This window comes from Chiloscyllium punctatum, chromosome 33 (genome assembly GCF_047496795.1).
Source record: "Chiloscyllium punctatum isolate Juve2018m chromosome 33, sChiPun1.3, whole genome shotgun sequence".
Classification (NCBI taxonomy): Eukaryota; Metazoa; Chordata; class Chondrichthyes; order Orectolobiformes; family Hemiscylliidae; genus Chiloscyllium; species Chiloscyllium punctatum.
The window spans coordinates 30,922,307-31,066,485 of record NC_092771.1 but is presented as its reverse complement, the minus strand read 5'-3'; the positions used below and the strand labels follow the sequence as shown (position 1 = coordinate 31,066,485).

General features: G+C 44.5%; 1 protein-coding gene across 6 annotated transcripts; it reads left to right on the top strand.

The window, feature by feature from the left end:
• The first annotated feature begins 49,813 nt into the window (after positions 1-49,813).
• Positions 49,814-143,959, top strand: ca12 (carbonic anhydrase XII). Of its 6 annotated transcripts, none has more exons than XM_072553306.1 (13): positions 49,821-49,909; positions 50,436-51,054; positions 53,200-53,220; positions 68,191-68,370; positions 70,808-70,950; positions 85,165-85,260; positions 85,350-85,413; positions 92,299-92,456; positions 104,771-104,897; positions 113,294-113,326; positions 118,913-118,994; positions 122,954-123,040; positions 127,020-136,460. In XM_072553306.1, the coding sequence occupies exons 2-13, from the start codon at positions 50,964-50,966 to the stop codon at positions 127,096-127,098; spliced, it is 1,161 nt and encodes a 386-aa protein (XP_072409407.1). In that variant the 5' UTR covers positions 49,821-49,909; positions 50,436-50,963; the 3' UTR covers positions 127,099-136,460. The 6 variants fall into 6 exon arrangements, with proteins under 6 accessions (XP_072409409.1, XP_072409407.1, XP_072409410.1 ...); XM_072553307.1 differs by having other exon boundaries at positions 49,838-49,909; positions 50,859-51,054; XM_072553308.1 differs by lacking the exon at positions 53,200-53,220 and having other exon boundaries at positions 49,814-49,909.
• The last annotated feature ends 220 nt before the right edge of the window (positions 143,960-144,179 follow it).

Below are 144,179 nucleotides of genomic sequence, written 5' to 3'. Positions count from 1 at the left end.
ACCCCACTGCCCTGTGACCAACCACTTCAACTCCCTCAAGGACATGCAAGCCCTGGGCTTCCTCTGCCACCAAATCAAAGCCACCTGCCAACTGGAGGGGAATGCCTCCATCTTCCACCTCAGGTCCCTACAACTATATGGCATCAACATTGACTTCACCAGTTTCCAAATTTCCTCACCCCACTCCACCTCATCCCAGATCCAACCCTCCAACTTGGCATTGCCTTCCTGACCTGACCTACTTGTCCAACTTCTGTCCCCCAACTGCTCCACACTCCCCTTCAACCTATCAAGTTCACCTCATACCTGCACAGAAATATCGTGATTCCACCTACCTTCTACCCAGACCCAACCCATCCCCCCATTTATCTCTCAGCCCCCTTCCCCCTCCACATTCCTGACGAAGGGTTTATGCTAGAAACATTCTCCTACTCCTCGGATACTGCCTGACCGGCTGTGCTTTTACCAGTGCCACATTTTTCGTCTCTGACTCACCTGCGTCTACTGTCCTCACTTTCTCCTGATAGAATATAGAACAGGGATACAGGAACTGTAAAAATCATGAGTTAGGCCACACCTAGTTGCCTTTCTGGTCACCTCATTCTGGAAAGGGGTAGTTGCACCAGAGCATGGATCAAGGAGATTTGTGAGAATGTTGTCAGACTTGAAAAAGTAGTCATGAGGAAAGATTCGTTTATTTGGGATTGTTCACCTTGGAGAAGAGGAACCTGAGGAAAGATTTGATTGAGGTGTACAAATTTGTGAAAAGCCTGGATAGACTGAATAGGATGGACCTATTTTCATTAGCGGTGAGGGCAGTGATGAGGGGATTTGGATTTAAAGTGATTTGTAGAAATATTAGAAGGGAGCCGAGGGAAATGTTTTCACCCAGAGGGATGGTAAGGATTTGGAACTTACTGCTTGAAAGGGTATTGGAAACAGAAACCCTCGACTCATTCAAAAGCTGTCTGGATTTGCACTTGAGGCTCTGTAACCTGGGGCAAATGTTTTTTTTTAAATGGGCCAAGTGGCCTTTTTCTATACTGTATACTCTCACTGATTCCTGGATTGCAAACAAATACTATCCAGTAGAGGTCAGTAGACAGCAATCCAGACTATGGTGATGAACCAATAATTGCAGTTCAACTGGTACTGAACTCAGCTCATACCCACAGGATGAGGCTGAGATCACTCTGGATTGTTGACTGACTCTGTGCACTGGGCTATCTTCCTGTGCAATCTCCTGGAGCCTGCATTCATGCACAATCTCCCCAGGAATACCTCTTTTTATATAAAGAGATGGTGATATAATTTCTTATTGATCAGCGCATCAGGATGAACTCCCTCCAACTTCACAGCCTCTCTAATGCACTCCTGAGTGAAGGACAGGTACTTACTTTAGTGCGTCATCTGAAAAACAACACCTCCAGCTTCTTGGGTACAGACCCTCCAACAGTGCAGCATTTCCTCAGTAATGACTCTAGGGCAACATGAGTACTGACCCTCTGAAGGTGCATATCTCCCTCAGTACTGACCATGTGACAGTGTGGCATTGCCTCTGTACTGACGCTCTGACAGCATAATTCTCCCTCGGTACTGACCCTCTGACAGTGTGGCATCCCTCAGTACTGACCCTCCGGCAGTGCTGTACTCCCTCAGTACTGACCTTCAGTGCAGCACTCCCTAGTACTGACCCTCAGACAGTGCAGCACTCCCTAGTACTGACCCTCTAACAGTGTGGCACTCCCTCAGTACTGACCCTCCGGCAGTGCATTACTCCCTCAGTACTGACCTTCAGTGCAGCACTCCCTCAGTACTGACCCTCTGACAGTGTGGCACTCCTTCAGTACTGACCTTCGGTGCAGCACTCCCTTAGCATTGACCCTCGGACAGTGTAGTACTTCCTCAGTACTGACCCTCCGACAGTGCGACACTCCCTCAGTATTGACCCTTGGACATTCCTGAAGAAGGGCTGATGCCCGAAACTTCGATCCTCCTGTTCCTTGGATGCTGCCTGACCTGCTGCGCTTTTCCAGCAACACATTTTCAGCTCTGATCTTCAGCATCTGCAGTCCTCACTTTCTCCTCGGACAGTACAGCACTCCTTCAGTACTGACCCTCCGACAGTGCAGCACTCCCTCAGAACTCACCCTCTGACAGTGTGGCACTCCCTCAGTACTGACCCTCAGTGCAGCACTCCCGCAGTATTGACCCTTGGATAGTGCAGCACTCCCTCAGCATTGGCCCTCTGATAGTGCAGCAATCCCTCAGTGTTGACCCTCAGATAGTGCAGTACTCCCTTAGTACCAACCCTCAGACAGTGCAGCAGTCCCTCAGTACTGACCCTTAAACTGTGCGGCAATCCCTCAGTACTGACCCTCAGTCAGTGCGGCACGCCCTCAGTATTGACCCTCGGGCAATGTGGCACTCCCATAGTACTGACTCTCTGAAAGTGTGGCACTCCCTCAGTACTGACCCTCCGACAGTGAATTATTCCCTCAGCACTTATTCTCTGGCAGGGAGGGGCCCATAAACCAAAAGCGTTTTGCTGAGTATCAAAGTTTTAGTTCCCTTATCAGTGCCCAGAAGAAGGGTCCTGAGCAGTCTCTATCCCTGATGGTGATGTGTACACCTGAATAAGATGTGGTGCAGATGACTTCACCTGTGTCAGAGACAAGGAGAAAGTAAATTAGACCATCCAGCCCTCCAGCTTGCTTTAGCATTCAATACGCTCATGGCTCATCTTCCACCTCAAGCTCATTAAGCTAAAGTCAAAAATGATTATATTCAACAATTTGTCATTCACATCCATGTCAAGTCGAGAATTCCAAAGATCCACAACCTACCAAATTAAGAAATTTCTCATCTCAGCCCTAAATGATGTCCGGCCATAGCTAACAAGGGAAATAAGGGATGGTATTGAATCCGAAGAAGCGTCTTGGAAATTGATCAAAAAATATCAGCAGACCTGAGGTTGGGAGTCAGTTTAAATTTCAGCAAAAGGAAGACAAAGGGATCATTTCAGTGGGGGGAAGAGAAGAAATTTGTGAGGAACGTACATGTTGATTGCGAAAGCTTCTATATTTTGTGAAGAGAAAAAGATATGTTAAGACAAATATAGGACTCTTCCAGTCATAAACAGGATAAGTTACAGTGGGGAGCAAAGAGATGTTAAACTAATTAGATCCATAATTGTTGCTGTATCTTCACAGAAGAGGACACAAATAACATCCCAAAAATGTTGGGGTACACATAGTCTAGTGACTTGATTTTATTTGATTGATGATTGTCATGTGTACCAAGATATAGAGAAAAATATTGCTTTACATGCTATCCATATAAATCGTACCTTGCAAAAGTACATCAAATGCAGAAAGTTCAATGTGTTACAGCTACAGAGAAGGTGCACTGAAAGATCAACTCTAATGTATGCTTTATTCCTGATGAAGGGCTTTTGCCTGAAACATCGGTTTTACTGCTCCTTGGATGCTGCCTGAACTGCTGTGCTCTTCCAGCACCACTAATCCAAAATCTGGTTTCCAGCATCTGCAGTCATTGTTTTTACCCTGTTTTTATCTAATGTATGAAAGTCTGGGAACAGTGGAGAAGATGCTATTCTTTAACCTGTACCTTCTGCCTGGAGGAAGTGAGTGGAAGAGAGTATAACTGGGATCAGAGTCGTCTTCGATTACATTGGCTGCTTTCCCAAGGCAGCAGCCTGATAAATCCCAGGCAGAAGTGGGTACTTCAGATGCTGGAGATCAGACTCAAGAGTCTGGAAAAGCACACCAGGTCAGGCAGCATCTGAGGAGCAGGAAAAATAGAGTTTTCAGGCAAAATCATTCCTGAGAAGGACCTTTGCCCGAAATGTCAATTTTTCCTGCTCCTCGGATGCTGCTTTTCCAGCACCACTCTGGTAAATCTCAAGGCCCAATAATGTACATCTCAGCGTACTTAAGGAAGTGCCCTAGAAATATTGAACAAAGCAGTGATCATCTTTAAAAATTCTGTAGACTCTGGAAGAGTTCTATGGATTGGAGAGTAGTTAATGCAACTCCACTGTTTAGAAAAGGAGGTAGAGAGGAAACAGGGAATTTATGCTGGATAGTCTCACATCAGTACTAGGGAAAATGCTAGAGTATATTAGAAATGGGTTGATAAGGCAGAGCCATTGATGTGGTTTACTTGAACTTTTAGAAGATTTTTGATAAGGACCCAGAAGGATAAGGTAGAAGACAGAGGGTGGTGGTGGAGGGTTGTTTTTCAGACTGGAGGCCTGTGACCAATGGAGTGCCACAAGGATCAGTGCTGGGTCCTCTACTTTTCATCGTTTATATAAATGATTTGGATGTCAGCATAAAAGGTATAGTTAGTAAGCTTGCAGATGACACCAAAATTGGAGGTGTAGTGGACAACAAAGAAGATTACCTCAGATTACAACAGGATCTGGATCCAATGGGCCAATGGGCTGAGAAGTGGCAGATGCAGTTTAATTCAGATAAATGCCAAGTGTCCCATTTTGGGAAAGCAAATCTTAACAGGACTTATACACTTAATGGTAAGGTCCTAGGGAGTGTTGCTGAACAAAGAGACCTTGGAGTGCAGGTTCATAGTTCCTTGAAAGTGGAGTCGCAGGTAGATAGGATAGTGAAGAAGGCGTTTGGTATGCTCTCCTTTATTGGTCAGAGTATTGAGTTGGGAGGTCATGTTACGGCTGAACAGGACATTGGTTAGGCCACTGTTGGAATTATTGCATGCAATTCTGGTCTCCTTATTATCAGAAAGATGTTGTGAAACTTGAAAGGGTTCAGAAAAGATTTACAAGGATGTTGCCAGGGTTGGAGGATTTGAGCTATAGGGAGAGATGCTAAACAGGCTGGGGCTGTTTTCCCTGGAGCGTCGGAGGCTGAGGGGTAACCTTATGGAGGTTTACAAAATCATGAGGGGCATGGATAGGATAAATAGACAAAGTCTTTTCCCTGGGGTTGGGAAGTCCAGAACTTGAGGGCATAGGTACAGGGTAAGAGGGGAACGATATAAAAGAGACCTCAGGGGCAGCTTTTTTATGCAGAGGGTAGTACGTGTATGGAATGAGCTGCCAGAGGATGTGGTGGAGGCTGTTACAATTGCAACATTTAAAAGGCATTTGGATGGGTATATGAATAGGAAGGGTTTGGAGGGATATGGGTCGGGTGCTGGCAGGTGGGACTAGATTGGGTTGGGATATCTGGTCGGCATGGACGAGTTGGACCGAAGGGTCTGCTTTCATGCTGTACATCTCTATGACTGTATAAGAGGCCTGGTTAATTAAGGCTCATGGGATTGTGGATAATGTTATGACATGGAGAAAGAACTGGCTGGGAGATAGTAAACAAAGAGTCGAACTAAATGGGTCTTTTTCCAAGTGACAAACAGTAACTAGTGAGGTAACTAGTGCTTACACCCTAGCTATTCATGATATATGCTGTATTAATGATTTAGAAGGGAGTACTATACATAATTGCTCCCAAGTCTGCAAACAATACAAAACTGGATGGAAGGATGAACTGTGCAGATGATGCACAGATGCTTCAGTGTGAATTGGGCAAGTTGTGATTAGTCGTGATAGATGTGAGGTTTTTTTGTTTTGATAACAAACACAGAAATTGCCAATTATAATCTGAATGACAATGGATTGGGAAAGGGAGAGGTGCATTGAGCCATGAATGTCTTTGGACAGTTGTTGCTGAAAGCAAGCATGCAGGTGCAGCAAATGGTGAAGAAAGAAAATGGTAAATGGTTGGCCTTCATAATGAGAGGATTCAAGCAGGGGTATCTTGCTGTAATTCTACAGAGCCTTGGTGAGACTACACCTGGAGTACTGTGTGCAGGTTTGATCTCCTTATGTGAGGAAGGATGGTTTGGCTGTGGAGGGAGTGCAACAAAGATGTACCAGACTGATTCCTTGTCGGGTAGGACTGATGTATGAACACAGGCTGTGGATTGATAGAACATTCACTGGAGTTTAGAAGAATAAGGGAGATCTCATAGAAATAATAAGAGAACTAGACAAAGCATTTTCCTGATGATTGGAAGATCCAGAACCTGGGGTCATGGGCTAAGGAAATGGGATAGTTCATTTAGGACTGAGATAATGAGACATTTCTGCACCCAGAGTGGTGACTCTGTAGTGTTATTACACTGCCACAGAAAGCTGCTGAGGTCAAAACATTGAATGATTTCAAGATGGAGTTAGGGATAGTACTTAGGGTCAAACAGATCAAATATTATGAGAAGAAAATAGGGACTGAGTTGGATAAGCCATGGTCATATTGAATGGTGAAGCATGCTCCAAAGGATTGGCTGGCTCACTCCAGCTGTTGCTGTCTGTGATTCTACGATCAACCCGTTACTCTGAAAATGCGTCCATTGTTCGACATTCCCAAGTCTGAGGAAAACAACCTCTCAGTGCCCTCCCTACTGGAACCTTTTTTAAAAATTCAGCCTATTTTCCCTAGTGAACCAGTTCAGAGACTTTATTACACACCTCTGCAGCAGCTGGGACTTGAACCCAGGTCTCTTGTTTTAGGGGTAGGGACAGTACCACTGCACCACAACAGTCCTAAGCAGCTGATTCAGAAGCAAGAGACCTTGTCACTGAGCTGCATGATGAAGGCCTAACACCACTTGAAAATGTTATATATTTAACTTAGGCCACCTGTCATCTGTCTGAACTCCAGGATATCTAGGCCCAGTTTCCTTAGTCCTTCCTCACAAGACAAACTCCTCAATCAGGAAGTAGTTGAGTGAACCTTAATGGCACTTTCTCTCAAGCAATTATATCCCACCTTAAATAAGACAAGGTTACAATATTCCTCCAGGATTGTGAGTAAGATAATGATGCAATATTTAAGTCCTTATCTCTGGACTTCCATCCCTCAGTTTCCCTGAAATAAAAGGAAAATACTGTGGATGCTGGCCATCTGAAACAGAAATAGAAAGGGCTGGAGAATCTCAGCAGGTCTGTCAACATCTATGGAAAGAGAACTAAACTTAGTGTTCCAGTCCAATATAAATTTTTCAGAGTTGTTCTTATGAAGTTAAAATGTTAACAGTGCTTCTTTCTCCATAGATAATGAATGCTTCTTCGAAACAGCTCTGAAGAAGACTAGTTTCTTACCCAAAACCATTAACTCTGACTCATAGAACAGTACATCACAGTACAGGCCCTTCGGCCCACGTTATTGTGCCGAGCATTTATCTTAATCTAAGATCAACCTAACCTAACCCTCAATTTACTGCCATCCATGTGTTTGTCCAGCAGTCACTTAAATGTTCCTAATGTCTCTGACTCTACTACCACTGCTGGCAATGCATTCCACGCACCCATCACTCTCTGCGTAAAGAAACTATCTCTGACATCTTGTACCTGAGTCGTATCTGAGGACTGGAGAGAGACAAACGTAATTCTTCTCTTCAAGAAAGGAAATAGGGAAATCCCCGGCAATTACAGGCCAATAAGTCTCACGTTTGTCGTCTGCAAGGTGTTAGAAAGGATTCTGAGGGATAGGATATATGACCATCTGGAAGAGCATGGCTTGATTAAATGCAGTCAACACAGCTTTGTGAGGGGCAGGTCATGCCTCACAAACCTTATCGAGTTCTTTGAGAATGTGAATAGAAAAGTTGTTGAGGGTTGAGCTGTGGATGTGGTGTATCTGGACTTCAGCAAGGCATTTAATAAGGTTCCCCATGGTAGGCTCATTCAGGAGGTCAGGCGGAATGGGATTCAGGGGAACATAGCTGTCTGGATACAGAATTGGCTGGCCAACAGAAGACAGCGAGTGGTAGGAGAAGGAAAATATTCTGCCTGGAAGTCTGTGGTGAGTGGTGTTCCACAGGGCTCTGTCCTTGGGTCTCTACTGTTTGTAATTTTATTAATGACTTGGATGAGGGGATTGAAGGATGGGTCAGCAAGTTTGCAGATGACACAAAGGTTGGAGGGTCGTTGACAGTATAGAGGGCTGTTGTTGGCTGCAGAGGGACATTGACAGGATGCAGAGATGGGCTGAGAGGTGGCAGATGGAGTTCAACCTGAATAAATGTGAGGTGATGCATTTTGGAAGGTCGAATTTGAAAGCTGAGTACAGGATTAAGGATAGGATTCTTGGCAGTGTGGAGGAACTGAGGGATCTTGGGGTGCAGGTACATAGATCCCTTAAAATGGCCACCCAAGTGGACAGAGTTGTTAAGAAAGCATATGGTGTTTTGGCTTTCATTAACAAGGGGATTGAGTTTAAGAGTCGTGAGATCTTGTTGCAGCTCTATAAAACTTTGGTTAGACCGTACTTGGAATACTGTGTCTAGTTCTGGTCGCCCTATTATAGGAAAGATGTGGATGCTTTGGAGAGGGTTCAGAGAAGGTTTACCAGGATGCTGCCTGGACTGGAGGGCTTATCTTATAAGGACAGGGTGACTGAGCCCGGACTTTTTTCATTGGAGAAAAGGAGGAGGAGAGGGGACCTAATTGAGGTATACAAGATAATGAGAGGCATAGATAGAGTTGATAGCCACTATTTCCCAGGGCAGAAATGGCTAACACGAGGGGTCATCATTATAAGCTGGTTGGAGGAAAGTATAGAGGGGATGTCAGAGACGGATTCTTTACACAAAGAGTTGTGAGAGCATGGATTGCATTGCCAGCAGCAGTTGTGGAGGCAGGGTCATTGGGGACATTTAAGAGACTCCTGGACATGCATATGGTCACAGAAATTTGAGGGTGCATACATGAGGATCAATGGTGGGCAAACATTGTGGGCTGAAGGGCCTGTTCTGTGCTGTACTATTCTATGTTCTGTGTTCGATGTTCTATGTTATATCTCCCTTCAATCATCTTAAATTTATACCCCCTTGTGACAGTGGTTTCTGCCCTGGGGAAAAGTTTCTGTCTATCTACTCGTGGGTGGCACGGTGGCACAGTGGTTAGCACTGCTGCCTCACAGCGCCAGAGACCCGGGTTCATTTCCCGCCTCAGGCGACTGACTGTGTGGAGTTTGCATGTTCTCCCCGTGTCTGTGTGGGTTTCCTCCCACAGTCCAAAGATGTGCAGGTCAGGTGAATTGGCCATACTAAATTGCCTGTAGTGTTAGGTAAGGGGTAAATGTAGGGGTATGGGTGGGTTGCGCTTTGGCGGGGCGGTGTGGACTTGTTGGGCCGAAGGGCCTGTTTCCACACTGTAAGTAATCTAATCTACTCTATCTATGCATGCCTCTCATTACCTTGTACGCCTCTATCAAGTCACCTCTCATCCTTTTCTCCAGTGTGAAAAGCCCTAGCTCCCTCAACCTTTCTTCATCAGACATGCCCTCCAGTCCAGGCAGCATCCTGGGAAATCTCTTCTACACCTCTCTGAAGCACCCACATCCTTCCAATAATGAGGCAACCGGAACTAAATACAACATTCCAAGCATGGTCTAACCAGGGCTCGACAGAGCTGCAGCATAACCTCAAGGCTCTTAAATCAATCCCTCTGTTAATGAAAGTCAAAATACCACATGCCTTCCCAAGAGGCCAAGAACTATTGAAATTAAAAATTAACAACTTTATTTCTACCAGTGTAACAGAGAATAATTAACTAACAACTATTGACAACTCCTTCCTCTAACCTATCTTTCACTTTCCTTTCTATAATACTAGTCTGATAAAACCACTGATTAAGATTTACTGAATAATTAAAATTTCAAAACCAGCCAGCTGTCGAATCCTCTTTATAAATCTTCCTCTGTAGGTCGGTGTTGATGTTTTTTTCTGTGCAAACTCATTTTCGAGACGGTACCTCTCAGAGAGTTCTCACTAGCGACCTACATCTATCGGTCTTTTGGCAGTTCTCCCTGAACTGTTCAATTTTTCCCGGTTTTATACATCTAAAGCATTGGATTGTGCCATTAGCTTTTAATATTGTCAATATACTCAATTCAAACTTGATTGGAGTTTGATTTTTAGGGGGTATAATTTAAACAGATTGGCCCAATTCAAATTTGTTTTTGTCTCTAGGCAATCAGCTACACCAGCTGTTGGACCAAAAGGTTACATTGTATCTTATTCAGAACACTTGGTGCTATCAGGTAGTTCTACAAACTTTTAACTCTCATAAATGTACAGTAAACCCACATCTTCATAACACTATGTATGTGGATCCCAAGATCCTGCTGTTCCTCCACACTGCCAAGAATCCTGTCTTTAACCCTGTGTTCAGCATTCAAATATGACCTTCCAAAATGAATTACTTTGCATTTCTCCAGGTTAAATTCCATCTGCCACTTTGCAGCCCAGCTCTGCATCCTGTCAATGTCTTATTGTAGCCTGCAACAGCCCTTGACACTAACTACAACACCACCGACTTTTGTGTAATTGGCAAACTTACTAACCCACCCTTCCACTTCTTCATCCAAGTCTTGTAAAACTACAAAATGCAGAGGCCCAAGAAGCTCTGCAGGACACCACTGGTCACCGACCTCCAGGCAGAACACTTTCCATCCACTACCACTTGCTGTCCTCTTTCGGCCAGCCAATTCTGTATCCAGGTTGCCAAATTGCCCTGTATCCCATACCTCCTAACTTTCTGAATTAGCCTACTGTGAGGAACCTTATCAAATTCCTTACTGAAATCCATATACACCACATCCACTGCTCGACCTTCCTCAACTTGTCTTGTCACAACTTCAAAGAACTCAATAAGGCTTGTGAGGCATGACCTGCCCCTCACAAAGCCGTGCTATCTTTAATCAAATTATGTTTTTCCAAATAGTCATAATCCCTTTCTCTCAGGATCTTTTCTATCACCATGCTTACCACAGACGTATGATTGACTGATCTGTTAATCCCAGGAATTTTGCTATTCCCTTTTCAAACAGAGGAACAACAAATTTTGAGAAGATTTGTAGCTCAGGTTGAGGTTCTGGATGTAGGTTTGCTCACTGAGTTGGAAGGTTAATTTTCAGATGTTTGTCACCATATTAGGTAACATCTTCAGTGAGCCTCCGGACAAAGCACTGCTGATGACTCCTGCTTTCTATTTATATAAAGTGCTTTGTCTGGAGGCTCACTGAAGATGTTACCTAGTATGGTGACAAACATCTGAAAATAAACTTTCTCAGCTCAGCGAATAAATCTACATCCAGAGGAACAACATTCGCCTTCCTCCAATTAGCCAGTACTACTTCTGTGGAGAGTGAGGAAGGAAAGATCATCGCCAGTGGCGCAACAATCTCATTCCTTGCTTTCCATAGTAACCTTGGATATATCTGGTCCAGCCCTGGGGACTGATCTATCTTAATGCTTCCCAGAATTTCAAGCATATCTACTTCTTCAATATCAATCTGTTTAAGCTTATTCACCTGGTCCACAGTGTTCTCACTATCAACAAGGTCCCTCTCTCTAGTGAATACTGAAGGAAAAAACTCATTTAGGGCCTACTCTAGCTCTTCAGACTCCAGGCATAAGTTCCTTTCACTATCCCTGATCGGCCCTACCTTTCTTTGATCATTCTCTCATTGCTCATGTAAGTGTAGAATGCCTTTGGGCTTTCCCTAATCCTTCCTGCCAAGGCTTTCTCATACTCCCTCCTAGCTCTCCTCAGTCCATTTTTGAGTTCTTTCCTAGCTCTCTATAATCCTCTAAAGCTGTGCCAGATCCTCGCTTCCTCAACCTTAGGCAAGCTACCTTCTTCCTCTTGATGAGAAGCTCCTCTTCTCTTGTCATCTAAGGCTTGTTAACCTTACCATTCCTTGCCTGTTCGGAGGGACTAAGTTATCCAACACTTACAGCAAGCATTCCTTAAACAGCCTTCAGATTTCAGTTGTGCATTTCCCATGGAACAATTGTTCCCAATTTATACTCTACAGCTCCTGTCTAATAGCAGAATAATCCTCCTCCAAGTAAATACCTTCCCATACTATATGTTGCTATCCCTCTCCATGGCTATGGTAAAGGTGAGACAGTTGTGGTCACTGTCAGCGAAATGCTCTCCAACCGAGAGATCTGACACCTGGCCTGGCTCATTGCCTAGCACCAAATCCAATATGGCCTCCCCCCTAGTTGGCCTATCTCCATATTGAAAAAGGAGAAAGTGAGGACTGCAGATGCTGGAGATCAGAGCTGAAAATGTGTTGCTGGAAAAGCGCAGCAGGTCAGGCAGCATCCAAGGAGCAGGAGAATCGACGTTTCAGGCATGAGCTCTTCTGGGGTGGTGCCAGTGTGACTGCGGTGTGACCCTCCACCTTTTCCTCCGCTATATCGATGACTGTATCGGCGCCGCCTCGTGCTCCCATGAGGAAGTTGAACTTTACTAATATCCACTTTACTAATACCTTCCACCCTGACCTCAAATTTACCTGGACCATCTCAGATTCCTCCCTCCCCTTCCTAGACCTCTCCATCTATCTATCTTTGGCAACCGAATCAACACGGACATTTACTATGAACCGACCGACTCCCACAGCTACCTAGACTACACCTCCTCCCACCCTGCCCCTGTAAAAATGCCATCCCATATTCCCAATTCCTTCGTCTCCGCCGCATCTGCTCCCCGGAGGACCAGTTCCGATACCGAACAACCCAGATGGCCTCTTTCTTCAAAGACCGTAATTTCCCCCAGAAGTGGTCAACAATGCTCTCCACCGCATGTCCTCCACTTCCTGCTCCTCCATCCTTGAGCCCTGCCCCTCCAATCGCCACCAGGACAGAACCCCACTGGTCCTTACCTACCACCCTACCAACCTCCATATACATCGCATCATCCATCTCCATTTCCGCCACCTCCAAACGGACCCCACCACCAGGGATATATTTCCTTCCCTCCCCATCAGTGTTCCGAAAAGACCACTCCCTCCGTGACTCCCTCATCAGGTCCACACCCCCCACCAACCCAACCTCCACTCCCGGCACTTTCCCCTGCAACCGCAAGAAATGCAAAACTTGCGCCCACACCTCCCCCCTTACTTCCCTCCAAGGCCCCAAGGGATACTTCCATATTCGCCACAAATTCACCTGCACCTCCACACACATCATTTACTGCATCCGCTGCACCCAATGTGGCCTCCTCTATATTGGGGAGACAGGCCGCCTACTTGCGGAATGTTTCAGAGAATACCTCTGGGACACCCGGACCAACCAACCCAACCACCCCGTAGCCCAACACTTCAACTCCCCCTCCCACTCCACCAAGGACATGCAGGTCCTTGGACTCCTCCATCGCCAGACCATGGCAACATGACAGTTGGAGGAAGAGCGCCTCGTCTTCCGCCTGGGAACCCTCCAACCACAAGGGATGAACTCAGATTTCTCCAGTTTCCTCATTTCCCCTCCCCCCACCTTGTCTCAGTCCCGACCCTCGAACTCAGCACCGCCTTCCTAACCTGCCAGCTTCTTCCTGACATCTCCGCCCCCACCCCCACTCTGGCCTATCACCCTCACCTTAACCTCCTTCCACCTATCGTATTTCCAACGCCCCTCCCCCAAGTCCCTCCTCCCTACCTTTTATCTTAGTCTGCTTGGCACACTTTCCCCATTCCTGAAGAAGGGCTCATGCCCGAAACATCGATTCTCCTGCTCCTTGGATGCTGCCTGACCTGCTGCGCTTTTCCAGCAACACATTTTCAGCTATCTCCATATTGAGTCAGGAAGCCTTTGTGGAGACCCCTGACAAAATCAGCTCCACCCAGACCATCTGCATTAAGGAGAGTCCAAACAATATTGGGCAAGTTGAAGTCACTCACAACAACAACTCTGTTACATCTGTACCTTTCCAAGTTCTGCTGTCCAAACTGTTCTTCCATCTCTCTGCTGCTATTGGGAGGGTCTATAGAAAACACCAAATGAAGTGAGTGCTCCTTTCCTATCACTGACTTCCACCCATACTAAATCAGTAGACAAACTCTCCTCAACAACCTCCTTTTCTGCAGCTGTGATGCACTCTCTAATTAACAATCCTACTCCCCCTTCCTGTTCTTTTTAAAAGATCTGAAACATACAGCAACCATTCCTGCCCCTGTGAAATTCATGTCTCCGTTACAACCACAACATCATAGTCCCAAGTACTGATCCATGCTCTAAGTTCATCACTCTTATTCCTGACACTCCTTGCATTGAAACAGACACACTTTAACACATCCCTTTGTCCTTTCAACTCGCTCCAAAAATCCCTGAACTTCCCTGACTATGACTCCCTGTCCTCCTTTAAGACAAACACATCTCTTTCACCAAAGTTCAAGCAGCATTCCTTTAACTTAATGTCCATTCTTCAATTCTAGTGTCAAACCCTGGGATACACAGGTCATTCTGTTATAACACATGTTTTGTCAATGTGAATTCGCAGTAATGGGATTGATGAATTGAGGCTTCTGTTTCTAAAGCATGAACATTTAAAGTGTGCGTTGGCTGTAACATGATTACAGTACCAACAGTTTAAGCACTGTTTCTAAAGCGCAGTTTTTCTATAACGCGCGGTCACACAAGAGCGCAACCTTGGCATTATAGAAGTTATTGTAAATGTGAATCATTATTGAGGATGGAACAATTGACTCCAGATCATAGCTGTAGCACAGAAGCTCCACATCAATATGGCTGACACAATATGAGCTACACAAGTTGGGTTTTGTGCTGTGTTTTTATTTCTAAATATACTTTATTCATTAAAAAAGTTTTTTACATCTATATAAAACACCCCTAGTCACAAATGCAGTTCAGTTCTGTACAGTAGCATATCAAGGAGACAAACAAACATTGGAGTTTCACTCGAACCAAACAAGCCTTACTTGTCTTACTTGAACCAGACTATATTTACATGCATTTGAAGCACCAGGAAGTCTAATAACTGAATGGACTCCCACTTAAATTCAGCAGGAAGAGCATTGGTTGGAAACTGCCCCAAGCTTCAGTGTATCTCTCAGCACAACTGAGAAATAAGAAATGGATGATCACCTTATTGGGATTGTATTTCAGACCACTTCATATTCAGAGGGAAATTGAGAAACAAATTTGTAAGGGGATCTCAGTTATCTATAAGAATAATAGTAAGAATAATAAGGGTGGTAGGGGATTTTAACTTTCCAGACATATACTGGTACTGCCATAGTGTTAAGGGTTTAGATGGAGAGGAATTTGTTAAGTGTGACAAGAAAATTTTCTGATTCAATATATGGATGTACCAACTGTAGAAGATGCAAAACTTGACCTACTCTTGGGAAATAAGGCAGGGCAGGTGACTGAGGTGTCAGTGCAGTTTGGGGCCAGCCACCATAATTCTATTAGTTTTAAAATAATGATGGAAAAGGATAGACCAGATCTAAAAGTTGAAGTTCTAAATTGGAGAAAGGCTAATTTTGACAGTATTAGATGAGAATTTTCAAAAGCTAATTGGGGGCAGACACTCGCACGTAAAGGGATGGCTGGAAAATGGTAAGCCTTCAGAAATGAGATAACTAGAGTCCAGAGAGAGTATAATTCTGTTAGGTTGAAAAGAAAAGCTGGTAGGTGTAGGGAATGTTGGATGACTAAATATTGGATTGAGGTTTTGGTTCATAAAAAGAAGGAAGCACATGTCAGTTCTCGACAAGGTAGATCAAGTGAATCCTTAGAAGACTATAAAGGCAGTAGGAGTATACTGAAGAGGGCAATGAGGAGGGCAAAAAAGGGGACATGAGATAGCTTTGGCAAATAGAGTTAAGCAGAATCCAAAGGGTTTTTACAAATACATTATGGACAAAAGGGTAACTAGGGAGAGAATAGGGCCCCTCAAAGATCAACAAGACGGCCTTTGTGTGGAGCCGCAGAAAATGGGAGAATACTAAACGAGCATTTTGCATCAGTATTTACTGTGGAAAAGGACATGGAAGATATAGAATGTGAGGAAATAGATGGTGACATCTTGAAAAATGCCCATATTACAGAGGAGGCAGTGCTGGATGTCTTGAAACACATAAAGGTGGATAAATCCCTAGGACCTGATCAAATGTACCTGAGAGCTCTGTGGGAAACTAGAGAAGTGATTGCTGGGTCCCTTGCTGAGATAGTTGTATCATCAATAGTCACAGGTGAGGTGCTGGAAGGCTGGAGGTTGGCAAATATGGTGCCACTGTTTAAGAAGGGTGGTAAGGACAAACCAGGGAGCTATAGACTAGTGAGCATGATGTCAGTGGTGGGCAAGTTGTTGGAGGGAATCCTGAGGGACAGGAATGTATTTGGAAAGGCAAGGACTGATTAAGGATAGTCAACAGGGCTTTGTGTGTGAGAAATCATGTCTCACAAACTTGATTGAGTTTGTTGAAGCAGTAACAAAGAGGCTTGATGAGGGCAGAACAGTAGATGTGATCGATATGGACTTCAGTAAGGCGTTTCACAAGGTTCCCCATGGGAGACTGGTTAGCAAAGGCTCAGTGGTTAGCACTGCTGTCTTACAGCACCAGGGTCCCAGGTTTGATTCCAACCTTGGGTGACCATCTGTGTGGAGTTTGCACATACTGCCCATGTCTGCGTGGGTTTCCTCTGGATGCTCCGGTTTCCTCCCACTGTCCAACGATGTGCAGGTCAGGTCAATTGGCCATGCTAAATTTCCTATACTGTTAGGTGAATTAGTCAGAGGAAAACGGGTCTAGGCAGGTTACTCTTCAGAGGGTTGGTGTGGACTGGTTGGGCGGGAGGGACTGTTTCCACAATGTAGGGAATCTAATCTAATCAAAGTTAGATCTCATGGAATAGAGGGAGAACTGGCTCAAAGGTAGAAGACAGAGGGTAGTGGTGGTGGTGATGGACAGTTGTTTTTCAGACTGGAAGCCTGCGACCAATGGTGTGCCACAAGGATCGATGCTGGGTCCACCACTTTTCATCATTTATATAAATGATTTGGATGTGAGCATATAGTTAGTAAGTTTGCAGATGACACCAAAATTGGAGGTGTAGTGGACAGTGAAGAAGGTCACTTCAGACTACAACGGGATCTTGATCAGATGGGTCAATGGGCTGAGAAGTGGCAGATGGAGTTTAATTTAGATAAATGCAAGGTGCTACATTTTGGGAAAGCAAATCTTTGCAGGACTTATATACTTAATGGTAAGGTCCTAGGGAGTGTTGTTGAACAAAGAGGCCTTGGAGTGCAGGTTCATAGCTCCTTGAAAGTAGAGTTGTAGGTAGGTAGGATAGTGAAGAAGGTGTTTGGTATGCTTTCCTTTATAGAGTATTGAGTACAGGAGTTGGGAGGTCATGTTACAGTTGTACAGGACATTGGTTAGGCCACTTTTGGAATATTGCGTGCAATTCTGATCTCCTTCCTATCAGAAGGATGTTGTGAAAATTGAAAGGGTTCAGAAAAGATTTAAAAGGATGTTGCCAGGATTGGAAGTGTTGTGGGGAAAAACACCAGTCTCAGAGTCAGAGTTGGGGTTCAATGACAGAGTTTATTGCACAAGGAAATACCGGAGCTCCGAGGAGAGAAAGACACCAACAGCACAGTGGTCAGCTACGTGTCTTCTCTTGACCCGGAGCACATGTCAAGAAACGTTTATACATCTTGTGATACATCTTGTGTCTTTGTAACATGGTTTGTTTATGGCAATTATTGCAGAATTGTTGATAGTTTCGATATAGTCATTGTCAATTCCAGCCCAACCTTTGTTAATTTCCATGTGGTCATTGTCAGTTTCAGTGTAGACATTGTCAGTTTCAGTGTCTGCACAGAAATCCATTGCTTAGTAATGGGCACTAATCGCTCTTCCTGAGAAAGATGATTACTGCAGCTCTGGGTATTAGCATTTTGTATTGAATCTGTATCAAGTTGTTAGCATTTCTGTAAGAGGCGTTAGCTAGACCCAGACACTTTGGCGGACAGTGTTCGTTACTCATGTGTATTCTTCCCCACCCGCCTTAAACTAATCAACTGGGTTGCGAGTGCACTGTTGTGGCATTCTGGTGGTCCAGGCACTGTCTGTATCTGCTCTGCTGTGTCTGTCTATATTATGATTGAGCAACCATCTTGTGTGTCAAGTTGGCCAACTGATGGCTGAGCAGCCATCTTGTGTGTCCGTGTGCCTAGTATCACCCTGCTCCGTGCCATCTTCCTCTTCACTCCTCCCTTTATGGTCAAGGAGGCGACTTCGGAGATCTCCTGCAGACCACCCAATTGACATGTAGAGGTAGGTCATCTCTAGGAGATCCCCCTCCCGAGGGGTATCATGGAGTGCCAATTTTGTTGGGTTTCTTCTGTGGTGACACTCGCTGCTGGTACAGTTCTTGTCAGTAGCACCTTATAGCAGAACTTTAAACACCCAAGGCCCACACAGAATACTAGCATGAGTGCAATGAGGAAAACCATCCCGTGTGCCAAATAGGGTCCCCAAGCAACCAATTTAGCCAGCTGTCTGTAGTTGTGGTTCCCTGGTGAAAACTGTCTAGCTGGTCTTGGATATTCTTGATGGTTTCTGTAATATTATAAGACGCATCAATAACATGGGCAATACAATTGTTACCAATAATTGTACCAACTTCCCTTTGCTGTGCTAATTGATAATCCACCATGTAGCGTGTCTGCTGTATGTAGAGCCTGAGTTCAGCCAGCTCTGAGTTAATTGCTTCCAGAGCTTTTGAAGTACTATTGCCTCGGATAGTCAGGCCACATACAAGGTAATTTTGGTTTTTAGTACTGAAGACTCCTGCTGCGACCCTCCCAAATCCCAGAAATCCATATTCCAATGATGATCCCAAAGTGGTGGGGGACCTGCCTGTCTGCACAGAACCCCTAACTGATGGAGCTGGTCACTATCCTTCTCCAAATATACCCCCTGCTGGGGCATGGTACAGAAACGGGCTCAATTGTCCCTACTGCGAACAGGTTTGGGAGATCTGGGTTTTCTGTCATGTAAGTCCTCTTAAATAGGAAAACAAATCCCATCGCCGCTCGGTAACAGTCATTGTCCTGTCCTTCTGTTTGTCTGTCCACCCATGTTGCCCCTGATCCCCCTTGCTGGTAAGTGCTGAATGGATAATGTCGATGTGGCAGAGACTGTCTTGTCCACCTTTAACGCTTGCACCTGGGGAATGGTCAATGACACTAGTTTGGTCACAGGAGCCCTTAAATGGTTTGAGTTGGGTCCAATGCTTCAATAGCGCAGCAGGTTAGGCAGCATCCAAGGAGCAGGAGAATCGACGTTTCGGCCTGAGGAAGGGCTCATGCCCAAAACGTTGATTCTCCTGCTCCTTGGATGCTGCCTGACCTGCTGCGCTTTTCCAGCATCACATTTTCAGCTCTGATCTCCAGCATCTGCAGTCCTCACTTTCCCCTCCAATGCTTCAATGTGTTTTTTCCCAGGCACAGGTGTCCCCGCTTATTACCACGTTGTATGGCCCATCCCATTTTGGGGCAAAGCCTGGTTTGTCAGGCAGTGCTCACACTAGGGCACGGCTTCCTGCTGCTGGGACCTCAGGGATGCTTTTGAGTTCCTCTGCCTTGTCCTTTTTCTCCTGCTTATCAATTACAGATTTCCACATCCCTTTCAATTGGGTGCTTAATTCAATGATGCATCACCAAATTTTGTCTTTTAGTGAACCCACATCGGTGCCACTTGTGATTATTGTCCCTGGCACTTGCATTGCTTGCCCGGTCATTACTTTATATGGTATTAGCCCGGTTGCCTGATTCATGGTGGCTCTCAATCTCAGTAGTCTGTCTGGCAGCACTTCAGCCAATGTTCCACCTAAGGTTTCCATAGCCTTAGCTAAAGCATTTTTGAGCATTCTATTCATTCTCTCTACCATTCTCTCTGAGCTCTGGGGGTGATAGGGAATGTAAAACTTTTGTCAAATTTTTGTCTTCATGACTTCTTCATGACAGTCTTCATGACTTTTCCTGTAAAATGCGTCCTTTAATTGGAGTCAATCTAGAGGGGTACCACCCCCAAAACCGCTCCCCCCAGACACCTCAGGATTACATCCTCAGCTAATATTCTGGCTACAGTGGTCATAGAGCAGCTTTTGGTCAGGAATGCCTCTACCCACCAGATGAATTGATCTATGATGACCAGGCAGTACGTTTTCCCACGGGAGGGTGGTAGTGGTCCTGTAAAATTTATCTGAAGGTATTTCCAGGGTACCCTTGGTCTGGGCTGGTGTCCCATCCTAACTTTTATGGGTCTCCCTGGGTTATGTTTTGCACAACCCATGCATCTGCAGAAGTACTTGGCCACGTCTCTTCCCATTCCCTTCCACCACTACTCTCTCCCTAGGCTTGCTATCATGGCCTCTCTACCTGTATGGGAGAGCCTGTGGTGCAGTTTAAACAATGTGTTCTGTAAAGACACTGGTACTACCTCCTTGTGTGCTCACCTCCAGACACCATCCTCCCCTTTGAATACCTCCTGCAGTTCCCATTGCTCTCTTTCTTCCTTCAGGGTGCCCTCCTGCAGCTGCTGAATTTGGATAGCGTCTTTTGCTAATTCAATGTCTTCTTGTTCCAGGGCTTTCTGAGCTGCTCGGTCTGCTGCCTGGTTTCCTTTGAATTGTAGCCAATTTGGGCTCTTTTTTTGTTGGCTCTTTTTGATGGGCTTTTATTTTTATTACTGCAGCTCCTTTGGCTGTTCACTGGTATGCAATAATGCCTGGATTCTTAATTGGTGTCTGATAGGGGATCCCACCCACGGTGGTGAACCCTCTTCTACCCCATGCCACCATGTACTGATGGACTACACTGAAGGCATATTGACAGTCAGTCACGGTTTTTCCTTTCACTAGTTCCAGTGCTTTGGTGAGTGCTACCAGTTCTGCTACCTGTGTGGACTACCATCAATCCTTGCGGACATAACTGTTTCTAACTTATCATTTACCACGGCCCATCCTGTTCGGGGCGACCCTGCTATGTATTTTTGTGACCCATCCACAAGGAGGGTCTCCTCAGCTGTGTCTAGGGGGGTATCCTTTACTTGCCCCCTATCCTCATCCCCATCTGTATCCCCACAGCTGTGTGGTTCCCCTGTGCCTGGAATTCCCTCAGCTGGGTTTTCTCCCATATCCCTGACTATTATCATGGACTGATTTAGGGGTAAAAGGACTGCCTCCCACTTTGCCCTTCTTATATTGGAAATGGCCTCAGTTTCCCTGTGTTTAGTATCCTACTAGGGTGTGTTTAGTGTGGAGGATGCCATTCCCTGTCATTACGATGGGCTCACTAACCCTAATGGCCCAAGCAGCACAGTCCAAGGCTGCTATGCACCTGGGCAACCCGGTGACTACTGGCCCTTCTGTAGTTGAGTAGTACCCACGGGCCTTCTCCTATTACCATGGTCTTGGGTGACCCCTGCGGAGTAAAACCCTCCCTCATTATTACAGAGGATGTGAAAATCCTCACTGGGCTCTGGCAGCCCAAGCCCAGGGGCCGATATGAGTCGAGTTTTAAGCTGACTGTATGCCCCCTCCTGTTCTGGGCCCCAGGTTACAGGTTCCAAGGCAGGTTTGCCTCCTTCTCTCAGACCATCCATAACCTCATCACCTCAGGGTATCCCCCATCCACCACCGCTAATCTCATAGTCCAACAACCCCGTACCGCCCATTTCTACCTCCTGCCCAAAATCCACAAACCTGACTGCCCCGGCCGACCCATTGTCTCAGCCTGCTCCTGCCCCACCGAACTCATCTCTGCATACCGCGACACTGTCCTGTCCCCCTTAGTCCAAGGACTCCCCACCTACGTTCGGGACACCACCCACGCCCTCCACCTCCTCCATGATTTTCGCTTCCCTGGTCCCCAACGCCTTATCTTCACCATGGACATCCAGTCCCTGTACACCTCCATTCCCCATCATGAAGGACTTAAAGCCCTCCGCCGTACCAACCAGTACCCTTCCACTGACACCCTCCTTCGACTGACTGAACTGGCCCTCACCCTGAACAACTTCTCTTTCCAATCCTCCCACTTCCTCCAAACCAAAGGAGTAGCCATGGGCACCCGCATGGGCCCCAGCTATGCCTGCCTCTTTGTCGGATAGTCCACAGAACAGTTCATTTTCTGTAGCTACACTGGCACCGTCCCCCACCTTTTCCTCCGCTACATCGATGACTGTATCAGCGCTGCCTCGTGCTCCCACGAGGAGGTTGAACAGTTCATCCACTTTACCAACACCTTCCACCCCGACCTCAAAGTTACCTGGACCGTCTCAGACTCTTCCCTCCCCTTCCTAGACCTCTCAATTTCTATCTCAGGCGACCGAATCAACATGGACATTTACTATAAACCGACCGACTCCCACAGCTACCTAGATTACACCTCCTCCCACCCTGCCCCCTGTAAAAATGCCATCCCACATTCTCAATTCCTTCATCTCCGCCGCATCTGCTCCCAGGAGGACCAGTTCCAAAACTGTACAACCCAGATGGCCTCTTTCTTCAAAGACTGCAATCTCCCCCCAACGTGATCGACGATGCTCTCCACCGCATCTCCTCCACTTCCCGCTCCTCCATCCTTGAGCCCCGCCCCTCCAATTGCCACCAGGACAGAACCCCACTGGTCCTCACCTACCACCCCACCAACCTCCATATACATCATGTCATGCATCGTCATTTCTGCCACCTCCAAATGGACCCAACCACCAGGGATATATTTCCCTCCCCTCCCCTATCAGCATTCCGAAAAGACCACTCCCTCCGTGACTCCCTCGTCAGGTCCACACCCCCCACCAACCCAACCTCCACTCCCGGCACCTCCCCCCTTACTTCCCTCCAAGGCCCCAAGGTATCCTTCCATATCCACCACAAATTCACCTGCACCTCCACACACATCATTTACTGAATCCGCTGCACCCAATGTGGCCTCCTCTATATTGGGAGACAGGCTGCCTACTTGCGGAACGTTTCAGAGAACACCTCTGGGACACCCGCACCAATCAACCCAACCGCCCCGTGGCTCAACACTTCAACTCCCCCTCCCACTCCACCAAGGATATACAGGTCCTTGGCCTCCTCCATCGCCAGACCATAGCAATATGACGGCTGGAGGAAGAGCGCCTCATCTTCCGCCTAGGAACCCTCCAACCACAAGGGATGAACTCAGATTTCTCTAGTTTCCTCATTTCCCCTCCCCCCACCTTGTCTCAGTCCCAACCCTCTGACTCAGCACCACCTTCCTAACCTGCAATCTTCTTCCTGACCTCTCTGCCCCCACCCCCACTCCGGCCTATCACCCTCACCTTAACCTCCTTCCACCTATTTCCAATGCCCCTCCCCCAAGTCCCTCCTCCCTACCTTTTATCTTAGTCTACTTGGCACACTTTCCTCATTCCTGAAGAAGGGCTCATGCCCGAAACGTCGATTCTCCTGCTCCTTGGATGCTGCCTGACTTGCTGCGCTTTTCCAGCAACACATTTTCAGCTCTTTTAATTAGTCTCTGGATTGGTTCAGCCAATTTTGTGAACTCGGATATAAAGCTCCGACTGGAGTTAAATAGCCCCGTGACCTCTCTGACTCCCCTGACATTGTGGCATCTGTTGGATTGCCTTCTTGCGGTTGTTGGGCGTTCCTTTCAGTCCCTGGTATAAGACTTGTGTTTTGCCAATCTGTGCATTTGTGGGGCTGTCTTTTAACACTGCGGTTGGCAATTCTTAGCCCTAAAGCTTCCAGTGTCGTAACTCGGACTCTGAGGCAATTGGGATATCACCTACATATTGGAGGGCAGTGCTACCCTCTGGTAAATCTACTCTCTTTAGGATGTCGCTCATCACTCTGTGAAAAATAGTGGGGCTGTTGAGTAACCCTTGTGGGTTCCACAACAACCCATGTATACCTCCCATATACTGGCGAGCCCATGTATACTGCCCATGTATACTGGCGAGCCTATGTATACTGCCCATGTATACTGGTGAGCCTATGTATACTGCCCATGTATACTGGCGAGCCTATGTATACTGCCCATGTATACTGGCGAGTCCAGGTATACTGCCTACCCCTTACTGTAACAGCGAATTTATTCTGGGACTCAGGGTGTAATGGGAGAGACCAGACCCCGTTGGCAATGTCTAAAACAGTAAAATTCTCATGTACGGGATGGTGAAGGGGTCTGCTACAATAGGATGCAATTTACGGGTGACATTTCTAGCCTGTAGCTCCCAACAGGGTTTATTACTGGCTACGCTGGGGAATTAGTTGTACTCGTGGTTTCTTTCAGGATTCCCTGTCTCACTTGTCCTTTCACTATCTCCACAACTGCTCGTTCTGCTTTGGGTTTTAGTGGGTATTGCGGTGGGGCTTATGCTCTGGTCCGGGACCCATTATTGGGTTTATGTTAACAAGACCTGTATCTAACTTTGTTCCTGCCCATGCTCTGGGGACGGAGGTGCAAATGGCTTTGAATCCCCCCATGTTCAAGGTTCCAGTCCCTACTGGTGACTGGAGACACTTCAATGTTTTAAGGAGCCCTGTAAATTTCCTAATCTCAGTGTTCTGACCGACCTGTCTGGGCCAAATCAATTTGCCTTTTGCACAATTGATTAGAACATTATATTCTCTCATGAGATCATAGCCTATTATGGTGTCTTCATTATTTTGGTATACATAGTATCTCATGGGATATATATGTTATTAATTTCTACAAGGGTAGTTTCGCTTCTCTTTTATCCCCTCCTACCCCAGTTTAATGAATCATTTTATTTGCGTGGGACAAGGGTAGGTTTGTGATGGATACAGCTGCTCCTATGTCTATTAGCATCTCACATTTCCTCCCTCCTATTACTGCAGGTACGTAAATTCTCCTCTTCCTTACCCTCATGAATAATTGTCAGCTCCGCTGACCTCGTGACTCCCGCTTTCCCGCGATGTTCCAGGTGGTGTTTGGGGATGCCCCACACTTTTCCCAGCACACTGCTTATGTGTGTCCTGCTCTTTTGCAGTGGGCTGCAGTATTTTACATTGTTCCCTGCTCTATCTCCTGCTCGTGCAACCCTACACTCTCTGGTAAGGTGTCCCTGCCGCCCACAGCTGTGGCAGAATCATTTTATTCTCTCTCGCCTCCATTACAGTAGGCTGCTTTGTCAGGTCTTGCTGTTGTTGCGGGATGTTCTGCTTCCTGTATCCCGCTAGACCACTCGACTAGGTCATCATAATCCTGGGACATTATCACTCCCATTTTCAGGATGGCTTGGTGCCGATCTGGATTTGCTGCCCTGAGCATTCCTGATAGACCCTAAATAATTATTCCCTATAGTCAGAGACTCCTTCCCCTTTAAGTTGCTTAGTGTTCGTGATCGTGCTCCAGATTGTGGGATCATTTCCTAGCACCCTCTGGATTTCCTCTTTAATGTCGGTGAAGGGGGCCTGCTGGTATCTATCTCAGCTGTCAGGGCAACGGCATGTGCCTACCGTTCTCCCCTAAAGTCTCAGGCTGTTGTACCTGTCTCCAATTGTCTGCTGGGCAAGCTGCCCGGACCAGCTGGTGTATGTCCCTCAGGTGTAGTTAGTGTCTTATCCATACACTCTTCCCAGTATCTGGTGTTTGTGCTCCGGGGCTGTAGTTTGCCCAGGGAGGCCATAATCTGATGCCACTCCCCTGGAGTGAAGGGTTTATAATTAACTTTAGGTTGCGACTCTGTGCCTCCTCTGGTCACGGGCTCTAAGTTATACTCTTGCATGGATTATCCAACAGAGGGAGCTGTTGGTCCCTGCTGGACAGTTTTGTAAGGGGCGACAGTCTATTCCTCTCTCCTCTTGCATTTTTTCTAAGGTGAATTCTAATTTTTTTATTCTGCCCTCCAGTTCTCTAACTTGTTCCTGGCCCTTTCTCCACCTACTCGTTCAATTCGGCCCAATAATTGGTATACTAACATTGCCTCTATCTTTTTAGTTTTATTCTGTTTCTACTTATCTATCCACTCTCTGTCGTGCTAATGTCTGGGATGGATCCCAACCACTCTTCTTAATTTCCTCTGTCAACCCTTGTCTGTCTGCCTTGTATTTCTCAATAAGGGAACCTGTAGTATACCCCCTTAAAACTTTGATCTGCCATTTCGCAGATTGTGTACCCCTGGATACCACCAACAGTAAAGTGTTCCTAATCCAATGGGGACTTCTCTAGTCCCCTGGCTAATAGTACTGTCCCAGCAGTATGACCCCGTACGACTGTAGCAATCTCCTAGCAGGGTGTGCTCTCTACCGATGGGACTCTTTACTCTCCCGGCCACCTCTACTGATCCAACGCCTCCTGATAGGCCCAGAAACCTACCTCTAGCCTGGTTAGCTGTCTACCCATGGGAGTCTTTACCCTCCCGGCCACCGCCACTAGTCAAGCTCTGTTGTTCTACTACTGACTGACAGGGTGTCACGGTTACTTACAGTGTCCATGCTCCCCACCTCGGTAACGTGCTCCCCACTGAGGTTTGGCTCTTGGTCAGAGTGATCAGCTCCTCTTCCTCACCACACTGGAAGTTACAAGTACAGACAGCACCCAACTTTTAACTTAAACTCGAATGGACTCTGTGTTGTTCGCTCCCACAGTGTTACCTGACTTTGTCACATGTGCTTCACAGCTCTTAATGCCCTTGGTGCCTCAATTCCCTCTTCAAATCCCAACCTTCACGTGGGGGGATTACTCCTCTTAACAACTGGTTAAGGGCTTTTGAGACAGGCACTATCTTGTCCTCTAGCTATTTCAGCACAAGTAGCAGATTCTTACAGCAGGTAATACAGTTAAACACTTATTCTCCACAGATATGCACTTAAAATGTTTTAACTCAGTACTGTAGCAAATTAGGCATTACAATCAGTAAACTGTATCCTTGGCCCAGTCTGACTCTTCCCATTGGTAAAAACAATGACTGCAGATGCTGGAAACCAGATTCTGGATTAGTGGTGCTGGAAGAGCACAGCAGTTCAGGCAGCATCCAAGTAGCTTCGAAATCGACGTTTCAGGCAAAAGCCCTTCATCAGGAATAAAGGCAGTGAGCCTAAAGCGTGGAGAGATAAGCTAGAGGAGGGTGGGGTGGGGAGAAAGTAGCATAGAGTACAATGGGTGAGTGGGGGAGGGGATGAAGGTGATAGGTCAGGGAGGAGAGGGTGGAGTGGATAGGTGGAAAAGGAGATAGGCAGGTAGGACAAGTCCGGACAAGTCATGGGGACAGTTACTGAGCTGGAAGACTAGAACTAGGGTGAGGTGGGGGAAGGGGAAATGAGGAAACTGTTGAAGTCCACATTGATGCCCTGGGGTTGAAGTGTTCCGAGGTGGAAGATGAGGCGTTCTTCCTCCAGGCGTCTGGTGGTGAGGGAGCAGCGGTGAAGGAGGCCCAAAACCTCCATGTCCTCGGCAGAGTGGGAGGGGGAGTTGAAATGTTGGGCCACGGGACGGTGTGGTTGATTGGTGCGGGTGTCCCGGAGATGTTCCCTAAAGCGCTCTGCTAGGAGGCGCCCAGTCTCCCCAATGTAGAGGACACCACATCGGGAGCAACGGATACAATAAATGATATTAGTGGGTGTGCAAGTAAAACTTTGATGGATGTGGAAGGCTCCTTTAGGGCCTTGGATCGAGGTGAGGGAGGAGGTGTGAGCGCAGGTTTTACAGTTCCTGCGGTGGCAGGGGAAAGTGCCAGGATTGGACGGTGGGTTGTTTGGGGGCGTGGACCTGACCAGGTAGTCACGGAGGGAACGGTCTTTGTGGAAGGCGGGAAGGGGTGAGGAGGGAAATATATCCCTGGTAGTGGGGTTTGTTTGGAGGTGGTGGAAATGTCGGCGGATGATTTGTTTTATGCGAAGGTTGGTAGGGTGGAAGGTGAGCACCAGGGGCGTTCTGTCCTTGTTACGGTTGGAGGGATGGGGTCTGAAGGCGAAGGTGCGGGATGTAGGGAACAGAACACACCAGATGGCCTCCTTCTTTAGAGACCGCAATTTCCCTTCCCACATGGTTAAAGATGCCCTCCAACGCATCTCATCTACATCCCCAAGCTTCAGCGCGTCCCTCAACACGTAGTCCTGGACCTTGGAATGTGCCAGTCTGCAACACTCAGTTGGGGTCAACTCCTTCAGCTGGAAGATCAACAGGTTTTGGACTGCCCAGAGAGCATCCTTCACCAAGTTGGTGATCCTCCAGATGCAGTTGATGTTCGTCTCGGTGTGAGTCCCGGGGAACAGGCCATAGAGCACGGAGTCCCGCGTCACGGCACTGCTCGGGACGAACCTCGACAAATACCACTGCATTCCTCTCCAGACTTCTCCTGCATAGGCACATTCCAGAAGGAGGTGGTGACAGATTCGTCCCCCCCACAGCCGCTTCGAGGGCAGCGTGCGTTGCGGCAGAGAGTCCGGGCGTGCATAAAGGATCTCACAGGCAGAACCCTTCTCACCACCAGCCAAGCCATGTCTTGGTGCTTAGGCATTTTAGCAGATTCTCACTGCTATCAGAGTCACACATATAAGCACCATGTTACATGATGCTCACAGAGTTTCGTTTGTGGTTACTGTCTGCTTAAATATCCACTCACATGCTGAGAGTTCGGCAGAGTATTGCTAACTGACTGTGTGTATCCTTCATTAATAGTTTCATCCCTAACTGTAAAGTTAAAAGGCATTCCCTGACTGTGACTGTGCACCCACTTGTAAAATTCAGCTGTGCCTACCCTCCTCACCAACACCGTCTCTGGGAACATTCATTCTCACAGGAACTTGGAGGATTTATTCTGAAAGAATCCTTCCTTTTCTCTTCCAAAATGTTCACTGACTTATCTGAATGATTGATATCCAACACTTCTCATTCATTCAATTGTACCATGAAGAATGCTTTTGTCCTGTCTGAGTCCTCAATAAGCCATTCACAATCAGTAGGGCAACAATCTAGTACTCTCGCTCCATTCCTGGATTCCATTGTTCAAAAAGCAGACTGAATTGTCCTCAAATTCCTGCCTCTTTCATATGAATAAACAGACTGAGACACTCAAATTGACTTTAACCCTCAGTTGATATCACTGGTCACTGTTTGGGGAAGCTTGCTGTGCATGAGTTAGCTCCGAACAGCAACACCACTTTAAAAGTAATGCTTTGGAGTTCTGAGGCCATTTATAACTAAAGGCACATTCTTCTTTTCTGTTCTGAATCTTCCCTATCTCCAATATTATTGAAAGAAAAAAATGCCCATACTCTTCCTTATGTTTTTTTAAACAATCCTTGCATTGACTCCCTGCCCAGTGACATCCAGGTCATTTTCCTGTTTCTCTCGACCTGGGACATCTCAAGCAATTTTTCTGTAGTGAGTGTAATGAGGTCAGCCAGCTGGACCTCCTAGAATATGAGCTCCCTGATTGGGGTTGTTAATCTGGGTCCCATCAAGGAGCCCTGGCTGAAATATAAAAAGGATGTCAGATTCTGTATGAGGACTGTTCATGTGTAAATAAAGGGGGACCTGGTGAGGGGAAACCAGCTCTGTGGAGTTATTTCATCTTCCTTTTCCAATGCACTGTGATGTGCCTTTCCAATTCTCCCCAAATCAGCCCCTCTCCTCTGGAAGGTTAGCAACACCTGCCCTCTCCCCCACCCTGCCCCTGATCAAAGCAGACGACATCCCCAGCCCCAGAACACCTTCCCTCTCATCAGCAACCTTTCCACCTAGCAATAACCTCCCCATCACCAGTAGTAGGCTGCATTTTACAGATGGAAGTACAGTCAGAGCTAGGGGAATGCCCTTTGGCTTCACTATTGGAGATGAAGCTATTAAGTGAAGCACATACAGTCAGTTATCAGTGACTCTGCCAAATTCTCTACACATTATTAGATATTCAAATCTATTCAAACATTCAAACAAATGAAAACCTGTGAGTATTGTACATGGTATCCATGGCAGGGCACAAGTGAGGACTGCAGATGCTGGAGATCAGAGTCTGGATTAGAGTGGTGCTGGAAAAGCACAACAGGTCAGGCAGCATCCGTGGAGCAGGAAAATTGAATTTTCAGGCAAAAACCCTTCATCAGGAATGAACAAGTTCAAACCCACCAATCCTGGCAACATCGTTGTAAATCTTTTCTGCACCCTTTCAAATTTAACAACATCTTTCCTGTAGCAGGGAGACCAGAATTGAATGCATCATTCCAAAAGTGCCCAGTCACCAATGTCCTGTACAGCCACAGCATGACATTCCAACTCCTATACTCAATGGATTGACCAATAAATGCAAACATACTGTGGAAGAAAGATCTGCCACCCTGCCCACCCACAGCATGGCCACATAAAAACACAGAGCTGGCCTGCGAAACACAGAAGGTAAAAACACAGAAGTCAAGCCTGCCAACACACACACAGAACACACCCACAATGCCTCAGTCTTGGCCAAACAGGCTAACGTATCTGGTTTCCAGCATCTGCAGTCATTGTTTTTACCTAACATTGAAACCAGACATGGTCAAGCTATTCCTAGACCAGAGAATCCCCTTCCCAAACAGCCTTCACAGTAAAGCTTCCAGCCCCGATTAGCTCTGCAGTCCCAATATCCTAAGGGCAGGCTCATTTCCCATTGAAACCGATACCACATAAACAAACAGGCAGACCGAGAGACCCTGGGAGACTTTGCTCGCAGGAGGAACACAATGGACACACCTGGATTCCAGGAGAAGGGATATTTACACATATTTGTGTGGACGGGGAAGACAATGAAGAATCCTCTAGAAGACAATCTCACCCACTCACGGAGATGAATAGTTGCTGCTGGACTCTTGGTTAACTTCCATTCAGTTTATTCTTATTTTAATCGCTTTACAATTTTCCCCATTGTACTGTAACTGCTTTACAATGATCAGCATTGTGTTGTACCCTATAAAACCTGCCTGCACCTTCCGCTGGGGAAGAGCATTCTGGCCACCTGTTCTATGCAGCCTGGTCAATCTTTCTTCCATGGTTACGCTTTGTTTAATAAACCACTTATCAATTTCACCGCGATCATAGTTTGATCTCTGATTCATTGGACTAAATTTCACTGACACATACCAAACACCTTCTTTACTACCTGCTACTTCACTTTCAAGGAACTATGAACCTGCACTCCAAGCTCTCTTTGTTCAGCCACACCCCCCAGGCCCTATCATGAAGTACATTGGTCCTGCCCTGCCCTAATGTGAGGAATGAATAGCATACAAGGAATATTTGAAGTCTCAGAGTCTTTACTTGAAGGAATTTAGATGGGTGAGGGGAGATCTAATTGAAACTTAGAGAATACTTGACAGAGTGGACATTGGGAAGATGTTTCTATTGGCAGGAGAGACTAGGAACCGAGGGGACAGCCTTGGACTAGAGTCATAGAGCTGAAAATGTGTTGCTGGAAAAGTGCAGCAGGTCAGGCAGCATCCAAGGAGCAGGAGAATCGATGTTTGGGCATGAGCCCTTCTTCAGGAATGAGGAAAGTGTGTCCAGCAGGCTAAGATAAAAGGTAGGGAGGAGGGGCTTGGGGGTGGGGCGTTGGAAATGCAATTGGTGGAAGGAGGTCAAGGTGAGAGTGATAGGCCGCAGTGGGGGGGTGGGGGCGGAGAGGTCAGGAAGAAGATTGCAGGTTAGGAAGGCGGTGCTGAGTCCGAGGGTTGGGACTGAGACAAGGTGGGGGGAGGGGAAATGAGGAAACTGGAGAAATTTGAGTTCATCCCTTGTGGTTGGAGGGTTCCTAGGTGGAAGATGAGGCGCTCTTCCTCCAACCGTCGTGTTGCTATGGTCTGGCGATGGAGGAGGCCAAGGACCTGTATATCCTTGGTGGAGGAGTGGGAGGGGGAGTTGAAGTGTTGAGCCACGGGGTGCTTGAGTGGTTGGTCCGAGTGTCCCAGAGGTGTTCTCTGAAATGTTCCGTAAGTAGGCGGCCTGTCTCCCCAATATAGAGGAGGCCACATCGGGTGCAGCGGATGCAGTAATTGATGTGTGTGGAGGTGCAGGCGAATTTGTGGCAGATATGGAAGGATCCCTTGGAGACTTGGAGGGAAGTAAGGGTGTGGGCGCAAGTTTTGCATTTCTTGCGGTTGCAGGGGAAGGTGCCGGGAGTGGAGGTTGGGTTGGTGGGGGGTGTGGACCTGACGAGGGAGTCACGGAGGGAGTGGTCTTTTTGGAACACTGATAGGGGAGGGGAGGGAAATATATCCCTGCTGGTGGGGTCTGTTTGGAGGTGGTGGAAATGATGACGGATGATACGATGTATATGGAGGTTGGTGGGGTGGTAGGTGAGGACCAGTGGGGTTCTGTCCTGGTGGCGGTTGGAGGGGCGGGACTCAAGGGCAGAGGAGCGGGAAGTGGAGGAGATGCGGTGGAGAGCATCGTTGATCAGCATCATCGACCACTAGGGTCATAGAAACGTACAGCATGGAAACAGACCCTCGTCCATGGTCCAACCCGTCCATGCCAACCAGACATCCCAACCCAATCTAGTCCCTCCTGTGAACACAAGGCCCATATCCCTCCAAACCCTTCCTATTCATATACCCATCCAAATGTCTTTTAAATGTTGCAATTGTACCAGCCTCCACCACTTCCTCTGGCAGCTCGTTCCATACACGTACCTCCCTCTATGTGAAAAAGTTGCCCCTTAGGTCGCCTTTATTTCTTTCCCCTCTCACCCTAAACCTATGCCCTCCAGGTCTGGACTCCCCAACCCCAGGAAGAAGACTTTATCTATTTATCCTATTCATGTCCCTCATAATTTTGTAAACCTCTATAAGGTCACCCCTCAGCCTCTGACACTTCAGGGAAAACAACCCCAGTCTGTTCAGCCTCTCATAGATCAAATCCTATAACCCTGGCAATATCCTTGTTAATCTTTTCTGAACCTTTCAAATTTCACAACATCTTTCCAATAGGAAGGAAACCAGAATTGCATGCAATATTCCAATACTGGCCGAACCAATGTCCTGTACAGCCGCAACATGACGTCCCAACTCCTGTACTCAATACTCCGACCAAAAAAGGAAAGCACACCAAACACCTTCTTCACTATCCTATCTACCTGTGACTCCACTTTCAAGGAGCTATGTACCTGCACTCCAAGGTCTCTTTGTTCAGCAACACTCCCTAGGACCTTACCATTAAGGGTATAACTCCTGCTAAGATTTGCTTTCCCAAAATGCAGCACTTCACATTTATCTGAATTAAACTCCATCTGCCACTTCTCAGCCCATCTGGTCAAGATCCTGTTGTAATCTGATGGAAACTTCTTCGCTGTCCACTACACCTCCAATTTTGGTGTCATCTGCAAACTTACTAACTATACCTCTTCTGCTTGCATCTAAAACATTTATATAAATGACAAAAAGTAGAGGACCCAGCACCGATCCTTGTGGTACTCCACTGGACACAGGCCTCCAGTCTGAAAAACAACCGTCCACCACCACTCTCTGTCTTCCACCTTTGAGCCAGTTCTGGATTCAAATGGCTAGTTCTCCCTGTATTCCGTGAGATCTCACCTTGCTAATCAGTCTCCCATGGGGAACCTTGTCGAAGTCCATATAGATCATATCTACTGGTCTGCCCTCATCAATCCTCTTTATTACTTCTTCAAAAAACTCAATCAAGTTTGCAGGAGATGATTTCCTACACACAAAGCCATGTTGACTATCCCTAATCAATCCTTGTCTTTCCAAATACATGTACACCCTGTCCCTCAGGATTCCCTCCAACAACTTGCCCACCACTGACATCAGGCTCACTGGTCTATAGTTCCCTGGCTTGTCCTTACTACCCTTCTTAAACAGTGGCACCACGTTTGCCAACCTCCAGTCTTCCGGCACCTCACCTGTGACTATTAATGATACAAATATCTCAGCAAGAGGCCTAGCAATAATGTCTCTAGCTTCCCACAGAGTTTTAGGGTATACCTGATCAGGTTCTGGGGATTTATCCACCTTTATGCGTTTCAAAACATCTTGCACTTCCTCCTCTGAAATATGGACATTTTGCAAGGTGTCACCATCTATTTCCCTACATTCTATATCTTCCATATCCTTTTCCATAGTGAATACTGATGCAAAACACTCGTTTAGTATCTTCTCCATATTCTGCGGCTCCATACAAAGGCTGCCTTTACTGATCTTTGAGGGGCCCCTATTCTCTCCCTTGTTACCCGTTTGTCCTTAATGTATTTGTAAAAATTCTTTGGATTCTCCTTAATTCTATTTGCCAATGCTATCTCATGTCCCCTCCTGATTCCCCACTTAAGTATACTCCTACTGCTTTTATACTCTTCTAAGGATTCACTCGATCTATCCTCTCTATACCTTACATATGCTTCCTTCTTTTTCTTAACAAAACCGTCAATTTCTTTAGTCATCCAGCATTCCCTAGACCTACCAGCCTTCCCTTTCACCCTAACAGGAATATACTTTCTCTGGATTCTTGTTATCTCATTTCTGAAGGCTTCCCATTTGCCAGCCGTCCCTTTATCTGCGAACATCTGCCTCCGATCAGCTTTTGAAAGTTCTTGTCTAATAACGTCAAAATTGGCTTTTCTCCAATTCAGAACTTCAACTTTTAGATCTGGTCTATCTTTTTCCATCACTATTTTAAATCTAATAGAATTGTGGTTGCTGGTCCCAAACTGCTCCCCTACCGACACCTCAGTTACCTGTCCTGCCTTATTTCCCAAGAGTAAGTCAAGTTTTGCACCTTCTCTAGTAGGTACATCCACATACTGAATCATAACATTTTCTGGTACACACTTAACAAATTCCTCTCCATTTAAACCGTTAACACTATGGCAGTCCTAGTCTATGTTTGGAAAGTTAAAATCCCCTACTATTATTCTTACAGATAGCTGAGATCTCCTTACAAGATTGTTTCTCAATTTCCCTCTGACTATTAGGGGGTCTATAAAGGGGGTCTATCCCTTTAGAACAGAGATGAAGAGAAACGTCTTCAGCCTGAGAGTGGTGAACCTATGGAATTCACTGCCACGGAATGCAGTCGAGGCCAGGATGTTGAGTATATTTAAGACCGAGATAGATAAGTTCTTGATTGTCAAGTGAATCAAAGGTTTTGGAAAGAAAATGGGAGAAGAAGGTTGAGAAACTCATCAGTGAGGACTGCAGAAGCCAGAGAAATCAGTTGATAAAGTGTGGCACTGGAAAAAGCACAGCAGCATCTGTGGAGGAAAACAGTTAACATTTCAGGCTTCAATTCAGGGCTTGGGAGTGGGAAGGAGGCTGAGAAATAAATGGGGCAGGTGGGTGGGCATGGGGGAAAGGTAGTTGAGGTGGCAATAGGTGGGCGAAGGTAGGAGGTGATTGTGATAAGTATGAAGCGGATAAGTAGGAAGGAAGATGGACAGATAGATCAGGTCAAGAGGGTGGAGCTGCATCGGAAGGTTGGATCTGGGATGGGGTGGGAGGAGGAGAGATTTGGAAACTGGTGAATTCAATGTTGAGACTGTTGTCGGCTCCTGAGGCCTTTAATAAAGTGATGTGCTCTTCTTCTTAGAGATTCTGGGTAATCCAGGATGGAGGATGGGAAAAAAATTCTGGCTGTTACAGTTGTTCCTTTTTTGAGGTATTTTAGGTGTTGGAGGTGATTTACCCAAATTTCAAGAGCAGCAATTACTGTTTTATATCCTGTTGCATTGTTTTGGAACTTTGGAGAAAAGAAGTCAAAACAGCAGCACTGTTAAAAAGGAGAGGAACAGACGAGGGAAGGACATGGTGAGGTCTGAGTAGGAGAGAGAGAAAGAAAGAAAGAAAGAAACCCACACTTCTCACTGATACAGCAGTGAACCTGTGCAGTTACTGCCTTTGCTGTTTGAATTCATGTAGCGTTGGACATCGGAGTACATCTGGGAAAATTAACAAACAGTGAAATTCACAACTAATCTTGGAGGAACCTGTTTGGGGGAGGTCACAGCTCAGATACAGCTAAGTGAATATTTTAGAGTATGGTCTTCCAATAAGGCTGCAGTAGCGAGGAGAGTGGGTTCTTTCTTGATTATATGTTTAATTGAGATATGTCTCTTGATTAAACTTAAAAATATAAGCCATAAATATTAAGTTAGCTTGGAGCAGTGTTTTGTAGAGGAATAAGACAGAGCTATTTTCTGGATCTGTAGATTGAAAAAAGCAAAAATTGCCTTTAGTAGAGTGATATGCTCTTCTTGTCAGATGTGGGATTTAGAGAGAGTTTATGTGTTACTTAGGATTATATCTGCAATAAATGCCATTGGTTGCAAATCTTATTAGATCGAATGGATCGGTTGATAAAACAGTTAAAGGTAATGAGGGCAAGAGCAAGGGGATGTGATGGATAACAGTTTTGGATGGGAGAAAAGTTGCAGATACAGTCACATAGATGGGTTAACTCCAGGAAAGGTAAGAGAGGTAGGCAGGTAGTGCAGGACTCTTCTGTGACTATTCCCATTTCAAACAAGTAGGCTGTTTTGGAAAATGTAGGGGGTGATGGATTCTCAGGGGAATGTAGCACAAACAGCCAAGTTTCTGGTATTGAGACTGGCTCTAGTACAATGAGGGGTACGTCAGATTCCAAGAAATCAATTGTGTTAGAGGACTCTGGTCCGAAACACAGACAGACATTTCTGTGGCCAGCAGCGAAAAATCAGAATGGTGTGTTGCCTCCTTGGTGCCAGGATCAAGGATGTCTCAGAGGGTGCAGAATGTTCTCAAGGGGGAGAGAGCCCAGCAGGAGGTCATTGTGCACATTGGAAACAATGACATAGGAAGGGAAAGGAATGAGATTCTGAAGGGAGAATATAGAGAGGCAGGAATTTAAAATGGAGATCCTCGCGAATATAATATCTGGATTACTCCCGGTGCTGTGAGCTAGTGAGGGCAGGAATAGGAGGATAGAGTAGATGAATGCATGGCTGAGGAGCTGATGTATGGGAGAAGGATTCACATTTTTGGATCATTGGAATCTCTTCTGGGGTAGAAGTGACCTGCACAAGAAGGACGGATTGTACCTAAATTGGAAGGGAACTAATATATTGGCGGGGAGATTTGCTAGAGCTGCTCAGGAGGATTTAAACTAGTAAGGTGAGAGTTGGGACCCCAGGGAGATAGTAAGGAAAGAGATTAATCTGAGACTGGTACAGTTGAGAAAAGAAGACAAGACAGGGGCAAAGCAGAGAACGAGGCAAGACTCATAAATTAAACTGCATTTATTTCAATGCAAGAGGCCTAGCAGGGAAGGCAGATGAACTCAGGGCATGGTTTGGAACATGGGACTGGGATATCATAGCAATTACGGAAACATGGCTCAGGGATGGACAGGACTGGCAGCTTAATGTTCCAGGATACAAATCCTACAGGAAGGACAGTAAGGGAGGCAAGAGAGGAGGGGAGTGGCATTTTTGATAAGGGATAGCATTACAGCTGTACTGAGGGAGGATATTCCCAGAAATACATCCAGGGAAGTTATCTGGGTTAAACTGAGAAATAAAAAAGGGATAATCACTTTATTGGGGTGTATTATAGAACCCCAATATAGGAAAATTGAGAAATAAATTTGAAAGGAATTCTCAGCTATCTGTAAAAGTAATAGAGTGGTTGTGGTAGGGGATTTTAACTTTCATAGACTGGAACTGCCATAGTGTTAAGGATTTAGATGGAGAGGAATTTAAGTGTGTACAAGAATATTTTCTGATTCAATATGTGACTGTACCTACGAGAGAAAGTGTAAAACTTGACTTACTCTTGGGAAATAAGGCAGGGCAGGTGACTGAAGTATCAATGGGGGTGCACTTTCGGGCCAGCGACCATAATTCTCTTAGTTTTAAAATAGTGATGGAAAAGGACAGACTAGATCTAAAAGTTCAAGTTCTTAATTGGAGGAAGGCTGATTTTGACAGTATTTGGCAAGAATTTTCAAAAGCTGATTGGGGGCAGATGTTAGCAGTTAAAGGGACAGCAGGAAAATGGGAATCCTTCACAAATGAGATAACGAGGGTCCAGAGACAGGATATTCCTGTTAGGGTGAAAGGAAAGGCTGGTAGGTGTAGGGGATGCTGGATGACTAAAGAAATTGAGGGTTTGGTTAAGAAAAAGAAGGAAGCATATGACAAGACAGATTGAGTGAATCCTTAGAAGAGTATAAAGGCAGTAGGAGTATACTTTAAGAAGGAAATCAGGAGGGCAAAAAGGAGACATGAGATAGCTTTGGCAAACAGAGTTAAGGAGAATCCAAAGGGTTTTTACAAATACATTAAAGACAAATGGGTAACTAAGGAGAGAATAGGGCCCCTCAAAGACCAGCAAGGCGGCCTTTGTGTGGAACCGCAGGAGATGGGGGAGACACTAAACGAGTATTTTCCATCAGTGTTTACTGTGGAAAAGGACATGGCAGATATAGAATGTAGGGAAAATGTCCATATTACAGAGGAGGAAGTGTTGGATGTCTTGAAATACATAAAAGTGGATAAATCCCCAGGACCTGATCAGGTATACCCTAGAGTTCTGTGGGAAGCTAAGGAAGTGATTGCTGGGTCCATTGCACAGATATTTGTATCATTGATAGTCACAGGTGAGGTGCCGGAAGACTGGAGGTTGGCTAACGTGGTGCCACTGTTTAAGAAGGGTGGTAAGGACAAGCCAGGGAACTATAGACCAGTGAGCCTGATGTCAGTGGTGGGCAAGTTGTTGGAGGGAATCCTGAGGGATAGGGTGTACATGTGTTTGGAAAGGCAAGGATTGATTAGGGATAGTCAACATGGCTTGTGTATGGGAATTCATGCCTCGATAGAGTTTTTTGAAGAAGTAACAAAGGGGATTGATAAGGGCAGAGAGGTGGACGTGATCTATATGGACTTCAGTCAGACATTCGACAAGGTTCCCTATGGGAGACTAGTTAGCAAGGTTAGATCTCATGTAATACAGGGAACTGGCCATTTGGTACAGAATTGGCTCAAAGGTAGATGACAGTGTTAGTGGTGATGATGGAGAGTTGTTTTTCAGACTGAAGGTCTGTGACCAATGGAGTGCCACATGGATCTGTGCTGGGTCCACTATATAAATGATTTGGATGTGAGCATAATATGTATAGTTAGTAAGTTTGCAGATGACACCAAAATTGGAGTGTAGTGGACAGCGAAAAAGGTTCCATCAGATTACAATGGGATCTTGATTAGATGGGCCAATGGGCTGAGAAGTGGCAGATGGAGTTTAATTTAGATAAATGTGAGGTGATGCATTTTGGGAAAGCAAATCTTAGCAGGACTTATACACTTATGGAGTGTTGCTGAACAAATAGACCTTGGAGTGCAGGTTCATAGGTCCTTGAAAGTGGAGTCACAGGTAGATAGGATAGTGAAGGCGGCATTTGGTATTAGATTACTTACAGTGTGGAAACAGGCCCTTCGGCCCAACAAGTCCACACCGCCCTGCCGAAGCGCAACCCACCCATACCCCTACATCTACCCCTTACCTAACACTAAGGGCAATTTAGCATGGCCAATTCACCTGACCTGCACATCTTTGGACTGTGGGAGGAAACCAGAGCACCCGGAGAAAACCCACACAGACACGGGGAGAATGTGCAAACTCCACACAGAGAGTCGCCTGAGGCAGGAAATGAACCCAGGTCTCCGGCGCTGTGAGGCAGCAGTGCTAACCACTGTGCCACCGTGCTTTCCTTTATTGGTCAGAGTATTGAGTAGAGGAGTTGGGAGGTCATGTTGCGGCTGTACAGAACATTGGTTAGACCACTTTTGGAATATTGTGTGCAATTCTGATCTTCTTCCTATCGGAAGGATGTTGTGAAACGTGAAAGGGTTCAGAAAAGATTTACAAGGATGTTGCCAGAGATGGAGGATTTGAGCTATAGGGAGAGGTTGAATAGGCTGGCGCTGTTTTCCCTGGAGTGTCAGAGGCTGAGGGGTGACCTTTTAGATTAAATTAGATTTTCTACAGTGTGGAAACAGGCCCTTCCACCCAACAAGTTCACACCGGCCCTCCGAAGAGCAAACCACCCATTCCCCTACATTTACCCATGACTAATCCACCTAACACTATGGACAATTTAGTATGGCCAATGCACTGACCTGGACATCTTTGGAATGTGGGAGGAAATCAGAGCACTTGGAGGAAACCCACGCAGACATGGGGAGAATGTGCAAACTCCGCACAGACAGTTGTCTGAGGTTGGAATTGAACCTGGTTCCCTGGTGCTGTGAGGCAGCAGTGCTAACCACTGTGCCTCATTGTCAAAGGGATGAAAGGTTTTGGGGAAAAAAATGGGAGAATAGAGTTGAGAAACTTAGTATTGACTTAGTATTGACTTAGTATCAGAAGACTGGACAATAGCAAATGTTGTCCCTTGTTCAAGGAAGGGAGTCGTGACAACCCTGGTAATTATAGACCAGTGAGCCTTACTTTGGTTGTGGGTAAGGTGTTGGAAAAGATTATAAGAGATAGGATTTATAATCATCTGGAAAGGAATAATTTGATTAGGGTTAGTCAACACAGTTTTTTGTGGAGGGTAAGTCGTGCCTCACTAACCTTATTGAGTTCTTCGAGAAGGTGACAAAACAGGTGGATGAAGGTAAAACAGTTGATGTGGTGTATATGGACTTCAGTAAGGCATTTGATGAGGTTCCACATGGTAGGCTATTGCTCTAAATGAGGAGTTTTGGGATTGAAGGTGATTTAGTGGTTTGGATCAGAAATTGCCTCGCTGAAAGAAGACAGAGAGCGGTGGTTGATGGGAAATATTTATCTTGGAGATCAGTTACCAGTGGTGTGCTGCAAGGATCTGTTTTGGGGCTACTACTGCTTGTCATTTTTATAAATGATCAGGTGGGCAGAGAAGGATGGGTTAGTAAATTTGCATATAGCACTAAGATAGGCAAAGTGGTGAATAGTGCCAAAGGATGTTGTGGGTTACAGAGGGACATAGATAAGATGCAGAGCTGGGCTGAGAAGTGGCAAATGAGTATAATGCAGAAAAGTGTGAGGTAATTCACTTTGGAAGAGGTAACGGGAATGTAGAGTTTTGGGCTAATGGTAAAATTCTTGGCAGTGTAGATGAACAGTGAGATCGAGGTATCTATGTGCATAAATCACAGAAAGTTGCCACCCTGGTTTATAGGGTTATTTAGAAGGCACATGGTGTGTTGGTGTTTATTGATAGGGGGATTGAGTTTCGGAGCCATGAGGTCATGCTTCAGCTGTACAAAGACCTGGAGTATTGCATACAGTCCTGGTCACCGTATTATAGGAAGGATGTGGAAGCTTTGGAAAGAGTTCAGAGGAGACTTACTAGGATGTTGCCTGGTATGGAGCGAAGGTCTTACGAGGAAAGGCTGAGAGAATTGAGGCTGTTTTTGTTGGAGAGAAGAAGGGTGAGAGGTGAGTTAATCCAGACATATAAGATAATCAGAGGGTTAGATAGGGTGGACAGGGAGAGCCTTTTTTCCTCAGATGGTGAAGGCTAACACAAGGGGACATAGCTTTAAATTAAGGGGTGATAGATTTAGACCAGATATAAGGTGTAGTCTTTTTTTACTCAAAGAGTAGTAGGGGTTGATTTTTCTGCCAGACGGTCAAGCTTCTATCCATGCTAGCACCTTGCCTTGACACCACGTCTCAACTTACTCAGTAGCCTCCCATGCGGCACCTTATCAAAGGTCTTCTTGAAGTCCAGATAAGGTGGCACGGTGGCTCAATGGTTAGGGACCCAGGTTCGATTCCAGCCTCCAGTGACTGTGTGGAGTTTGCACATTCTCCCCATGTTTATGTGGATTTCCTCCAGGTGCTCCAGTTTCCTCCCACAGTCCAAAGATATGCAGATTAGGTTAATTGGCCATGCTAGATTGCACATAATGTCCAGGGATGTGTAGGTTAGGTGCATTAGTCAGGGGTAAATATAGGATAATAGGTTAGGGGAATGGGTCTGGGTGGGTTACTCTTCGGAAGGTCAGTATGGACTTGTTGGGCCAAATGGCCTGTTTCTACATTGTAGAGATTCTATGATAACATCCTCTGGCTCTCCTTGATCTAACCTGCTCGTTACTTCCTCAAAGAATTCTAGCAGATTTGTCAGACATGCCCTCCCCTTGATGAAACCGTGTTGACTTTGCCTTATTTGACCACACACTTTCAAATATTCAGAAATCACATCCTTCACAATGGATTCCAGGAATGAGGTTGGCCTAATTAGTCTGTAATTTTCCGTCTTTTGCCTTACTCCCTCTTTAAACAGGGATGTCATGTTAGCGATTTTCTAGTCTTCTGGGACTCTCCCTGATTACAGTGAGCACCTCACATTTCTCTAAATTAAACTCCATCAGCTAAACCTCGGCCCCTCAGCCCATCTGATCTTATGAATGGATCTGTCATATATTAGAGTTGATCTTTCTTTGCACTGTTTCTGTAGCTGTTACATTATAGTCTGCATTCTGTTCTGGATAGCATGTGAGACAATTCATTTCACTATACATGTGACAATAGTAAATCAAATCCAACGTGTGCACCTCCGTCAGTATCACACAGATCTGTCAAGTCCTTCTTAGTTACCAATGGAACCCACAGGTCCCTAAGTATTTAATCATTTATTTGTCAACAGCTTTTGGGTCCTTCAAGTTCTCTTTAAGTTTTCAGTTTTAAATTTACAACAACCCAATTTAAATGTATGATCCTTAGGTGAAGGTTAAACTTTCAGTCTGACTATGATTTAATCCCTCTCTGTGTGTGTGGTTAAACCCTAAGAGATGAATCTTCCATCCCTGAAAACTCAGGGCAATCCAAAGATTGGTAACTGCCACTTTGCATCAAAATAAATGCTCCAAGTGGCCTTTCATCTGCTTTGTCTTAATCCCAAAATGAATGCCCCTTCTTGGTCATTCGTCAATCAATGAGTAGAATCTTTCATCATCCTGTCTTTCAAATCCCTTTTGAATTTGGAAAGTTTTTGTTCAGCAGCTTTTATATTGAGCCAGGCCCAACTTAGTGATATCAGTCGTGATTCAAAGGGAAATCTCTCAAGTTTGGTTAAACGTGTGGGTGGCAAAAAGACTTGGCCTCCTAAGAGGGATGGGGCTGTAATCAGAATAGAGTAAAAGGTCACCTTCTGAAGTTGTGGCATTCAATATTAAGTCCTGAAGGCTGTAAAATGCCTCAGTGGAAACTGAGTGTTGTTCCTCCAGTTTGTTTTGAGCTCCATTGGAAAACTGCAGCAGGATGGAAATGCTGCATGGGAGCAAAATGGTTTATTAAAACAGCAAACACCTGAAAAGTCAGAACACACCATCGAGGAATAAGACCCACTTGACCCTTTGAGCCTGCTCTGCAATTCAATAAGATTATGGTCAATTTGATTTTAACCCCAATTCTGCAGTCCTGCATGCCACCAAAAATGTTTCATTCCCTTGACAATCAAGAATCTACCTTAAAATATATAGTTAAAAATCACATAACACCGGGTTATAGTCCAGGTTTATTTGGAAGCACCAGCTTAGTGGGCAGCACGGTGGCACAGTGGTTAGCACTGCTGCCTCACAGTGCCGGAGACCTGGGTTCAATTCCTGCCTCAGGTGACTGACTGTGTGGAGTGTGCACGTTTTCCCTGTGTCTGTGTGGGTTTCCTCCTACAGTCCAAAGATATGCAGGTCAGGTGAATTGGCCATGCTAAATTGCTCGTAGTGTTAGGTATGGGTGGTGGGTTGGTGTGGACTTGTTGGCCCAAAGGGCTTGTTTTCACACTGTAATGTAAGTCTAATCTAAAATCTTTCGAAGCGCTGCCTTTTCATCAGGTGATTGTGCAGTGTAAGACCATAAGACACAGAATTTATAGCAAAAGGGTTATGGAGCTGTGATGACACCTTAAACAGTTTTAGATTAAGCCTTTCATCTTTTGGAATAGGATATGCTAGTTTTGGTCATGTAAATCCCAGAACTCCTTTTAAGCTACATTCTCAAGATAACTTTTCTAACAATTGGTGCCATCTCAGCTCAGACAATGCATTAAAGGCGTGAGGTTAAAATTTTAAAATTCTGCATCCACTGTCTTTTGAGAAAGGGAAGTCCAAAGACTCACAACCCTCAGAGAGAAAAAACATTTCCTCAGCTCTATCTTAAATGGGTGCCCCCTTATTTTTAAATTATGATCCCTTTAGGACGGCACAGTGGCTCAGTGGTTAGCACTGCTGCCTCACAGCACCTGGGTTCAATTCCAGCCTCAGGTGACTGTCTGTGTGGAGTTTGCACGTTCTCTCCATGTCTGTGTGGGTTTCCTCCAGGTGCTCTGGTTTCCTCTCACAGTCCAAAGATGTGCAGGGCAGGTGAATTGGCCATGCTAAACTACTCATAATGTTAGGTGTATTAGTCGAGGTAAATATAGGGTAGGGGAATGGGTCTGGGTGGGTTATTCTTCGGAGGGTCAGTGTGGACTTGTTGGGCCAAAGGGCCTGTTTCCATATTGTAAAGAATTTAATCTAATCTAATTCTAGATTGTCCCAACGAGTTCACATCCAGCTGATCAACTTCCCTCAGGATCTTATATGTTTCAACTAGGTCACCTCTGACTGTTTTAAACTCTAGAGGATACAGACCTAACCTGTCTAGCCTTTCCTCATTAGGCTATCCACTTATTCCAGCTAGTAGTCTGAACTGCTTCCAACACATTAACATCCTTCTGTAAGTATGGAGATCAGTATGAGACATATAGTTTGCATGCAGCAAACTGAAACAAACAGTAAAAGGAATGTGGAACAAATGATCTGCCTATGTGAGATGCACTGAAGGGTAAATATTAGCTAGAACACCAGAGAGAACTTTCCTACTGGTCTTCAAATTGCTGTCTTTCATCTATAACATTCACCTGCAATATACCAAATCAGCTGTCTATGCTCTAGACCAATGTAATAATCTTAACGCAGCATTTAATGCAATACACCAGTATTAGACACAAACTTCAGACCAACCGTATAAGACTGTCATGGTGGCTTAGTGGTTAGCACTGATGTCCCACAATGCCAGGGATCCAAGGTTCAATTCTAGTCTCAGATGACTGTCTGTGTGGATTAGATTACTTACAGTGTGGAAACAGGCCCTTTGGCCCAACAAATCCACACCGACCCATCCCCCGACACCTAACACCATGGACAATTTAGCATGGCCAATTCACCTAACCTGCACGTTTTGGGATTGTGGGAGGAAACCGGAGCACCCAGAGGAAACCCACGCAGATACGGGGAGAATGTGCAAACTCCACATAGACAATTGCCTGAGGCTGGAATTTAACCCAGGTCTCTGTCGCTGTGAGGCAGCAGTGCTAACCACTGTGCCACCGTGCTGCCCACAAGTTTGCATATTCTCACCATGGTTGCATGGGTTTCCTCCGAGTTTCCTCCCACAATCCAAAGATAAGTAAGTTAGGTGAATTGGCCATGCTAAATTGCCCATAGCATTCAGGGATGTACAGGTTAGGTACATTAGTCAGGGTAAATGTAGAGTAATAGGGTAGGGGAATAGATCTTAGGAGAGTTACTCTTCAAAGGACTGGTATAAACTTGTTTGGGCCAAATGGCCTGTTTCCGCACTGTAGGGATTCCATGATTCTTATGAAATGTGGCAAGATGCCATGTAATAATTGTCAGAGTTGTAAAAGGAAGTTCAACAAGTACCTGAAAGAAAAGAAAGGGAAACTCCACCGTCACTATGCGTCACTGTTTACCTAAAACACTGATGTGGCAGGTTCCTGTCGCTGATCTGTAAAATCCTGTAAAGATAGAGGGAACTTCCCAGGGAAATTCTTGCAGTAGTGCCAGGTTTCAAAGAAACAGGCCATTTGGCCCAACATGTCCACACCGACCCACCGAAGAATAACCCACCCAGACCCATTCCCCTACCCCTACTACATTTCCCCTGACTAATGCACCTAACCCACACATCCCTGAACACTATGAGCAATTTAGCATGGCCAATTCACCTAACCTGCACATCTTTGGACTGTGGGAGGAAACTGGAGCACCCGGAGGAAACCCACACAGACATGGGAGAATGTGCAAACTCCATACAGATAGTTGCCTGAGGTGGGAATTGAACCTGGGTTTCTGATGCTGTGAGTCCTCAGACTCTGACTCTACATTTCCCTAGAAACTATGTTGTTTGGGATAGCAGCCAAACTGTATGTTGAGTTATGTTGGGTGAAGTTACTAGATTGATCACAAACAGTTTGTGTCACACCCTCAAAGAAGTCATGAAGTTGATCCTTTGGTTCCTTCAGTTTCTAGTGACCATTCTGCAGTTTCTTTCTTGTTATGTAGGTATTCCAATGTCTTGACCATTTACTTGTTCTTGAAAATAAAGAAATGGTGGGCTTACTATTTTAAACAAGGTGTCAGAGATCAGAATTGAGTTCCAGTGTTGTCAATTTTCCTACACCACAGAAAATTCACAGAAACAGAAAGACCATTCAGCCTATCGTGCCTATATTAGCTGAATACACAGGCTGCCCATTCTAAACTTACTTCCCAGCACCTGGTCTGTAATATTGCAGCTCCGCACAGATTCAGTGTCCAACACTTACTGTTCCTCCAGTTAAAATACATGAGAGTGGCCTTCCTTGACTAATTTGTCTTTGTCACTGAGCTTTCAGACTGTTAATGAGGTTTTTAGGGTGAATTTACATGCCAACTCTTTCTTATCATGTGATTTGATGCCACATTATGAGTTTCAGTCAAGGTGAAGGCAAAAATAAACCTGTGTCAAGCATTAATACTAAATACTACTTACTGCTACATGGTAATCAAAGATAAACCTGGTTCTGATGTGTAGATATATTAGGTAAGGAATAACCCTATCATCATATTTTCATGTCCATGTGCTGTCAAGACTGTTTATGCTATTAGAGTGCTCTAATTGGCCTTGTTGTATTATGTGCAGCCCTGACATCATCATTGGGTTGTATTCGGGTGCCAATACTCTTACACACCAGCCCTGGGTATTTTGAACCCTTAGCTTGGAGGTGATTGCAGATATCTAGGTGAGTGGGCACTGCGAGGCTAGTAGGTTGGACTCCACTATTAACAATTGACCTATGTCAAAAATAAAGAAGATGTCCATAATAGGTCGGCGCTTCGATAAATATTGTCCAAGTGGACCAAATCTCAGATAGGCCCAAACAGTTCTAAGGTGCTCCTTCAAAGTTTTAGTTTTGACGGCAGTTACCAATCATTAGATTAGATTACCTACAGTGTGGAAACAGGCCCTTCGGCCCAACAAGTCCACACCGACCTGCCGAAGCATAACCCACCCATTCCAGTACATTTACCCCTTTACCTAACACTACAGGCAATTTAGTATGGCCAATTCACCTGACGTGCACATCTTTGGACTGTGGGAGGAAACCGGAGCACCCGGAGGAAACCCACGCAGACACGGGGAGAATGTGCAAACTCCACACAGTCAGTCGCCTGAGTCGGGAATTGAACCCAGGTCTCTGGCGGTGTGAGGCAGCAGTGCTGACCACTGTGCCACCGTGCCGCCCATGTATGGTGTCCGGGCCTTTGAAGGGGGCCAATGCACAAAGGCAGCAAATATCTCAACATTCACCATTGTTGGCGCTATAAGATTCAGCTCATTCTGTCTAACATTCATCAATGCAATGTGAAGGAATTGGAAAGGGCGCAGAAGCATAGGAACAGGTGTAGGCCATGCAGCCGCTTGAACCTGTTCTGCCATTCAATGAGATCATGGCTAATCTGTGGCCTAACTCAATATATTTGTCTTTGGCCCAATATTCCAGGAAAAACAGATGTCAATTATGGGGATAGATTGACAAAACCAGAGCCATTTTCCACAGGGAGAGAAATTGATACAGCTGTTCAAAAACATGAAAGGGTTGAACTGAGTAGAATAGATGGACAAAATGAAGCCACTAATTCTGGCTAAAGGATTGAGAATGTGGTAACACCGATTTAAAATGAATGGCAAAAGAATTAAACTAAAAATTAAAATAAAATGAAGAACTGCAGATGCTGAAGATCTGAAACAAAAACAGAAATTGTAGGAGAAACTCAGCAGGTCTGGTAACATCTGTGGAGAGAAAAGGGTTAACGTTTTGAGCCCAGTGACCATGATGCTTCAAAATTGGAATTTCAAACTTTCTAATTTATGTCTGCAAACAATGTTACGTGGGACTGGTTTTACTTGACCTTTTGAAGGGCAACTGGACTTGAAACATTAACTCTGTTTCTCTCCTGCTGAGTTTCCCCAACAATTTCTGTTTTTAATCCAACTTTACAGTACTGTTTGCTGACTTTTCAATTTCAAATTGAAAATCCAGAAAATTGGTGCGCAAAGCTCTCTCGTACCACAATGGTATTTGAATTCTTGAAATCTATCAAAGGCCCTACCATAAGAAACGATAGATCAGAAAATGAAAGGAGATGCACTGGTCACATGACATAATAAGCTTTGGGTAAAGAGTTGCCTTACAGCATGTTTGATTAGACAATTCTATGCAATTGAATAGGTGATACCCTGCCAAAGACACTCAGCTTGAAAATGTATGTACACAAAGGCTCTGGCTGGCCTTGATCTCTCACTCTGAGGAACCGCAACTGGGATTCACTACAGGGTATTGCACCTTGACTTGATTAGACTAAAAAAGAATCTTAAAACAACAGTGAATTCCTCCTTCCAAAACTTCTTTTTCTTCAGCAGACAAAGACAGGATGCCAGTACTTCACCCTATGAAAAGTGGTAAATGTCTAACAGCAATCTCCTACTGATCATGTCAGTGAGTGTTTATGAGTGTGAGGGTGTATTGTATTGCATATTGTATGAGGCTACAGACTTCTTTCTTCTGAAACTCACAAGGAAATGAGTTATTTGTCAGTTCCTTGGGATTAAAACAGACAAAATGGTTTCAGCCAGCCAAGGTGGGCAATAAAGAGGAATAATCTCTCTATCATCTCTCACAAAACTTTCTCAAATTTATACCCAAACTGTGAAACAATGTCCAAAATGTTCTGAAGAAGGATCAATGTTAACTCTGTTTTGTCTCAACAGGTGCTGCCAGACCTGTTGGGGTTTTCCAGCAGTTCTTTGGTTTTTATGTTCCGTTTGAGTTGATGGAAGGCACATGGAGCTGGGAACCTTTTAAAATTGCTATTCTCAATTAATTTGGATTCCCTGCGGTGTGGAAACAGGCCCTTCGACCCAGCAAGTCCACACCAACCCTTCCGAAGAACAACCCACCCAGACCTGCACGTAACACTATGGGCAATTTACCATGGCCAATCCACCTGACCTGCACATCTTTGGATTGTGGGAGGAAACTGGAGCACCCGGAGGAAACTCACACAGACACAAGGAAAAGGTGCAAACTCCACACAGACACCCGAAGCTAGAATCAAACCTAGGTCCCTGGCGCTGTGAGGCTGTGGTGCTAACCGCTGAGCCACCATGCCACCCTTCACTCACCCCATTTCAAATTTACCACATTCCCACTCTGTCTCATCAAAGTTGAAAATCACACAATACCAAGTTAGAGTCCAAAAGGTTTAATTGGAAGCACTAGCTTTTGGTGCGCTGCTCCTTCATCAGGTGGAAGCTCGTGCTTCCAATTAAACCTGTTGGACTATAACCTAGTGTTGTGTGATTTTCAACTTTATACATCCCAGTTCAACACCGGCATCTCCAAATCATGTCTCATCAAAGTCCCACATTGTCTGCCTCTCCATTATTGCTTCTTTTCTTTCATTCTGCTCCCTTGTCAGCCATTTCATCACCTTCTGTTTTGTTCCTACTGGTCTCCAGTCTGCACCCAGAAAACAAAACAGGAACCTGTTTGCAAACAAAACCAGTCTGCTCTCAACCTGGATATGACTTCCCGTGAAATATGACTCATTCGACACCATTTCTTACACGTAGTTCCCCTATTCAAAGCATCACAGGCTGCTTCAGTCTCCTTTGACTTCCAGGGTTTAAGGAATCGTTGCTCTTTCTCACAGAAGGACCACAGTCTAAGGTATTTCTGCCAAAATACACTGAGGCTGGGTTCAGTTGCCTCTAATTGCCTCAAATGTAGGCAAATAGTATCCCGAGTTAGGGTGATGTGCCATCGGTCTTTGCTGGTAAAGTACGACTCAAAGTTTGCATTTCTTGATATGCAAAGTCTGTGCAGAACTGATTTAGGACTTGTGCAAGTACACAAACTTTTTTTAATGCAACCCCCCCCCCCCCGAAAATTTGAATCTCCCCTAGAGATGCTGAGTTTCTCCAACCATTTCTGTTTTTGTTTCAGCTTTTCCGGTATCACGGCTTTTTGTTTGAAGTTATTGGTAATTGATGACAATGAGATGTCTGGAGTTAGACGGTCATCTCCCCTTTGTCCATATTTAACCAGGCTGCAGTGTGAGGCCGTTAACCTTCCCATTGCTCGCTGGTCCCCACTTCATGGCCGAATATTTCAATCATTATTTTATTGCTTCAGTTCTTAACCTGATTGTTACAAATCTGTTTTTCTTGAGGCACTGGTATTTTTTAATTTACAGAAAATTCAATTACTTCAATCTGGGAAGATTTCTGAAGCCGCCGAAGAGAGACGGTGAAAATAAAACAGAAATTATCGGGTCGCTGAAGTTGAAAGAAAATCTGCTTTCTTCCCACAGAGCTACTGAGCTTCTCCAGCATTTGCTATTTTTATTACTGATTTTCAGCACCCGCCGTTCTTTGTTTCATTTCAGAGAAACAGTGAAATGTAGAGCGTGAATGCAGAATGAGGAAAGAGAGCGACACTTCTGGGGAAATACATTATCTCCTTCTCCAGCCCCTTGACCCTCACTCAGGGACAGGGGGTGGAGCTGGTGAGGGGGCTGTTCTGACGAGACAAAACAGATCTCGCAATGCAATTGATGAATGAGTAAATAAATAAATAAGATTTGAACCGGTTAGACGGGTCCCACTGTGTCCTGCAGCTCTACACAGTAACGCCCAGAGAGGCTGGGCCGAACACACCCCCAACCCTCATTCGAAACAGCCCAGACACTCAGACGGAGAGGGGAGAAGCTGGAGTCTGAATCATGTCCCTCGGCTCACGATCGTGTTTCTGGAGATCAGCGATTCTCATTCTTCGCCTCCTGGATCTAAGGAGCAGAGTTCTGGCGTCTGGAGGTGAGTGAGGGTTTGGGGATGAGGGATGAAGAGGGCGAGGGTTTGGAGGGGTGCGAGGCAAGTAGGGTGAGTTTCAGCTTTGGAGTGGAGGAGGAGGGTCTCGGGGTGAGGAAGGTGGGAGAATGGGGAGGTTTAATTAAGACATCTCACTTAGTTTCATTGTGGCTAATTTCACGGTTGTGGGTTCAGTGTTCCTCGGGGTGTCCCCACAGACTGGCGTTTGGATGAGGAAGCCTTCACAGGTTGGGGGAAATCACTGAGGGGGTCAGACAGGCTGCAGAAGAGTCAGTGAGGGAGCCCTCGCAGACTGGAAGGGAGTCAGTTTTGAGAGTTTCCTCAGCCTGGGGGATAGTAGGGGAGGGTGGGCTTCAGAGTCCTCAGACTGATTGGTTTTCCACTGGATATTTAGCTGATAAATGAGACCAGGATCTCTGAAACGGAGCAAAACTCTGGAATGTCTGAGGTTAATTTAATGAGCTTCAGTTACCAGGGTCTGGACGGAGAAGTGCAGTAGTTTCACTCAGCGAATCGCTCCTGCACTTTGTAAATGGGATATTTTGTATATTATGAAAGGTTTCTTGGGGAATTGGAGTTTGTATGTTGTTCTGGTTTATTGGGTTTTATTCTTTTATTCTGGGTTTATTCAATTTAGAATCATAGAATCCCTACAGTGTGGAAGCAGGCCATTCAGCCCACCCAATCCATACAGACCCTCCATAGAGCATTCCACCGAGACCCACCCCCTACCCTATCCCTGTAACCCTGCATTTCCCATGGATAACCCACCTGCACAACCCTGGACGCTACGGGCAATTTCCCATGGCCAACTCACCTAAACTGCACATCTTTGGACTGTGGGAGGAAACCGGAGCACCCGGAGGAAACCCACACAGACACTGGGAGAATGTGCAAACTCCACACAGTCAGTCGCCTGAGGGTAGAATTGAACCCAGGATAGTGGATGTGTGAGGAGGCAATTTGTACTACTATCTTTAAAGACTTCTGAAAATACACCCCTTCTGGACTTTCTGCTTCGGCCTCGAAGAGCTCAGACAAGTTACACATGTTTTGACAGAGCTGTGTTTGTTTCCATCTATGTTTTCCCAGGGTCAATTAAATTTCTTCTTGGGTCCAAATGGAATTTTTTTTTCGATTTGGTGTTTTTATTTCAGATCTCCAGCATCTTTTATTTTATCTATATTTTATCTATATTCTTCTGAATGAACAAGCCTGAAAGTTTCTCTACTACAGTTTGACTAGCTTTTGCTTCTGTTGAACAGTAGATTTAAGATTTACAACCCAGTCCGCTGGTACTGCTCCTTCAAAGGATTAAATCTGGTTCAGAAACTGAGGGAAAGAAAAGATTAGATTAGATTACTTACAGTGTGGAAACAGGCCCTTCGGCCCAACAAGTCCACACCAACCCGTAACCCACCCAGACCCCTACATTCACCCCTTTACCTAACACTACGGGCAATTTAGCATGGCCAATTCACCTGACCTGCACATCTTTGGACTGTGGGAGGAAACCGGAGCACCCGGAGGAAACCCACGCAGACACGGGGAGAACATGCAAACTCCACACAGACAGCTGCCTGAGGTGGGAATTGAACCCGGGTCTCTGGCGCTGTGAGGCAGTTAGTTGAGAGAGGGGGCAAAGAAAAAGTAAGAAAAGTGTAATTTTAATTTTCAACAACTATTTATTACCTACCAGACTGAGATTGTACAAGATATACTCTTTCCTCTTTGAGTTAGAGATTGCTGGCCATTGCCTTAGCATCTATGAAGTGGTGTAAAAAATGTTCTGCTATTTGCCATCTTTGAATTTTACTAATGGGTAATTAATTTGCAAGTTCAGCATTCTCTTACAGATAATGTGGAGGTTAAAGGGGATATGTTGCCAACTTGAAGCAAATAGTAAATGAGAGTATATCAACCTGCAAATTTAGTGATTTCCAATTCTCTCCTTTTCCCAAATATTTCTTCATCTTCTGAATTTACTGACCAACTTAACCAGTCATGTTCACATGCATCATTGACATTTTTCCACCAAAATCCAACCAGTGGTGTTTGACTGTGTACAAAGATGAATAATGCACACTTCATAACTTCATTTCAATAATATTTTTCATATTTTCTTTGCAGCATCCGAGTGGACTTACACTGGTGAGTGCTTCCTGCTTTTTTTCTTCCCCCCTAGTCAAAGAAGGCTCATTTCACATCACACTGACCAACTGTACACTCAAGTGAGCACTGGCTGTTTCCACAGTTCAGCAGCAAACTGATTGCAGCTCAGTGTTAGTGTTTGCATTTGTTGGGTATCTATCTGTCATGTTCACAATTGGAAGGCCAAGCTGTGAAATTGTCTCAGTTCTACACCAACACTATCTAAGATTAGTGCTTAAAAATGTGTTGCTGGAAAAGCGCAGCAGGTCAGGCAGCATCAAAGGAACAGGAGAATCGACGTTTCGGGCATAAGCCCTTCTTCAGGAAAGGCTGTTCCTTTGATGTTGCCTGACCTGCTGCGCTTTCCAGCAACACATTTTTAAGCTCTGATCTCCAGTATCTGCAGTCCTCACTTTCTCCTATCTAAGATTAGTGCTAATCGGATGGCGCAGTAGGGTGTGATGACCTCACCAATGCAACATCCCAGATCTGGTTCAAATTATATTTACTGTATTTTGTTTGATCAGAGGGTCTGGAATCATTTGTACCCCTCAACTCCCCGATCCACTGAGACTCATAGTATCATAGAGATGTAAAACTGACCCTTCGGTCCAACACATTCATGCCAACTGTACCTCCTACTTTGACATCCAAATCATTCATTTAAATGACAAAAAGTAGTGAGTGGACCCAGCACCGATCCTTATGGCACGCCACTGGTCACAGGCCTCCAGTCTGAAAATCTCCACCACTCACTGTCTTCTACCTTCAAGTCAGTTCTGTATCCAAATGGCTAGTTCTCCCTCTATTCCATGTGATTTAACCTTGCTAACCAGTCTCCCATGAGGAACCTTGTTGAACGCCTTGCTAAATTCCAAATAGATCATGTCCACTGCTCTGGCCTCATCAATCCTGTTTGTTACATCATCAGAAAACTCAATCAAGTTTGTGAGACATGATTTCCCACACACAAAACCATGTTGAATATCCCTAATGAGTCCTTGCCTTTCCAAATCCTGTTCCCCAGGATTCTCTCCAACAACTTGCCCATCACCAGCCTGTAGTACCCTGGCTTTTCCTTACCACCTTTCTTAAATAGTGGCACCACGTTAGCCAACCTCCAGTCTTCTGACACCTCACCTGTGAATATCGATGATGTGAGTATTTCAACAAGGGGCCCAGCAATCACTTCCTTATATTCCCAAAGAATTCTAGGGTACACCTGATCAGAGAGGATTGGTTAGAGTGGTGCTGGAAAAGTACAACAGGCCAGGCAGCATCCGAGGAGCAGAAAAATCGAAATTTCAGGCAAAGCCCTTTGAGGGCTTTTGTCCGAAACGTCGATTTTCTGCTCCTCGGATGCTGCCTGACCTGCTGTGCTTTTTCAGCACCACACTAATCTTGACTCTAATCTCCAGCATCTGCAGTACCCACTTCTGCCTGCACCTGATCAGGTCCTGGGGATTTATCCACCTTTATGTGTTTTAAGACATCCAGTACCACCTCTTCTTTAACATGGACATTTTTCAAGATGTGTTACTGAAAGCAGGGTCAGCATTGTGATTTTTGACCAATGTAACTCTGCACCACACCAGACATTCATTGAAGGGAATTCTTACAATTTACAATTTGAAAAAAATATGCTGAATTTGAGAAGTGTAACAGGACTTAATGTTGCCTTCTCTCGATAATTACAATGCTGTTTTGCTTCTTTTTCTTGCCTAATAACTTGTTATTTATTGTCTGCTGGGAATTCAGAACCTTGTTAACATGTGAAACTCTGAGAAGAAAGGTAGATTTTGAAACCAACAAGTGTTAGTTTCAGGTGAAGCAATTTAAATATTACATGATAACACTGATGGCTGGAAAGGTTGGTTTGGATTTTTGTCAGATCAAATGACAGCATTCAGAAAATAACTGAGTTAATTCCAACCTCTTTGTATAAATTGTTAAGTCAAAGATTGCTTTCAAAAGAAAAGGAAGGCTCAGAGCTCTCATTGTTAACATCAGTAGAAATATGATGAAACTTTAGGATATAACAAATTGGTGCTTAATTGTGGAAATTGAAAAGACATTGTAAAAGTTGTGACAGTCTGACTTAATTTGAATATTTATTCATGCAATATAGGTGGATGGTTCATTGTGGTGGTTACCCAATTCTGGGTGATTCAGTGCCTTTGAATGTCAAGGGTTAATGGTTAGATTCTCTTTTGTGTGAGAAGATCATTGCCTGACATTGGTGTGGAGCAAATGTTGCTTGTCACTTTTCAGCCCAAATCAAGATTCTGTCCAAGTCTTGTTACATATTGACACAGACTGCTTCAGTACCTGAGGTTCCATGAAAGCTGCTGAACATTACTGAATATCCCCACTTCTAACCTTGTGATGGAGGAAAGGTCATCGATGAAGCAGCTGAAGATGGTTTGGCACAGGGGGGCTTTTGTAGCACAATGGTAGCATCCTTACCTCTGGACTGGAGGCCTGAATTCAAGTTCAATCCACTTCAGAGGCATGTAATAACATTTCTGAATAGTTGATATAGAAAAATATCTATCCTGTAATACAAGGAGAGGAGTGTTTTATGGCATAGTGGCAGTGCCCCTTCATCTAAGGCATGAAGCCCAGGTTCAAGTCCCACTCACTGCAGAGGCATGATATCCTGGACTTGAGATGTCTGACCTCCAACAACCACTAACATTTTCTCTTGTGCTACGTATGACTCCAAACACATTTTCTCCAACTCCCATTGACTCCAGTTTTGCTTGGGCCACTTGATACCATTTGTGGTCCAGCGCCTTCAGCTATTTCTTGATATCAGTGGCATGAATTAAATTCGCCCGTAGATTGGCATCTCTGATGCTGGAGACTTCCGGAACAGGTAGAGGTGGATCATTCACTTGGTGTTTCTGGCTGTAGATAGGTGCAAACACTTCTGCATGGTCTTTTGCACTGATGTGCTTGGCTTCCCCAACTTTGAAGATAGGAATATTGGTGGAGCCTCTTCCTCCAATGAGTTGTTTAGGTGAACCTCTCTTCAGAATATAGTCCCTCTATCAGAATATAGTCCCTCTATCAGAATATAGTCACTGTATCAGTATGGTGAACCCTCTCTTGACTGCTTCCAATATCAGTATATCTTTCCTTAAATAAGGGCATCAAAACTGTTCACAATAATCCAGCTGTGGTCTAACTAGTGACTAATATAGTTTTAACAAAACTTCCCTACTTTTATACTCCATTCCCTTTGAAATAAAGGCCAACATTCCATTTGCCTTCCTTACTATCTGCTGAATTTAGATGCTAGCTTTTTGTGATTCATAGGTGAGGACTCCCAAATCTCCCTTTTCTGGAGCTTCCTGCAGTGTTTCTCTATTTAAATATGACTCAGCTCCTCTATTTGTCCTGCTAAAGTGCATAACCTGGCGGCATGATGGCACAATGGTTAGCATTGCTGCCTCACAGCACCAGAGACCCGGATTCAATTCTAGCTCGGGCAACTGTCTATGTGGAGTTTGTACAATCTCTCTGTGTCTGTGTGGGTCCCACAGATATGCAGGTTAGGTGAATTGGCCGTGCTAAACTGCCCGTAGTGTTAGGAGTAGGGGAATGGCTCTGGGTGGGTTGCTCTTCGGAGGGTCGGTGTGGACTTGTTGGGCTGAAGGGCTTGTTTCCACACTGTAAGTAATCTACTCTCACATTTCCCCTCATTATATTCCATCTGTCAAGTTTTTTTCCCTTTTAGTCTGTCTGTATCGCTTTACATACTCTTATGTCATCCTCACCACTTGCCTTCCCATCTTTCTATGTCATCTGCAAACTTGTTTATAATGCATTCAATTTTCTAAGTCAATCACTAACATGTAATATATATTAGTAAATAATAGTGGCCCAGCACTGATCCCTGTGGCACACCACTATTTGCAGGTTGCTATCCTTGAAAATACCTCCTTTATCCAAATTCTTATCTCTATCAGTTAGGAGAACGTGAGGACTGCAGATGGTGGAGATCAGAGTTGAAGAAAGTGGTGCTGGAGAAGCGCAGTTGGTCAGGCAGCATCCAAGGAGCAGGAGAATCGATGTTTCGAGCATAAACCCTTCATCATCTCTATTTGTTGGTCAATCCTCTACCCATGATAATGTGTTACCTCCAGCACCATGGATTCTTATCTTATCAAGCAGATATAGAACATAGAACAGTACAGCACTCTATTAGCCCTTCAGCCCTTGATGTTTTGCCAGCCTTTTATCCTGCTCTAAGATCAGACTAACCTACATACTCTTCATTGTACCATCTATAGTATTTCTTTACAAATACGTTCTCAAAGTTCAAATATATATAATACATCCACAGATTCCCCCTTATCTACGCTGTTTATTACCTCCACAAAGAATTTTAGTAAATTTATCAGACATGATCTCTCCTCCGTGAAGCCATGCTGTGTGGTAATTATTTTTGTCTCAAGTATTTTTCGAATTCTCTTTTGAACATTTTTATCAAAACTGTTTCCTCAGATCAGAATAGTCCAAACCACCATTTTCAAATAGTGGGCTTTCCTACCCGACCACCTGATCAGTGGTGGGGGGGGGCACATCCTTGTTGATGATGACTAACCCTCAATAACGCTTTGAACATAAGCTCTTCGTAAGGGCTTTTGTAGCACAATGGTAGCATTCTTACCTCTGGACTGGAGGCCTGGGTTCAAGTTCAATCCACTTCAGAGGGATGTAATAGCATTTCTGAATAGGTTGATATAGAAAAATATTTATCCTGTAGTACAAGGAGAGGAATGTTTTATGGCATTAGTGGCAGTGTCACTTCATCTAAGGCATAAAGCCCAGGTTCAAGTCCCACTCAATGCAGAGACATGATGTCCTGGACTTGAGATGTCTGACTTCCAACAACCACTAACATTTTCTCTTGTGCTAGGTGTGACTCCAAACACGTTTTCTCCACCTCCCTTGACTCGCCTGCTGCTCAGATGCTGCCTGACCTGCTGTGCTTTTCCAGCACCACACTTTTCAACTCTGATCTCCAGCATCTGCAGTCCTCACTGTCTCATAGTCTGAACTCATTAGTCATTTTAATCTTGTCCTGTCCTCCAGGCAGGACAAATAGTCCCTCAGCATCTACTGTTAAATACTTGAAGTATTTTATCTGTTCAAAGGAAGCACATCCATTCTAAACTCTGGACGATATAATCCTATTATAGTTAATCTCACCCCCCAGAAATCCATGAGCATTTGTTGCATTCCCTCTGAGGCCAAGCTACATTCTGTACTGCCATGTATGTAGTGATTGTAACCAGTCAGTCAGGTGGACCTCATTAAATATGAGTTCCCAGATTGGGGCTGTTAATCTGCTCCAATCAGGGAACCCTGGCTGACAGATATAAACAGGAGAGTCAGAGATTCTGTTCACTCTGAGACCTGGCTCTGAAGAAGCTGGATAAGTATCAAGGACTCTCCATGTGTGAATAAAGGGTCATTTGGTGATGAGATACTGTGGCGTTATTTCAAAAGCAACAAAAGAGAAGCACACTGCTGAAGAAATTCACTTGCAATAGTCTTCTTTGAGTTGGAGTAAGCATCATGCTGTTATTTGGGAGGCTTGACTCATTCAATGCTGCCATTGAAGACTGGGCCCAGTATGTCATGTGATGATGCTGTGGCTTTAAGAAGTGTGTTTTGCCCTGGTTTCTTTTAGAGAGAGACTGAGGGAGAGGTTTTGAGCAGTCTACAAGAAGATAAACAACCTGTGAGGCATTCGGGTTTTTTTAAAGTTGAATCAAAAGAAGCAGCTTGATTGGCAGTGGTCAGGTTCTAACAGATCCAGAATTTTTGTTAACTTTTAGCAGATGTTGCTAGGGTCTATATGTTACTATTTTGGAACAGTTAATTAGTAATATTTACTGTATATACTGTTCTGTTAAGTTTTCCAATATTGTTAAGTTATTCCAAATTCCTTTATCTTTAATTGTATTTTAACAATAGCATTTGAATAAATTGTGCTTTGCTTAACATCAAATATTTTGACCAATTGAATTGCATCTGGAACACAGCACTCGCATTTACCTTTAAAATAAGAACACATTAGGCCCTAGGCTACCTTCTTAATATGCTTCGAGGAGGTATGTTCTGGTGCATAACAGTGGAAAGAATGCATAATTTTTTTTCTGGGCTAATGGCATTGCGGTAGATGAAAAGCAACGAGTAATTCTCCTGACAGCTTGTGGACCTGCAGCTTTTACAGTTATCAGGAACTTAAATTTCCCTGAGGTGCCAGATATTAAAATCTTTCAAGAGTTGAGAGATTTAGCTAAGGAATATTATAGCCCCAAGCCTCCTGTAATTCTGGACACTATTGAGGCACTATTCGAGAATCAGGAGAATCTGTACTTAGAGTTTTGATGGTTGAGATGACTGGCAGAAGCACAAGACTTTAGTTTAACCCTTAAAAGAGTGCTGAGCAATTGTTTGGTATGTATGCAAAAGCACCTACTAACTGAAGCCCAACTGGACTTCAAACAGGCTATACAACTGGCTTTGTCATTGGACAATGGGGCAACTGGAGCATATGAGCTGCAGGGTGTTCCATTGGAAGTGGTCACCCTCAGCAGTCCGACTGAGCTTGGGGTACATCACTTGAGTGAAGGCAATTGCATAGCCACACTCAGGACATTTCCTACAGGGGAACTCGAGGTCAGTGCATGGCAAAATCCCAATACAAAGCCAAGCCTTGGCAAAATGGTTAAAACTTTCTTTAAGATCCACACTGTCAAGCCATGGCATTATGTGGACTCAAGACAGCAAAAAAGTCCCACGAAACCTAAATTGAGTAAGAGAACTCATAGGCCTGTTTCCAGGAAAGTCCACCTACATCTGGTTTGGAACAGTTAAATTGCTTAGCAACTTCCTAATCGGAACCAACCACAATAAACGTCTGAGTAAATGATCACACAGTTCTAATTGTGTTTAACAGTGACACAGCCATTTCAGTGATCGCAGAACCAGTTTTTCACAAAATTAGCTCTGGACGCTAAGTCTTAAGTTTGTGCAAGACCTCGGCTAGACTGAGAACCTATACTGAAAGATGTGTTGCTGGAAAAGCGCAGCAAGTCAGGCAGCATCCAAGGAGCAGGAGAATCGATGTTTCGGGCATAAGCCCTTCTTCAGGAAACCTGTACTGCAGGACATTTTTGATTAAGGGTTCAACTTTGTTCTGGGTTTCTTATGAGAAGCAAGTGGTTCAGTTAGCATTGAATGTGGTAAAAGGCTTGGGCCCAAGCTTGATAGGGTGAAGTTGGTTGAGAAAGATTCACCTCGATTGGCTGAATAGTTTTCAATTATAAAATGTTCTAATTGAACATTAGACTGAGTAAAGTCCTAATTAAATATCTGGAAGTCTTTCAGAAAGGTTGAGGGACTGTCAAAGGAGCCTAGGACATCTTGCATGTTGACCAGGAAGTAATTCCATGATTCAGCAAGGCTAGCACAGTACTACTTGCCTTCTGGGTAAACTTAGAGGCAGAAATCAGAAAGTTGGAAAGCGAAGGGATCATCAAACCAGTTCAGTTTGAGGAATAGGCAGTACCATGTCATGCTTCATACTTCAAACTAATAGTGAAGCATGACAGATCAGTTCACCTCTATTGAAATTTTAAACAAATGGTAAGTCACTTTTCACAGCTGGATAAATACCTAGTCCCTGGCATAGAGAGTTTATATGCAAAACTAGCAGGAGGCTGAGGGATGTCATTCATGAAGCTGGACATGAGCCATGCGTTTTTGCAAACGTGGTTAGATGAGGATTCCCAGAAGTATGCTACAATTAGTCACTATAAGCATCTGTACCAAAATGTGAGACTGTCATTTGGGGTTTTGTCAGCCTGTACAATTTTTCAGCAGATGATGGAGAACGATTTTCAAGGTCTACCCAGGTCACCATTTATCTATTAACAGGGAAGACCAGTAAGGAGCACTTAGAAAACATGGACATAGAACTTATATGGATCACATGACAGTAGGAATACACCTTAGAAGGGAAAAATATGTGTTCCAGGCCTGCTAGGTGACCTACCTGGGCTACCAAATTGACAATACAGCATTATACCCATTGGAGGTAAAGTGAAGGCAGTTAAAGATACCCCAGCACTCACATCAGTACTGGAGATTAGGTCTTTCCTTGGGCACATGAACTATTATGGAAAGTTCATACAGAACCTGACCTTCATCCTGGCAGCTTTGCATCAGCTCTTAAAAAAGGGTCAGCCTTGGATTTGGTCACGTAGCCAAGCCAATAGCTTTCACGAAAGTGAACAAATAGCTACCATCTTCCAAGGTGTTGGCTCACAATGATCCCAGATGACATACAATGCCTTCCCGTACACAATCAGAGTAGTGTTATCTCAAGGGTGGCAGAGGAGAAGAAAAGCCAACAGCATTTTGGACTTTGGCTAATGTAGCGCATAATTACACCCAAATAGCGAAGGAAGGTCTGGCAGTCAGGAAGTTTTTAAAATAAAAATGTTGGTGAGAAGGTATGTCTGGCGGTGAGGATTGCATGCAGACATAGCTGTGTTAGTGTGGACACCAGTGTGCCAGCAAGGGCAAAGGTTACCACCAGCAGCTCCCCACATTCGTGGGAATAGACATAAACAAACACTTCGGTCCAACTCATCCATGCTGATCAGATATCCCAACCCAATCTAGTCCCATTTGCCAACACGTGATCCAGATCCCTCTAAACCCTTCCTATTCATATACCCATCCAGATGCCTTTTAAATGCTGTAATTGTACCAGTCCCCACCACTTCCTCTGGCAGCTCATTCCATACACGCACCATCTCTGCATGAAAAAGTTGCCCCTTAGGTCCCTTTTATATCTCTCCTCTCTCATGCTAAACCTATGTCCTCCAGACCTATGCTAACCGGTCTACCCTGAGGAACCTTATCAAATGCCATACTGAAGTTCTAATAGATCATGTCAACTGGCATGGTGGCTCAGTGGTTAGCACTGCTGTCTCATATTACCAGGGACCTGGATTTGATTCCCACCTTGGGCGATTGTCTATATGAAGTTTGCACATTCTCCTGATGTCTCTGTGGGTTTCTTCTGGGTGCTCCGGTTTTCTACCACAATCCAAAGGTCAGGTGAATTGGCCATGCTAAATTGCCCATAGTGTTAGGTGCATTAGACAGGGATAAATATAGGATAATGTAGGGGAATGGGTCTGGGTGGGTTACTCTTTGGAGGGTTGGTGTGGACTTGTTGGGCCGAAGGGCCAGTTTCCATACTGTAGGGAATCTAATCTAAAAACATCGCTCTGCCCTCATCAATCTTCTTCGTTACTTCTTCAAAAAATTGAATCAAGTTTGTGAGACATGGTTTCCCATGCACAAAGCCATACTGACTATCCCTAATCAGTCCTTGCCTTTCCAAATACATATAAATCCTGTCCCGCAGGATTCCCTCCAACAACTTGCCCACCACCAATGTCAGGCTCACCAGTCTATAGTTCCCTGGCTAATCCTTACCACTTTTCTTAAATAGTGGCACCACATTAGCCAACCTCCAGTCTTCCAGCACCTCACCTGTGACTATCGATGATGCAAATATCTCACCAAGGGGCCCAGCAATCACTTCTCTAGCTTCCCACAGAGTTCTAGGGTACACATGATCACGTCCTGGGAATTTATCTAGCTTTATACATTTTAAGACATCCAGCACTTCCTCCTCTGTAATATGCAAATTTTTCAAGATGTCACCATCTATTTCCTCACATTCTATATCTTCCATGTCCTTCTCCACAGTAAACACTGATACAAAATACTCATTTAGTATCTCCCCCATCTCCTACGGCTCAATGCATAGGCTGCCTTGCTGATCTTTGAGGGGCTGTATTCTCTCCCCCAGTTACCCTTTTGTCTTTAATGTACTTATAAAAACCCTTTGGATTCTCCTTAACCCTCTTTGCCAAAACTATCTCATGTCCCCTCTTTGTACTCCTGATTTCCCTCTTAAATATATTCTTACTGCCTTTCTCCTCTTCTCAGGATTCACTCGATCACTCCTGTTTATACCTGATATATGCTTCCTTCTTTTTCTTAACCAAAGCCTCAATTTCTCTAGTCATCCAGCATTCCCTACACCTATTAGCCTTTCCTTTCACTCTAACAGTGTTAGAGTGGACTCCTGTTATCTCTGGACTCCTGTTATCTCATTTCTGAAAGCTTCCCATTTTACAGCCATTCCTTTAGCTGCGAACAGCTGCCTCTAATCCGCTTTTGAATGTTCTTCCCTAATTTAGAACTTCAACTTTTAGATCTGATCTATCCTTGTGCATCACTATTTTAAAGCTAATACGTTGACTGTTCATGTCCCTTCATGGACTCTATACCGTTAGTCATTGTAGATACCCACTTAAAATGGCTGGATCTGCATGGAATTCATTTGTGAAACACGTGGATGACAATAAAAAAAAACTGCGCACATCTTTTACAGTACGGACTCCCAGAAGTGTTGGTCACAGATTATTGACCATTGTTTACCAGCAGGGAGTTTGAGTATTTCTTAAAGTCAAATGGTATTTGCCATATAAGGGCAGCTCCATAGCATCCATCATTCAATCGACTGGCAGAAAGAGCAGTCCAAACTTTTAAGGCAGGGTTAAAGAAACAGCTGACAGCTTCATTCAATACCAAATGAACCCAGTTCTCATTTTATTATAGGACAACCCCTCATGCAACTACAGGGATAGCTCCAGCAGAATTGCTAATGGAGTTGAGAAGATTTAGCACCAGGTTGAACCTGATATTACCAGACCGGGGTGGGGGTGGTGAGGTGTGGGTGGAAGGTGAAACAGCATCGGGAATGCTAATGCCACACAAAAGACCTTGCTAATGTGAGAAACAAGGTCAGAAGTCACACGACAGGATAGTCCAACAGGTTTATTTGAAATCACAGATTTTCAGAACGCTGCTCCTTCGACACATGAAGGCAGCTTTGTCACTTGACAAAGGAGCAGTGCTCTGTGAGCTTGTAATTTTAATATAACCTGGTGTCTTGTGACTTCTGACCTTATCCAACCTGGTCCAACATGTTGTGGCTGAGTGAGAGAGACAGTTCACTTCAGGGAACGGACTTTGGTGCTGGAATCACAGGAATGTCCTTGCATGAGTATGAGACGTGTTCAGTGCAAGGTCAGGGGCAGTGATATATAAAGTTTGGGTAGGTCTGATGGTCCTGAACAAGCATGTGGACCACATGAAAGCTGCAATACTGCAAGTGCTGCAAGAGCAAATCATGCCCAACTCCTAATGGTTCCAGAACCTGGGGGTTCAACCTCTCCATCAAGCATTAAAGATACCTTGGAATCTGAGATGGACAGCACAAGATGTCACTGCCTTGACACTTTTGCTGCGTGAAGAAGAGAATGAATTTCTTCCAAGATGCTCTGGAAGCAAGAGGCGAGCTAGTGTGCATTCCATGCTGCCGGCACGAATATAGAACCCCTACAGTGTAGAAACAGGCCATTTGGCCCAACAAGTCCACACCGACTCTCCGAAAAGTATCCCACCCAGACCCATTCCCCTATTACTCTATACTTACTCCTGACGAATGCACCTAACCTACACATCCCTGAACTCTAGGGGAAATTTAGCATGGCCAATTCACCTATCCTGCACATCTTTGGGTTGTGGGAGAAAACCGGAGCACCTGGAGAAAACCCATAGACAGTCACCCGAGGCCACCGTGCCATGTCAGAGGCTGAGTTGGAGGAACCTGATCCAGTGCTAAAATGTTTCAGGAGGAGTGGGATACAGTGATTGTAATGAGGTCAGCCGGGTGGACTTCAGAGAATATGAGTTCCTTGACTGGGGCTGTTAACCTGCTCCAATCAGAAAGCCCTGGCTGACAAATATTAACAAGAGTGCCACAGCAAGAAACTGTAATGACCTCCTCAGGAGACAGACACAAGCTGCAACCAACAGGGTACCCTTTCATTGTCCAGTACTTCCCAGGAACCAAAAAACTACGCCATGTTTTCTGTAGCCCGCAACACATTATCAATGAGGATGAGCACCTCGCCAAGACCTTCCCCACACCTCCACTGCTCACATTTAAACAACCACCAAACCTCAAACAGATCATTGTTCATAGCAAACTGCCCAGCCTTCAGGACAACACCCTACAACCCTGTCACGGGTTGCTGCAAGACGTGTCAGAGTGTGGACATGGATACCACCATTAAGCGTGGGGACACCTCCCACCTTGTATGCAACAGGTAGTGATGTGACTCGGCCAACGGTGCTTATCTCATACGCTGCAGGCAAGGATGCCCTGAGGCTTGGTACATTGGTGAGACCAAGCAGAGGCTATGGCAACGGATAAATGGACACCACACAACAATCAACAGACAGGAGTGTTCCCTCCCAGTCGGAGAACACTTCAACGGTCCAGGATATTCGACCTCGGACCTTCGGGCGACCATCCTCCAAGGCGAACTTCGGCGCTGGCAGCAATGAAAAGTGGCCAAGCAGAGGCTGGTAGCCAAGTTCGGTACCCATGGGGATGGCCTCAACTGGGATCTTGGGTTCATGTCACACTACAGATGACCCGACTAACTATACACTTTTTCACACAAAGACACACATACTCTGACAAACCCTACATCATGCAAACCCTCTCTCATACACAACCTGTCTCTCATATGGTCACACATACACAACCCCCATATTCACACACACACACCCTCTCACAGACTGATGCCCCTTGTCACTCACACACTTGCACATACACACACCCTGTGACAACCACTCACCCTACACACACACACACACATAAGTTTGTGGGGTGAATTTGTACTTGCAGAATTACATTTTATTTTGCTTAAAACTGCATGAATCCACAAGATTCTGTAAATCCCTTTTTTAGAATTTGAATCAGTCTGAACATGGGGGCACAGACATATTTTAACCTCATATCTTCAGTGCATTATCTGAGCTGACATGGCACCTTTTGTTAAAGTTCACTTGTGAATGTTACTTTAAAAAAAGATTTGCAATTTATATATGGAAGAACTGAAACCAATATGGTCATTCTAAAAGATGAGAGACTTAACAAACAATCCAGATCTTTTTCACTATATAATTCCAGTTGCATCACACTGTAAACGTTTGCTATAAATTCTGTGTCTTACGATCTTATACTCCACAACCACCTGATGAAGGAGCAGCACTCCAAAAGCTAGTGCTTCCAATTAAACCCGTTGGACTATAACCTGGTGTTGTGTGATTTTTAACTGTGTACACCCCAGTCGAACACTGGCATCTCCAAATCATGATTTCTGTGGAGTGTTTTAATGTGGTATTGTCAAATTTTGACATTATGCAGAAAGACCTTCTTATCTCCTGAAGTCCAATCCCACTTGTAATAAAGGTTAATATACAATTGGGCTGCCTCGTTACTTGCTGTATCTCTATGTTAATTTGGTAACTCATGGACAAGCACACTTAAATGCCTCTGAATATCAACATTTAACTCAATAACCTTTTTTAGAAATGATCTGCTTTCCTATGGTTCCCACCAAATATGTGCCATTTGCCAGTAAAAATTTCGGGATAATTCCCCTGCTCCTCTTTGAAATAGTGCCATAGAGTCTTTCAGATTCACATTAGGTGACGGACTTTGCCTTCTCATCTCAATGATGGCACCTCAGAGCTCAGCATTCCCTCAGCCAAGACGTATCGCTGAGCAGCAGCTCCAAGTATAAGTGATCTGGTCTCATCACTTAATCTCATTGCTACTTTTAGGAGCTTATTCTGTCTGGGTTGGCTGCAGCATTTATGTTAAAGTTACTTCAGGGCTCCCCATTGGCAGTGATGTGCTTGAGGCAGCCAGAAATATTGAAAGCACTCTAGAAATGTGAATACTTTCTTTGAATTTGAGAAGCTTCTCAGGACAGTTGAATGAAGATTATCCCAAATATACTCTCTTCCAGCACTACTGCTCTCAAAATAAGTCACAATACGTGGATGAGTCATTGCTATTAAAGGTTAAAGTGGTTGGTGTTGGTTAAAAACTAGCTCTGAAGGATTTCCAAAATTGCAAGGTTTCCACATCACTGCCTGAAATCATCAAATTGTGACAACTCTATTGAAGTTTCATTTACATCAAGCAATCACACCTCACACTGAGGCCTATGCTCTATTGTCAGTCACTATATTACCACAAAGTTAAATTTCAATTTGGATTTGTCATTGGATGGAAAGTAGAGGTGCTGATGTGATTTTTTTTCATCATAAATGTTTGAATTCTGATTTTTCAACTCTTACGCTTCTGGGCTCTGTGCCTGTCTTAGAGGATCTTTGAATGGGGACAGCACATGGTCAGAGTTTGCAGTCATTGAGTCTCCAGGAATAAGAAGCTTCAGTGGTGAGGATAGATTGAAGAAGTTAAGACTGTTCTCCTTGGAGAGAAGGAGGCTGAGAGAAGATCTAAATTAGGTTTTCAAAATCATGATTGGGCTGGACAGAATAGTTGGGGAGAAACTGTTTCCACTTGTAAAAGAAACAAGAACAAAAGGGCATGGAATTAAAGTGATGTGCAAACATAGCAAGGGTAATGTGAGAAAAGAAAGTTCACCAAGGTTTATTTGCAGTGCCTGGAAATGTGGTGAATGCAGGTTCAATTGAGCATCCAAGGAGGCATTGGATGGTTTTTAAATAGTAATGCAGGGATTTGGGGAAAATACAGGAGACCAGCATTAGGTAATAATGCCAGACTAAACAGTCCTCTGTTATTGTGAGAAAAAATGATCCCTCAACTACCACATGATAATGGAGAATGTGATCCAGAGCCACAAAAAATGAGATCTTAGTTCTGTTTGGCTAGTGAGATATTATATAAGCTGCTAACCCATTATCTGAGCAAGGCATTAGCAACACTAATGACTGGGATTTCATTTCCAGGAGATCATGGGGAAGACCATTGGGAATCCACCTATCCAGAATGTGGGAATCATCAGCAGTCACCCATTGACTTTCACACTGGCATCTTTGAGTATGATCCAACTCTGGAACCTATCCAGTTGCTAGGCTACAACCTATCAGCAGCAGAGAATTTCTCTTTAATCAATGACGGGCATGCAGGTAAGAGGCAAAAGCAAATCATTTTTGCTAAACCAATCCAAATATGGTACTAGAATCCTGAGCAAACTCTACCAATCAGAACAAAAGGAGTCTGAATATTTAAATATGTTTGGAAAACATGTTCAACTTTTTCTTCAATCAGCTTGATTAAAGGGATATAATTAGTCAGGTAACTGAGATGTTAAAATGTTAAAAAAACACTGCAGATGCTGTTAGTCAGAAACAAAAACAGAAATTTCTGGAAAAGCACGGCACGGTGGCACAGTGGTTAGCACTGCTGCCTCACAGTGCCAGAGACCTGGGTTCAATTCCCGCCTCAGGTGACTGACTGTGTGGAGTTTGCACGTTCTCCCCGTGTCTGCGTGGGTTTCCTCCCACAGTCCAAAGATGTGCAGGTCAGGTGAATTGTTAGGTAAGGGGTAGATGTAGATGTAGGGGTATGGGTGGGTTACGCTTCGGCGGGGTGGTGTGGACTTGTTGGGCCGAAGGGCCTGTTTCCACACTGTAAGTAATCTAATCAGGTCTGGCAGCATTTGTGCAGAGAAATCAGAGTTAATGTGTCATATCGAATGACCAGTTCGCAAAATCTGTCCAGCTCATCTGCAGCTCCAGTTTTGCACAAAATTGTCAGGTTGATAATCGATCCAGTAGTAGTTTACATCCATGGATGTAGGTTTGCTCACTAAGCTGGAAGGTTCATTTCCAGACGTTTTGTTACCTTACTAGATAACATCCTCAGTGGGCCTCTGGATTAAGCACTGCTGATTATTTCCGATTTCTATTTATATGTTTGGGTTTCTTTGGGTTGGTGGTGTCATTTCCTGTGGTGGTCATTTCCTGTGGTGATGTTATTTCCGGTTCTTTTTCTCAGGGGGTCGTAGATGGGGTCTACCTAAATGTATTTTTTGATAAAGTTCCGGTTGGAATGCCATGCTTCTAGGAATTCTCATGCATGTCTCTGTTTGGCTTGTCCTAGGATGGATGTATTGTCCCAGTTGAAGTGATGTCCTTCCTTATCTGTATGTAAGGATACTAGTGAGAGTGGGTCATGTCCACTTCAACTGGGACAACACCTCTATCCTAGGACAAGCCAAACAGAGACACGCACGAGAATTCCTAGAAGCATGGCATTCCAACCGGAACTCTATAAACAAACACATCGAGTTAAACCTCATCTACCACCCCAAGAAAAAGTACAGGAAATGGCATCATCACAGGAACTGACCACCACAGGAAATAATACCATCAAGCGAAAGAAACCCAAATATATAAATAGGTAGCAGAAATCATCAGCAGTGCTTTGCCCGGAGGCCACTGAAGATGTTACCTAGTATGGTGACGAAATGTCTGGAAATGAACCTTCCAGCTCAGCAAGCAAACCTACATCCAGAACCTCAACCTGAGCTACAAATCTTCTCAAAACTCTCTAAGTTTACATCCATTCCCAGTGATCTCCCATAACCAAACTAAATCAGACACCTAGGAGAAAGTGAGGACTGCAGATGCTGGAGATCAGAGTTGAAGAGCGTGGTGCTAGAAAAGCACAGCAGGTCAGGCAGCATCCGAGGAGCAGGAGAATCAACATTTCAACATTTCGGGAATAAGTCCTTCATCTGGACAGAAAGCATATTCTCTACAAAATTATCTTTGTCTTCATTCAACATCCATGAAATCAATGGTCTGAGTTTGAAAGAAGACTTGCATTTAGATTACACTGTTTGCTTCCTGAGGACATCTCAAATGCTTTACAGGCTATTTTTGAGTTGCATTCATTGTTATAAATCAGGAAACGTAATTCATTGTATAAATGAGGAAACACTGCAGCCAATTTGAATAGTAATGTGATAATGACCAGATAATCATTTTATGATTTGGGTGATGGATAGATATTGGCCAGGACACTGAAAAAACTGCCCCTTCTCTTCTCTGAAGTAGTGTAATGGGATATTTTATGTTCACTTGAGAGGGAAGGTGTGGTCTTCATTTAATATTTCCATTCAATATTCCATTCATTAGATGGCCCCTTCAAAAATGCAGAGGTCTCTCATTACTGCACTACAACGTCAGTCATGATTTTGTGCTCGAGTCTCTGGAATGGGAATTGAATCCACAGATTCCAAAAACTTCCCACTGAGATAAATGCTGTGGTTCCATGTGTGATAAGGTGTTGCCTCCATCTGGCAATGAAACTGCTTAGATTCAATTCCCTACAGTGTGAAAACAGGCCCTTCGGCCCAACAAGTCCATACCGACCCTTCGAAGAACAACCCACCCAGACTCATTTCCCTACATTTACCTCCAACTAATGCACCTAACACTATGGGCAATTTAACTTGGCCAATTCACCTAACCTGCACATCTTTGGACTTGTGGTTCAAGTTAGAAATGAGCCAGATAATGACTTTAGATCTCAGTGACTGCTCACTGTTTGTTACAGTAAAAATGGGCTTGCCTCCAACCATGCAAATGATCTGTGCATCTCATCGCTACACTGCTGTCCAACTCCATTTGCACTGGGGGAGCGAAACTGAGACTCTGGGCTCTGAACACACTATCAGTGGACGGCATTATCCATCAGAGGTAAGGTTGTTCAACCCAGCCTGGGTCTCATTGATCTTAATAGCCTTGTAACTGGAACAAAAGGAGAATCTTGCATTTACACAGCCCTGTTCACTGTGGCATTCACTATTCAAAGTACTTCACAACCAATTTAACTGTATTGAAGGAAACGGAATAGCCAGCCTTTGAGCAGAAATCAGATCATGAGCAGATGGCCTAATATTGACTGAGAGGTTTGGCAAAATCACATGTTCTTTTCCAAATAATCCATTGGCATCCCTTATATTCATCTGCACTGGAGCTCAGCGTAATGCCTCATCTGACATTCATTCAAGAGTTTGTGTTGACAATTTGTGCTTCAGATTCTGTAGTGAGTCTTGTCCTAAAACCTCCTGTAATGGCTACCATGTCATTATTCTGCTTGTGGGATATTGCTTTCCCTCACAGGAAGCTGGAATGTCACATGGAAAACACCCAGCATATGATTACCAATGTCTGCAGCTGTGGAAGTCAAAGGGAAGTTATGTTAACCATTTAGAGGAAAGGTGGGCACTCCAAATGAGCAAGGCCTATCTGTCACTCAGGGCACCACACTGAGTGCCGATCATGATTCCACATTGACTGCACCCACACTTCCCAAACGATTCCAACCTAACTGCTCTCACAACTGTACGGCCCCACATAACCAGATTGATCCCACACTGAGACCTTGCCGAGCAATCTCTCTCACCCCATCCCTTTCTTTGCCTCCTTCCCTCTCTCTCACTCCACACCCCCCACCCTTTCATGTTCAAAATGTATAAATTCCTGATTCTTGTGCGCTGTTCCTCTACGATAAGCACCTGATGAAGGAGCAGCGCTTCGAAAGCTAGTGTGCTTCCAATTAAACCTGTTGGACTATAACCTGGTGTTGTGTGATTTTTAACTTTGTACACCCCAGTCCAACACCGGCATCTCCAAATCATTCTTCTATTAATAAAGTCAAATATCCCATATTGCTGTTTTTAAGACATATAGTAAATATCAATCTCTGTACCTGTACCCCCTTTACCACTGTATGATGTTGTGTATATTGCCTCTCATCGGTCCATGATGTATCATTACACGTCTTCACTATGTTCAATTTCACATGTTCTCCCAGTCTCTCCTTAGAACTGGAACTGCCCCAGTATTGTCTTTCTAAATTTCTCTTGGTACCCTTTCTAAAATAGGACACCAAGAACTCACCCACTTCTCAGTAACTGATGCAACCAGTGAGGTTCATAGAATCTCTACAGTGTGAAAACAGGCCATTCAGCCCAATGAGTTCACACTGACCATCCCCTATTCCTGGAACCCTGCATTTCCCAGGGCTAACCCACACACATCCCTGAACACTTTGGGTAATTTAGCATGGCAAATCCACCTAACCTCCACTTCTTTGGTCAGTGGGAGGAAATCAGAGCACCCTGCAGAATACAGGGGGAACATGCAAACTCCACATAGACAGTTGCCTGAGGGTGGAATTGAACCTGGGTGTTCTAAGGCAACAGTGCTGACCACTGAGCCACTGTGCTGCCTGCAAATTGTTCTGAAAGTGCAAGAAGTTTGAAATCTGGAGGCAGTGCAGAGGGAAGCCATTAGGTGAGTGACCAGGAAAGACTTTGCACTTTTAAACCTTTCAAGGAAACAGCTGTGAAATGAGACATCAAAGGGAGTGGAAAAATAAAACTGAGGCCACATTCAGTCAAGCAGTGGGACTGGAATTATAAGCACTGATTCAAACAAGTGAAACCTCCAAGCAGCTATCAAGAAGTTCGAGATTCAGACAATGATCAGCATTTTGCCAGCCTGGTGCAAGCAGTAAGATGTAAGCTGATCAATGTGTTCAGAGACGTTATTGCACACCTCTAGAGCAGGTGGGATTTGCACCTGGGTATCCTAATCCACAGGTGAAGGCACTACCATTGCAACATAGCAGCTCCTTTAGAGCTGCAGCCAATTAGTTAAACGGTTACAGATTGGAAAATGTTGATGTAGAAAGGCACTGGAAGCAAGCATTCAGGTGTCACAAGGTAGGCAAATGGTAGATATTTTCTAATTAATCTGTTCAGAGATGTTATTACACACCTCTGAAGTAGGTGGGACTTGAACCACGGCATCCTTTCCCAGAGAGAAGGGCACTACTGCTTCATTGTGAGCCTTGACATCATCACTGGAACGACTGAAGCTCTTGGTCATTCATCTGTTTATATTCTGTCTTTCTCCTTTCCCAGTGAAGTTAAAAACCACAAACAACAGGTTAGAATTCAAAGGTTCATTTGAAAGCATTAGCTTTCAAAGTACTGCTTCTTCATCAGGTGGTTGTGGAGCAGGATCATAAGACACAGACTTCAGAGCAAAAGATTATAGTGTCAGGCAACTGAAATGATATTTTGAAGATACCTCGATTATTGTTAAGCCTTTCACATTTTAGAATGGGTTGAAGGTTTTGGTTCATTAATATGTCAATCCCAGAACTTCTTTTAAGTCACATTCTCAAGATAACTTAAGGTTTTAAATACAAAGGTGACATCTCAGCTCAGACAATGCATTGAAGGTGTGAGGTTAAGTCTGTCTGTCTCCCAATCTTGAGTCAGACTGGTTTTATTTCCAAAGTGGAATTTACAAAATATTACATAGTTTGACTGCCTGCAATGACTGCCTACAGATTGTGTGCTTTTTGAGCAAAATAGAATGTATCTGCAAATACAAATTCACCCCATAGACTCATAATTATGTGCATGTGCAGGAGAGAGAGAGAGAGAGAGTGTGTGTGTGTGTGTGTGTGTGTGTGTGTGTGTGTGTGTGTGTGTGAAGCTTAATAAAGTGTGTGCGTGAGTAATGGGAGTATAAGCCTGTGCGAGGGTGTCTGCGTAGGTGTGGGTATGGGGGGTGCGTGTGTATGTGTTTGAGAGAGAGTGTGTGTATGAGAGAGGGTCTGCGTGCGTGTGTGTGTAGGAGGGAGGGAGAGAGGGAGGGAGAGAGGCGGGAAAGAAGGGAGAGATGGGATTGTCTGCAGTGTATGAGAGAGACAACGTAGGCCTTGGGTTCATGTCACACTACAGGTGACCTCACTGCACTATCTTACCCTTCTTTCCTCACCTCTCTCTCCCTCCCTCTCTCTCTCTACCACCTCTTTTTCTCTCCCTCCTCTCTCACTCCTCTTCCTGCTCATTCACTCTCCCTTGAGCTCTGTTGAAGTGTGGGAAAAAAAACTTGAGACCACTCGGAGTCCATCCCATGACTTGTGACTCTGTGCGATGTGTATACAATAAGGGAACAAGATGGTGAATCATTTTGAAGATTTGAAAGCTGCCATAAACGAAAGCAGAGCGGCAAAGTGGAGGGTAGTGAGGACTGGCCGTCGGGGGGGTGTATGGACTGATATTGGGGAAGGATGGGGTTACGCCTCATGGTCAGGGAGATGTTCAGACTCATGGTGAGGGAGGCAGGAATGGACTGGCGGTGAGTGTGGAGCCCATCAGACTGCCAGTGGGGGTGAGTGTCTTGGACTGGCGGTGAGAGAGGGAGGTATATGACAGTGAAAAGGAGTGGCGGTGGGGAGGGGATTAGACTGACCACTGGGTGAGGGGGAGGGGAGGCTATACTGGAATTGGAAAGGGGTTGGACTGGTAACAGGGAGGTTTGTTGGACTGAAGGTGTTGGGGGGGTTTGGACTGATGGTGAAAAAGGATGTTGGTATGGCGTTGGGTGAATGGGATTGGGCTGGGATTGGGGAAGGAATGTTAGACCGGTTATGGGGGAAGGGAGGTTAGACTGGTGATGGGAAGGGGAGGATAGACAGGTGGTGGGGGAAGGGAGGTTAGACTTTTGACGGGGGAGGGGAGGATAGATAGGTGATGGGGAGAGGAGGTTAGACAGGTGGTGGGGGAGGGGAGGTTAGACTGGTGATGGGGAGTGGAGGATAGATAGATGATGGGGGAGGGGAGATGAGAGTGGTGATGGGGGAGGGGAGGTTAGACTGGTGGTAGGGGAGGGGAGGTTAGAGTGGTGATAGGGAGAGGAGGTTAGACTGGTGATGGGGTAGGGGAGGATAGACTGGTGATGGGGAGGGGAGGTTAGAATCGTGATGGGGAGGGGAGGTGAGACTGGTGATGGGGGAGGGGAGGATAGACTGGTGATGGGGAGGGGAGGTTAGAATCGTGATGGGGAGGGGAGGTTAGAATGGTGATGGGGAGAGGAGGTTAGATTGGTGATGGGGGATGGAAGGTTAGATTGGTGGTGGAGGAGGTGGGGTTCGACTGGTGGTGGGGGAGGGGAGGATAGATAGGTAATGGGGAGGGGAGGTTAGAGTGATGATGGGGAGGGGGGGTTAGACTGGTAGTGGGAGGGGAGGTTAGAGTGGTGATGGGGAGGGAAGGGTAGCGTGGTGATGGGGGAGGGGAAGTTGGACTGGTGATGGGGAGGGGAGGATAGACAGGTGATGGGGAGGGGAGGTTAGACTGGTGATGGGGAGCGAAGGCTAGACTGGTGGTAGCGGAGAGGAGGTTAGAGTGGTGATAGGGAGGGGAGGTTAGAGTGGTAGTGGGAGGGGAGGTTAGAGTGGTGATGAAGGGGAGGTTAGACTGGTGATGGGGGAGGAGAGGATAGATGAGTGATGGGGAGGGGAGGTTAGACTTTTGACAGGGGAGGGGAGGATAGATAGGTGATGGAGAGAGGAGGTTAGACTGGTGATGGGAAGTGGAGGTTAGACTGGTACTGGGAGGGGAGGTTAGAGTGGTGATGGTGGGGAGGTTAGATTGGTGATAGGGGAGGGGCGGATAGACGGGTGATGGAGAGGGGAGGTTAGAGTGGTGGTAGCGGAGAGGAGTTTAGACTGGTGATAGGGAGGGGAGGTTAGACTGGTGATGGGGGAGGAGAGGATAGATGAGTGATGGGGAGGGGAGGTTAGACTGGTAGTGGGAGGGGAGGTTTGACTGGTGTTGGGGAGAGGAGGTTAGAGTGGTGATGGGGAGGGGAGGTTAGACTGGTAGTGGGAAGGGAGGTTTGACTGGTGTTGGGGAGAGGAGTTTAGAGTGGTGATGGGGAGGGGAGGTTAGAGTGGTGATGGGGAGGGGAGGTTAGACTGGTGATGGGGGAGGATAGGATAGATGAGTGATGGGGGAGGGGAGGTTAGAGTTGTGATGGGGGAGGGGAGGTTAGACGGGTGATGGGGAGAGGAGGATAGATGGGTGATGGGGAGGGGAAGTTAGACTGGTAGTGGGAGGGGAGGTTAGAGTGGTGATGGAGGGGAGGTTAGAGTGGTGATGGGGAGGGGAAGTTAGAGTGTTGATGGGGGAGGGGAGGATAGACGGGTGATGGGGAGGGGAGATTAGAGTGGTGATGGGGGAGGGGGGTTAGACTGGTGAGGGGGAGTGGAGGTTCGACTAGTGAGGGGGAGGGGAGGTTAAACTGGTGAGGCAGGAGGGGAGGTTTGACTGGTGATGGGGAGCGGAGATTAGATTGGTGATGGGGAGGGGAGTTTAGACAGGTGACGGGGGAGGGGAGGTTAGATTGGTGATGGGGGAGGGGAGGTTAGATTGGTGATGGGGGAGGGGAGGTTAGATTTGTGGTGAGGGAAGAAGCTTGGACTGACATTGGGGGAGGGAGAGAGTCTCGATTAGAGTAGTGCTGGAAAAGCACAGCAGGTCAGGCATCATCTGAGGAGCCAGAAAATCGACGTTTCGGGCAAAAGCCCTTCATCAGGAATAAAGTGTTAGACTGGCAATGAGGAAATGGTGCTGACCCAATGTCAAATTCCAAAGGCTCCTCTGGTTAGCTACATCCTTTCTGCACATGTCCTGAAGCCAAAGGTAAGATCAGCAGTAGAAAGATCCAGAGGGTGGTGATGACTGTGTGACCCAGGACTAAGTCCAGAAGAAGAAGTGAAGGGTTTGGATGGGTAGGGAGGTGAGGGGAAAATCTTTGTGTTGATAATCCCAGCAGCTGAGGGACATGTGAAAAGTGTGGACTTGCAGACACAGGCGTTAACAGAAGGCAGTAAGTTTATTTTGGAATAGGTCAGAAGTGAGACCACACCAGGTTATAGTCCAGCAGGTTTAATTGAAATCACAAACTTTCGAAGTGTTGCCCCTTCATCTGGTGAAGTCTTCACCTGACGAAGGAGCAGCACTCTAAAAACTTATGATTTCAAATAAACCTGTTGGACTATAACTTGGTGTTGGCTGACTCTGACCTTGTCCAGCCCAGTCCAACACAGGCACCTCCACTTCGTTTTGGAATGTGTGACCTGCAGATGGAAATAATCTGAAAATGCTTTCTCCCTGAAATGTCAGGATAATTACCAGACAAATTAACCACAGCTCGTGCTACAGTTTGAGTCTGTCAAACCTCTTCCATCTGTGTTGTGTCAAATTATCCTCTTCCGGATGTAAAGCTACCCTACTAATCACTGCTGTGATCTGTTCATTCTCAATTTGCTTGATGGTTTCCTTGGAATCAAGACTGAATTACGAGGAATTAATGTCCTCCAGCTTTGAAAGCACAGCAGGGTTTCAGGCAGCTAGCCTTTGTTTACTGTGCAATATCTCCATGCTAATTGGATTGGGCTGCTTCAAACCATCTGCTCTTTGAATCAAGTTGTTTGTATTTAAGGAAATGCCTCTGGTGTGCAGATACTGAATCAGGGCCAGGCTGGTGTGCCTGATGCCCTGAGCTTGTGCTACACACATACTGACTTGTCATGATTTCAGTGGTAAATATCAGACTTTGGAATATAGTTGAAGTCTATCAAAGCTGTGGGATCAGTTTGGAAAATGTGGCTAACATTCTAATATGGCAATATGTAGCCCCTGCATTACAGAATTATTAAGATGCAGGAGGAGGCCATTCAGCCCATTGTATCAACACTAGCTCTCCATTAGTCATTTTAACTTTGTGTGTTTACTGTGACTTCGATGTAAGTACTGTAATCATCGAAAGTCCTTGTGAATGTTTCATTGACTCTGCTTCCAATCACACCCAGATATTCCATCGCTGAACAGGTCATTGTGTCAACATAGAGTCATAGAGTACAGCATGGAAACAGACTCTTTGGTCCAACTCGTCCAGATTGCCTAAATTAATCTAGCCCCATTTGCCAGTATCTGGCCCATATCCCTCTAAACCCTTCCGATTCATATACCCATCCAGGAGCCTTTTAAATCCTGTAATTGTACCAGCCTCCACCACTTCCTCTGGCAGCTCATTCCATACACGCATCACCCTTCGCATGAAAAAGTTGCCCCTTATGACCCTTTTAAATCTTTCCCCACTCACCCTAAACCCTCTAGCTCTGGACTCCCCCTATCCTAGGGAAAAGATCGTGGCTACTTACCCTATCCATGCCCCTCGTGATTTTATAAACCTCTAATAAGGTCACCTCTTAGCATTTGGTCTCTGACGGCCAGACTGTGCAACAGTTTCTTCCCCCAAGCCATCAGGGTCCTTAACACAGTATGACCGGACTCTTTCCCACCTGAAATTCTTTGCATGACTTTGAATTGCTGCCAGAAAAATGTCTTATTTATCATTCATCTGTTACACTGTAACATGCGTGTTTTGCACTCCTTATGCACTTCATGCCGTGTACGCTAATGTAGTTTGTGCTGTCCATGTAGCACTCTTGGTCCAGGAGGAACGCTTTCTCATTTTTACTGTAACAGTTGTATGTGGTAGAAAAGACAAATAAAAAGCTACTCTCTCTCTCTCTCTCCCTCTCTCTCTCTCTCTCTCTAATGTTCCAGGGAAAGCAGCCCCAGCCTGTTCACCCTTTCCCTATGGCTCACGCCCTCCAACCCTGGCAACATCCTTGTAAATCTTTTCTGAACTCTTTCAAGTTTCACAACACCCTTCCTGTAGCGGTGAGACCAGAATTGCAAGCAATAGCCCAAAGATGGCCTACCAATGTCCTGTACAGCTGCAACTTGTCATTTCAAGTAAACCTGATGTCGGCTGACTCTGACCTTGTCCAGGTAAAAACAATGACTGCTGATGCTGGAAACCAGATTCTGGATTAGTGGTGGCAAAAGCCCTTCATCAGGATGCCCGAAACGTCGATTTCGAAGCTCCTTGGATGCTGCCTGAACTGCTGTGCTCTTCTAGCACCACTAATCCAGAATCTGACCTTGTCCAGCCCAGTCCAACACAGGCACCTCCACTTTGTTTTGGAATGTGTGACCTGCAGATGGAAATAATCTGAAAATGCTTTCTCCCTGAAATGTCATCCCAACTCCTCTCCTCAATGTTCTGACCAATAAAGGAAAGCAAACCAAATGCCTTCTTTACTATCCTGACTACCTGTGACTCTACTCCCAAGGAACTATGAGCCTGCACTCTAATTTAGATAAATGTGAGCCGCTGCATTTTGGAAAAGCAAATCACGGAAGGACTTATACACTTAATGGTAAGGTCCTGGGGAGTGTTGCTGAACAAAGAGACCTTGTCACTCCTTCTGTCACTCCTTGGCCCGTTGGCCCATCTGATCAAGATCCCATTGTAATCTAAGATAACTTTCTCCACTGACTACCACACCTCTAATTTTAGTGTCATCTGCAAATTTGCTAACTGTGCCCCTTATGTTCACATCCAAGTCATTTATATAAATGATGAAAACCACCAATCCTTGTGGCATACCACTGATTAGATTAGATTCCCTACAGTGTGGAAACAGGCCCTTCGACCCAACAAGTCCACACCGACCCTCTGAAGAGCAACCCATCCAGACCCATTCCCCTACATTTACCCTCGACTACCGCACCTAACATTATGGGCAATTTAGCATGGCCAGTTCACCTAACCGGCACATCTTTGTGACTGTGGGAGGAGACCAGAGCACCCGGAGGAAACCCATGCAGACACGGGGAGAATGTGCAAACTCCACACAGACAATTGCCCGAGGCAAGAATTGAACCCAGGTCCCTGGAACTATGAGGCAGCAGTGCTAACTACTGAGCCACCATGCCGCCCTCCAGTTTCACTGCCCTCCGCCCTCCACTGCTCAGACCTCCAGTCTGGAAAGCAACCCTCCACTGCCACTTGAGCTTTACCTTTGAGCAAGTTGTTTCTCTTGCATTACTTTTGCTATTTTAAATCTGTCCCCTTTCATTTTCAATTCATTTACTAGTGGACACAATTTTTCCTTCTCCTTATATGATGCGATTAGGCAAAATTTAGGATGCATAGGATGGGGAAGGAAACTGCAGGGAATGGGCACAATTGAAATGTGGAGATTATTGAAGTAACAGCTACTGCAGTCCTTGATAAGTATGTACCTGTTAGGCAGGGAAGAAGTGGTCGAGCGAGGGAGCCGTGGTTTATTAAAGACGTTGAATCTCTTGTCAAGAGGAAGAAGGCCGTTTATGTTAGGATGAGATGTGAAGACTCAGTTAGAGCACTTGAGAGTTACTAGTTAGTCAAGAAAGACATAAAGAGAGAGCTAAGAAGAGGCAGGAGGGGACATGACAAGTCATTCGTAGATCGGATCAAGGAAAACCCTAAAGCTTTCTATAGGTATATCAGGAATAAAAGAATGACTAGCGAAAGATTAGGGCCAATCAAGATAGCACTGGAAGGTTATGCGTGGAGTCAGAGGAGATATAAGAAGCACTGAATGGATTTTTCTGTCAGTACTCACACTGGAAAAAGGCAATGTTGGCCAGGAGACTACTGAGATACAGGTTACTAGACACGGTGGGATTGAGGTTCACAAGGAGGAGGTGTTAACAATTCTGGAAAGTGTGAAAATAGATAAGCCCCCTGGGTTGGATGGGATTTATCCTAGGATTCTCTGGGAAGCCATGGAGGAGATTGCAGAGCCTTTGGTTTTGATCTTCATGTCATCATTGTCTACAGGAATAGTGCTGCAAGACTGGAGGATCGCAAATGTTGTCCCCAAGTTCAAGAAGGAGAGTTGAGACAACCCTTGGGAATTATAAACCAGTGAACCTTACTTCGGTTGTTGTTAAAGTGTCGGCAAAGGTTATAAGCTATTGGATTTATACTCATGTAGAAAGGAATAAGTTGATTGTAACTCTGAAGATGGATGAGGGAGATCCAGTAGATGTAGTGTACCTGGACTTTCAGAAAGCTTTTGATAAAGTCCCGCACACGAGGTTAGTGAGTAAAATTAGGGCGCATGGTATTGGGGGCAAAGTACTAGATTGGATTGAAAATTGGTTGGCTGATAGGAAACAAAGGGTAGTGCTAAACGGCTCCCTTTCAGAATGGCAGGAAGTGACCAGTGGGGTACCGCAGGGATCCATGCTGGGACCGCAGCTTTTTACAATATATGTTAATGATATAGAAGATGGTACCAGCAATAACATTAGCAAATTTGCTGATGATACAAATCTGGGTGGCAGGGTGAAATGTAATGAAGATGTTAGGAGATTACAGGGTGACCTGGACAAGTTAGGTGAGTGGGCAGATGCATGGCAGATGCAGTTTAATGTGTATAAATGTATGGTTATCCACTTTGGTGGCAAGAACAGGAAGGCAGATTACTACCTAAATGGAGTCAATTTAGGTAAAGGGGCAGTACAGAGAGATCTGGGTGTTCTTGTACATCAGTCAATGAAGGCAAGCATGCAGGTACAGCAGGTAGTGAAGAAAGCTAATAGCATGCTGGCCTTCATAACAAGAGGAATTGAGTATAGAAGCAAAGAGGTGCTTCTGCAGCTATACAGGGCCCTGGTGAGACCACACCTGGAGTACTGTGTGCAGTTCTGGTCTCCGAATTTGAGGAAAGACATTCTGGCTATTGAGGGAGTGCAGTGTAGGTTCACGAGGTCAATTCCTGGAATGGCGGGATTACCTTACACTGAAAGACTGAAACAACTGGGCTTGTATACCCTTGAGTTTAGAAGACTGAGAGGGGATCTGATTGAGACATATAAGATTATGAAAGGATTGGACACTCTGGCAGCAGGAAACATGTTTCTGCTGATGGGTGAGTGCCGAACCAGAGGACACAGCTTAAAAATACGGGGTAGACCATTTAGGACAGAGATGAGGAGAAACTTCTTCACCCAGAGAGTGGTGGCTGTGTGGAATGCTCTGCCCCAGAGGGCAGTGGAGGCTCAGTCTCTGGATTCATTTAAGAAAGAGTTGGATAGAGCTCTCAAAGATAGTGGAATCAAGGGTTATGGAGATAAGGCAGGAAGAGGATACTGATTAGGAATGATCAGCCATGATCATATTGCATGGCGGTACAGGCTCGAAGGGCTGAATGGCCTACTCCTGCACCTATTGTCTATTGTCTATTGATTAGGGATAGTCAATATGGTTTTGTGAAGGGTAGGTTATGCCTCACAAACCTTATTGAATTGTTTGAGAAGGTGACCACATAGGTGAATGAGGGTAAAGCGGTTGATGTCGTGTATATGGATTTCAGTAAGGCGGTTGATAAGGTTCCCCATGGTAGGCTATTGCACAAAATACAGACACATGGGATTGAGGGTGATTTGGCAGTTTGGATCAGAAATTGGCTGGCTGAAAGAAAACAGAGGTTGGTGGTTGATGGGAAATGTTCATCCTGGAGTTCAGTTACTCGTGCTGTACCACAAGAATCTATTTTGGGGCCACTGCTGTTTGTCATTTTTATAAGGGCATAAAGGATGGGGTAGTAAATATGTGGATGACACTAAGGTCAATGGAGTTGTGGATAGTGACAAAGGATGTTGTAAGTTACAGAGAGACATAGAGCTGGGCTGAGAGGTGGCAAATGGAGTTTACTGTGGAAAAGTGTGAGGTGATTCACTTTGGAAGGAGTAACAGGAATGCTGAGCACTGGGCTGTTGTTAAGATTCTTAATAGTGTCGATGAAAAGATCCCTGAAAGTTGCCACCCAGGGTTGTTAAGAAGGCATATGGTGTGTTAGCTTTTATTGGTAGAGGGATTGACTTTCGGAACCATGAGGTCATGCTGCAGCTGTGCAAAAGTGTGGTGCAGCCACACTTGGAATATTGCGTATAATTCTGGTCACCGCATTAGAGTGGGTTCAGAAGAGATTTATACTGATGTTGTCTGGTATAGAGGGAAGGTTTTATGATGAAAGGCTGAGGGACTTGAGGCTATTTTTGTTAGAGAGAAGAAGGTTGAGAGGTGACTTAATTGAGACATATAAGATAATCAGAGGGTTAGATCAGGGGGACAGTGAGAGCCTTTTTCCTTGGATGGCGAGGGCTAACATGAGGGGACATGGCTTTAAATTGAGGGGTGATAGATATAGGACAGATGTCAGAGGTAGTTTCTTTACTCAGAGAGTAGTAGGGACGTGGAACAGCCTGCCTGCAACAGTATTAGACTCACCAATCTTCAGGGCATTTGAATGGTCATTGGGTAAACATTTGGATCAGAATGGAATAATGTAGGTTAGATGGGCTTCAGATAGGTTTTACAGGTCGGCGCAACATCGAGGGCTGAAGGGACTATACTGCGCTGTAATGTTCTACATTCTATGGTCTGTTCAAATCTGTCTTGATGTTGAAAATCTCTAACAAATCTCCTCACAGCCTTTTCTCTAAGGAGAACAGTCCTAACATGTCCAATCTATTCTCTTTAACTGAAGGTTCTCATATTTTCGTAGAAATGCTTCCTTGGTTCTCTGATGAGTTTATTCCTTGCTGGGATGCACTTCCACAGGTATTAGTATTTTGTCCAAATGCCTGCTAATTATTCAGCTTTGTTGGTTGACAGGTTATTCATTTGGGGATGTCAATTCTCCACTGGTAATAAGGGCGGAATGGAGGATTGGCTGACATTCCAGTCGCTAACATCCAGACATTCCAGTCTCATGTTCAGGTCCTTCTATGTGTTTCCCCTGCCCTACTCTGTAACCTCCTCCAGCCCTTTCATGCTCTTCTGTCATCCATCACTGGTGACTGTGCCCTCAGCTGCCTGGACCCTTGGCTTGGAAATTCCTCCACTGTACACATCTCACTCTTTTGAAAGTTTCCTTAACCCCTGCCTCATTGGCTCAGGGTTTGATCACCTGTCCCAACATCTCATCAAATGGCTAGACAGTAACTTATAGCCAGTCATAATCCTGGACGGTAACCTGGGCTATCTTACATTAAGGAAACTATATAAATGCAGGTTGTTGGAGACTTTCCTTGAAAATTCTTAAGAAATTGCCCTTAGGGTCCATGGATGTGCAGGCTAAATGGGTATACCATGGGAAGTGCAGGGTTACAGAAAAAGGATGTGGATATGGATCCAGGTGGGATGCTCTTTGGAAGATAGGTGTGGACTCAATGGGCTGAATGGCCTGCTTCTGCAGTGTACAAATCCCATGTCTATGACACAGTCTGCAACACTTTACCTTTGGTTATATTTTGAGACTGTACGATGGTTGCTGAAGAGTGGCCAGGTACAAAAATTGGGTGTGAGGCCTGTGCAATAGAATGAATGTCTAATGGAGAGAATAACTCAGAACAGATATGATGATTATTATGTGTGTAACACTGCAGACCATGACATCGAAGAGGAAATGCAGTATCATAAATTCAAGTGCTTCTGAGGTCAATGGTGGGTTCACTTTTGTTTTCAGTGCTTACAGATCATTTGGATTCCAGAATATTCTCAAAACGTTTGGAAAGTTCAACAAGTCATGGCAAGGCTTTGGGAAGGCAGGTACTGGATTAGTGGTGCTGGAAGAGCACAGCAGTTCAGGCAGCATCCAACGAGCAGTGAAATCGACGTTTCGGGCAAAAGCCCTTCATCAGGAATACCTGCTTTTGGGAAGGCAGGTACAGGGTTTCAAATATGGAATTCAAAAATGATAGTTTTGAGCAGGACTTGAATAACTGGGATATTTCCCTTAGCAGAGAAAGCCATGAGGAGAATGATTTGAGCATTTTGGAAGAGTGAATTGGGCTCTGGTTGAAAGGTAGATTAATTTGAAATGGATACTAAGAGAGTGAAGATCAGAGCTAGGGTCAGAGAAGTTTCTTCATGCAGCTTATGATGTACAGTGCCAACAGCCAGAGCGAACCCATTCAGAGATTGAAGGCCTGTACTATATGAGATTGTGTTATACTTTGGAAAAGCTAAATTAAATCTTATTTGATTGGCAGAATATGGTTATAAGGAAATACGTTTTCAACAAGGATGTGTTGGAAGTTTCATGGAGCAAAATGAGTGAAGCTAGACAAATAAGATTATCAAATAAAAGGAAAATGACCAATGACCTTTCACCTCTATTTTTCAATTTAGTTACATATTGTCCACTATAACTCTGAGAAATACGGAGATATTTCCACAGCACAAGACAAGGCTGATGGGCTGGCTGTTTTGGGAATTCTAATTGAGGTATTTACTTGAAGCACTCAAATATTCATTCATAAGTTAGACCTGTAATGATGATAACTCTCCAAATGAACATGTTTTCTCTGTTTCAGATTGGATCCTTCAATGCTGCTTATGAACAGATATTTTCTCATTTAACAGAAATCCAGTTTAAAGGTAAGAAGGATTAAGTTTTGATAAACTGGAATCTCATGCAATACTGCCTGGATTACTTTTCACCGTGCAAAAAAAGATACATCGAGCCGTGAAGATGGCCAGAATGTTTACCACACTGATTCCTAGAAGGACAGCTTTATCAGCATGGTTTTCACCGTGCAAAAAAAGATACATCGAGCCGTGAAGATGGCCAGAATGTTTACCACACTGATTCCTAGAAGGACAGCTTTATCAGCATGGTTTTGTGAAGGGCAGGTCGTGCCTCACAAACCTTATTGAATTCTTTGAGAAGGTGACGAAGGAGGTAGATGAGGGGAAAGCGGTAGATGTAGTATATATGGATTTTAGTAAGGCGTTTGATAAGGTCCCCCATGGTAGGCTACTGCAGAAAATACAGAGATATGGCATTGAGGGTGAGTTGGAGGTTTGGATTAGGAATTGGCTCTCTGGAAGAAGACAGAGGGTAGTAGTTGATGGCAAAGATTCATCTTGGAGTGCCGTCACTAGTGGTGTTCCGCAAGGATCTGTTTTGGGACCATTGCTGTTTGTCATTTTTATAAATGACCTGGAGGAAGGGTTAGAAGGTTGGGTGAGCAAGTTTGCGGATGATACGAAAGTCGGAGGAGTTGTAGACAGTGAGGAAGGATATGGCAGGTTACAGCGGGATATAGAGAAGCTGCAGAGCTGGGCAGAAAGGTGGCAAATGGAGTTCAATGTAGCTAAGTGTGAAGTGATTCACTTTGGTAAGAGTAATAAAAAGATGGATTACTGGGCTAATGGTAGACTACTTGGTAGTGTGGAAGAGCAGAGGGATCTTGGTGTCCATGTACACAGATCTCTGAAAGTTGCCACCCAGGTAAATAGTGCAGTGAAGAAGGCATATGGCGTACTGGCTTTTATTGGTAGAGGAATTGAGTTCCGGAGTCCTGAGGTCATGCTGCAGTTGTATAAGACTCTGGTGCGGCCGCTTCTGGAATATTGTGTGCAGTTTTGGTCGCCATACTATAGGAAGGATGTGGAGGCACTGGAACGGGTGCAGAGGAAGTTTACCAGGATGTTGCCTGGTATGGTAGGAAGATCCTATGAGGAAAGGCTGAGGCACTTGGGGTTGTTTTCTTTGGAGAAAAGAAGGTTTAGGGGTGATTTGATAGAGGTGTACAAGATGATTAGGGGGTTAGATAGGGTTGACAGTGAGAACCTTTTTCCGCGTATGGAGTCAGCTATTACAAGGGGGCATAGCTTTAAATTAAGGGGGGGTAGATATAGGACTGATGTTAGGGGTAGGTTCTTCACTCAGCGAGTCGTAAGATCATGGAATGCCCTGCCAGTAGCAGTAGTGGACTCTCCCTCTTTATGGGTATTTAAGCGGGCATTGGATAGGTATATGGAGGATAGTGGGTTAGTGTAGGTTAGGTGGGCTTTGATCGGCGCAACATCGAGGGCCGAAGGGCCTGTACTGCGCTGTATTGTTCTATGTTCTATGTTCTATAAATAAGGAGAGATTGGGTCTGCCTGTTTAAAAGATTGAGAGGGGAATCTGATTAAAATGTGAAGACTTCTGGCAGGACTGGCATTGGTTGCAGGGTGACGTTTTCTCTGAATGCCCAGAATAAGAAGGTCACAGTCTTAGGATATGTGGAAGGCTATTGTAGATTGAGCTGAGAAATGTCTTCACTGTAATGGGTGAACCTGTAGAATGCTGTACCCAAAGATTGTGGTGGACATGTCACTGTATTTGTTTATGAAAGAAATAGATTTGTGGAGGCAAATGGTGTCAGGTATAGGGAGAGAGTGGGACTATGCCGATAAGGTAGAGGATCAACCATGACCGTGTTGAACGACGAAATACACATAATGGGCAGAATGGCCACTCATGCTCCTATTTTCTGTTTCTATATCTTCCAAAATAAGTTACAAAGACAAATGAGGCACCAAACAGGGGCTTGGGAAGTGGCATAAAGACTAGATTTTGAGGACGAGTTTGGTGTAGAATTCCTGAGAGCAAGGATATGATGAGGAAAAGCAAGCTTGGTTACAACAATGTGTAGGATTGGAAAAGTGGAGTGTGGGATGGCCTTTAGAGCTCAAGAATGTCATTGAGCAGAGTTAACTGAGAACGTGAAGTGGTTTAGTCTAAAGGCGAGGCATTTGATATGAATGTGCTGGGAATGGGAATAAATGGGGAGCATGTTGTGGAGAGTTGGGTTGATACAAGCTGGTTTTTGGAAAGAATTGAAGGAAGGGGCCAGGGCAAATGAAGGCAGGTTTGTAAAGAGGAGGAGGAGGATAATGAGAAATGGGTAATGCCAGTGACATTATCGGAAAACATACAAAGTTCAACATGTCATCTGACATCACCCAAATCTCCATTTGCAGCAGTTTCCTGAACCACTTCTTCACTGTTTATCATACTGTTTGACCAAATCTAATGTGGATGAACCATATTTCTCCAATTATGCTTTGGGAGGAGCAAAATAATTCTCTTTAGCCCCGATTGCAGACTCTTTCCCTTAGGCACTGATTCCTTCCCCCCCCTCCCCGACCCCTCCTTGGCTACTGGACTATTCAAAACCTCAGCTTCCAACCTCAATCACAGGACTCAGAGCTTCCCTTTCAACTAAAGAATCTTCTGCATCATTGAGACTGTTTACTTACGATATTGTTTACTTACGAATGGCCAACGAGGGGAGAGGCCATTCTAGACTTAGTGCTCGGAAACGAGCCGGGGCAGGTATCAGATCTTGTGGTGGGAGAGCATTTTGGTGATAGTAACCACAACTGCCTCACATTCTACATAGCTATGGAGAAGGAGAGGATTAGGCAAAATGGGAGGATATTTAATTGGGGAAGAGGAAACTATGATGCGATTAGACATGAGTTAGGAAGCATGGATTGGGAGCAATTGTTTCATGGTAAAGGCACTATAGACATGTGGAGACTGTTTAAGGAACAGTTGTTGCAGGTGATGAATAAATATGTCCCTCTGAGACAGGTAAGAAGGGGTAAGATAAAGGAACCTTGGATGACAAGAGCGGTGGAGCTTCTCGTCAAAAGGAAGAAGGTAGCTTACATAAGGTGGAGGAAGCTAGGGTCAAGTTCAGCTCTAGAGGATTACAGGCAGGCGAGGAAGGAGCTTATAAATGGTCTGAGGAGAGCCAGGAGGGGGCACGAGAAAGGCTTGGCAGAATCGATTAGGGAGAACACAAAGGCATTTTACACTTATATGAGAATGGTCAAAGAAGGAGTAGGGTCAATCAGGGATAGCATAGGGAATTTGTGTGTGGAGTCTGAGGAGGTAGGGGAAGTCCTAAATGAGTTTTTTGCTTCTGTCTTTACAAAAGAAACAAACTTTGTAGTGAATGAAACCTTTGAAGAGCAGGTGTGCATGCTGAAATGGATAGAGATGGAGGAAGCTGATGTGCTGAAAATTTTGTCAAACATTAAGATTGACAAGTCGCCAGGCCCAGACCAGATTTGTCCTCGGCTGCTTTGGGAAACGAGAATGTAATTGCTTCACCACTTGCGAAGATCTTTTCATCCTCGCCCTCCACTGGAGTCGTACCTGAGGACTGGAGAGAGACAAATCTAATTCCTCTCTTCAAGAAAGAAAATAGGGAAATCCCCAGCAATTACAGACCAGTAAGTCTCACGTTTCTGTCATCTGCAAGGTGTTAGAAAGGATTCTGAGGGATAGGATTTATGACCATCTGGAAGAGCATGGCTTGATTAAATGCAGTCAACACGGCTTTGTGAGGGGCAGGTCATGTCTCATAAACCTTATCGAGTTCTTTGAGGATGTAACTAGAAAAGTTGATGAGGGTTGAGCTGTGGATGTAGTGTATATGGATTTCAGCAAGGCATTTGATAAGGTTCCCCATGGTAGGCTCATTCAGAAGGTCAGGAGGAATGGGATACAGGGAAATTTAGCTGTCTGGATACAGAATTGGCTGGCCAACAGAAGACAGCGAGTGGTAGTAGAAGGAAAATATTCTGCCTGGAAGTCTGTGGTGAGTGGTGTTCCACAGGGCTCTGTCCTTGGGCCTCTATTGTTTGTAATTTTTATTAATGACTTGGATGAGGGGATTGAAGGATGGGTCAGCAAGTTTGCAGATGACACAAAGGTTGGAGGTGTCGTTGACAGTTTAGAGGGCTGTTGTAGGCTGCAGCTAGACATTGACAGGATGCAGAGATGGGCTGAGAGGTGGCAGATGGAGTTGAACCTGGATAAATGCGAGGTGATGCATTTTGGAAGGTCGAATTTGAAAGCTGAGTACAGGATTAAGGATAGGATTCTTGGCAGTGTGGAGGAACAGAGGGATCTTGGGGTGCAGGCACATAGATCCCTTAAAATGGCCACCCAAGTGGACAGGGTTGTTAAGAAAGCATATGGTGTTTTGGCTTTCATTAACAGGGGTATTGAGTTTAAGAGTCGTGAGATCTTGTGTCAGCTCTATAAAACTTTGGTTAGACTGCACTTGGAATACTGTGTCCAGTTCTGGTCGCCCTATTATAGGAAAGATGTGGATGCTTTGGAGAGGGTTCAGAGGAAGTTTACCAGGATGCTGCCTGGACTGGAGGGCTTATCTTATGAGGAGAGCTTGACTGAGCTTGGACTTTTTTCACTGGAGAAAAGGAGAAGAGGGGACCTAATTGTGGTATACAAGATAATGAGAGGCATAGAGCCGATAGCCAGAGACTATTTCCCAGGGCAGAAATGACTAACACGAGGGGTCATAGTTTTAAGCTGGTTGGAGGAAAGTATAGAGGGGATGTCAGAGGCGGGTTCTTTACACAGAGAGTTGTGAGAGCATGGAATGCGTTGCCAGCAGCAGTTGTGGAGGCAGGGTCATTGGGGACATTTAAGAGATTGCTGGACATGCATATGGTCACAGAAATTTAAGGGTGCATACATGAGGATCAATGGTGGGCACAACATCGTGGGCTGAAGGGCCTGTTCTGTGCTGTACTGTTCTATGTTCTGTGTTCGATGTTCTATTGTTCTCTTGCTCCACACCAGCAACATCTCATCTGGTACTGAAATTTACCTCTCTATAATTTATCTACATCTTCACTGGTATCAAGTGCAGTTCTTTCATTACTAACTGTACTCACTAAGTTATATTAGTCCACTAGTATTTGAATTTTCAACATTTATCATTTTCATGTTCAAATCTCTCTCTATGTCTGCAACCTTCTCCAGCCTAGTAGCCCTTCAACTCTGAGCTCATGTCTGCCTCCACTCTTCACTGCATTCTACCACCCTCCCAGTCCCCCACCCTCAATAATTCAGTTCAGTACTGAAAAAGTGTTGCATTGTTAGAGGTGCCAAATGAAACCATGGCATTGTCTACCAACTTGGGTGAGCATCAGAGATCCTGTGACACTATTTTACAGAATGATCAGGGAGTTCTCCCTGGTGTCCACTGACATGACAGACAAAGGTTATTTGGTGTTACCTCATTGCTGTTTGTGGGAGCTTGCTGTGTACAAGTTGCCTGCCATGGTTCACTGCTGATAAGTTATGTTATGGTCAAGTTAGAAACCAATACATTTTTGTTAAATTTGACCTGGTTTCATTTCCAAGGTAGTTACTAAAGAAATAAATCTCCAAGATTCTGCGTATTTAGAGTGGGTGGTAAATATGAGTGAAGGGAGAAACTGATCGAGCACTGCACAGATAATATTAAAGGCAAGATGCAGTTAAGTCAGAGTCACCAGATTTCCCAGCAAACCAGGCAAACGTTAAGGACATTGTGGATCATCAACTCACATTAAAACACTAACCTTTGTACAAGGGATTCCAATCCTTCACTTCCAAAGAGGTGTGGAATTCTTTCAGAAACTATTCAATCACATCGAATCATTGTTAGTTCAATCCTGATAGTTCAATCTTTTCTTCTGAGACTGCATTCCACTGAAGGCCACTGTTCACATCTCATTCACAGCAATAGTTTCAGCTCCCTCACAAATAGCCAGCTTCACTGTGAAGGCACTACTCTGGGGTTTCTCTGAGCTCTCATATTTCACAACTTTGTCAAGAAAATGCTGCTTGTGGTGTCCCTTCAATTCCACTGTCGGGTGTACAACCAATCAATGGCTGCCAAGGCTCCTTCTGAACTCTAGCTCCCTCCAGCACTGAGCCAGTGACCTTCCACAGCTCTCTCCCAACATTATAGAAATCACTCCTAAACCCTGACTGCCTGGAGACAGCTAACACCATCTCTTCTGCTGGCTCTTTTCCCCCTGCTTCTAAGCATCCAATGGAGGAGCAGCAAACAGTAGTGATCTTCTGCTTTGTCAACTCTGACTAACTTCCCTAGGTCCCATTGTCTTGTTATTGCATCTGTCTCCCCACACAGGCACAGTTGCTGTCATTAAAATGACTGGGTCCTTCAGCTATTAAATAAAGACTTAAATGTGGAGTGTGCAGTTCAGGCCACCTATGTTCCTGGACTTTGAGGGTTAGGTTCTGGGAATTGGAACTTTAAGCCTCCATGACAATGCCAAAACTCTCAGCACAGCCTTCCCAAAAAGGGAATGTTGTGTTTCTTTACATAATGATTGCATCTGATTGGCTATGGAAAGCTTTGGGACAATGTGAAAACATGAAAGATGCTGCAGAAATACAAATTATTCATTTATCCTATTTATTTCAGCATTTCAGTCAAGATTTAAACATGATGTTTCATGGTTAATCACTTAGTTGCTGTTTCTGGGGTATTACATCTCTGGGTTTCTGATGCTTTACTGTGAGAGTGGGACCTGGCAAGGTTCCTCTTAGTGTCTGGTTTTATAGTTTGTTGTAACACTTCCCAAAAAGGCATAATCTGTGAGTAGTATTTACTAGCCAGCAGTTCATGAGTGAGCTTCACTGTATTTTTACAGGTAAAGAGATCAAGATGCCTGGTTTTAATATTAATGATCTTCTCCCTCGAGAGCTGGATGAATACTTTCGTTATAATGGTTCCTTGACCACCCCTCCATGTTACCCCAGTGTGCTGTGGACAGTTTTCAGGAAACCTGTGCAAATTTCTCGAGAGCAGGTAGGTGCGAAGAACTTCCATGAAACAAGTGAATCTGTTTTTTTCTGTCATGGTTCCGGTTTGTATTTCTTCCACTTATTGCTCCCATCTCTAATGTGAAAGTACATTTGTGCAGGCCAGTTCTTCTACCTCTTGACCTGAGCTTGCCCAGGAAGTAATCAAGGCCAGCGTGTAACCAACAGATTAATGTTACAACAATGACACCAATTGCTCTTGCCCCTCATCCCACCATCAGATGCTCTTTCCCAGAGCCAGACCAAATCCCTGTGTCCATAAGAGTAAACTTTCTGATTATTCCTGATGGACTCTACGATAGAAAGTAGGAACAGAAGCAGGCCATTCAGCCATTCAAACCTGCTCCACCATCCAATATGATGGCTGTTCATCTAACTCAGTGCCTGTTTCCACTTTCTCCCCCATACCATTTTATCCCTTTAGCCCGAAGAACTGTATTTGACTCCTATTGAAAACATTCAATGTTTTGGCCTGAACTGCTTTCTCTGGTAGAGAATTCTGCAGAGTCACCAGTCTTTGAATGAAGACATGTCTCCTTGTCTCAATCCCAAAATTATTTATCCCTTACCATTAGACTGTGACCCCTGGTTCTAGATTTCTGGGCATCGGGAACATTGTTCTTGGGGTTGCCCTGTCTACTCCTGTTTGAAGTTTGCAGGTTTCTCTGATTTCCCTCATTCCAATAAACTCCTTTGAATATGGTCCTAACCAATCTAGTCTCTCTTTATAGTGCCATCTGTTAGCTGTACCATCCCAGGAATCGGTCTGCACTCCTTCCACAGCCAGAGCGTCCTTCCTCAGATAAGGAGATCAAAACACAATATTCCTGGTGTGGTCTCACCAAGGCCCGTGTAAAATTGCAGCAGGACATCCCTATTCTTGTACTCAAATCGTCTTAGCTGGCTAAGTGGTCAAGAACCCAGGTTCAATTCCAACCTTGGGCAACCGTCTGACTTTATACATTTTCCTCATGTCTGCATGGATTTCCTCCGGGTGCTCCTGTTTCCTCCCACTGTCCAAAGATGTGCAGGTAATGTGGATTGGCCAGGCTAAACTGACCATAGTGTCCAGGTGATGCTGTCTAGGTGAATTAACTCGATAAAAAAACCCATGTGGGGTCCATTGGGATTGGGGTCTGCGTAGACTACACTTCAGAGGGTCAGTGAGACTCAATGGGCTAAATGGCCTCTTTGAAGAATTCCTCTTGGGATTCTATGAAGGCCATGATAGCTTCTGATTCCTTCTGCACTTGCATGCTCACTTTCACCAACTGTTGTGCAAGGACACCCAGCTCTCCTCGCAAATTAATTTAATGATTAATTTGATTTATTGTCATGTGTACCTAAGTACAGTGAAAAGCTTTGTTTGTGAGTAGTACAGGTAGATCACAGTAAGCAAGGACATACAAATCCTAGGGTATTTGGACAGAGTGAGACATACAGGTTACAGTGCACAGGAGGTGGACGAATCAAGACCATTCAAGCAGTTAGAGGGTCTATTCATCAGTCTAATAACGGCAGGGAAGAAGTTGTTCTTCAACCTGTTGACGCATGTGTTCAAGCTTTTGTATCTTCTGCCTGATGGAAAAGGTTGTAGGAGAGCATTACTGGGGTGAGAGGGGTCTTTGATGATGTTGGCAACTTTTCCACAGTAATGGGAAGAGTAAATGGAGTCATTGGATGGAAGGTTGGCTTCCGTGGTGGCCTGGACTGTGCAAACAAACGTTTGTAGTTTCTTATGGTCCTGGGCAGGGTAGTTGCCATTATCAGGCTGTAATGCATCTGGCCAGTATGCTTTCTGTGGTGTATCTGTAAAGGTTGGTGGGGGTCCTTTTGGATATTCTGCATTTCCTCAGCTGCCCGAGGAAGAAGAGGCATTGTTGGGCCTTCTTTGCTGTTGCATCTACAGGGGAAGGCCAGTACAGGCCAGTCACATTATTGTCACTGCTAGGAACTTGATAAACTCCATCCTCTCAACCTCAGCTCTGTTGATAAAGATGGGGTTGGGTTCTCCTCCTTGTTTTCTGAAGTCTTTTGTTTTGCCAACATTGAGAGAGAGATTGTTATTGTTGCACCACGACATCAAGCCCTCTATCTCCTTTCTGTATTCTGACTCATCATTGTCTGATATCCCTCCTACGACGATAGTGTCATCAGCAAACATGTCGATGGCATTCATTCAGAACTTGGTGACCCTGTCGGAGATGAAGAAGGAGTACAGTAGGGGCTGAGAACACATCCTTGGGGGTTACACTGTTGAGTGTTATTGTGAAGGAGGTGCAGTTGTCTATCCTCACTGATTGTGGTCTGTGGGTCAGGAGGCTGGGGATCCAGTTGCAGAGGGCAGTGCTAGGGAAATGGTGTCTGCTGTGGACCTGTTACATCAGTAGTCAAATTGCAGGGGATTGACAATAGACAATAGATAATAGACAAGAGATGCAGGAGTAGGCCATTCTGCCCTTCGAGCCAGCACCACCATTCATTATGATCATAGAACATAGAACATAGAACATAGAACAAAACAGCACAGAACAGGCCCTTCGGCCCACGATGTTGTGCCGAACTTCTATCCTAGATTAAGCACCCATCCATGTACCTATCCAAATGCCGCTTAAAGGTCGCCAATGATTCTGACTCTACCACTCCCACGGGCAGCGCATTCCATGCCCCCACCACCCTCTGGGTAAAGAACCCACCCCTGACATCCCCCCTATACCTTCCACCCTTCACCTTAAATTTATGTCCCCTTGTAACACTCTGTTGTACCCGGGGAAAAAGTTTCTGACTGTCTACTCTATCTATTCCTCTGATCATCTTATAAACCTCTATCAAGTCACCCCTTATCCTTCGCCGTTCCAACGAGAAAAGGCCGAGAACTCTCAACCTATCCTTGTACGACCTACTCTCCATTCCAGGCAACATCCTGGTAAATCTTCTCTGCACCCTCTCCAAAGCTTCCACATCTTTCCTAAAGTGAGGTGACCAGAACTGCACACAGTACTCCAACTGTGGCCGAACCAAAGTCCTGTACAGCTGCAACATCACTTCACGACTCTTGAATTGAATCCCTCTGCTAATGAACGATAATACTCCATAGGCCTTCTTACAAACTCTATCCACCTGAGTGGCAACCTTCAAAGATCTATGTACATAGACCCCAAGATCCCTCTGTTCCTCCACCTGACTAAGAACCCTACCATTAACCCTGTATTCCGCATTCTTATTTGTTCTTCCAAAATGGACAACCTCACACTTGGCAGGGTTGAACTCCATCTGCCACTCCTCAGCCCAGCTCTGCATCATATCTAAGTCCCTCTGCAGCCGACAACAGCCCTCCTCACTGTCCACAACTCCACCTATCTTCGTATCATCTGCAAATTTACTGACCCACCCTTCGACTCCCTCATCTAAGTCATTAATAAATGACTCCCTCATCTAAGTCATGGCTGATCATCCTCAATCTGTATCCTGTTTCTGCCTAATCCCCATAACCCTTAATTCCACTATCCTTAAAAGCTCTATCCAAATCTTTCTTGAAAGTATCCAGAGGCTTGGCCTCCACAGCCTCCTGGGGCAGAGCATTCCTCACATCTATCCCTCTCTGGGTGAAGAAGTTTCTCCTCAACTCTGTTCTAAGTGGCCTACCCCTTATTTTTAAACTGTGTTCTCTGGTTCGGGACTCACCCATCAGTGGAAGCATGTTTCCTGCCTCCAGAGTGTCCAATCCTTTAATAATCTTATACATCTCAATCAGATCCCCTCTCAGCCTTCTAAACTCAAGGTATACAAACCCAGTCGCTCCAATCTTTCAGTGTAAGGTAGTCCCGCCATTCCAGGAATTGACCTTGTGAACCTACGCTGCACTCCCACAATAGCCAGAATGTCTTTCCTCAAATTTGGAGACCAAAACTGCGCTCAGTACTCTAGGTACGGTCTCACCAGGGCCCTGTACAGCTGCAGAAGGACCTCTTTGCTTCTATACTCAATTCCTCTTGTTATGAAGGCCAGTATGCTTTCTTCACTGCCTGCTGGACTGAGGCAGGCTGGGAGGCTAGAATTGATGTGGGACATGACCAGCCTCTGAAAGTACTTCATGATTATGAAGGTGAGAGCGACTGGGCAGTAGTCATTAAGGCATGTTGCATGTGCTTTCAGAGATACTGGAATGATGGTGATCTTCTTGAAGCAAGTGGAGACTGTGGCCTTTGGAAGGGATAGTTTGAAGATGTGAGTGAATATCTGAAATCAAAAGAGAAAATGCTGGAAAATCTCAGCAGGTCTGGCAGCATCTGTAAGGAGAGAAAAGAGCTGATGTTTCGAGTCTAACTGACCCTTTGTCAAAGATAGAGGACAGTGTCATACCCCATTCCTGATGAGCTCAATACGCTGTTCTGGGTTTGAGCAGAATGCCAGCGGTGCAGTGTCACCTGCCCCGACAGCCCTGGACACACCTGTTCCCTCCGTCACCGCTGCTGAATTCGGATCGGTCTTCCTGGGAGTCAACCCAAGGAAAGCAACGGGCCCAGACGGAGACCCCAGCCCAGCTGAATACTTGAACCAGCTGGTCTGCACAGGATCTAAGCGCACGGCTGGGGTCTCCATCTGGGCCCATTGCTTTCCTTGGGTTGACTCCCAGGAAGCCCAATCCGAATTCAGCAGCAGTGACGGAGGGAACAGGTGTGTCCAGGGCTGTCGGGGCAGGTGACACTGCGCCGCTGGCATTCTGCTCGAACCGAGGACAGAGAGTATTGAGCTCATCAGGAATGGGGTGTGACACTGTCCTCTATCATGATCTGCTTCATTCTGTATCTTGTTATGTTGTTTAGACATTGTTACAGGTGGTGGGAGTCTGTTTGGTTGGTCTGGTACTCTAACCTGGTAAAAACAATTACTGCAGATGCTGGAAACCAGATTCTGGATTAGTGGTGCTGGAAGAGCTCAGCAGTTCAGGCAGCATCCGAGGAGCAGTAAAATCTAACCTGGTCCGGTACTGCCTCTTGGCATCTCTGATAGCTTTGTGGCAGTTGTAGCTGGATTTTCTGTAAGTGCCTGGGTTGTCCGACATGAATGCTGCACACCCGGTCTTCAGGGAGTGGATTTCCTGGGTCATCTAAGGTTTCCAGTTGGGGAAACTCATATTGACTTCTTTGGTATGCAGTCCTCAATGCATTTGCTAATTAAATTGTGATGGTGGTGACATTCGTGTCTAGGTTTTCCGCTGAGCATTTGAATACAGTCCACGACACCAATTCCAAGCAGTCCCGGAGATGCTCAGCCATTCAGATAATCTGCCTTCCTGCTTTGGTTACCAAAGTGGATAATCTCACGCTTATCCACATTGTAATTCACATGTTTGTCCACTCACTCAACTTGTCCAAATTTAGATGGTCAATCCACATCTTTGGACTGTAGAAGGAAACAGGAGCACCTGGTGGAAACCCTTGCAGACACGGGGAAAATGTGCAAACTCCACACAGCCACCCAAGATGCAATCGAAGCTGGGTCCCTGATGGTCCCTGACGCTGTGAAGCATCAATGCTAACCATTTTACAATAGACACTAGCATTTTCCCAGGGTCGCTGTCAGGCTAACTGTTCTAAATATCCTGTTTTCTCTCTATCTCCTTTTTTAAATAGTGGATTACATTAGTTACCCTCCAATCTGTAAGAACTGTTCCAGAGTGTATAAAATGCAGGCTACAGTCTGATATTGATCAGCTGGTAAATTGGGCAGAGCAAGGGCAGGTGGAATTCAATCTTGATAAGTGCAAGTTGATGCATTTTAGCAGGTCTAAAAATAGAAAGTACTATAGATTAGATTACTTACAGTGTGGAAACAGGCCTTTCAGCCCAACAAGTCCACACCGCCCCGCCGAACCCTACATCTACCCCTTACCTAACACTACGGGCACTTTAGCAAGGCCAATTCACCTGACCTGCACATTTTTGGACTGTGGGAGGAAACCGGAGTACCCGGAGGAAACCCACGCCGACACGGGGAGAATGTGCAAACTCCACACAGTCGCCTGAGGCAGGAAATGAACCCGGGTCTCTGGCGCTGTGAGGCAGCAGTGCTAACCACTGTGCCACCGTGCCGCCCTAAAAAGATACACACAATTAATGGTAGGTGCCTAGGGAGAACTAAGGAACAAAGGGACCTTGGTGTACAAGTCCATAGCTCCCTGAAGGTGTCAGCACAGGGAGAGATGCTGTGAAGAAAGCTTTTAACATGCTTGCTTTCATTAGCTAGGATGTGGAATAGAGGAGGAAGGAAGTCCTGTCCCAACTTTATAAAACATTGGTTAGGCCACAGATGAAATACTGTGCGCAATTCTAATTGTTACATTATCAGAATGACATGATTCTGCTGGAGAGGGTGCAGAGGATATTCACCAGAATGTTGCCTGGGATGGAAAGTCTCAGTTTTGAGGAGAGATTGGCTAGGCTGGGCTTGTTTTCCCTGGAGCAGAGGAGGCTGAGGGGGGAGGGATCTGATTGAGAGGTACCGAGTGGGTAGATTGTGAGAATCTTTTATCCATAGCAGACATGTCTAAGACCAGAGGGCTTAAGTTCAAAATGAGGAGTAAGTGGTTTGGGGAAGATCTGAGCAAAATGTTTTTCATCCAGAGTGTGGTGGAAATATGGAATTGTATTGCCTGAGATGGTGGTGGAGGCAGGTAATCTCACAACGTTAAAGAAGCATTTACATGAGCACTTGAAATGCCAGATCACAGTAGGCTATGGACCAAATTCAGACAAATGGGATTGGTGTAATTTGGTATTTGTTAGTCGTCATAGCCATGGTGAGCTGAAGGATCTGTTTCTACGCTGCATGGCTGTATGAAAAATGACCAGCAATGCATCCACTGTTTCTAGGGGCATTTCCTTAAGCACTTTGGGATGTAGATTACTGTGTCCTGGAATTTATCTGCCTTCAAACCTATCAATTTCCCTCACATCACTTCCCTACTAATACTGAATTCCTTTAGTTTCTGCCTCTTTCTAGATCGTGTGTTCCCAATATCTTTTAGATGTTATTTGTATCTTTCTGTAAGAAAACAGAACCAAAATATATACTTTATTGGTCTGCCAACTGTTTTCTCTCCATTATAAATTCCCCTGTTTCTGACGAAGTGACCTATATTTATCTTCACAAATCTTTTTCTCTTCACATTGCTGTAGAAGCTTTTACAGTTTGTTTGTATGTTCCCTGGAAGCTTACTCCCATACTCACTTTTAGCCCTCTTAATCAATCCCTTGGTTCTCCTTTGCTGAAATCTAAACTGCTGCCAATCCTCAGGGCTACTGCTTTTTTTTTCTTGGCCAATTCGTATGTCCTTCCTTACTCTTCCTAACTTTCCTTGTTAGCCATGGCTGTGCCATCTTTCCTGTTTTGTTTTTGTGCCAGACAGGAATGAACAAATGTTGCAGTTCATCCACACCCTCTTTAAATCACTGTCATTGCATTAAGAAGTATTATCCAATTTATCATTGCCAGTTCTCATCTCATGCTATCGTAGTTTCCTTTAATTCGATTCAACACCCTGTCTCAGAGCCAATTATGTCATATTCCTTTTTAATGAAGAATTCTATTGAACTATGGTCACACTTCCCCATGAGGCCTCACATTGCTAGCTTACTATTCCTCATTGTGCAATTAACCAGTCTGTGATGGTTGTTCTCTAATAGTTCGTCAACATATTAATCCAGACAACCACCATGTGCACATACCTCAAACTCCTCCTCTCCTGTATTGCTACTGATTTGAGTTGCCCAATCTATATACAAATTAAAGTCACCCATAATGACAGCTTTGTTGCATATGTCTCTAATTTACTTGGTTTAATGCCTTCCCCAACATTACAATTAGAGTTTTGAGTCGATATAAAACTCCCATTATTTTTTCTGCTCATTGTTATTTTTGAGTTCTACCCATACAGATTCCACTTCACCAAAGCTAATATCCTTCCTCCTGAAAACATTATTGTCTTCTTTAACCAGCAATGTTGCCCCACCTCCTTCTCCTTTGTCTGTCCTTCCTTAAAAGTGAATGCCCCTGGATATTCTGTCTCCATCCCTTGGTCACTCTGAAGCCATGTCTCTGTAATCTTGACTATATTATATTCAGTTCATTTTTATTTGTGTGACTAATCCATCACTTTATTGCAAAAAACTCTGATGACGTCTATCTGACCTCCTGGGCTTGACCTTCACATGTAAGTTTCTTTCTTTAATTGGTACATTAATCACGAATATTAACCATCTAATAATTTCCTCGCACGTTGACGGTTGTCAATTTCCACAAACCTGTGAAACGTCTGCACTAACATTGTTGATAGGTAATTGGAGTGTTTTGACCAAAATTCTTCGAAGAATTTTTGAGTTTTAAAATGTAGTTTTCATGTATGGGAGTGACAATGTTATTATTTCGCATCATGACAACACTGTACTAAGATAGTTTAAAGCCTCTCCATCTCAGTCTCAGCAGTCAGTGATTGTTTACAGCTCAATGTGTGAGCAAAGACTGGCCCCATTCACCCCTGGCCCCATTCACTCCCGGTCCCATTCACCCCTGGTCCCATTCATTCCTGGTCCCATTCACCCCTGGTCCCATTCACCCCTGGTCCCATTCACCCCTGGTCCCATTCACTCCCTGTCCCATTCACTCCCGGTCCCATTCACTCCCGGTCCCATTCACCGCGGTCCCATTCACCCCTGGCCCCATTCACTCCCGGTCCCATTCACCCCTGGTCCCATTCATTCCTGGTCCCATTCACCCCTGGTCCCATTCACCCCTGGTCCCATTCACTCCCTGTCCCATTCACTCCCGGTCCCATTCACCCCTGGTCCCATTCACCCCTGGTCCCATTCACTCCCGGTCCCATTCACTCCCGGTCCCATTCACCCCTGGTCCCATTCACTCCCGGTCCCATTCACTCCCGGTCTCATTCACTCCCAGTCCCTTTCACTCCCGGTCCCATTCACTCCCGGTCCCATTCACCCCTGGTCCCATTCACTCCCGGTCCCATTCACCCCTGGCCCCATTCACTCCCGGTCCCATTCACCCCTGGTCCCATTCATTCCTGGTCCCATTCACCCCTGGTCCCATTCACTCCCTGTCCCATTCACTCCCGGTCCCATTCACTCCCGGTCCCATTCACCCCTGGTCCCATTCACTCCCGGTCCCATTCACCCCTGGTCCCATTCACTCCCGGTCCCATTCACTCCCGGTCCCATTCACCCCTGGTCCCATTCACTCCCGGTCCCATTCACCCCTGGTCCCATTCACTCCCGGTCTCATTCACTCCCAGTCCCTTTCACTCCCGGTCCCATTCACTCCCGGTCCCATTCACCCCTGGTCCCATTCACTCCCGGTCCCATTCACCCCTGGCCCCATTCACTCCCGGTCCCATTCACCCCTGGTCCCATTCATTCCTGGTCCCATTCACCCCTGGTCCCATTCACTCCCTGTCCCATTCACTCCCGGTCCCATTCACTCCCGGTCCCATTCACCCCTGGTCCCATTCACTCCCGGTCCCATTCACCCCTGGTCCCATTCACTCCCGGTCCCATTCACTCCCGGTCCCATTCACCCCTGGTCCCATTCACTCCCGGTCCCATTCACTCCCGGTCTCATTCACTCCCAGTCCCTTTCACTCCCGGTCCCATTCACCCCTGGTCCCATTCACTCCCGGTCCCATTCACCCCTGGTCCCATTCACTCCCTGTCCCATTCACCCCTGGTTCCATTCACTCCCGGTCCCATTCACTCCCAGCCCCATTCACATCCGGTTCCATTCATTCCCGGTCCCATTGACTCCTGGTCCCATTCACTCCCGGTCCCATTCACTCCTGGTCCCATTCATTCCCGGTCCCATTCACCCCTGGTTCCATTCACTCCCGGTCCCATTCACTCCCGGTCCCATTCACTCCCGGTCGCATTCATCCCTGGTTCCATTCACTCCCGGTCCCATTCACTCCCGGTCCCATTCACCCCTGGTCCCATTCATTCCTGGTCCCATTCACCCCTGGTCCCATTCATTCCTGGTCCCATTCACCCCTGGTCCCATTCACCCCTGGCCCCATTCATCTCTGCAGAAGGATCTTGAATAAGGATTTTCCATTATTTTCTCAGATAGCTGGCTCCAAAAGCAATTTTTAAATTGATGTGTTATCATTTCCTAATAGCATTTCTGTAAAAATTCTAATAGAGTGAATCTTATGTACATCTTTGCACATCACCGTTCTGTCACAATATTTACTGATTTTTTATAACCAGTTGAAATGTAATCTTTGGTTAGTAGGAGAGCATGAATTGAGGAAACTTGAGCACAGGCTGAATCTAATCAGAAATCAGCTAACTCTCATTTTTATCGAGTTTCATGGAAGGTTTTTCTCTGTGAGACTGGCTAAGTTTTCTCATCTGATTGTTCCGAACTTGTCTCATTAATTGGGTCCCAAGGCCCTGTCACATTCTGCTGTGAAAGCACCCTGATTCTCTCACTCACTGTTGGTGGAAGTACTGGCCACTGCTGGAATCCCTGGCATGTTGAGTGACCAGACCTCAAACTGATGAGTGTACAAACTCTCTCACTGTTGCTGCAACTCCTCAGATTGGTTTTGCAGGGTACACAGGACTAATCTGGATCCCTTTCCAGTCTGTAAAGGGACCTTGATAACCCTGAGTGACCAACTGCCCAAAGTCCTTGCACTGATTTCAGATGCTACCTTTAACTTACTGTGCTGCATCTCCCTGCACTTAACTGAAGCCTTTGTGACTTTAGACATTGAGCCATGGCCATTTATTTGAAGCACATGCAGTGTCTTTGGGTGCTGGCACACAGTGCAGCGGTGAGATTAATGTCATATACAGCAACATGTTCAACCTCCTTAATTGACAACTGCTGTTTTCGAAGTCAATGTCTGTGGCTGTACTGTCCATGTACCTGGTGCCCTGAGGTGTGTCTGAGATTCCAAATTCTGGGTGTCAAAGATGGAGGTCCAGAGGAGCATGTGGTCAGCTGGAATCACCAAGTAACCATTCTGACTTAAATGTCAGGATTCCTGATGAAAAGCTTATGCCCGAAACATCGACTCTCCTGCTCCTCAGGTGCTGCCTGCCCTGATGTGCTTTTCCAGAATAATGCTTTTGACTAATGATGACGATGACAATGAATGAGAATCCATGATGATAGGCCTTTTGCCACTCACCAATGAGAATCTCATCTTGAAACCCAATTCTTGGTTTGAAAATGGAACGTTTTGGTCTCGCAGGGTCTCAGATGGGTTTTCCCAAGATTGGCCAATTCAAATACAGCCTGGTTTCCTTACTGTCTCCTCAAAAGATTGTCCCACCATTCCAGGACTCAATCTGGTGATTTATATTCCCTCTGCATGCTCATATGCACTCACTTAGTCTGTCTAAATCCCTTTGAAACCTCTTTGCATCTTCTTCACCAACTCTCATTTCCAAACTTAGAAAAATGTACTTCTCTCCCATAACTAAATCAATTATATACATTGTAAACAACTGGACCTAACTGTGATCTTTCTGACACCCCATTGATCACAACCTGACAACCTTTGAATAGCCTGTTTATTTCAACTCTCTGCTTTCTGCCTGTTAACTAACCCTCATTGTATGCTAGTATATTAGCCACAATTCCACTTTAGTTTTGCTAACTCGCATCATGTACGGAACTTTATCAGAAGTCTTCTGAAAATCTACATGCACAATATCCATTGGAAATCCATTATTAATTTTGCTAGTAACATCCTCAAAAAAAGCTCTGATCAGATTTGTGAAACATGATTTTTCCTTTTATAAATCCATGATGACTATCTGGTCAGAAAATTATATTCTATATATCCAGCCATCATGTTTTTCAGATTAGGTTCTAGTATTTTCTCAACCAGTGATGTCAGGTTACTATTCACCACTGTGCTTGGCATCTGGTTCCTTTAGATCCTGAATTTTCAGATTACTGCATGGAGTAGTAAGGAAGTCACCAGCAGTATCACTCTGTTGGACTCTAGATCTTTCCCTGTCCATTACCTTCCACCCTCATTCAGTAGCAGAGTCCCAGGAAAATGAACCAAGCTGTTGGGGAATGAATTCAAGTGTTATTTGACTTAGGAATCATGCACATTGGCAGAGATTGAGATAGGATCTCAGGCCCAAAAAATGGACATCACCCTTAGTTCTTTTCATCTCAGGAGTATTTACATTGATAGAAATGTGCCAAAAGGATTCTTTTTGGTTCAGTGCTTCAGTAACAGGAATTGTTTTAATCTGTTACCAGCTGTCAGAGTTACAAAAAGACTTATACTTCTCACGAATGGATGAAACCAATCAAACAGAAATGGTGAACAATTACAGACATGTTCAGAAGCTTTGGGAGAGGGAAGTGTTCATCTCATTCCATGAAGGTGAGTGCTGTACTCCAGGATCAGACTCTGCACCTGGCTTGAGCCACCTAGAGCCTGATGGGATTGTTTGGTGGTTCTGTTTGTTTGGCATTGATATAAATGATTTAAATTTGGAAAAGCAAAGACTGCTTAGGAATAGTCAACATAGCTGTGTGTGTGGAAAATCATGTCTCACTAGGTTGATTGAGTTTTTTGAAGAAGTAATGAAGTATATTAAGGGCAGAGCAGTGGACGTGATCCATATGGACTTCAGTAAGGTGTTCGACAAGGTTCCCCATGGGAGACTGGTTAGCAAGGTTAGATCTCATGGAATACAGGGACAACTAGTCAGTTGGATATTGAACAGGCTCAAAGGTAGAAGACAGAGGATGGTAGTGGAGGAGGGTTGTTTTTCAGACTGGAGGCCTGTGACTAGTGTGGCACAAGGATTAGTGCTGAGTCCACTACTTTTCTTCATTTATATAAATGATTTGGATGTGAACATAGGAGGTATCGTTGGTAAGTTTGCAGATGATGCCAAAATTGGAAGTGTAATGGACAGCGAAGGAGGTTACCTCAGAGGACCTTGATCAGATGGGCCAGTGGGCTGAAGAGTGGCAGATGAAATTAATTTAGATAAATGTGAGGTGCTGCCTTTTGGAAAGACAAATCAGGGTAGGACTAATACACTTAATCGTAAGGTTCTAGGGAGTTTGCTTAAACAAAGAGACCTTGGAGTGCAGGTTCATCGTTCCTTGAAAGTGGAGTTGCAGGTGGATAGGATTAGCAAGAAGGTGTTTGGTATACAAGGTATTGGTGAGACCACACCTGGAGTATTGTGAACAGTTTTGGTTCCCTTATTTGAAGAAAGATGTTGTGGATTTGGACACAGTTCAGAGGAGATTCACTAGATTGATCCCAGAGATGAGGGGTTTGTCATATGAAGAGAAATTAAACAGTTTAGGCCTATACTGTCTGGAATTTAAAATAATGAGGGGAGATCAAATTGAGGTATTCAAGGCGATAAAATATGTGGATAACATAGACAGATGCTTCCACTTGTGGGGCATACTAGGATGAGAAGTCACAGTCTTACAATAAGGGGAAGCAAATTTAAACAGACAGGAGGAGAAACTACTTCTCCAAAAGGATTGTGAACCTGTGGAATTCACCAAAGTGCAGTAGATGCTGGGACATTGAGTAAGTTTAAAGAGGAGTTAGACAGATGTTTAATTGGTAATGGGTTGAAGGGTTGTGGGGAGAAGGCAGGGAAATAGGGGTGAGGGGTATATGAGCCATGATCGAGTGGTGGAGCAGACTTGATGGGCCAAATGGCCTAATTCTTCTTCTATATCTTATAAACCTATTGGTCAGGGCATTGAGTAAAGGACTTGGAAGGTCATGTTATGGCTGTACAGGATATTGGTTAGGCCACTTTTGGAGCAGTGTATGCAATTCTGGTCTCCCTGCTATAGGAAGGATTTTATGAAACTTGAAGGGGTTCAGAAAAGATTTGCAAGGATTTTGCCAGGGTTGGAGGGTTTGAGCTATAGGCAGAGGCTGAATAGGCTGGGGCTGTTTTCCCTGGAGTGACAGAGGTGGAGGGGTGACCTTATAGAAGTTTATAAAGTCATGAGGGGCAAGGATAGGGTAATTGGACAAGGTCTTTTCCCCGAGTGGGGAAGTTCAAAACTAGAGGCTGTATTTTTAGGGTGAGAGGTGAAAGATTGAAAAGGGATTTAAAGGGCAACTTTCTCACACAGAGGGTGGTGCGTATATGGAATAAGCTTCCAGAAGAAATGGTGGAGGCTAGTACAATTACTACATTTAAAAGTAATCTGGATAGGTATATGAATAGGAAGGTTTAGAGGCTTACAGGCCAAATGTTGGCAAATGGGACTCGATTTATCTAGGATGCTGGTTGGCAGGAATGATTTGCACCAAAGGGTTTGTTTCCATGCTGTACATTTCTATGACTCTATGAGATGAGAATATAGAATCCTGGTTAGTAAATTTGTGGATGAAACCATGATTGGAGGTATAGTGGACAGCAAAAGGTTATCTCAGATTACAAAGAGATCTTGAACATTTGGGTCAATAAGCTGAAGAGTGGCAAATGGAGTTTAATTTGGATAAATGCGAGGTGTTGCATTTTGGTAAAACAAAGACAAGACTTTTATAAACTTAAAAATAGGGCCTTGGGAAGTGTTGTAGAACAGAGAGACTGTGGGTTTCGGGTCCATTATTCTTCCAGAAGAAGTGGTGGATGTGGGTACAGTAATAACATGTCAAATATAAAAGTTCATTAAAATCCTGCAAAATCACTGTGGAAGTATGATGTAATGCCTTGTCATGAACCATGTGCATCATCCAACACTTGCTTTACAATCCAAAATTCCATCCTTCTTTGATTCGCTTCCTGCATAGATTCGGAGAGCTTCACAGCTAACACATTTTCCATTTTGACGACTTTCAAGTATCCATTCAGCAACTTTTTTCTCCAATTGCGTCCACTTGCTAGGTTCACCTCAGTTGGCACACTTTTGTTTTGGCATAATCTGAAGTTGGTTCGATATCTTTCTCCAGTCTCTCACAAGTTTCTCTGAAATACAAAATTCTCATGCTGTTACACAGTTATTTGTCTCCTCTGCAACTTCAATAACTTTCAGTTTGAACATTGCTGTATATAAGTTTTGTTTTTTACACAAGAAATTTCAAATCCTCAACAAGGTATATGACTGTGCTCCAAGAATGCTATACAGGGGCCCAGAGCTCCGCTGAGCTGCACAGAAAGTGAGGTTGTCGTATGACTCTGACCTGATGCGTCTTAAACTTCCCTGACAAATTGGTGTGAATTGTATATTAAAACACATAATAGCACGAAAAAAAGATTAATTTCCTCATCGTAATGTGTATGTACAGGATAATAACTTGACAAATGTTGATATGTTCTCTGTGAAGAATTAGGGTCAATTTTTACACGAGATACATGGAAAATTCCAGACTTTTTGGCCAAAAATAGGGGGTCAACTTTTACATGAGATTGACTATTACTGGAGTATATACGGTAGATAAGTGCATCAATAAGAAAGATTGAAGGGATATGGGCCAAGCACATGCAGGTGGAACTAGTTTTGTTTGGGATTATGGTCGGTATGGGCTTGTTGGACCAAAAGGTCTGTTTGTGTGCTGTATGATGATTAATTGGTGATATCACTCTGAAAAATTACCACCAATTAAATAGTGAAAGCTGAAGTCACAGATACAAACAAATACAGATTAAAGGGCAAGTAACTCAGGCTTAGTTTGACTTTGTACAGTAATGTAATCTGAACTGTATCATATCTTTCCCCTGGTCATTATCACTCTGAGGTGCATAACGTAAATAACTCCCAATGTTGCCCGCACCACATCAACAACTCTCAAAAGGGACTTCAGGGAAAATGGTGGAATTATTGAAATGTCTATTGCAAAGGAGGGAATTGAGGATGGGTGCCTCCAGTTTATTATGTCTGTGATGCCCCCAACCCCCAACTTCCACCTCCACCATTCCAAATTTTCTGAGAGAAAATCTTTAAGGTTCTTGAAGACTCATTTCACTACAGGAATGGAAGCAGGTCTAACTGAGGAAATTCCTGGCCAGTTCACAGCAGCAGCAGGAGGCATTAAGAATTCTCAGTGGATTGTGGTTGTGCAGTTGTGAAATGCATTCTTTTGGGGAATGCTGACAGGAGACTTTGGCACTTCACGCTTTGGGTTTTGCCGATGGTTTGAGAGATAATGTCTGACCTCACAGTCAGAGATTTGTAGTTTAAATCTCACTGTAGGGACCTGAGAACACAATGCCAGCTGACACTGTAGTCCTGCACTGAGAGTGTGCCAGACTATCGAAGATATTGTCTTTCAGAAAAGATGTTAAACCTGACTGTGCAGGAAAATGTCCCAGCGCAATTTAGAGAGGATTCTCTCAATAATCTGGGCAACTTTCATTCCTAGATGCCCAAAGTCATTACAGCAAGCTTTGTTTTGACCAGTGCTCTTGATAAACTTCCAAAAATTATAATATTGTGAAGTTTATCGTATAATTCTGTCCAATTATTATAGATTTTTAAAATTTATTTACCTCAACATAGATATACTTTTTTAATTGAATAGCCACACAAAATATCAACAGTTGGTTTAATTTTGAGTTAATTTCTCCTCAAATATGGCAATATCCGTGATGTCTGAGTAGTCAGTTGAGGGTGTGAGTGAGAAGGCTCTCTGCCAGTAAGTTTTATTTCAGGCAAAGTTGCATTATTATTTAAATGATTTATGTCATGAATAAAGTATAACAGTGTTGCATATGTCCTTTAAATTTTGTTTCCATTACTTGGTGTGTGGATTTTAAATGGATTGCGTGGACCTCTTGATTATCGGGAATATTTGATTAATTGGCATACGCCTGGTCCCATAAGTGCCGGATAATAAAAAATTTACTGTGTAAACATATTATCTGGTTCTGATCACATTTTTGTGAGCTTGCTGTGTACAAATTGGAGTTATCTTTCTTATGTTGTAACAGTGACTACACAAGAAAACAGTGCTTCATTGGTGTTAGGTGAGGCTGAGGGTTAGGGCTGGATGCTCCCAGGCATTAATCAGCATGTCATTAACTAAATCAAATCAATGTGATTATTACTCTGGTATCAGATAATTTATCCATTGGCTTTGTAAAGTTAGCCTCTTGTGATGCATTGATTGTGTCCCTACCACTGGTCCAGGAGACCTGGGTTCAAGTCTCAGCTGCCTCAAAGTCTCATCTGTCTCAGAGAACAACATCTCACAACAGGTTGGTACAGAAATTAGTTCGACAGTGAGTCATGTATTAAAAAGAAGAGGAAGATTGTGTGTGTGGGGAGCAGTGTTGATAACTGATTCAAATTACATACATGCATAGACAGGACTGAAATGGTTCACTTTCAAAATAGATTGTCAATGCTCACAGGTCCAACGCCCTGATGAAAAGCATGAAAATAACCCAAGGCAGAAGCATGGACTAGGCCAAAATTTACCCAAACTAACAGGAGGAGCTGGTTCCATGGCTGCATCCTGCCTCTGGGCCATTTATGGGGGATCAGCAAAATGATCAGGCTCATTACAATCCAATTCAAGGACACCAGTGTGATGCATTTTAGATCATAGGCTCATAAGAAATAGGAGCAGGAGTGGAGCAGTCAGTCGCTCCATTCTGTTCCAACATTCAATACAAGATCATGGCTGATCTGTTTGTCGTTGTAATGCATTGTCCTTCCTTTTCCCATAATCCATGATTTGGCTGATAATCAAACATCTGTCTAACATACAACCACCTGATGAAGGAGCAGCGTTCTGAAAGCTAGTGCTTCCAAATAAACCAGTTGGACTATAACCTGGTGTTGGGTGATTTTTTAACTTTGTACACCCCAGTCCAACACTAGCATCTCCAAATCAGAAATCCAAAGATCAGGTTTATTTTCTTTGAGTGTTGAGGTTATGTTTGAAATGATGATACTGCAGTGACCAATTTTGTTTTCCCACAAACTGACAATGCGCAGCTAATCTTGAGTTTGTGATATTGCTGCATGTAAATATCATGCAGGAGAACATCCTTTTCTTCAAACCAGTGATGAAATCTTTGGTTCAGGGGGCCTTGGTTTAACATCTCATCATCTCCCATAGTGCAACACTCACTCTGTGCTGAGTGTGTTGGGTGCATAACTCTGCAATTGGACTTGGAATCAAAACCTTCTGACTCTGAGGTGAGAGTGCTTCACATTGAGCCATGGCTACACTCACAACTAAAATATTGCCCTTTAAGAGAAAGGTGATTTGAAATGTAGAGAGAGTGTCTTGCTGAGGAGAGTTCATTGCTATGATGAATGCATGCATCATTGGCTGTGGGAGAGGCTGATAATAGCAGTAGAAGGGTGGGGTGGATAGTTGTGGCTCATGCAAGTGTTATTTAAATGCCAGTTATGAAATTGAATTCAGTGAATGTGGTAATTGTTGGGTTATAGAGTAGAAGAGTGAGAATGGAAGCTATGGGGTTGCCATAAGGACCATGGCTGGTTCACTCATGCCTCCAGGAGGAAGAGGTTGCCTTGTCCAAGCTATCATTGGCTCTACTCCACTGTCGAGACTGTGGTGAGAATTAGTCAATGTTAGTCACAACTCAGGAACAAATAAACGAATTGTAGTACAGAAATTTCAGATTACCACTGAATAGAGCAGATCACTAAAATATTCCAGGTAACAAAGCCATTCTGTGGTTAGCAATGGAACCTGTAAAAGAACACTTTAAAGAGCACTTGGTGATTTTATGCATTATGCCCAGTCTGTAAGTCTAGATAGGCGATGGCCTAGTGGTATTATTGTTAGACTGTTAATCCAGAGACCCAGGCCATGTTCTGGGGACCCAGGTTTGAATCCTGCCATGGTGGAATTTGAATTCAACAGAAATCTGGAATTAAGAGTCTAATAATGACCATGAATCCTCTGTGGATTGTTGGAAACACCCATCTGGTTCATTAATGTCCTTTAGGGAAGCAAGCTGCCATCCTTACCTGGTCTGGCTGAAGATGTGACTCCAGACCCATGCAATGTGGGTGACTCTTAACTGCCCTCTGGGCAATTAGAGATGGGCAATAAATGCTGACCTAGTCAGTTATGCCCTCATTCCATGAACAAATAAAAAAAGCAAAACCTAACTTGGGCAAAAAATTCTCTTAGTGTTTCCAGATTGGAAACGGGGGTCTGAGTGGTAGGATTTGGACAGGGGATTGGTGGGGGGAGTCAGGGGTTAGTGTGATCACTTGGGGTTTCAGTTGTTTGGTGTTATGTCTCCCCATTAGTGTGTATATAATTGTAATATTGTCACAGTCATATTATGCAACCTGGGTATACAAAGCTGTCAGACTCCATCTAAGCGGCATGGTCGTTCGCACAGCAGCTTCACAGCACCAGGGGACCCAGGTTCGATTCTGGCCTCAGGCGACCATCTGTGTGGAGTTTGCACATTCTCCCAGTGTCTGCGTGGGTTTCTGCCGGGTGCTCCGGTTTCCTCCCACAATCCAAAGATGTGCAGGTCAGGTGGATTGGCCATGCTAAGTTGCCCATGGTGTTAGTTGCATTAGTCAGAGGGAAATGAGTCTGGGTGGGTTACTCTTCAGAGGGTCGGTGTGGACTGGTTGGGCTGAAGGGCCTGTTTCCATACTGTAGGGAATCTAATCTAAAAGTTTCTTGACATGTGCTCAGGGTCGAGAGCAGACTCTGCTTGATTAGATTATGATTTCCAAATGTGTAGCTGTTACTTCCTTAATAATTGATTATGAAATTTTTCCATCAATATTTAATTAGCTAATCAGCCTCTCCTTCCTTTGTAAATAGGGACGTCACTTTGGCAGGTTTCCAATCCTCCAGTACTTCCCCAGAGTCACAAGATTTTTGGAAAGTTACAGCCAATACATCCAGTGTATCTGTAGTTATTTCTTTCAGGATCTTCAGGTGAAAGCCTGAAAGCAGCAGGACCAGGAAACTTATCTACCTTTAGCCCCATTAGTTTATCTAATAATACCATTGCGAGTTCAGACTTCCTGGGCAATTCTCCCAGAATCCTTGCATTGGAACTTTCAGGGGCTCTGGTAATGTACCTTGGTTCAATCTCTCACCATTTGGAAACTGAAAGTTCTTGGCCAAAGTGTTTGACAGCTCATTATAATAAACTGTGCAGTGATCCAGGAACTCAGTGTATGGCTAGTGCACTGAACTTTGCAATGGCATGGAGCGCCATTTAGCATAGGGCACTGTGGCTTGTTTCTGTTCCAATACCTCACTCAAAGTGCTGTCCAAATGGAGCTTAGATCTCAGGCAGTAAGACCTTTATGAATGAGATGACTTTCATCTATATTGTACTTTTCCTCATAGAAACAATAGATGTAGGAGCAGGCTATTCAGCCCATTAAGCTGTTCTGCCATTCAATATGATTGTAACTGCTCCTTTATCTCAACGTTGTAGTTCCATAATCTGTCATATCTTTTGATGCCTTTATGGCTAGAATATTCTTAAATATTGCCTTTTGATTAAATTGCCTTTTGATTATTCCAAAGGTTCACCACCCTCTGAATGCAGAAATGTCTCCTGACCTTAGTCCTGAATGGCCTACCGTGAATCCTGAGACCATGATCCTTTGTTCGTAGCCACTCTGAAATGCAGTCTTTGTTTTGAAAGTGAGGAAATATGGCAGCAAACTGGGTACAGCAAGATTCCACTAGCAGTAATGTGATGACCAAATTATAAAGTGCTGTAAAGTAAACAAATATGAAATAGTACAGATACAAATTGTTGCAGGCCTGGTGTTACAGGTATTAATATTTATAACTTTCTTTTATTTTTTCAGATACTCGAAATGCTGAACATAAGCTGGCATTCGGTAAGTTTTGTTTCTATATGTAAGCCTGCAGTGTATATTGAGTTTGCTGAAAATGTGTTGCTGGAAAAGCGCAGCAGGTCAGGCAGCATCCAAGGAACAGGAGAATCGACGTTTCGGGCATCAGCCCTTCTTCAGGATATTCCTTGGATGCTGCCTGACCTCCTGCGCTTTTCCAGCAACACATTTTCAGCTCTGATCTCCAGCATCTGCAGTCCTCACTTTCTCCTCGAAGATATTGAGTTTGCTTCCTGCTTTAGTTCCTTATTGTGATTGTATGTGCTTACTATGACTCTTCCCGTTTTGCAGTATTCTTCTGAAGCTGATTTCAGCATTCTTGTCTGAAGGCCTGTTTGTTCCTTAATAACATTGAACTGTATTTCTACTCCAACTGGCTTCATTTCAAAAACTCAAAGCAACTGGCCACCAATCTTGCTGTGTTCCTGCTTTGATTTTGTTCACAAATATTCCCCAGCTTTCATTCCTGCAGGTGGTTCTGCAGTGCACGTGATCTTCTTCTTATCATGGATTGATCTAATAATAAGCTTTACGTGTATTCTTCTTCCCTACTTAATGTTTTATTGTGTAAACTGACAGACATGGCAGAATCCTGAACTGTGCACTGCAAAATGGATTCCACTCATCAGTGGCTTATTGTTTACATTCTGAATAAAAATGTGAACTGGGATAAAGAGTAGGGCATTCACCCCACTTTGAACCTGTTCCACCATTTTATAAGATTATGGCTAATTTGATTGTAATCTCAAATCTGCGTTCTCACCTCCCCCTCTCTCAACCCTTGCTTAACAAGGATCTGTCTATCTTTGCCTTAAAAATATTCAAGGACTCTGCTTCAACCTTCTTTTCAGGGAGAATGTTCCAAAGACTCATGACCATCCAAGCGAAATTATTTTGCCTAATGTGTTTTAAATGCAAAGCCCTGAGTTTTGAACACTGACTAGATTCTAGATTCTCCCATAAGAGGAAACAGCCTCTGCATTCACCTGGTCATGATCCTTTGGAATGAATTCAACCAAATCACCTCTTACTCTTCTCAACTCCAGCAGATTAAGCAGAGCATGCACAAATTGGAAATTCTCAAAATTAATAGTCAATAGAATCTGGCAGACTCAAAGCATCCTCTCTACAAAGTGAAATAAATGTCAAGAAAGCAGAAATGTTCACACTAATGCTGAGACAAAGGATGGACATGGGAAGATGCTAACCTGGTGCTAGTGTCACGGAACCAGTAATCCAGAGGCCCCAATCTAATGTGTTAGGGATATGGGGAGTTTGTGCAATTTAAATTCAATAATGTCCTTTAGGGAAGGAAATCTACCATCTGTACCTGTACTGGCCAAATGTGACTCCAGACCCATAGCAGTGTGGTTGAATCTGAAATGACGCAGCAAGCCAGTCAGCTTGAAGTCAACTGGCAAGGACAATAAACGTTGGCCTTGCCAGTGCCCAAAACATTGATCCTGCTGCTCCTCAGATGCTGCCAGACCTGCTGTACTATTCCAGCACCACGCTCTTGACTAGTGTTATTTATATCCAGGAGAAAATAAGACAAAAGCTTGGTAAATGTGCCTCACTTTTATGTACAAACAGATGGAGATTTGGAGATCCCATAATAGGCACTGGTAAAAATGGGCAACTGATCAGTACCAATTTCTGTGAGTTTTCTTGCTCCTTAATGTGTGATATGAGATGATCCACTGGTTTGTCTCATACTGCCCTCTGCAGGTCCTGCCAGCACATAGAGTCAGCGAGACTCAAAACATCAGCTTGCTATTGGATACTGTGATCTCCAGCACTTTTTGTTGCCGGTACGTAGCCTGTCACTACCAGTGCTACAGCTGTTGCTGGCAGGTGTTACTCCGATGTACCTCTTGACTATTGAGGGTATAGTCCTTGCAGTGATGGACTCTACCCTCAGTAGGTACCCTCAATAGTGATGGACCGAGCAGCTGCTGCAGTCAGTGCAAACTCCAGTTTTTTTTTAAATTCTGGAAACTGAAAATCTGGGAAGAGTTTCTGCAGGAGTTGGGCACTCAACTCACCAAAGTGCATAATTGCCCATTTTGATTTCTGCCTGTGGCGTGAGTCATTTGCCATCATCTCGATCAGTGTTGCAGTGTGCACCATCCACAGGATGCAGTGCAGTGGCTCACCAAACTCACTTGATCAGAACCTTCCAAAGCCATGAGAGCGGGAGCATGAGGTAATGGGAGCTTTATTGGATCTTCACATACCATTTCCAACTTGAAACATATCGCCATTCCTTCACTACCACTAGATCAAAATCCTACCATAGCACTAAGGGGATACTTTTGCCAGGTGAACCATAGTAGTTCAAGAACTACTGCCCTTGAATATTTAATATTTCATCAGTCACTGGTGAAGTGCCAGATTACTGGAGGATCGCTAACGTAGTTCCTTTATTCAAGAAAGGCAACACAGAATTAGGCCAGGCTATTACAGACCAGTCAGTGTTAGGGAAATTATTGGAAGAAAATTGAAGGGCGCGATTAATCAATGCTTTGAAAGCCAGGAATTGATGAGGAATAGTCAGGAATGATTTGTTAAACGAAGATCTTGTCTGACTAATTTATTTGAGTTTTGAAAGGTGACTAAATATATTCTTGCGGGAAGTGCAGTTGACGTGGTTTAGGAGGACTTTAATAAGGTCCCCCATGGAAGGCTGGTCCAAAAGGTAAGAGCCCATGGGATCCAAGGCAAGCTGGCAAACTAGATCCAAAATTGGCTTCCAAATATGAGGCAAAGAGAGTTGTTTTTGTAATTGGAAGCATGTAATCAGCAGTGTACCACAGCGATTGGTGCTGGTACACTTGCTGTTTGTTATGTATATTAATGATTTGGATGTGAATGTAGAAGGTATAATCAGCAAGTTTGCAGATGACATTAAAATTGCTGTGTTGTTGGTATGAGGAGGGCAGTCTTAGTGTAGACACTAATATTGATCAGCTGATAAACTCAGCAAAGCAATGGCAGGTGGAATCCAGATAAGTGTGAGGTGATGCATTTTAGGGGGTCTAATAAGGGAATGCTATGCACAATGAATGGTAGGTCCCTTGGGAGTACTGAGGGACAAAAGGGTCCTTGGTGAACTTCCAGAGTCCATAGATCCCTGAAAATGCCAGCACAGATAAACAGGATGGTGAAGAAGGCATAAGGGATGCTTGCCTTCTGAAATAACTTATCACCAAGTCACTCTGTATATATACATGGAGAGTCCTTGACACTGCTTCAACTGCCTCAGAGCCAGCCCTCAGAATGAGCAGAGTTCCTGACACTCCTGTTAATATCAGCCAGGGCTCTCTGATTGGACCAGGTTAACAGCCCATGACATCCACCCGGCATACCTCCTCACAATCACTACACGTTCATTGCCAGGATGTAGAATATGGGAGCAAGGAAATCTTTGTTACAATTTTATAACACATTGGTAAAACTACAGATGGAATACAGTGCAGTTCTGGTCATCACACAATCTGAAGGATATGATTGCACTGGAGATTCACCAGAATACTGTCTGGGATTTAAGTTTCAGTTATGAGCACAGACTGGTTGGCTGGGTCTGTTTGCCCTGGAGCAGAGGAGGTGGAATGAAGTATACAGATTTATAAGGCAGAGATAGAGTAGATTGTGAAAATCTCTTCTCCATGGCTAACATGTCTTAAAAACCAGAGAATGCTGCCTGACAGAGTGGTAGAGGCAAGATTAAGCTGGAGAGGGTTCCGAAGAAATTTACAGCATGTTGCCAGGTTTGAGTTATAAAGGCTGGGATTTTTTTTTGCTGGAATGTAGGAGTGTAAGAGGCGAGCTGAAAGAAGTATAAAATAATGAGACATGTAGATATTGTAAATGGTAGGGGTTTTCAAGACCGGGGGCACATTTTTGAGAGGAAAGAGATTTAAAAAGACATGAGGGTAAAGCTTTCAAACAATTCATTCGTGTACAGAATGAATTTCCAGAAGAAGTGGAGGATGTGGGCACAGTTACAATGTTTAATACACATTTGTACATGGAGAAAGTGAGGACTGCAGATGCTGGAGATCAGAGCTGAAAATGTGTTGCTGGAAAAGCGCAGCAGGTCAGGCAGCATCCAAGGAGCAGGAGAATCGACGTTTCGGGCATAAGCCCAAAAGAAGGGCTGATGCCCGAAACATTGATTCTCCTGCTCCTTGGATGCTGCCTGACGTGCTGTGCTTTTCCAGCAATACATTTTCAGCACACATTTGTACATTCATAGGAAAAGTTTGGAGGGATATGGGACAGGTGCAGGCAGGTGGAACTAGTTTAGTTTGAGATTATAGTTGGCATGGATTGGTTGTACCGAATGGTCTGTTTCCATGCTGTACAACTTTATGACTCTATGACAGGCCACAGTGGCTATGGACCAAATGGGATTAGTTTAGTTTGGTATTTGTTGGTAAGGACGTGATGGACAGAAATGACTGTACTTTCTCTAGGGCAACTGGAGATGAGCAATGACTGTGGGCCCAGCCAGAGATGCTCAAACGCCATGAGCCAATATATAATTGGTGATTCTAGAAGTGACATTGTGCAAAAATTTCAGGATCCCTGAATTATCTATACAGTTAGAGTTCACCACAGATTGTATTTACATTGAAATGTTCAGAGACCATGATGTATTTCTCTCTCACTCTCACGCACACAAAATCACACACACACACAAACTCGCGCATGTGCACGTGCGTGCGCGCACACACACACACACACACTCACACACTGACTTGCACACAGACAGGAACACAGGCCTTCTCTGCAATTACAGGTGCACTAAGCATAACTTCCTGTCCATTTAATATTATGATGCCTATCCAGTTTTGCTTTCTAGAACTGCGGGTCCATGGGGAGAGGATGGTGTAACTCTGCTGGTTTTGTAACACAGATCACTCCAATTTCAAGTTACTGGGCCAATGGATGTTTTTCCACATGTTGTATGGGTAATGATTGTAGAGACTTTGATTATGTTCCCAACACATGGTTGACCCTGAACCTTTCCTGATCTTACCGTCTGCCATTGGCATGTTGGGAGGATTTGCTGGTAGATAATCAATCTGTTTGCTGTGTTACTGGCTCTGCTTCCTTGGCCATCATGACCTGGTTTGGGGCTCAAACTGAGAGCTTTTGTCTTGAAGGCAGGGAGTCTGGACATAGAAGATTCAATAAATAGACAGCTTCAGTAATGAAATGATGATAGCAGAACAATAGTCTTTTATTCTTAACATTAAGGAACTTCAACTCTCATGCTCTTATTTTCTGCTGAGTTGTATCTCTACTGCAGAGTTCAGCAGGTGATGGAGGGATTCAAAGTCTGATGGTCTCCTGCTGTAATATTTATTCAAATTTATTGAGTTCCTGACCTACAGCGAGAAGAGAGACATCAGCTGAGAGCTGCAGCCTGTATTCTTATCCTCTTAACTGAGAAATTCTGAATTCCATCACTCAATATTAACCAATACCAAAATTCTCCTTCAAGTGAGATTTAGCATTCACTGTAAACGGTTAGCTGTAATTAATTGTGGGTTTTCTGTGCAGGTGTAATCCTGACCATTGCCTTGGGTTGTTTGCTGTGTGTTATGGTTGCTTCAGCTCTGACCGTTTTCTTCCTACGGAAAAGGTAAGAGTTTAATACTCGGGCTCTGTGTATCTTAATAAAACCTGTTAATGGGACGCTTTGTAATCAAAGGAGATGTTTGTATCAGAATTTTTTTTTCCTCATATCCAACATGGAGCTATTTAAGAGATATTACGACAGATTATTGGTCAGGGAAGTAAATTAGTCAGGATGCAGAGAGGTTGAGTTGGGAATTCCAGGGCTTGTGGCCTAGGCAACTGAAGGCACAAAAAATGCAAATATATGAAGAAGAATTTGGGCCCTTTGACCTCCTCTGACATTCAATAAGATCATGGCTGATCTGATTTTAACCTCAACTGCAGCTTCCTTAGTAATCAAGAATCAATTTACTTCTGCCTTAATTCCCTCTCTGCACCTTTTGAGGAAGGGAATTTCAAAGAGATGGAGAGAGAGATCCTTTGAGAGAAAAACGTTTCCTCATCTTTGTCTTAAATAGGCAACCACTTTATTTTTAAACTATGACCCTAAAATCATAGATTCTCCAACAAGGGAAAACATCCTTTCAACAACCACCTGGTCAAGTCTCCTATTTTAATTTAGTCACCCCTGACTTTTCTAGACTCCAGAGGATACAAGCCAAGCCTGTCTAGCCTTTCTTCACAAGTCAACCCACTCATTTCAGATATTAGTCTCCCAAAGTGGCTGGCACAGTAGTTAGCACTGCTGCCTCACACCGCCAAAGACCTGGGTTCAATTCCTACCTGGGGCAACTGTCTGTGTGGAGTTTGCACATTCTCCCCGTGTCTATGTGGGTTTCCTCCGGGTGCTCCGGTTTCCTCCCACAGTCCAAAGATGTGCAGGTTAGGTGAATTGGCCATGCTAAATTGCTCGTAGTGTTAGATGAAGAGGGGAATGGGTCTGGGTGGGTTGCTCTTCGGAGGGTCGGTGTGGACTTGTTGTGCCGAAGGGCCTGTTTCCACACTAAGTAATTAATCAAATCTTCTGTGAACTGCTTCTAACACATTAATATTCTTCCATTAGTATCATGGATTTTGTACACAGAACTCCAGCTGCAGTCTTGCTAATACCCTGTATAACCGAAGCATAACAACTCTCCCACGATAAGTCATAACATTCTGTTAGCTTTCCTGATACTTGCTGTACCCACATAATGACCTTCCCTGATTCATGCACTTGGGCACCGAGAAGCCCCTGCATCTCAGAACTCTGCAACGTCTCATCATTTAGACAATATGTTACTTTTTATTCTTCCTGCCAAAATGAACATTTTCCTATATTGTTTTCCATTTGCCAATCCCAGAATTGTTACAATGCAAAAGGAGGCCATTCTATCCGGTCTGTCTAAACAAGCAGCTGACTTAGTGCCATTTTCTCACTGTCGTTCTCCCTGGGATTGCACAATCCTCCTTTTCAAATACATAAAAACATACAGAAATGGAAGAAGAATATTCAATTACTTGAGCCTACTCTGCCATTCAGTAAGATCATCACTGATATGATTATAATGTTAAATTCACGTTCCTGCCAACCCCGAATCATTTTCACCTCCCTTGTTTACTGGGAGATAGATCTGTCTATCTATTTTTGCTGTAAAACCTTTCCAACAGATTTATTTGAAAGTACAAGCTTTCAGAGTGCTGCTCCTTCATCAGGTAGCTAGTAGGGCAGGATCATAGGATACAGAATTTATGGTAAAAGATCAAAGTATCATACAAATGATGCGATGTATTGAACAAACGTAAATTGCTGTCTTTTATCACTTATAATGAGTTGCATGTTTCATTTAATTAATATGCAATTCAAATCATATTCCCGAGATAACTTAAGGTTTTTAAAAAAAAGTGATATCTCAGCTCAGTCAATGTATTCAAGGTGTGAGGTTAAGAGTCTGTTTGTATTCCAATCTTGAGTCAGACCAGTTCTATATCCAAGGTAGGAATTTATAAAATTTCATGTGGACTGACTGTCAGCAGATTGTGTGCTTTTTGAACAAAAAAACTGCAAATACAAATCTGCAAATGCAAGTTCACCCCATAGACTTTTGTGTGCGATTGTGTGTGAGGGAGAGAGAGAGAGTGAAAGAATGTGTGTGTGTGTGTGTGTGTGTGTGAGAGAGAGAGAGTGTGTGTGTCTGTGTGTGTGTGTCTGTGTGTGTGTATGTGCGTGTATAATGTAGTGGGCTCACCTTTTGTGTGACATAACCCAAGATCCTGGTTGAGGCCATCCTGACTGGTACCAAACGTGACTATCAGCTTCTGCTTGGTGACTCTGCACTGCTCGCATCCCAAAGTCCACCTTGGGCAGCAGTCAGCCGAAGGTCCTTGATTGCTGAAACATTTGCCAGCTGAGAGGGAACTTCCCAGAATGGATGTGGTGTACATGGATTTTAACAAGGCATTCGATATGGTTCCCCATGGTAGCCTCATTCATAAATTAAGGAAACATGGGATACAGGGAAACCTGTCTGTCTGGATACAGAATTGGCTGGCCCATAGAAAATAGAGAGTGGTAGTAGATGGGAAATATTCAGGCTGGAGCTCGGTGACCAGTGGTGTTCTGCAGGGATCTGCTGTTTGTGATTTTTATAAATGACTTGGATGAGGAAATGGAAGGGTGAGTTAGTAAGTTTGCTGATCACACAAAGGTTAGTAGAGTGGTGGATAGTGTGGAGGGCTGTTGTAGATTCCAATGGCACATTGACCGGATGCAGAACTGGGCTGATAAATGGCAGATGGAATTCAACCTGGCAGTATGAAGTGATTCATTTTGGAAGGTTCAATTTGAAATTAGAATTCAGCGTTAAAGGCAGAATTCTTGACAGTGTGGAGAAATAGAGGGACCTTGGGCTACATGTCCATAAAAGTTGTCAGCTAAGTTAAAAAAGCATGTGGTGTGTTGGCTTTCATTAGTGGGGAAATTGAGTTTAAGACCCTTAAGGTTCTGCTGCGGCTCTATAAAGCCCTGGTTAGACCACACTCGGAATATTGTGTTCAATGGTTTAATGGTTACCTCATTATAGGAAAGATGTGGAAGCATTAGAGAGGGTGCAGAGGAGATTTACCAGATGCTGGAGGGCATGTCTATGAAGAAGGATTGAGGGATCTAGGGCTTTTCTCATTGGAGTGAAAGAGGATGAGAGGTGACTTAATAAAGGTGTACAAGATGATGAGAGGCATAGCATCTGCTTGGTTTCGCCAAGGTACCATGCCTTGGGGAACCCTTGCCTGCAGCATATGAGATAGACAACATTGGCCGAGTCACATGAGTACTTGCTGCGCACGTGGTGGGTGTGTCCCCTATGTGTAATGGTGGTATCCATGTTGACACTCTGACACGTCTTGCAATGGTTGCCTGATAGGCATGTATGGTATTGTGGTCGATATTGTCCTGAAGGCTGGGCAGTTTGCTGCGAACAATGGTCTGCTTAAGGTCTGGATATTGTTTAAAGGCAAGAGGTGGAGGCATAGGGAAGATCTTTGTGAGGTACTCATCCTCATCAATAATGTATTGCAGGCTGTGAAGAACGTGGAGCAGTTTTGCCACTTCCAGGAAGTACTAGACAACGAAGGGTACCCTGTGTCTGTTTCCTGAGGCGGTCATTACGATTTCTGGCTGTACCACTTTGGAACTGGTGATCGATGAGTTGGGCATCGAGAAGGTGCTGAAGTTTCTGAAGGTGCTGAAGCTCGCCCTCATAAGAACAGGATACGATGCCCAACTCATCGATTACCAGTTTCGACGAGAAACCATAATGACCTCCTCAGGAGACAGACACGAGATATGACCTGTCAGGGGCCCAAACTGCCCAGCCTTCAGGACAACGTCGACCACAACATCACACACACCTGTCACGGCAACCACTGCAAGACGTGTCAGAGTGTCAACATGGATACCACTATTACACGTGGGGATACCATCTACCACGTGCATAGCAAGTACTCATGTGATTTGGCCAATGTTGTCTATCTCATACGCTGCAGGCAAGAAGTCCCCGAAGCATGGTACATTGGTGAGGCCGAGCAAATGTTACAACAACGGATGAATGGACACCATGCAACAATCACCAGGTGAGGATGTTCCCTCCCCATCAGTGAACACGTCAGTGGTCAGTGACATTCGGCCTCAGATCTTCAGGTGACCATCCTCCAAGGCAGACGTCAGGTTATGCAGCAACACAGAGTGGCCGAGCAGAGGCTGATAGCCAAGTTTGGTACACATGGGGATGGCTTCATCTTGGGTTCAAGTCACACTACAGGTGACCCCACTACACTATACACACGCACTCATGCACATACCCTCTCACAAACATATACTCTGTCACACGCACACACACACGCATGCACATACGCACACACACTCTCTCACTCACAGTCTCACTCTCTCCCTCACAAGCATGCATAAGTCTATTGGGTGAACTTGCATTTGCAAATTTGTATTTGCAGTTACATTCTATTTTGTTTAAAAGCACACAATCTGCAGTCAGTCTATGTGACATTTTATAAATTCCTACCTTGGATATAGACTTAAGGTTGGAACACAGACAGACTCTAACCTCAAACCTTTAATGCATTGTCTGAGCTGAGATGTCACCTTTGTTTTTTAAAATCTTAAGTTACCCTGGAATTTGACTTGAGAAAAGTTCTGGGATTTACATATTAATTAATCAAAACCTGCAATCCATTCTAAGTGATGAATGACTTAATAGCAACTTAGTTCAATACATCACATCAGTTATATGATACTTTCACCTTTTACTATTAATTCTGTGTTCTATGATCCTACCTCACGAGCTACCTGATGAAGGAGCAGTGCTCCAAAAGCTTGTACTTCCAAATAAATCTGTTGGATTATCACTTCATGTTGTATGATTTTTAACTTTGTCCACCCCAGTTCAACACTGGCACCTCCACATCATTAATAAAAAACAATTTGTCTCATCTCTGTTTTAAATGAATGACTCTTGATTTTTAAACAGTATCACCTCATTCTAAACTCTCTCAGAAGCAGAAATGTCCTCTCCTCATTCACCCTCTTGTTTGTTGCATGTTTCAATGATCACCTCCTAGTCTCCTGAACTCCAGTGGATCCAAGCCCAATCTGTCCAATTGTTCCTCATAAAACAAGCTCACCTGCTGTCCTAATTCAAGCTTTAGTCCAGTAAACGTTCTGTGAACTGTTTCCAATGAATTTACTACCTTCATTACATGAAGAGACCATACTGCACACAGTACTCCAGGTGTGGTCTCACCAATGCCATGTATAATTGAGGCATAACCTACTTTTGTATTCCCCTTGTGGTAAATGATTATATTCTATTAGTTTTCCTAATTATTGCCAAATACCTGCAAGCTAGCCTTTAGTGATTTTTGCATAAGGATTCCAGATCTCACTGCAGCTCAGAGTTCTGCAATCTCAAAATTTTGATAATTTTTCTTCTGTATTCTTTCTGCCAAAAAAGACAATTTCATATTTTCCAATATCGTACTCCATTTGCCACATCTTTGCCTACTCACTCACTCAGTTTATCTACTTGTACCTGTAGCCTCCTTATGTCCTCTTCAAATCTTACTTTCCTACCAGTCTGTGTTTTCAGAAGATTTGGCAAGAATACCTTCAACCTGTTCAAAGTGGCACAATGGCTCACTGGTTAGCAGTGCCAGGGATTCCGGTTCAATCATAGCCTTGGGCAACTGTCTGTGTAGAGTTTGCATGTTCTCCCTGCATCTGTGTGGATTTCCTCCCACAGTCCAAAGATGTGCAGGCCAGGTGGATTAGCCACAGGAAGTGTGGGCATACAGTGGGGGACTAGATTTCAGTGGGATGCTCTTTGGGGAATTTGTTCAGACTTGATGGACCAAATAACCACTTTCTGTTTTTTTTTCTTTTTCTTCTTTGATTTTTTTTCTCTTTTTTATAAATATATTAACCCCCACACTACCGCCTAACTGCGGTAGTGCTTATTTTTTCCCCAGCACCCATGTTGTGTGTGTGCAGATTTGAGACACAGTGAAAGACACAAGGTGCATGAATCTTTATTCAATTTCCACCACCAGGAAGATAGGAAACACCCGAGTGGCCAGTGACAAGCAGTGCCCTTCACATCAAAGGGCAATACTGTGTGATCAAACAGTGAAGGGGAGGGCAGGGATTAAATCAAAATAGAGTTGGACGGGGAAATAATGCACTCCACTCCCTGCAGCGCCCACCTCTCCCTGAACGACTCCAGGGTGTTGGTGGACACCGCATGCTCCTTCTCCAAGGACACCCGGGCTCTAACGACCCCCTCCACGGCCCGCTGCCTGGACCTGTTGATGGCCACTTTGGCCAGGCCCAGGCAGGAGCAGACCCACGAGGAGGTCTTCAGACCTGCCGTCCCTCCTCCGTACCGGGTGCCCGAAGATCAGGAGCATGGGACTGAAGTGCAACCAAAAGCAGAGAAGGAGGTTTTTACGAAAATCAAAAAGGGAGTGCAAACGCCCACACCCAATATATACATGGTCCACGGACTCCGCAGCGCCACAGAACAAGCAGTCGGGCTGGGAGTCCGTGAACCACTGCAATCTGCAGTTGCAGGGGACTGCTGCGTGCAGCAACCCCCACCCCAGATCCCCGAGAGAAAGGGGGAGGACTCCCACGTAGAGAGCCACTGGGGAGGACTCCCACTGGGGATCCCCACCGCCCGGTGGCAAATGGGCACGCCAAGTCGTGTCCGGACGGTGGATGAGGGAGAAGAGGTGGACAGTGTGCAGCAGCAGTCTATACAAGGCCCGCCTTTTTACGTCCTTAAAAGGGACAAAATTAAAATTCCGGAAGCGGCTCAGGTTGTGGGGCACAGGCTCCCATGGGAAGTACGGGACCTTGGGGCCAATGTGAAATTCCGTCCGGGCTGGGGTGAGCGCGGACGGGATCCCACCGCACACCTGAGCATCCTCCAACCGGTGCACTACGTCGGGTCCGAGCACCGCCAATAACCACTTTCTGCACTGTGGAGATTCTATCAATCTTTAAATAAGTCATTCAATATACATCATTGGAAAAAGTTGAGGTCTCTGTGCTAATCTCTGTGTAACATCACCTGTTACATTTTGCCAATCTATAAAGACCTATTTCACCAAATCTGCTTCCTGTTAGTGAGCCAGTCTTTGAATCTCACCAATATGCTGCTAGCTTGCTATCTTATTCTAATTTTTCCCTTTTGGTTAATTTTTGGTCTTTTTTATACTCTGTTATATCTTATATTAGTGCCTCCTATCTTTGCACAACGATATACTTTTTTTCCCTTTTAGTCTCATAAGATCTTCAGCGTTTCTAATTAGTCACAGATTGCGCATTAGTTGTTGGAATGTATCTATTCTGGGTATTCTGAAACATTCCCTTAAATGGCTGCCACTGAATCTCTGTCCATCTGTCCTTCTAACCTAACAGCCAAAATCCCTTTTCAATGTTTGAGTTGAACCAGTGCACCTTCAAGCAATGCGTTCCAGACCCCTGGATTCCAGATTATCTCATGTTTGTTTTGTTTCTTCTATCAATTCATTTACATTTGTGCCCTCACAATTTTCAATCCTTTCATGAGTGTCAGCGCTTTTTCCCTCTCTACCCTACACAGATCCCCTTATGGTTTTGAATACTTCGGTCAAATGTCCTCTTAATCATCTTTTCTCCAGTAAAAACAGTCCCAGCTTTTTTAAAAATCAATTTTACATAACTGAATTCCTCAGCCCTGGAAACAATTTCATGAATCTTTTCTGCTGCCTTTCCAATACCTTCAAATCATTCCAAAAGTGTAGAGCCAAGTTGTTTTGTAGTCCGGATCTTCAATCCTCCCGAATTAATAAACCTCTACTCCATCTCTTCTCGTGTGTCAAAATCACTCTTCATTCTTTGATCTTTCAAACAATAAAACCCCTCACACCCATCCTCTTTTGCTTTGGTTAAGGATTTTTGGGAGAGCTGTGTAAAATGTAGGATAAGATTAATAAATTAGATCTTTGTTGCTCTTGGTGTGTATTTTGTTTTCACTTAATATACATCTTGTTATTGCAGAGCTGATAAAACAACTGAAAATAATGGAGTTACTTACAAGCTGGCGACCAACAAAGAAGATGAGCTTTCACAAGCATGAATCACAAACTTGATTAAATATATTCTGGAAATAGTTTAGTGGTGATGGTCAGTACAGACGACTGAGGATATAGCAGCAGCAATTTGAGTTGATTTATAATTTGATTTATTTTGTCACATTGTTCCTAGATAGAGTGAAAAGTTTTGTATTACATGCAGTACAGGCAGATCATACCATACAAAGTGCATTAGGGTGATAGGACAGAACAAGGAGTACAATGTTATGGCCGCAGAGAAGGTTCACCAAGACCAAAGTCAACAGTAAATTTGAAAGGTCCTTTCAGAAGTCTAATAACAGCAGCAAATTCTTGGATCTGTTAGTCAATGTTTTTAACATTTTGTATCTTCTGCCCGATGGAGGAGGTTGGAGAGATTGTAACTGGATTGGGAGGGGTCTTTGATTATGTTGGCTACCTTTTCAAGACAGCAAAAGGTATATTGGGAGTCAATGGTTGGAAGTTTGGCTTGTGTGATGGACTGGGCTGTGTTCACAACTGAGCAGAGCAGTTGCCATAACAAGCTGTGATGCACTGGAATAGTGCATCTATAATAATTGCTAAGAGTTTTCATAGACATGCAGAATTTCTTTAGCCCCCTGAGGAAGTTGAGGCATTGTTGTGTTTTCTTGACCATTGCATCAATGTGGGTGGACCAGGACAGATTGTTAGTTATAGTCATCCTGAGAACTATCTCCACCTCAACTCCATCGATGTAAATAAGGACATGCCCTCAACTTTACTTCCTGTAGTTAATGACCAGCTCTTTCGTTTTGCTGACGTTATCTTTACACCATGCTACCAAGCTCTATATCTTTTTCCTGTATTCAGTCTCATCATAGAATCCCTGATGTGTGGAAGCTGGCCCATTGAGTCCACACTCGCCCTCCGAAAAGCACCCCACCCAAACCCTGCCCAGCCCCTGCCTTATCCTTGAAACCCCACATTTTCAGAACTAATTCACCTAACGTGCATATCCCTGGACACTATGGGCAATTTAGCATGATCAAGCCACCTAACCTGCACATCTTTGGATTGTGGGAGGAAACTAGAGAACCCGGAGGAAACCCACACAGATATAGGGAGAACATGCAAACTCCGCACAGAGAGTCGCCCAAGGCTGGAATTGAACACCGCGTCTCTGGCATTGTGAGGCAGCAGTGCTAACCGCTGAGCCATTGTGCTGTCCTTTGTCTGAGATCCAGCCTACAATGGTGGTGTCATCGGTAAACTTGTAGATGGAGCTGGGATGAAATTTGGTAGGGTTTAGCACCTAGCAACCTTGTGTCATTTTGTGTAAAACTTTGACCTTTACTGAGTTCTTGTCTTTAACCTTTACTGAAGAATATCCCAATGTTATGTTTTAATAACAACTCCTTAAAATTCTAATACATCAATTATCCTCCTGGATGCTGCTCATTGCATTGTCCTGAAGATTAATTTTCAATCCCTGGATATTCCAGGTCAATCCTGGAGAGTTGGCAACTTTAAAAATCTTTGTGAGGGACAGACAGAGACTCAACTCACCACTGTGTCTCTTTCTCCCTCACTGGAATCTATCTGAAGTTTAATAGAAATTCTGAGTCTCGGTGCATTTGTTAAAGAAGTTTTGATTTCTGACAGAGTTTTCTTGTTTTTAATGTCCACTTCCATGTGAAGACTTCTTGCCTTTCTTTCCCAACCTGAATGCAGCACAGTGAGAATTACACCTCCCATTTCCATTCTCCACTCCTACTGCCAAAATGTGGCTGCCTTACCCACCGCTCACAATGAGGAAACTCAGCCTCACCTGTTTTGAGCATTTAAAGATAATAGACTTGGGGATTGCATATGAACTATCCCATCTCCTCAGGATCCTCGGCTGGACCAGCAGCCTGCTGCATCATTTTATTCAAAACAATGTTGATGTTTGTGTTAAGAACAAGCATAACGGTTGTCAGTGCAACCTAATTCCATCAGTTGAATGACATCTTTGAGATTGAAGACCAATGCAAAGTCTTTGTGCCATTTGCCTGTCTTGAATAAGAATGGTCAATACAATCATTGGTCATCTTCCCTTCTTCCAAATGTACATATCACTACTCTATACAATACTTACTGCCATTAACATTTTAAACAGCTTTTGCTTTCACAACTTGTCTTAGTTTTTCTGTATATTGTGTACATTTAACTTATAAAACCATTTTTTCATATCTAATCTGTCTTTGTACTCCTTAAAATTATCTAACCAGATTCCCTTCTTTGGATTTTAGAGACCTTCATAATTTGATTTCATTCTGTTACATATTTTAAACTCATATGATGCATTTAAGGTGAAGGTAGATAAACCACAGAGAACAGGGTTATGTTAGCAGTGAGATGAAATTGAACACTAAGTCACATTGGACATATGGCACAGAAAGACAATTAGTCCATACTCCACTTGAACCTCCTCCCATCTTTCCACATCTAAATCACGTTCCTCTATTCCCTTCGCACTCATGTTTGTACAGCTTCCAATTATGTTTTAAATGCTCCCTGTAATAGTGAGTTGAGTAAAGAAATTTCTTCTAAAGTGAGGTGGGAGGAAGCTTATCTGGATCATAGCCATTGGCAGAGAGCTGCAGAGCAGGTTGACCTTTTTCTGTGTTGCAACTGAAAATGTAAATGTACTTTTCCAACAAAAAGCCACACTGTAATTTTGTTTCTGTTTTGCTGTTTTGTTAAGATCAAGTCAAATTGCCATAGTCCTACCAGACCAGGGGGCTGCTCTCTCGTTAGAGAGAGGTTTTTAACCTGAGGGCCATCACACCTCAGGCAAAGCGAGAGGTTGAGAAGGATAGTCCTCCATAGCCTCAGCCAGTTTGGGGATTGAGCCCACACCCTTAACATCACACTGCTTTGCAAACCAACCATCCAGCCAACTGAGCTAAATTGAAATCCCATTGTTGAGATAGTTGTCAAGTCGAATAACTGCTCAGGTATAGGCAATTTTTCCCTGATGGGGAGTGCAGAACAAGACAGCACGATTTAAAAATGAAAGTTTGGTCATCCAGGAGTTAAACCCTGAAACAAACCCCATTTTTGTAACTGTTATTGATATTTACAAATCTATCGCAAATGCTGGGAATCAACTGAAGCTTTTTCAGGACAGATTTTTCCACTTTTGTTAAGTAAGGGTGTTGAAAGTTACATGTTGAACATTTTGGAGTGTTACTAATCAAACTTCTTAGTATCGTGCAGCGGCAGACTTTCCAAGACAAATAACTTGGCCTTGGAAGGTTATGAAGCATAAGTTGTTTCCCACTTTTCAAGTTAGTGTGCTTATGTGCAAAGTGACCTTCTATAAGCAAAGATGCAATAGTAATGAAATAATTTGTGATTCCAGTATGATTTTAGAATACTGAACTTGAGTAGAGGAATTGTTAAGTGTACAGTAGAACTAGAATGCAGAATAAAACCTGTTTTTTTAAAGAGTTAAGAGAAGTTGGATCAGGAAGCCCTGTTTTGGGGACATCTCTTTGCATTAAACAGTTTACATGAATGAATTATACAACATTCGAGCAGAGTACAGGCCCTTCGACCTTCAATGTTGCATCAACCTTTGGAACCAATCTGAAGTCCATCTAACCTGCACTATTCCATTACCATCCATATGTTTTATCCATTCACCCTTAAAGTTGTCAAGCAAGGCATTCCATGCCCCTACTACTCTGAGTAAAGAAACTACCCCTGACATCTGCCCTATAGCTATCACCCCTCAATTTAAAACTATGTCCCCTTTGCTAACCATCATCATCCAAGGAAAAAGGCTCTCCCTGTCCACCCTATCTAACCCTCTGATTATCTTACATGTCTCAATTAAGTCACCTCTCTGTCAAACAAAAACAGTCTCAAGTCCCTCAGTCTTTCCTCATAAGGCCTTCCCTCCATACTAGGTGACATCCTAGTAAATCTCTGAACCCTCTCCAAAGCTTCCACATCCTTCCTATAACATGGTGACCAGAACAGTATGCAATACTCCAAATGTGGCCACACCAGAGTTTTGTACAACTGTAGCATGACCTCATGGTTCCAAAACTCTACCAACTCTACCAATAAAAGCTAACACAACATATGTCTTTTTAACAACTCTATCAACCTGGGTGGCAACTTTCAGGGATCTAATTACATGAATACTGAGATCTCTCTGCTCACCCTCACTGCCAAGAATCTTACTATTAGCCCAATGCTTTTTATTCCTGTTGCTCATTCCCAAGTGAATCACCTCACACTTTTCCACATTAAACTCCATTTGCCACATCTCAGCCCAGCTCTGCAGCTTATAGATGCCCCTCTGTAACCTGCAACATTCCTCGGCACTATCCACAACTCCACCGACCTGAGTGTCATCCGTAGATTTCCTACCCCATTCTTCTATGCCCTCATCCAGGTTATTTATAAAAATGACGAAAAGCAGTGGACTAAAACTAGATCCTTGCAGTACACCACTAGTAAGTGAACTCCAGGATGAACATTTCCCATGAGAACCCTCTGTCTTCTTTCAGCTATCCAAACCGTTAAATCACCATGCCTCCGTATTTTGTGCAATAGTCTGCTGTAGGGAACTTTATCAAATGCTTTACTGAAATCCATGTACACCACATGAACCGCTTTACCCTCACCCACTTGTTTGGTCACCATCTCAAAGAATTCAATAAGGTTTGTGAGGCATGACCGACCCTTCATAAAACCGTGTTGACTATTCCTAATCAACTTATTCCTCTCTAGATGATTATAAATCCTATCTCTTATAACCTTTTCCTACACTTTACCCACAATTAAAGTAAGGCTCACTGGTCTATAATTCCCAGGGTTGTCTCTACTCCCCTTCTTGAACAAGGGGATAACATTTGCTATCCTCCAGTGTTCTGGCACTATTCCTGTAGACAATGATCACATAAGGATCAAAGCCTGCAATCTCCTCCCTGACTTACCAGAGAATCCTAGGATAAATCCCATCTGGCCCAGGGGACATATCTATTTTCACACTTTCCAGAAGAATCAGAAAATGTTCTTGTACATATTTAACAACTTCCTCTCCATCTAAACCCTTAACACTATGGCAGTCCTAGTCAATGTTTGGAAAGTTAAAATCCCCTACCATAACCACCCTATTATTCTTACTGATAACCGAAATCTCCTTTCAAATTTGTTCCTCAATTTCCTGCTGGCTATTAAGGGGTTTATAATACAATCACAATAAGGTAATCATCCCTTTCTTATTTCTAAGTTCCACCCAAATAACATCCCTGGATGCATTTCCAGGAATATCCTCAAGTACAGCTGTAATGCTATGCCTTATCAAAACTCCCCCTCCTCTCTTGCCTCCCTTTCTATCCTTCCTGTAGCATTTGTATCCTGGAACATTAAGCTGCCAGTCCTGTCCATCCCTGAGCCACGTTTCTGTAATTGCTATGATATCCCAGTCCCATGTTCCTAACCATGCCCTGAGTTCATCTGCCTTCCCTGTTAGGCCTCTTGCATTGAAGTAAACACAGTTTATATTATCAGTCCTAGCGCGTTCTCTGCTTTGTCCCTGCCTGCACTGACTGTTTGACTTGCTTCTTTCCTCAACTTTACCAGTCTCATATTGATCTCTTTTCTCAGTATCTCCCTGGGTCCCATGCCAACCCCCCCACCACATACACACACACAACACATCTAACTAGTTTAAATCCTCCTGAGCAGCTCTAGCAAATCTCCCTGCCAGTATATTAATCCCCTTCCAATTCAGGTGCAATCCATCCTTCCTGTACAGGTCACTTCTACCCCAGAAGAGATTCCAATGATCCAAAAATGTGAATTCTTCTCCCATACACCAGCTCTTCTGCCACACATTCATCTGCTCTATCCTCTTATTCCTGCCCTCACTAGCTTGTGGCACCGGGAGTAATCCAGATATTACTACTCTCGAGGATTCATGCCTAACACTCCATATTCTCCCTTCAGAATCTCATCCTTTTCCCTTCCTATGTCATTGGTTCCAATGTGTACAATGACCTCCTGCTGGTCCCTCTCCCCCTTGAGAACATTCTGTACCCTCTCTGAGAATTCTTGACCCTGTTACCAGGACATCAACACATCATTCTGATTTTTCACTGCTGACTGCACAAACGTTTATCTGTGTCTCTGACTAGAGAGTTTCCTATCACAATCGACCACTTGGAACCCGACGTACCCCTCATTACAGTAAAGGCTGCCTTGATACTAAAAACTTGACTGATTTCCCTGAGAGTTCATCGCCCTTTTTTTTTCCAAAATAGCACACCTATTTGAAATGGGGATAGCCACAGTAGACTCCTGCACTACCTATCTCTCCTACTTTTCCTGGAGTTAACCCAAGACGGTATCTGCAGCCTTTCTCCCTTCCTATAATGGCCATCCATCACACCCCCTTGCTCTTGTAAATTCCTCATTGCTTCTGTCACTCCAGCCGATCCATTCAATCTGATAGGATTCGCAAGACATAATCCTCAGTAACATGTAAACTCTCCTTAAAGTCCCATATCCGACAAGATGAGTGTATGACTTTACTGAAGACCATCTTTGCTCCTTCACAATCTACAGACCCAGAAAATTGAACCGTCTTCTTGCTCCACAAAAAATACTGCTTCAGGCTAACTTCATACTTATGGCTTATATTTTAAAAATCTAATCAAGAGGCAGATCTCAACAAAACATATAATCAAGAAAGAACCCACTCTAATCACTATTGTAGATTTACAGCAAGGTGACAGTTAAAACTATGCACTTATCTGTTTTGATGCTGTGACTTCGCCCAGTTGGGTCAGTCACCATAATTCTATTAGTTTTAGAATAGTGATGGAAAAGGATAGACCAGATCTGAAAGTTCAAGTTCTAAATTGGAGGAAGGTTAATTTTGACGGTATTAGGTGAGAACTTTCAAAAGCCGGATGGGGGCAGATGTTCGCAGGTAAAGGGATGGCTAGAAAATGAGAAATCTTCAGAAATAACGAGATCCAGAGACAGTATATTCCTGTCAGGATGAAAGGAAAGGCTGGTAGATGTAGGGAATGCTGGATGACTAAAGAAATTGAGGGTTTGGTTAAGAAAAAGAAGGAATCATATGTCAGGTATGAATGATCGAGTGAATCCTTAGAAGAGTATAAGGACAGAAGGAGTATACTTACGAGGGAAATCAGGAGGGCAAAAAGGAGACATGAGATAGCTTTGGCAAATTGGGTTAAGGAGACTCCAAAGGGTTTTTACAAATACATTAAGGACAAAAGGGTAATTAGGGAGAGAATAGGGCTCCTCAAAGATCAGCAAGTCAGCCTTTGTGTGGAGCCACAGGAGATGGGGGAGATACTGAATGAGTATTTTGCGTCAGTGTTTACTGTGGAGAAGGACATGGAAGATAGAACAGGTAGGGAAATACATAGTGACACACTGAAAAATGTCCATATTACAGAGGAAGAGGTGCTGGATGTCTTAAAGTCATAGAGTCATAGAGATGTACAGCATGGAAACAGACCCTTCGGTCCAACCTGTCTATGCCAATCAGATATCCCAACCCAATCTAGTCCCACCTGCCAGCACCCGGCCCATATCCCTCCAAACCCTTCCTATTCACAAACCCATCCAAATGCCTCTTAAATGTTGCAATTGTACCAGCCTCCACCACGTCCTCTGGCAGCTCATTCCATACACGTACCACCCTCTGTGTGAAAAGATTGCCCCCTTGGGTCTCTTTTATATCTTTCCTCTCTCACCCTAAACCTATGCCCTCTCATTCTGGACTCCCCGACCCCAGGGAAAAGACTTTGTCTATTTATCCTATCCATGCCCCTCATGATTTTGTAAACCTCTATAAGGTCACCCCTCCGCCTCCGACGCTCCAGGGAAAACAGCCCCAGCCTGTTCAGCCTCTCCCTGTAGCTCAGATCCTTCAACCCTGGCAGCATCCTTGTAAATCTTTTCTGAACCCTTTCAAGTTTCACAACATCTTTCCGATAGGAAGGAGACCAGAATTGCATGCAATATTCCAACAGTGGCCTATCCAATGTCCTGTACAGACGCAGCATGACATCCCAACTCCTGTACTCAGTAGTCTGACCAATAAAGGAAAGCATACCAAATGACTTCTTCACTATCCTATCTACCTGCGATTCCACTTTCAAGGAGCTATAAAACTGCACTCCAAGGTCTCTTTGTTCAGCAACACTCCCTAGGACCTTACCATTAAGTGTATAAATCCTGCTCAGATTTGCTTTCCCAAAATGCAGCACTTCGCATTTATCTGAATTAAACTCCATCTGCCACTTCTCTGCCTGTTGGCCCATCTGGTCAAGATCCTGTTGTAATCTGAAGTAGCCCGCTTCGCTGTCCACTACACCTCCAATTTTCGTGTCATCTGCAAACTTACTAACTGTACCTCTTATGCTCACATCCAAATCGTGAAACACATTGAAGTGGGAGATGGCATGGGGTAGGATGACACTAGGCACACAGACACACAAGATGGCCACCAGAACACAACATGGAGAGAGACAGCAGAGCAAATACAGACACTGCCTGGAGCCACCAGAATGCCAGCAGAATGCACTCACAACCTAATTGATTAGTTAAAGGTGGGTCGGGAGAGAGAATACACATGAGTATCGAACACTGCTCGCTGGGGTGACTGGGTCTAGCCAACACCTCTTATAGAAATGCTAACAGCTTGATACTTATTCAATACAAAATTACAGTAATTATCCTTCTCAGGAAGAGCAATCAATGCCCATTATACAGCAATGGACATCCGTGCAGACACTGAAACTGACAATGACCGCAGTGAAAGTAACAAAGGCTGCACTGGAACTGACAATGACGACATCGAAACTATCAACGATTCTGCAATGTTTACAACAAGCAAACTACGTTACAGCAACAATGACCTAATCACTGACTTATTGTATCATATGGTGGCTCAGTGGTTAGCACTGCAGCCTCACAGCACTAGGGTCCCAGGTTCAATTCCAGCCTTGGGCAGACTGTGTGGAATTTGTACACACTCCCTGTGTCTGTGTGGGTTTCCTCTGGGTGCTCCGGTTTCCTCCCACACTCCAAAAGATGTGCAGGTTAGGTGAATTGGCCATGCTAAATTGCCCATAGTGTTAGGTGCATTAGTCAGAGGGAATGGGTCCTGGTGGGTTACTCTTTGGAGGGACGGTGTGGACTGGTTGGGCCGAAGTGCCTGTTTCCACACTGTACGGAATCTATTAATCTAATCTAAATGTTTCTTGACATGTGCTCAGGGTCGAGAGAAGACTCGTAGCTGACCACTGTGCTCTCCCTTGCAATTGTATTTCCTTGTGCAATAAACTCTGTCATTGAACCCCGACGCTGACTCCGAGGCTGGTGATTTTCCCCGCAACAATTTTCGCTGTGAGCAGGGGTCTTATTACTGGTGCCCTGATCAAAGGCCACGATCGGGAAGCCGGGGTAAGAACCAGTTTGTACCTGCAAATGGGAAGAATCAGACCGGGCCAAGGATAGAGTTTAAAAGATATACTGATTTTAGCGTCTAATTTGCTACAATATTGAGTTAAAAACAATTAGCTGAATGTCTGTGGAGAATAAGTGTTTACTGTATTAACCTGTAAGAACCTATTGCTTGTGCAGAAACAGCTTGAGGACAATGTAGTGTCTGTCTCAAAAGCCCTGCACCTAACCGGTTGTTAAGAGGGCTTGACCACCCACGCGAAGGTAGGGAATTGAAATGGGAATTGATGCGCCAAGGGCATTAGGAGCTGTGAAGCACACGTGACAATGTTAGGTAACACTGGACTCTGTCAGGACGAACAACACAGAGTCCAGTTAAAGTTTAAGTTAAAATTTGGGTGCTGTCTGTACTTGTAACTTCCAATGTAGTGAGGAAGAGGAACTGATCACTCTGACCAAGAGCCAAACCTCAGTGGAGCACACGTTACCAAGGTGGGGAGCATGGACACTGTAAGTAACCATGATACCCTGTCAGTCCATAGTAGAACAACAGAGCTTGAATAGTGGTGATGGCCGGGAGGGTAAAGAGTCCCATGGGTAGACAGCTAACCAGGCTAGAGGTAGGTTTCTGGGCCTATCAGGAGGCGTTGGATCAGTAGAGGTGGCCGGGAGAGTAAAGAGTCCCATCGGTAGAGAGCACACCCTGCTAGGAGATTGCTACAGTCGTACAGACGGTGCTGGGACAGGGGGAGCAAAGTCCCCATTGGATTAGGAACACTTTACTGTTGGTGGTATCCAGGGGTACACAATCTGCGAAATGGCAGATCAAAGTTTTAAGGGGGTATACTACAGGTTCCCTTATTGAGAAATACAAGGCAGACAGACAAGGGTTGACAGAGGAAATTAAGAAGAGTGGTTGGGATCCATCCCAGACATTAGCACGACAGAGAGTGGATAGATAAGTAGAAACAGAATAAAACTAAAAAGATAGGGGCAATGTTAGTATACCAATTATCGGGCCGAATTGAACGAGTAGGTGGAGAAAGGGCCAGGAACAAGTTAAACAGCTGGACGATAGAATACAAGAGTTTGAAACAGAGCTAAGAAAGGTGCACAAACATTCAGACGTGGATTCGCTTTCTCCCTACGAGACCGTCCAGCAGGGAACAACTGCTCCCTCTGTTGGACAACCCATGCAAGAGTATAACTTAGCGCCAGTTACTAGAGGAGGAACAGACTTACAGCCCAAAGTGAATTATAAACCCTTCACCCCAGGGGAGTGGCATCAGATTATGGCCTCCCTGGGCAAACTACAGCCCCGGAGCACAAACACCAGATACTGGGAAGAGCTGGATAGTGTATGGATAAGACACTAACTACACCTGAGGGACATACACCAGCTGGTCCGGGCAGCTTGCCCAGCAGCCAATTGGAGACAGGTAGCTGGACCCGATGCCACAGCAGCCTGAGACTTTAGGGGAGAACGGTAGGCACATGCCATTGCCCTGACAGCTGAGATAGATACCAGCAGGCCCCCTTCACCGACATTAAAGAGGAAATCCAGAGGGTGCTAGGAAATGATCCCACAATCTGGAGCACGATCACGAACACTAAGCAACTTAAAGGGGAAGGAGTCTCTGACTGTGGGGAATGATTATTTAGGGTCTATCAGGAATGCTCAGGGCAGCAAATCCAGATCGGGCGGACCGGGCATTCATCCAAGCTTTTAGAGATGGGCTTTCTAGCACCCACCAAGCCATCCTGAAAATGGGAGTGATAATGTCCCAGGATTATGATGACCTAGTCGAGTGGTCTAGCGGGATACAAGAGGGAGAAGCTCCTGAGATAAAGGCAAGACCTGACAAAGCAGCCTACTGTAATGGAGGCGAGGGTAGAATAAACCGATCCTGATACACTGTGCGCAGGGTCACTTTACCAGAGAGTGTAGGGTTGCACAAGTAGGAGATAGACCAGGGAACAATATAAAATACTGTAGCCACTGCAACAGAATAGAAGCAGTGTGCTGGGAAAAGCACAGGGCACCCCCAAACACCACCCAGAACACCGTGGAACCACAGAAATCCCAAGGTCAGCAGAGGTGACAACCACCTGCCCTATTCATGAGGGTGAGGGAGAGGAGAATTTACGTACCTGCAGTAATAGGAGGGAGGAAATGTGAGATGCTAATAGACATAGGAGCAGCTGTATCCATCACAAACCTACCCTTGTCCCACGCAAATAAAATGATTCATTAAACTGGGGTAGGAGGGGATAAAAGCGAAGCGAAACTATCCTTGTAGAAATAAATAACAAATATATCCCCATGGATATATCCCCTATGTATACCAAAATAATGAAGACACCATAATAGGCTATGATCTCATGAGAGAATATAATGTTCTAATCAATTGTGCAAAAGGCAAATTGATTTGGCCCAGACAGATCGGTCAGAACACTGAGATTAGGAAACTTACAGGGATCCTTAAAACATTAAAGTGTCTCCAGTCACCAGTAGGGACTGGAACATTGAACATTCGAAGCCATTTGCACCTCCGTCCCCAGAGCATGGGCAGGAACAAAGTTAGATACAGGTCTTGTTAACATAAACCCGATAAGGGGTCCCGGACCAGAGCATAAGCCCCACCGCAATACCCACTAAAACCCAAAGCAGAACGAGCAGTTGTGGAGATAGTGAAAGGACGAGTGAGACAGGGAATCCTGAAAGAAACCACAAGTACAACTAATTCCCCAGCGTGGCCAGTAATAAACCCTGAGCTATAGGCTCACCATTGATTATACAGGACTAGAAAATGTCACCCGCAAATTGCATCCCATTGTAGCAGACCCCTTCACCATCCCGTACACGAGATTTTTACTGTTTTAGACATTGCCAATGGGGTCTGGTCTCTCCCATTACACCCTGAGTCCCAGAATAAATTCGCTGTTACAGTAAGGGGTAGGCAGTATACATGGACTCGCCAGTATACATGGGCAGTATACATAGGCTCGCCAGTATACATGGGCAGTATACATGGGCAGTATACATGGGAGGTATACATGGGCAGTATACATAGGCTCGCCAGTATACATGGGCAGTATACATGGGCAGTATACATGGGAGGTATACATGGGCTCGCCAGTATACATGGGCAGTATACATAGGCTCGCCAGTATACATGGGCAGTATACATGGGCAGTGTACATGGGAGGTATACATGGGCTCGCCTGCCACAAGGGTTCCACAACAGCCCCACTATTTTTCACAGAGTGATGAGCGACATCCTAAAGAGAGTAGCACTGCCCTCCAATATGTAGGTGATATCCTAAATGCTTCAGAGTCCGAGTTAGGACACCAGGTAGTTTTAGGGCTAGGAATTGCCAACCGCAGTGTTAAAAGGCAGCCCCACAAATGCACAGATTGGCAAAACACAAGTCTTATACCAGGGACTGAAAGGAACGCCCAACAACCGCAAGAAGGCAATCCAACAGATGCCACAATGTCAGGGGAGTCAGAGAGGTCACGGGGCTATTTAACTCCAGTCGGAGCTTTATATCCGAGTTCACAAAATTGGCTGAACCAATCCAGAGACTAATTAAAAGAGGCAAGCCCACCTTGGAACCTGTAACCTGGGGCCCAGAACAGGAGGGGGCATACAGTCAGCTTAAAACTCGACTCATATCGGCCCCTGGGCTTGGGCTTCCAGAGCCCAGTGAGGATTTTCACATCCTCTGTAATAATGAGGGAGGGTTTTACTCTGCAGGGGTCACCCAAGACCATGGTAATAGGAGAAGGCCCGTGGGTACTACTCAACTACAGAAGGGCCAGTAGTCACCGGGTTGCCCAGGTGCATAGCAGCCTTGGACTGTGCTGCTTGGGCCATTAGGGTTAGTGAGCCCATCGTAATGACAGGGGATGGCATCCTCCACACTAAACACACCCTAGTAGGATACTAAACACAGGGAAACTGAGGGTCATCTCCAATATGAAAGGGCAAAGTGGGAGGCAGTCCTTTTACCCCTAAATCAGTCCATGATAATAGTCAGGGATATGGGAGAAAACCCAGCTGAGGGAATTCCAGGCACAGGGGAACCACACAGCTGTGGGGATACAGATGGGGATGAGGATAGGGGGCAAGTAAAGGATACCCCCCTAGACACAGCTGAGGAGACCCTCCTTGTGGATGGGTCACAAAAATACATAGCAGGGTCGCCCCGAACAGGATGGGCCGTGGTAAATGATAAGTTAGAAACAGTTATGTCTGGGAGGATTGATGGAAGTCAGTCCACACAGGTAACTCCAAAGGGGAGGATGGTGGCTGGAAGCAAGCAGACAGGTGGTAGCACCAAGTGTCTATACAGAACACATTGTTTGAACTGCACCACGGACTCTCCTATATAGGCAGCGAGGCCATGATCGCAAGCCTAGGGAGAGAGTGGTGGTGGAAGGGAATGTGAAGAGATGTGGCCAAGTACTGCATGGTTTGGAAATGCATGGTTTGTGCACAACATAACCCAGGGAGACACATAAAAGTTAGGATGGGACACCAGCCCAGACCAAGGGGACCCTGGGAACACCTTCAGATAGATTTTACAGGGTCACTACCACCCTCCCGTGGGAAAATGTACTGCCTGGTCATCATAGATCAATTCACTGGTGGATAGAGGCATTCCTGACCAAAAGCTGCACTGTGACCACTGTAGCTACAATATTAGCGGAGGAGGTAATCCTGAGGTGGGTAGTACCTCATCAGATTGACTCCAACCAAGGGACACATTTTACAGAAAAAGTCATGAACACTGCCTGCTAATTACTCGGCATTATACAGAAATTTCACATTCCCTATCACTCCCAGAGCTCAGGGATGGTAGAGAGAATGAATAGAACGCTCAAAAATGCTTTAGCTAAGGTGAAACCTCAGGTGGAACACTGGCTGAAGTGCTGCCAACCAGACTACTGAGATTGAGAGCCACCATGAATCAGGCAACCGGGCTAATACCATATAAAGTAATGACCGGGCAAGCAATGCAAGTGCCAGGGACAATAATCACAAGTGGCACCGATGTGGGTTCACTAAAAGACAAAATTTAGCAGTATGTGATAGAATTAAGCACCCAATTGAAAGGGATGTGGAAATCTGTAATTGATAAACAGGACAAAAAGGACAAGGCAGAGGAACTGTAAATCTTCCTTGATGTCCCAGCAGCAGGAAGCCGTGTCCTGGTGCAAGCACTGCTCGTCAAACCAGGCTTTGCCCCAAAATGGGATGGGCCATACGACATGGTAATAAAGTGTGCCTGCGTAGATATTAAAGGGAAAGGCACATGGACCCAACTAAAACCGTTTAAAGACTCCTGTGACCAAACTAATGATCATTCTCCAGGTACAAGCAGCAAAAGCAGACAAGACAGTCACCCAGGAGAGGAGCTCAGAGAACACAACAGAATAAACCACACAGAAGCACAACTGCACTTCCTGATGAAAGACTTTGACTATTAACTTTATTTTAACTGCAAAATGTATATACCTGTATATATTTCACTGTGTTTAAGTGTCGCGACTGTTGGGGGCATGTCAGGATTTGAAGATAACCTCTTCTATAAAACCCGCCTAAGTTTGCAATGGGAACTGAACTGTCTGCTACCCACTGGTGCGATCAGTGGAGTCCCTATTTGTGGCTACCCCGGTGTGGACCCCTCATGACCTGTATACAGTAGACACCTTGGGAGCAGCATGTAAAGGGAAATACAGGCAGGGTCACCAGGGGACAGTTTATCTGCACCCGCAGTTCATATGTGGTCAGTGCAATGGCACCCACGTCAGCTCTGCCACATGGACATACCCATTTGACACTTACCAGGTGGGATGGCACCCAAGGGATCAGGGGTGACATGGGTGGACAGACAGACGGAAGGGCAGGACAATGTATGTTACCGAGAAGCGAAGGGATTTGTTTTTCTATTTAAGGGGACTTAAGTGACAGACACCCCAGACCTCCCAAAAGTGTTCGTGGTAGGGACAATTGCGCCCCTTACTGTGCCATGCCCCAGTGGGGGACATGTTCAGAGAAGGATAGTGACCCACTCCATCAGTCAGGAGTTCTGTGCTGACAGGCAGGTCATGACTGGAGTATGGATTTCTGGGATTTCTATCTTTGGGGGGTGCAGCAGAGGTCATCAGTGCTAAAAACCGAAATTACCTTGTATGTAGCCTGACTATCGGAGGCAATAATACCTCAAAAGCTCTGGAAGCAATTAAGACAGAGTTGGCTGAACTCAGACTGTACACAGCATTATCAATGAGCACAACAAGGGTGAGTTTGTACAATTATTGGTGACAACTGTATCACCCATGTTGTTGATGAGTCTTATAACATTACAGAATCCATCAGGAATATCCAAGACCAGCTAGATAATTTTTGACAAAGAACCACAATTACAAACAGCTGGCTAAATTGGTTGCTAGGTAAATCTTGGGACCCTATTTGGCACACAGGATAGTTCTCCTCATTGCACTCATGCTAGTATTCTGAGTGGGCCTCAGGTGTTTAAAGCTCTGCTGTAAGGTGCATCTGACAAGAACTGTACCAGCAGTGAGTGTCACCACAGAAGAGCCACCAATGAAATTGGCATTCCATGATACCCCTTGGGAGGAGGCACTTCTAGAGATGACCTAACTCTACATGTAAATTGGGTGGTCTGCGGGGGATCTTCGAAGTCGCCTCCTTGACCACAAAGAGGGGAGTGAAGTGGGAGATGGCACGGGGCAGAGTGACACTTGGCACATGGACACACAAGATGGCCGCTGGATCACAATATAGAGAGAGGGACAGCAGAGCAAACACAGATACTGCCTGGGGTCAAAATGCCAGCACAATGCAGTCACAGCCCAGTTGATTAGTTTAAGGTGGATGGGGGAGAGAATACACATGAATAATGAACACTGCCTGCCGGGGTGACTGGGTCCAGCCAACACCTCTTACAGAAATGCTAACAGCTTGATACGGATTCAATACGAAATGCTAATATCCAGGGCTGCAGTAATTGTCCTTCTCAGGAAGAGCGATTAGTGCCCATTACTACAGCAATGAACATCTATGCAGACACTGAAACTGACGATGTCTACACTGAAACTGACAACGACCGCAGTGAAATTAACAAAGGCTGCTCTGGAACTGACAATGACTACATCGAAACTATCAACAATTCTGCAATGTTTACAACAAACAAACTATGTTACAAAGACAATAACCTCATCACTGACCTATTATATCACAACATGTATAAAAGTGTCTTGACATGTGCTCTGAGTTGAGAGTGTCTTGAAATGTGCTGTTAGTGTCATCCTCTCCTGGAGCTCTGGTATTTCCTTCTACAATAAACTCTGTCGTTGAACCCTGACTCTCACTCTGAGACTGATGATTTTCCCCAAAACAGCATAAAGGTGGATAAATCCCCAGGATCTGATCAGGTGTACCTGAGAACTCTGTGAGAACCTGGGGAAGTGATTGCTGGGCCTCTTGCTGAGATATTTGTATCATTGATAGTCACAGGTGAGGTGCCGGAAGACTGGAAGTTGGCTAATGTGTGCCACTGTTTAAGAAGGGTGATAAGGACAAGT

Excerpts from the sequence above, each read along its gene's own strand:
- ca12 (XM_072553306.1), top strand. The coding sequence starts at position 50,964 with ATGTCCCTCGGCTCACGATCGTGTTTCTGGAGATCAGCGATTCTCATT. Across the intron at positions 51,055-53,199 it reads CAGAGTTCTGGCGTCTGGAG|CATCCGAGTGGACTTACACT; the intron begins GTGAGTGAGGGT and ends TTTTCTTTGCAG. Across the intron at positions 85,414-92,298 it reads AACAGAAATCCAGTTTAAAG|GTAAAGAGATCAAGATGCCT; the intron begins GTAAGAAGGATT and ends GTATTTTTACAG.